This window comes from Prionailurus viverrinus, chromosome A2, assembly GCF_022837055.1.
Source record: "Prionailurus viverrinus isolate Anna chromosome A2, UM_Priviv_1.0, whole genome shotgun sequence".
NCBI lineage: Eukaryota > Metazoa > Chordata > Mammalia > Carnivora > Felidae > Prionailurus > Prionailurus viverrinus.
Window position 1 is genome coordinate 136,990,834 of NC_062562.1, and position 144,179 is coordinate 137,135,012.

The 144,179-nt window shown below is 35.9% G+C and overlaps 2 pseudogenes; both read left to right on the forward strand.

Annotated features, from left to right (window-relative positions):
* The first annotated feature begins 23,824 nt into the window (after window positions 1-23,824).
* LOC125153917 (golgin-45-like) lies at window positions 23,825-80,035 on the forward strand (annotated as a pseudogene).
* A 762-nt stretch (window positions 80,036-80,797) lies between these two features.
* On the forward strand, window positions 80,798-81,515 carry LOC125153922 (ferritin light chain-like; annotated as a pseudogene).
* Window positions 81,516-144,179: the final 62,664 nt, after the last annotated feature.

Below are 144,179 nucleotides of genomic sequence, written 5' to 3' on the forward strand. Positions count from 1 at the left end.
CTTAACAAGGAGAGAAAGGATAAGTAGGGCAGGGATGGGTAAGCTCTTAAATCCTATAGTACCATCCTCTATAGAATGATCAGAAAATCATTGTATCCCAGCATGAGATGCAATTTGTTTACAGGCTTGGGTAATGTCAGTGTCACAGTGGAGCTGGTCCAAGGCTATAGGGTGGTAAGAGGAATATTAGGAAAAAGTAGTGGCTATAGTTAGCTATATGATGATGATTTGAACTTGGAAGATATCTGAGTTAATAGCATTCCAGCTTGCAGAGATTGGGACGTAAGCCTGTGGAGCTGATAGGAGTGAGATAAGACACCAGTGTCCCAGACAAATGGACTGGGGTTTATATAGGCCTCTGGGCTTTTGTTTGTTTGTTTTGCTTTGATTTTCAGGGGAAACTGGAGGGCAACAAAATTTGTGAAGGCAAATCTGTCATAAGGAAGGAGGAAATAAAATCTCTGGGTGTTAAAGAGGATGCTAGGATACTTACCATATGTTGGGTGATTTACATATAGTAGCTCATTTTAACCTTTTGATAAAGTTGTTCAGAGGCTTTCTCTAGGTATACCAGGCTTGGGACAGGAAAATAAAATTTAAACCTAACCAAGGAAATAATGCTGGACTATTCAGGCAGGATCACTCTAGGCCTTGGATAGACCTGAACCTACAGATTGTTGGCCTTAAATGCACACAGCTGGATGGAACCAGGATGGCGGGTTGGACATTTTCTAAATGCAGTGTCTCTCAAGTGTGACACAGGTTCACTGTGGGTGCAACAGCTATCTAGGCCTGCCTCTTCATCACCCTGTTGACTTTATAGGGGTGAAGGGAACCAATGCAACATGAAGCTCATGCTGTCTGCTGTGTCATAGGCAATAAACTATTTAAATCCATTTGGACGAGTAATTCCTTTGCCAGCCAAATCTATGGATGTGTTCTAGGCCAGCCTAGCAGCATCCCCTTTTCTGCTGCTCAGGGACTGCTTGCCTGCTTACCAGGCCAGAGGAAAAAGTGAAAATGTCACTAATTGTGCCCTTTTCTTCCTCCCTCAAGCCTATTAGTAGAATAAGACTTCTTCTCCAGATCTTGGGAAATTTGAAAGTATAGGGGCGCCTGGGTGGCGCAGTCGGTTAAGCGTCCGACTTCAGCCAGGTCACGATCTCGCGGTTTGGGAGTTCGAGCCCCGCGTCAGGCTCTGGGCTGATGGCTCAGAGCCTGGAGCCTGTTTCTGATTCTGTGTCTCCCTCTCTCTCTGCCCCTCCCCCATTCATGCTCTGTCTCTCTCTGTCCCAAAAATAAATAAAAAAAAAAAAAAAAAAAAAAAAAAACAAAAAAAAAAAAACGTTGAAAGTATAAATGTTCCAGGAAATGCTCCTTAGGCAAATATAGAGGAAATATTAATTGCCTTCAGTTATCTATATTTGGACAACTTGGCTAATCCATTTATACATATATGAGTGTTTTCCTGTTCTTGGTTGTCCCTCCTCTCCTCCTAGCACATTACCAAACAAAATTGGTTTCTGTTATTTAAAAAAATATATATATCCTTAAAGAAGATGTAGATTTTCTAGAGCTGAGCTATACACATTTATAAAAGAAAATATTTTGTCTTACATTTGACAAATTTTCTAATTGCTTATGCTTATGATTTGCTATGTTAGGCTAATTTTGTTAGGTGATATAACATGGGGACTGAGACTGCCATACACACGACACATCTCTGAAGATTACCTGGGAAATTGAAAAAAAATTCTAGCATCTTCAAAAATCATTCTACCTATGGTAGAAATAACTCATTTTATGCTGAGGGATTTCAAATGCATTGGATTCATCTTTGAAGCATTAGAAAAGATATGGAGCACTACTTATGAACTTTTAAAACAAAGCTCTAATAGGGACAGAAAATAGTTTGAAACTGATGCCCTTGACAAATAGTTTAATAGGGACAAAATATAATGTAAAGTTTACTGTGTGGACAGAAATAATACAGTTAGTATTCAAACTCAAATAAAGTTTCACTGAAATCATAGTATTTCAGTTCTCTCGAATACAAGATAACTATGGTTGCCTGCTTCCTTGGGAATATTTTGCCAGTTTTCAATAGAAAAATATGTACTAATATTTAAAAGCAAGGCATAGCACATGAGGTGAGAAAACTAATAACTGAATATAATTTACATGCACATTGGGTGAGAAGTAGACTATTTGGAGATTCATTATAAAATAACATATGCTAAGAGAAATAAGGAAAATCATTTTTCATGATAAATAGCTGCTAAAATAATGTGAATATACATTGAGAGTAACTGTCAAAGTCAAGTAGTGGCTTGCAGAGCCCTCTCTAAGCTATTTGATAAGTAAGTGATATAATTCTACCCATAGCAATAAACAAAAGTAGTTCCAAATTTCTTTGGGGAGGAAATCAAACAATCATTTTCAAATTTGAAGGAAAATTTCAGTTCAGATGAGTTAATGGCAGTCATGCTTGATTCTCTGTTTAATATACTGGGGGCTTCAAGGAATAGCCTGGTGGCTGGAAAGACCAGGATAATGACGCAAGAAGTCTGTGTTGGAATCACATCTCATAAGGATCGTTATTGCACATTACCTTAGGATGTCAAGGCTCTTGGTCCCTTTTGCCAACATCAAAAAGTGTTTACATTTGGCAACTGGATTGTCTCTTTTTAATTTAAACTCCAGTAAGCATCCAGCTTGCTGTGTGCCTTTTTAAAGACCTGGAAATATTCAGTACCTTTATTATTCATTCCTCAGGAGAAAAACAGTTTAGATTAATAAGAGAAAATGTCCCCTTATATTGCCAGTATATTCATTTCATAAACACATGAGTGCCCTAAAAAATTTTCAAGTACGTCTTCTATTATTTAAATTTTATACATAAAGGTCTTTAGTGCACTTTTTAGCTCCATTAAACATTAAGAGCCATGACTTCGCTGAGGATTGATAGACGTGGACTCAGAATTGCCCTGTCTATTTTTCCATGGAAAAAACCCTTTTTTCCCCTTTATGAGGTTATGGAAAAAAAGAATAAATATCTATATATTTAATAATAACAACCTTGCAGCTACCTTCCTCCTAAGTATCAAGCATCTTGTTGCAACAGGAGATTTGCTAATGTAGAGCAAATAAATTAGTCACCCAGCTATTTTTCTACCAGTGTTCCTTAGTGGAATAATTGCAGGAAACCTTATCTCTTTTAAGAAAGATTAGGCAGACATCTCTTGATATCAAGGACATTCTATACTTAAAATATATAGCCAATTAATCATTGAAAATTACACCTGATTTGTGCCATCATATAGCTAACAAGACCTAATTTGGTAAGGGTTATTAGTAAGAAAATGATGGAACATAGGGGAGGGAGCAGGAGCTAAGAAAGTTTTTTTATAATCAAATTTCAGTTCCCTGTGACCTAAAGATGTAATTCTGCACTTAAGTCTTAGATTACTGTAGGTTTTGAACTTTTATTTCTGACTGATGGAACATAAAATACGGACTTTTGAAAATAAATCTTCCTGCCTTCTTTAAAAAAATGTCTGGGAGGTAATAATACTCCTGTGATTTTTTTTTTCTAATAATGTTTTCAGTATGTAAAGTGCAGTCAGTAGCATACATTCAATTTGCTCAATAGAGATTTTACCACTTTCTGTTACCATATTGGTTTTTACCTACCCGGATAATAATTTTTGTTTGATGAACATTTACAATGTAGTTAGAGTTCTGAGTACTTAAACACTCAATAGCCTTAGTTGGAAAAATTATATCTCTAGCTAGAAAATTTGCACATTTTGGATACTTACTTATTTTTTATATTATTTGTCGAATTTTTTTTAACACAATAGCTCAGAAGCAGGTATTATTTTCATACCTAACAGTGGACAAAACCCAGATTCAAAGAGATGAAGTAACTTTATCAAGCTAAGTAACAGAGACTGGCTTCATGGTCACATATTCTGATTTTAGGTTCAGTGCTCTTTCCATGATTTTATAATATACCACAGTACATTGAAGTTTTGTGGTTGTCACAAGCTAGGTATCTGGGTTGTGGAATGTGTATCAAGGTCAAACAAGGACAAAGGAATTTCCCGAGAGCAAGAGGTAAAAGAATGTGGTAAAATATGACAAGGTAAAATGCCAGACTTTTAGATTGACCATGGAGAGTATCACGGTCTGGGAAGGTGGGAGCTATCATTGTAGCTGAATGCTTTAGTTACAAAGAAGCATCTTCTGCTAAGCCATGATGGTCACCCTGACACAACTGATTAGGGTGCCCCTGATCTTGAGAGGTATTTAGTAGGGGGAAATAGCAGATTTTCATCTAATTTTCCCCAAAGCTGCCCCAGAACTTGGAACAGAAATCTCAGTGAATTCAGGGAGATCGTAGTTCTCTGTCAAATGGACTTCATGACATCATCCCAGAATATACCACAGCAATTAAAAAAAAATCCTTGTAGATGCACCTCCATGTCTCTGAGTTTATGAAAAATAGATTTTCTAAGACCATAGGGTGGTGTGTAAATTACACATACCACATTACTCTGGTTTTCTAGTTCAGGGAGCTTCCTCTTGCTTCCCAGGCATCAGCTACAGTTTGTTAGGTAGGATCCTACCTGAATCCCCTCTGCAGACATAAGTTTATGGCTCTAATGGAATTGTCAATTCCCTACTGAAAAGGAACTGAAAAGCTAGTGGAAACTGCATCATTTTCAATCTTTTAAACAGCTTTTAGGTCTGTGCTAATAAATTTTGAATCTATGGTTCATAATTTTTGCTTCAAACACATAATTCTTCTTATTTTGTTTAGAGTCTCAAGAGCCTTAGCATAAAATGCTACTTACATAATTCTAGACCCTTAAGAAAAATTACCTGCCAGTTTAAATTAAAGGTAGCCTCTTTTTAAAAGTATTGTAAGAAAACTTTGCTCTTTGGAAGTGCAAGCCGATACTCTTGGTTCAGACACTTAAAAAATGTACACAGGAAGATAAAGAACAAACAGCAGAGTTGTATGTTTAACTACTTTGTTCTCAAATTCTATATTAATATAAGAATGATTTTGTTACAAACTATTCTATAGATGGAGATTATAGAAAATATTCATGAAGGTAACATGGTATAGTGAAAAGTGCAGTGTACTAGATTCAGAGAATTTTTTTTTTTTGACAGAGAGGGCATGTGAACAAGGGGCAGAGAGAGAGAGAGAGAGAGAGAGAGAGAGAGAGGTGGGGCTCGCCCAGGTTCATGTTTTTACCTGAAGAAAGGCTCAAGCTCACCTGGTGTGGGACTAGAACTCATGCGCTGTGAGATCATGACCTGAACTGAAGTCAGATGCTTAACCAACGGAGCCACCCAGGTGCCCTAGATTCAGAGAATTTTTTGACTCATTTCTGAGCCATTTCTTCTTGTCTGTGTGACCTTGGCTGAATCATTCAGTCTCTGGGTTTCACGTTTAATATCTGTGAATGGGGATAATATTTACCTTCTATCCATGATTGACTGATTGGGCTGTACCCCACATGTTCCTGAAAATAATATGTAGAAATCTCATGGCACTATTTACACAACTCCTTGTCTCAATCAATACCACTGCTAGATAAGGTAGTGATTCATATTGGGTAGTGAAAGTATTTGAGTTATAGTTGATAATAATAGGAGTTGAATATCCATGATGAAGGCAGTGATACAGCTTCTCAACTCCATGCTGGGTGGACATCACCAGAGCACTGTGTTCTGTGCTCACTGCCTAACCATATGAACTCCTCAGTTTGACTTAAGGCACTCCTTTCATCAAATTGAGTAGTGTACATGGTAGGCAGCAAGCAAGGTTTGGGGTCACTCTCGGGACAAACATGAAAGAACTGAAGATATTTTGCTTGGAGAATGAAATAATTAGGGACCTGATTAGGGACCAAGACCTGTTGTCTTATATTATTCGCAGGATGGTTATGTGTAGAGAGGTTTGAACTAATTTTATGAAGTTCTGGAGGACAGGAGCAGGATGATTAGGTAAAAATATGAGAAGTGAACATATGACTTTACATAAAATATTTTCTTTTTAATTTTTTTAACGTTTATCCATTTTTGAGAGACAGAGAGAGCATGAGCGGGGAATGGGCAGAGAGAAGAGGGAGACACAGAATCGGAAACAGGCTCCAGGGTCTGAGCCATCAGCGCAGAGCCCGACGTGGGGCTCGAACTCACGGACCGTGAGATCATGACCTTAGCTGAAGTCGGGCACTCAACCGACTGAGCCACCCAGGCACCCTTACATAAAATAATTTCTATTAGGCCAGACCTCAAAATGGATTGAGGTAATGAATTTCTCCACACTGTCAGTGTTTAAACAGAGTTTAGACAGATGGTTTGGGGAACTTTTATAAAGAATTGGCTTAGATTATATCTTAACTGCTAAGGCCCCTTCTCTCATTAATGTTTCATAATTTTGTCATTTTTCTTACCATTTACATTTATTATAGGTTAACTGTTAAAGCGTTAGAATAAAATGATTTTATTCTTATGTACTTATTTATAACTATATAACTTTGTTTCTAGAAAACAACAGCTAAAAATCAAATATATTTACATCACTATATTCTAGCTCATCAAATTTCCTCAGATAAAAACATCAGGCTTATTTTTTTGAAATATATATGACTTACGGATAACTGAGTTTGTCGTATTTTCTGTTTTATCTTTTCATGGTTCTTGTGAGCTGCAAGAACATTTTTTTCACCTCTGATATACTCTTCTTTAGAAATCATTAAAAGAGTAAGCACTAGTGGTCCTTAAAGATTTTAAGGCCAGTAATTTGTGCTGTTCTTAATCCTCACTCTAATATTTTGATTACTGGCTGTCCATCTTATTCTTGCATACGTCAAAATGTAGGAACTTCTCACTTCTTTTTTTTTTTTTTGTTTTTGTTTTTTTAATCCAAGGCCTTTAATTCATTTTTCAGTAATGGTCATAAATGCCCTCATAAAACCTCTTTTTCACTGAAAGCAGAAGGCACTAGCCATTACATAACACCCTCAAAGCAGCCGTTCCTTCTGATGCTGGTGGAGACAAACATTAAACGGCAGGTTTTAGATCTTAACAATGTCTCCTCAAAAAAATAAAATAAAAAGACAACGCTGAAAATCACACCAAAAAATTGTTACTAGTCAGTCTTTCTCAGGTTCCCCATGCAATTTTAAGTTATTTTTACAAATACATAATTTTAAATTAATAGATAAACCAGGTAAGCATGATATGGTTTTCAACATGTGTTAGGTTTTAGTTAAATATGAAGATACTGTTATTGTGCTACTTGGCATCCTTTGTTACTCATTAGCTGTGCAAAATAAACTTGAAATGATACATGCTGTAGTGGTATAATTTAAAAGATCCTTGATATGACACTAAAGACTTTCAAATTCTGGTCACAAACTGTATATAAATTATAAGATTATTAAAATACCCTTTTTTGAAAAATGATACGATGACCATTTATACCTAAATAAGGTTTCCCAGAAAGATATGAAATACTTCAGCATATAAAAGTAGTGGCCCCTTTTGCACAAAGACAATGTTGTTTCACAAAATAACTCATATGGATCCAAGGCAAATGATTTCTTTCAAATGCCATATTATCTCTATGACTTTGAGGTATGCTTCAAGAGACTGTATCCATGAGAAAAGGGCACATTTGGGTATAAGACTACTGTTACAAACACAAGGAGGCTTTCTGGGTCAGAAGTGCCCTTAAGAGTTGCATTAACAGAAAACAAGATATAGCTTCTGAAGTCACTTCTATTACAAACACATAACAATTAAATTTGGTTACTTAGAGGGTAATTCAAGACACAGCTATTTACATATGTGCTATGTCATGTGCAGCTATTTTAAATACTGGCTTCTGGAAGACACTCCTATTCAAAGGAACTTCTCACTTAAGGCATCTTTGGCATGTTTGGATAGGTCTTCCGTCTAGAAGATCCTTCCTTCATATTAAGCTGAACTCTTTCTTCTTGTCGCTTATTTTAGTCTTCCACATTGACACCATCCAGAATGGATTTAACCCCTCTTCTATATAAACAGCTTTTTGTACATTTAAAGACAGTGACCCTGATGATTCACCTCTTATTTCTGTAATTCCTGCTGGGTTTTGAGTATCATCATTATTCTGGCAACTTCCTTCTGAATAATCTGGCTTTACACATCCAATTTTAAAGTATGTTGTTCAGAAATGGACATGATCTTACTACAGTTATGGTCTGGCTATGGAGCCCAAACAAGACTGTTCTCTCTTGTTCTATGGTCTGTCCATTTCTATTAAAGCAACCTAAGGCTTTAATGGCTTTTTGTGGTTGTTAGAATTTGCATGTGACTCATTCATTCAAATGGTATTTACTGAATGCCTACTATATACTGGAGTCTCTTCTAGGCAAATAAAACAGTGAACTGACAAAGAAAAATACACATTAGGGAAGTGTATTTAATGAAAACCCTCACTCTTTTCCATAAGGTTTGTCACTAAACCATAATCTCCGTCTTGAAGTATTGTAATTGTTATTTATGTAAGTGTAGGAATGCATTTTTAAATTAAGTTCCATCTTGAAATATATATTATTTTAACATTCTAAGGTCTTTGTGAAATTTTGATGCCATAATCCAATGCATTCACAATGACTTGGCTATGTCAGAAAAAGTGATAAAATTTGTATCTTTATTCATATCAGGGATTAAAATGTTGAATGGGAAAAGGCTGAAGAAGGAGCCTTGTGGCACTGACTAAAAAAACTTTAGATTGACACATAGCATATTATTCAGTACCCTTTGGGTATGAACAATTATCTCTGTATTTGTCCATTTTTTCTTTTTTCTTTTCTTTTCTTTTTTTCTTTTTTTTTTTTTTGCTTGTGTGTGAATACATCATCAGCATGTCATGCTGAAGACAGACCTCTGCTCTGTTTAAATGCCCAGTTTCTTTAAGAGGCAGTTTTACACACTGGCTTCACGTATTACCCACCTCACTTTACTTTTCTTTTAGTGCCGATCAACTAGAACAGCACTCCATTAAGTAAAACTGCTCCTATGAACAAATATTTAGTACATTCTTTTTTTTTTTTATTTTATTTTTATTTTTTTAAAATTTTTTTTTCAATGTTTATTTATTTTGGGACAGAGAGAGACAGAGCATGAACGGGGGAGGGGCAGAGAGAGAGGGAGACACAGAATTGGAAACAGGCTCCAGGCTCTGAGCCATCAGCCCAGAGCCCGACGCGGGGCTCGAACTCACGGACCGCGAGATCATGACCTGGCTGAAGTCGGACGCTTAACCGACTGCGCCACCCAGGCGCCCCGTATTTAGTACATTCTTAAAGAATATTTGGAGGGTAGCCTGTTCTGAATCTGAAAGAACTGTCTTCAGTAAACACCTCTCAAATCATGATCTTGTCATTGTTTCTTTCCTTCTGTTTCTGTGGTCAGGGAAATGTCACCCTCCCACATCCACAAGTCCAATATTTCTAGGGCATAAATGAAAAAAGGTGATTCAGTTATAGTTCCACAGGTGAAAACAAGTCTTTCTACCCCAAACTGAGGAAGAGGTCAATACAGAGATATTTAAATGAACCAGGTCTTATACTTGCCTCCCTGTTTTCAATTCTGGTATTATTCTAGTTGTATATATATTCTAAAGTAAGCTGGCAGAAAATAAGATCAAGGGAAGGGAATGGGAGTTGAGTATTAACAAGAAATCCAATGTCTCTTTTATATATGAGGGAGATAAATATGCATAAGAACATTGTATTATTTTATTTGAACCTTAAATTTTAAAAAAATTATATTAAATTTTAAAAGACTGGCACTTCTGTCTATTAAAAATGAAGTACAGGCGGCCGGGTTCTTGTGCCGCAAGAAAAAAAAAATGAAGTACATAGATACTAGTCCAGTTTAAAAAAATTCTGAGAAACAGGTTCTGAACAAAAGGATCTGGGGTTGCTTTTTAACAAACAGCGGCTGACTATTCTGATTAGATAAAGAAGCTCTTTGTTCTGCCCGGGTGATATTTCAGATTTTGCAAGCCTTTTGCAATAAAAACCCTGCAAGCAGCTCACAGTGCTAATGTTAGAACTGCAGTACCTCAACCTGGACTTTGAAATTTTATGAACTGGAATATTAGAAATACTTAAAGACAAGTTACATATTTAATTTACATATTCTCCTGATGTCATTTATTTATGTTAGGTGCAAATATAGAATTCATTTTCAAAGTAGAGAGAGGTTGTTACCTTTTTTCCCGACACTGTGAAAATTATATTTCATAATGTTATCACCTTGATTTGAAAGTGAGATGTGGGGCGCCTGGGTGGCTCAGGTGGTTGAATGACCAACTCCTGATTTCAGCTCAGGTCATGATCTCATGGTAGTGAGACGGAGCCCCGCATCAGGCTCTGCGCTGAGCCTGCAGCTTGCTTAAGATTCTCTCTCTCTCCCTAAGGTCCTCTTCCCTGTTCACATGTTCTCTCTCTCTAAAATAAAAAGTAAAAATAACAAAAAGAAAAAAAAGAGAGTTTAAAATTTATTTTAAAAAACAGAGATGTGACATAAAAATTGTGATACTTTTAAAAAAATGTTTATTTTTGAGAGAGCACAAATGGGGGAGGGGCAGAGAGAGGGGGCCAGAGGATCTGAAGCTGGCTCCTCGCTGACAGCAGTGAGCCCAACGTGGGTCTCAAACTCACCAAATGGTAGATCATGACCTATGCTGAAGTAGGATACTCACCGACTGAGCCACCCAGGTGCCCCAATATTGTGAAACTTTAAAAATACATATAACAGCTATTGTAATTTTGAAATTTGCTTTTGAAATGTGACTCCTGGAAACTTAGAGAAAAACAGCTGATTATTATAAAATCAGTTGGAGAACGTCCAAAACAAGTTACCATTGTGGCAATGTACTTAAGCTTATAAGGATCTGCTTTGAGGGAGGTTCCCCACAAGGATTCCTATTAGGGCTCTTATATCTGTCAGAATGGCAGAGGTAAAGGAATGAGGATGGATATATCTAAAGGTTCAAATAACTATAATGGAAGCTGTGTGCAATGACAAATCAGCAGATTTTCTGCTGAACAACCAACTGGGATTTTTAAAAGCAAAATTTCAGCAAAGTTAGAAAATGATTATGAGGAACTTCCAAATACCAAAACCAAATTTTAATTCTATAAATAAATATCTATATGGCTGATGGGTGGGGCCAGTTCCTTTCAAAGGAAACAGAATGAGTGTAAGATACTTTTCCTGGGGATCTGGAGATATCAGGCTGTTTGAATAGAGGGTGATTCATTATGATACTCCCCTTAAGTCTCTCTACCTTCAGTGAGCAGAGAAAATCTGGATGATAAGATAAAAGTGGGCAAAAAGAGAAAGATGAAGAAAATAAACTGATCCCCAATGAGGATTATATCAAAACACAGTGTAATGGGGAGAAGAGAGGATTGTTATCTATGTAAATGAAGCATAACCTGGTTCCAGCCAGCTTCTATTAAAATTGTGGCTAATATCACTTTTGAAGAGTCAGGCTTAGGTAGAAATGGGCTGTAGGTCAATTAGCCAAAAACAATTTCACTAAAATGACCTGTCTCTTTTAACTATGTAGTTTCAGTCAAATAGTTTTGATTTTGTCTTTGTAACAGCTTTTTAAGTAATGATCAATTCATTTCTCCTCTAGTTTGCTACATAATGTTCCTTTTGTTTCTACTGGAGCTGCAGACCAAAGGCCAGAGAGAGGAAAAGACTAGTAGGCATAGGGCGTGTATTTTGTTGACTAGGATGTGGATTATATCTAGCTGAAAATGTGGGCTATGGTGAGTTCTGGGTCCTCCTACTCAACCATCTTCCCAAGCTCCTTTAAGGACATGTTTTTTATTATAAAGAATTCTTATAAACATATTCTTTTTTCTTTATGATATATTCTTCATGTATACAGTTATTTGAATTTTTATGTTCAAGTAGAATTTATCTTTAGAAGTAGATTGTTATGAATATATTTTTCTTAGGAATATATATAACTGGTTTTGAATATTTTAGAATATCAGGAATCTCATACTTAATTTTTTTTTTTTTTTTGAGAGAGAGTGAGCACAAGTGGGGTAGAGGCAGAGGGAGAGGGAGAGAGAGAACCTTAAGCAAGTTCCATGCCCAGCATGGAGCCCAATTTGGGGGTGATCTCACAACTGTGAGATCACGACCTGAGCTGAAATCAAGAGTGGGATGCTTAACGAACTGAGCCACCCAGGCACCCCAAATTTTATTATTTTAAAAAATTTTTTAAATATTTATTTATTTTTGAGAGAAAGAGACAAAGAGACAAAGAGAGAAAGAGAGAGGGGCAGAGAGTGGGAAACACAGAATCAAAAGCAGGCTCCAGTCTCTGAGCTGTCAACACAAAGTCTGATGCAGGGCTTGAACTCACAAATCGCAAGATCATGACCTGAGCTAAAGTTGGCCGCTTAACCACCTGAGCCACCCAGGCGCCCCATTTTATTCTTAAGTTCACTCTCTCCCATTCCTCAGTTACTCCTCTCACTCCTCTCAGTTATTCCCCTCAATTGGCAACTCCTTAAAATAGTACCATGAAGACAAAATAAGAACCAGTGAATATAGTTAGAAGAAATACACGAATTATGTGAATTAGTAAATTGGTTGACTTCTGTGGGATGAAAACTTGTTGAGGGAAGGTTAATTTCTACCATTTCCTATGGGAAATATAAAGATGATAAGAAATTTGGTTATAATAAGAGCAGAATAAATTAAATCACCTAGATTTTAGTGCAGATGCTGGGAATGAGCATTTCATAACAGTGTTGGGTCACTTCTATGGTGACTACATTGTTGTCAAGATTTATTATTTTTATGCAAGATTGATTTTAGAGTCTATGTTACTATTATGCAAGATTTGTAATCCTGAAATGGATTTGTCACTTCACACTGCATCAAATGTAGAGAAAATAAAAAAGATCTTACGCATTATGATCTTTGAGAATACGTGTGTGCATTTTCTTCCCCAAGTGTGATGGTACGCAGTAAGTAAAAGAGAAGAAAGGGGTAAAAATTATATCAAGATATTCATATGTGATATATGTCATTAATAGATATTCAGATGATGCTATTAAATAAGCAATTGATGAATTTAAGGAAGGAGACAATTTTCTTTTAGTTATTTTCTTCAAGAGATTTTAAACAAGCCTACAGTAAATGTACATGCACAAAAAATAATGTGCTCCTTCAGTAGTTTTAATAGAATGGCCCGACCAGAGACTCCTACCCATCAGCGCGCACTACCATGCTGTGAACGGAATAGTTGGGGCCTTCTCTGGTTACCCCAGTGTGCTGTACAAATATGATTATTTCCTGTTATATGTAGACAGTACTGGCTAGATAACACTAGTAACATTATTATTATTATTTTTTCAGGCTTCAGGAATTGTGTGATTGCCCCTTTTATACTGATGGCCCTAGGAGAAACATAAAAGGACCAAAAGTCAATGAACCATCATTTTCTTTTGTTTTCTTAAAGAGTTAACTGAAAAAGCACTGAGCAATACTTTTTAAATTCGGTCAATTTTACAAGGAAAGCAAGTGACTGGACACCGTTAGGAAACAAATCTGTCTACTTCCTTGCCATCTAGTTAGATGTGATGGGTGGGCAGCCCGAACACCAGGTATAAACACTATTATTCCGAGAGATTCGTTTGGTTACTGAAGAAGGGAGCTCAAGGGTAACTTTCATGATGACTAAACAAGAAATGAATAGTCTTAGAAAGATAAGTAGGTAATAGTTTCTTGCTTTCTAGATCACTGAACTTAAGAGTTCACCTGAAAGTCAGGAGGCAAGAGTTGAAATGATAGATTATTTCACCAGGAAAAAAAAAGTTTCAAAACTGAAAATATTAATAGAACCTTACTAAGTAATTTATAGAATACAGGCCTGAATGACTGGAAAAACTGAGTCTCAAAATTGATTTAAATAAAGGAAGGTTAGTTCATTTCAGGTTCACAGTTACTTAAATAAACTTAAAATATGTCCTTATTCAATGTCCTTAGTCATCCTCAGATGGAGATGATTTGTGATCAGTGTATTAGTTTTCTAGGTCCTGGTAACAAAGTACCACAAACTAGGTGTCTTAAAACAACAGAAGTATGTTCTCTCACAGTTCTGGAGGCTGGAAGTCTGAAATCAAAGTGTTGGCAGAGATGGTTCCTTCTGGAGGCTCTGTTCTGGAGGAGAATCTGTTCCTTACTTCCTTCTTAGCTTCTGGTTGCTGCTGGCAATCCTTGTTCCTTGTATTGTCAATGTATCTCCTTAATCTCTGCTTCCATCTTCATATGGCATTTTCTGTGGGTCTCCCTGTGTCTACACATCTCTCTTCCTTCACCTTATATGGACACTGGTCATTGGATTGGGGCCAACCTTGTTCCAATGTGATCTCATCTTACCTAATTACATGTGCAAAGTCCTATTTTTAAGTAAGGTCACTTTCTGAGGACCCCAGTGGATAATTCTGGAAGGACACTATCGGCCCAGCAAAATCAGTATATTAAATCATCAGCTTCAATTCCACCTGCAAGTGAGCTGTTTGCATTTGCAAAGACAGATATTATATATAAAATTGTTTAAGAAATAAAAATTGCTTTATCTACATATTTTATTACTAATTTCTCAGTGACTCTTTGACATTGGTATGCAAATATAAACTTTACTTCATTCTATCTTTTAATTATCACACATTCCATATTTATTAAATGAAACAAATTTTTTTATGCCTGCAATTATACTTAGGATTCACTAGTATAGCCATCATTTACATAATGATTTGAAATTTTTTTGGAGATAATAATCTAGTAAAAAAGGAAATGTAGTAAAAATATATCAATATCTGAAGTGATTTTCTTCCATTAAACAGCTCATGGACATGATTTGTTCATATCAAACTGTTTTCTTAATTCCATGCAGATATTTGCAATAGTCACGACTGACAGAGAAATGAACCATAAGCCATGGCTGAAAGGTATCACAGTGGCTCTCCTGATATCTCCCTGTCCTCTACTGTCTTCAGACCACCTTATTTTAAAATCCCAAAAGAATATATTGACATCCATAGTGCTTACCTGGGGAAGTCCACTGGTGCTCTTATCATCATATCTTTAATGTTCCTGATTAATGGGGAGTAGAGGCTACCTTTCATCTTTGTCCATCAGTGACTTAGCTGTCACCCTGAGCACCTGTCACTGCAATCCTTTTTCCTGTCTGGCTTCATCTCATGCTGGATGCCATCCCTCTTCCTTCACTTTTCCACAGAATCATCCCATGACTCTCACATCTGGCAGTTTTTTACTGACATTGTGGTGATTGCAGAGAGCCTAGACAAAAAACTTAACAATCAATCACTTATCACTGTTCCTAGAAACTTCCTGCTATTGTTAATTCGTGGTCTTTCTCACTTGCCATGTCTCTGTGAATACTCCTCTCCTCCTACCATATCGCTGGACCTAGTTTGGTTTTCCCACTATCTTCTTTCTCTTGGGCTATTCCCCCAAACTTCTCATTTTTCTCCCTCAGTTATACAGAACATTTTTGTTTTTCTTTGTTCTATACTCTCTTTCCAAATCATACCCTGGACAGTGGTAGAGGCATGAATACAGCAGTTATCTTTCATGCTCAAAGATGTCCATTAAAGTATTTTCCCAGACAAAGACCAGAAAAAGGACCATCTCAGATTAGTATTGACATTTCCTTTAAAACCGAAGTCAATCCAGCCAGTGAACCTTGAACTTATCCTCAGACTCTACTCAGACAATGCCTATTTGGCAACCTAAGAAAGGATAAGGGCTCTCCCAAGCATTAATGCTTAAGGGAATGCTCTGAGATGTTTGTCTAAACTTAATGATCTGTGTGACTGATGGCAGGAAATTTAGGAAATTTACATTATAGACAACAGGAATAAAATGGATGTCTGATATTAATACAAGAAACTTGGGATGTAGGGATGAGTGATTTCTGGGACCACATGAGACATATAAAGAGATGCTTTTGAATGTTATGAGGTCCATTGTTTGGGAGCATCTCCCTTTAATTACAAAGCTGCCATACTATTTTCTTGCCCCCTTATTTGAGGAACAATTTATGCAGAATCTGCAGTAAAATATCAACATTTGGTAAAAATATAATAATTTTTCTTCCATCATAACTGTGGGGTATCATTGCTCATATTTTACAATTAAACAAACAAGAATGCAGAGTAATGAAATTACTCTCAACTCAGTATCATAGGATTGGTATAGTTGAAAAATTAGGTCAATGAACCCTGGTTTCAAGTTCACTTTTTTCGTCTCTAGCTAAAGTTCATTTTCTTGAGTAAGGAGAGAGTAAGGAGCTATTTTTATGACAGCAAAGAAATTTATGTAGTAAGGGGAGACTGTTTGTAGTCGACTTACTAAACTTAAGTAGCTAAGGACAAGGGTCTTCTAACTTCACAGACAGAATGTGTGATCTGGGTCACATAACTGGTAGGTGAAATTTCCTGTGTTTATATATCCTCTGTGGTATGAAACCTTGCAAACTGTACAGTGTTAAGTAGCTCCCTACTCTTGTTTTCAAAGTATTTAGGCTATCATTTCTTATCAGCTAAATGTAAAGTAGTCAGGCATATGTATATAATAAATTAGTTTAGGTTAGAGTAACTGGTCATGGATTGAGATGAATGATGTTACTTAGTCTTGCATCATCTTGCCAAAGCCATGGGGAGTATTATAGTTAAACACAGCAAGAGAATAAGCTGTGACTGAAACTGATAATAAGTATGAGTTGTCTATCACCAAATAAAAGTGTCTATCATAATTATGACCTCGAGTCTTCTTGCACCATAAACTGCACCAAAATATCCTTTCCCAGCTTCAGTGGAGTGAGAGATATAGTCTCCTCATAGTTCTAATGTAAGAGCTCTTAAATGGGATAACAAATGTAAAGCACCTTAAACAGTTTCTGGCATTTAGTAGGGGCAAAATAAACTTGCATTTTCCTTTACCATTGCTGACAAAGTTTTCAAACAGGTAATAACAACAACAAAAAATCTTTCATGATGGCTGCAGAAAAAATAATAATGCCTATGCAAACTTTGAATAAATTTTTAGGATATTTTTAGCCTTTTTGGTAAGCATGTTTTGCTAAATTGGTTGGTTTTACTGTGCTTTTTATATTACTCAGCTGAGATAACACTAAATAAGTTATCCTTTGAGTTAGTATTTTCCACCTTTTAGACAACAATGTGGGTAAAATTTAAATTTGGTAAGCGCTTAAAAAAACTCTCCACAAGAACTTTCTGGAAGGGCTAGGGCAAGAAATCAAGAGCCTGAGTCCTCAGAATGTTTTGCCGTAGGTGCTGCCAGCCGGATTTAGTACTTGTCTCTATGTAGGCATTGCCCTTGTTAGCGTGTCTGACATTTTTTCACTTTCCTATCTGCCTGACATTTTCAGTTACTCTGTGTACCCTTGTTCCTAGGGAATTTTTCCAGTTATTTGATCGCTTTCCATGACTTCCTTCCTGCTCTTCTTCCTGGTCAATAACCCAGTTCCTTCTCCTGAATTTGAGTTGCTGTGTTTGCTGGGGATTTTGCTTGCTTTGTTTCTGATTCAGGTTGACTCTGAAGTGATATTTAGTGGTTTTTCAATTCTGAAATCTGGTCTTCCCTCATCCCAAATTCCCATGTACATTGTGGTCTTATCAGGGTGCTGCACATGGTGGGTGTTTGATAAACAGTTGTAGATTTGATTTCCTGACACTTCAGGTCTTTGATTCTTACTGTTTTCCTACTGCTGCTTCCAGGGTTTGACAGGTCGTACTTACGTAATTAGTAATAAACACACAGAAAGAAGACAGAAAGATTTTATCTGGTGCTTCACTGGTACCAGCCTATTTATTGATAATTACTCACTGGGACCACCCCTGGCCCTGGTTTGGAGCTTGTGGGTATGTTATACACACAGCGTAGAGTAACATTTTAACCAGAAAGTGAAAAACTCGGTCCATCAATTGATTGTTACATCTCAGAAGCAAAATATCTAGGCAGTTTCCAATATGGAGATGCTTTGATGTTGAGTTTTAGACATAATCTATATTGTTAACCATGTGGAAACATTAAGCTAGTAGATATTTACCTAGCATGGTTAATATCCAGTGACATAAAATATTAAAGAACCTTAGTAGAGGGAGTTACATATAGGAAGTAGGAGTAAATATTTCAGATAAACAATAAAGATATACATTAAAATATCTACTTATCTAAAATGAAATAATTGTGGTAATTACCTTTTCTATTACCAATATTTTTAAAGTTATGAAAAACCCATCTACAGTTAGGGAAAATTATATTTATAATTATAGCTTCAAATAATTTTTATTCATCATATAAACAAATGAAAAAATTATACTTAGTTACTCTAGGCAAAGCTGATTTTTTTTAAAGCAAAACTATTTAGAAAGAATTCACTCTTGAGTATGCATTCTTATATTGCTAATGGGAACGTGGTTGTCATAAATGAAAGGAAACAAATACATGTATAAACGATAGCTTTTCTTTGCAAGTTTTATTTTAACTTTAATAGAGTCTTGAGATGCTATTAACGTCTAAGCAGGTTTGGAATTTCAACAATAAAGGGATCCTCTCTTGTCACAGCACTTCCGTGTTTTTAATTCCAAGACCTCTGTTAGGGCTTCACACTAAAGACATTAGTGTTTTCATTTTTCTGCTAATCTTTTAAGCCACAGCACAAACGATCAAATAGAGATGGTAAATATAAATATTTAATATGCAGAATTTTATGTACTCATTTGTATTCATCCAGCACCTTACGTTTCCAACTCACTTTCATGTGGTTAGCCATCCATCCAGCATCCCTGGATGCTTATGAGCTTTGTTTCTGTAGAGGAGGCAGGAACTAGCATTGAGATAGTGGATTGGGCACATGGGTTTTCTTCTTTTCTCCCTCATCTAGAAATATAGTGGAAGACAAATCTAATGTATTTTATTTATATAGAAGAAGAAGAATCTCCTAATCTCTGGATTTAGGTTATGTCGGCTGATGGCAGAGGGAAGAAATACATGAGTAGTGGGTAATTTATTAAGGGCTGAGTTACTTGGGAGAAAAGTGTAATAGCGTCCTCCACACTCATTATGTGTTAGGCTGCAGATGTGAGTTAACAACACTGTCCTCTGTTGCTGTTCACTGGACTCTCACTCACCCTCACCCCCAGCCCTGGTTTTGCCCCCTTCAAAACCTTCCCCAGGCTCTAATACATAGCTCCTGAGCAGATCTCTCTTATTGCAAACCTGATATTTACTTCCCTGTTAGAAATCTTTTAAAGGCTCTTGGTAACCCACAAGAAGGAGGTCAAGCATTCAAACAATCCCCTTTCCTTGACTCACCAGGGCCTCCAGTCTCTCTCAGTTCATGCTGTAGTCATGAGATACCTCTGGGACTATTTCATGCCTCCACTCTTGCTGTCTGTTCCTATTTCTTGTAGCATCTTCCCAGGAAATCTTTCCTAGACCCTAGTGAGGCTATCCGCTTCTGCTCCAGGCTTCTGAGCAGGACTCTGAACTTCCCTCTGGTTGGCATGACGACAGTATGATTGATAGTCCTGGCTCAGGATGGGTTTGATCTTGCAATCTGCCCTTTAATGTCTGGGTAACCTGAACCTCCCAGAGTCTCTCATCTCTAATCAGTAAGATGGGATATTCATAATAGTAGTTCTTATCTTGTGTGGGATTCAGTGAAGTAACATTTGTAAATCACTTTAGCATAGTGCTCTGCACATTATAAGTATGTAATAAATGTTACAGGTACAATGATATCTTAATAGTATTTACCATTATCAGTAATTAATACTGTTATAGCATCTTCTGCATTATTTTAACTTTATTTCTCCCCTGTGTCTGTCTCCCTACTGGATTATTTGCTCCTATAAGACAGCCACCATCCATAGTCATCTCTGACTGCTCAGGGCTGTGCATGGATCTTAGTTCGTCATAGGAAGTCAATAAATGTTAGACACTTACCAGATTCCCAGCTTAATGTCTAAATTAACATTAAAGTGCCACACTTTGGATTTTGTAGAATGGCTAAGGAAGGTTTTTCGTCATAGACGGGAGGGCAAGAGGATATGTTCATGTCCCTTTCTTGTTCCTTCAGTGCAGCCTCTACTGAGCATTCCTGAGTCTCCTGCCCCTTTCTCTGTGCTTTCTGAAGGGACAGAGTGAGACTCAGGTTCTTTACATTCTTCAGGATTTAGAGGGTACTGAAATGCTTACCTCCTGTTTTTAGGTTTAGAATTAAATAATACAAATTATTCTATTGTGTGCAGAGTTGATGATGTTATTTATTTTATGTTTTTGCTTACATTCTGAAAGCAGAATGGCCGGTGGTAGCTTTAATGAATCAATTCTTCTGTGATGACTTCTGAATTTCTAATGTCAATAGAAGTGATTTCTTTCTTGAATTTTCATTCTTGAGGATTTCAAAGTTTGTGTGTTTTCCACTTACTCAAGGGCAATATTGTTAGAGTAAATAGATTTCTTTAAACATAACTTTTAGTAGCTTGTCTATAATATTACCATGTTTGTGTAGCCAAGTTAAAAGTGGTCTTGAGGGACAATTAATTTCTCCTTTTAATCTTGGCAGGACTTGTCAGTTCTGTTGGCACAAACATGGGGTTTTAAATTTAAAACCAAGATTGTTTACTAGATATGGATGGAGATTTACCATAAAACTCTAGTATGTATGACTTCTAAGAGATGGATATATTTTTGGTTATCACTAATACACCCATGTCTCATTCTAGTTTTCTTTTTTCATTGCTTTAACGCTCTATTCCTTTTCTTTTCCTTTGGACAGCATTCAGAATACAATATTAGAATGCACAACCTTTGATGCATATTTACAGAATCTAATTTTTCATATGGTGATGCATGATTAGTTATAAAAGGTTTACCCTACTCATCTTATGCAACATCTGAAGTATCTGTATGCTTTGAAGTTATTTAAAGAGGATATCTATTTGAAAACAGAAATGTTTATTATCTTAATAACCTTATTCTAGCTTTTTCTCTAGCTCAGCTCATGTATAGGAACCCTCCTCTCCTCTGTGCAAGACTCACAGGGACTTCAGAAGGAAGAGTGGAATATGGATAGTTGCTATTCTGGAGAATTTATTCATACTGAATAGTCTCAATTATTGGCCCATAGTTGGAATGTATATATACATAATACGAGCACGGATGCTCGTGTGTGTGTGTGTGTGTGTGTGTGTGTAAAACGTAGTGAGGCATCCAGACCAAGCCCAATACTTTAAAGTCAAGAAGAGCATCCTACAAAGAACTCAGTGGGATTGCAGGAGAGGTAGACATTTGTTCCCTCTCTATGTAGTCTCACCATATTCACAGCTGACTGTGGTGCTGAAGCTCAGGAGAGGGTTAGAGCATGAACTTTGGCATTAGGTTTCAAGGGCACCAGAGACTCTTTCTTGCCATTTACTAAGAGTGTCCTGCTGGGCAGGTTATTTCAGTCTTTTCATCATTGGACCTACCACACTGGACGGTTGTGAGTAATATTTCAGAAGTCGTTGTCCTATGCAGTTCCTGAAATTTGGTTCAAGATTTAAGAGTTTTAGGAAAGATCTTATTTTAATCAACCCCATCTCATTTACATGGATTGATTTTAAAAGGTGGGAGAGGGATTTATTGGATGCTATGGAGAGAGAAGGGCTTGCACTAATCCTTTTCTCCAACACAGCTTCTTGCCATAATTAAAAGCAGGATAGCCTCAGAGTCTGCTGTCCTCAGGACAGGAGTGGCTGGTATATTATTGACCCTTCTTGGGATCATGACTTTGCTGGGCTTGCTACCTTTCCAGAGCTGAACATTAGAACACTGAATGGTTTAGCTTGTACGATCTCAGAATTTCACACAAATGGGAAGGGTGTGCCAACAGTTGTGGTCTCAGTTCCTGACGAGTCTCCTACATTACCCCTTTCCCCTTGGTTTTGTGTATGTGAAAAAAGGTCCATCTACCCCAAAGTTATGTTAGAAATAGAACTATTTATTTATTTAATTTTATTTATGTTTTATTTCATATTAGAGAGAGAGAGAGAGAGAGAGAGAGAACGAGCAGGGGAAGGGCAGAGAAAGAGAGGGAGACACAGAATCTGAAGCAGGCTCCAGGCTGTAAGCCATCAGCACAGAGCCAGACGAGGGGCTCAAACTCACCAACCAAAAGATTATGACCTGAGCCAAAGTCTGATGCTTAGCTGACTGAGCCACCCAGGTGCCCCACAGAGCCTTTTATTGAGACATTTTTCCTTAAAGAAGAAGGAATCTGCTATTGGCTAAACTTTTTAATCTTATTTATGCTGACTAAACTTCAAAATATTCTGAACTGACACTTTTTTGTGTGTGGTTAGGTCTTGTGGACAGCATAGATTTATCTCTAATTTACTAACCTCAAGTGGCACCAAAATATAACATCTAAACTTACATATATTAAGTATGACTCTCAATTTCTTTTTTTTGAAGGAACAAGGTCACAATATTAATTTTGAAATTACCCATACAGGTTGTGAAAAAGCCTATCAAATGTGTGCCATGTAACAGTTCAATCAATGTCATTTCCACTTTTCTCTTGGGGGAGTGTCTTCATTCATAGTGAATTGCTCTCAATTTCAAGGTCTAAGGAAAAGGCCATTTTCTTAGAGAGTAAATCATGTTACAGTCAAACTATCACTATCAAAATAAATTTTTGGGACAGCTGACAATTTATATTAATTTAACTTTATAAATATATATTAAAACACTGCATTTTTATCCTCTTAATAATAGTGGAAGCAAAGATGGTTTATATAGTACATGACCTTATTAAAGAGACAGATGGGATCTATTTATTAGCGGATTGTAAAAAAAAAATCTTCACTCATCTCTTTGGAAACTAAAATTCAGTCCTGAATTCTAAATGAAACTACTAGCAAAATGTGATATCCATTAGGAGTTTTTAAACGTTGGCACTATGTAAGTCTATGTAGCATATATGGAATCTGAAATCTTATTACTACATGGAAAATTGAGAAAAGAAGCAAAACTTATGACTACATTAATGAGCTTTCACCTGTGATTAATAATAAAGCTGTTGTAAAATATTCATATATTAAAGTAAGGTAGACTTGGATATATAGATAATCCTTCACTGGGACTAGTAATATGTTTTGAAGTAATATTAAAGATAAAACTTTTATGTTTAAGCCAAACATCATAAAATGTCATATAAGTTATTTTTATTATAAACATTTTAACATCACAAGATTATACTAGAAGTTCCTTTTTTATTTCGCATTTCCATTCCTTTCCTAGTCTGAAGATCTCCTTTCCTATTTTTCACTACTTCTGTGTAAGACACTTTCAGACTATTCATTCTTAGGAGATATAACCTAACAAGAAAAATGTTATGAATCAAATGCATAATGACCTCAGGCTGAAACCTGTCTTACATTACTGTCCTCTGAGGGAGGACAAATCCAAGCATCTTAACTAGATTTATAGATTTCTGTTGATTCACCGTAGGAATGTTTTAGAATGTCTCCGAGTATGGTGGTTTTGTGATAACCAGTACAAGTTATGGCCTGTCACATTTTGTACTTTAAGTCAACTCCAATTACTCTTGTAGTGTGTGTATCAAGAGTAAATGTTTTGATACTTGATAGTAGCATCAAAGATTGCAGGTATGTGCACGGCTTCTCTACTGCCTGGACTGGAGTATCGAATTTCTTCCAGTTTCTGGAACCCTCAAAAGACCATGTCAGGAAGCCCTGATGTTTATACTGCACATGATGTGGTGGGTACAAAGCACACTGTCAGATACTTGAGGGGCCTATGATCTACTTGCAAAAATGCACTAGGTTATTTTGGTGGCTACAAACAGAGATTCACTCAGGTTACATTTAATGGTAAGATTATGGTTATATTGCACATGAGAATGAGGACAGAGTAATCTAAAGAGAATCCAGAAATAGACCAGAGATCATAGAGACAGGAATGTAGTTTAGAATCTAGGCAAATCCAATTAAGCTTTAGCCCTTATCAGTAGGAGATCCTCCTTCCCCTGCTGTGGAAATATACACTCTTCCTTGTTTCTACTTCTACTCTAATCATTTGCTTCACTTTTTTTTATTCACTTATTCACTTTTTTATTCACTTTTAATTTTTTTATTTTGAGAGAGAGATAGAGAAAGAGAGAGAGAGAGAGCCAAGGCAGGGTACATGAGCTGGGGGAGGGGAAGAGAGAATCCTAGGCAGGCTCCACACCATGGAGCCCAACGGTGGGGTGGGGGGGGGGTCTCCATCTCCCAAACACTGAGATCATGACCTGAGCTGAAATCAAGAGTCAGATGCTTAACTGACTGAGCCACCCAGACACCCTGTGATTATTTACTTCACTTTCTATTATGAACATCTTTTATCTATCTCAGTTTCAACATACTTTTAACATAAATATAACCATATTCTTATCTATAGTCCACTCTGACCCCTGATGCTTCATGACCTCTGCTCATGTGCATATTTTCAGCTCCTGCTCTTGCTACCAACTCATTAACTCTTTCCATAGTGCATGTTTAGATTCCTAAAGGAGGAATTTGATAACTTATCTAAATACTGTCATGCATTTTTGGTTAGTGCTTTAGTGCTAGCCAACCTATAGGTTTGTTTTATTTGGTTAGTTGCTATTTCCTGGTCTATTTCCCAAGTGGCAGGATGCTGTAGTACAGAATGGGGCCTCTTAGAGGTAATGAACTACTTAAAGTTGCTCCCTCATCCTCCATTAAATTGTTACACACAGGGAAAAATGTCTTAGAAAAGGACTATAGAAGCGAGAGGCATTATGGTGCTACTGTCCAGTATAGGAGGGCATGTACAATGCTCAGATAGTTAAAATTGTGTTTGCTATGTAAGTTAGGTGACAAAAAAAAAATTGACAAATGAGGCTGAATTAATAGCTTCAAGGATCCAGAACCTCACTGAAGACAACAAAATAAGGAGATCAAAAGATTAGAACAATAAATTTTGGAACTGAAAAGGACCTCAGTAATTATCCTAGCAAACTACTCAATGTGGGAAGACTGATACACAAACTGAGGTCAACATTAGAATGTAGGTCTACTGACTCCAAGACCATTGCTCTTTTCACTCTATCCCACTGCCTACTTATACAAACTTATGACAAGAAAAAAAAAAGTATTTGCAACGTAACAATTTCCAAAGGAAGCTTTATGCCTTGCTTCATATTTTAAAGTCCTTTGTATTATATATCTGTTTCTGGATGATTCCATTTACAGTAAGAACAAAAGAAAAAAATGGTTAAGAACTTGTGAAATCTATTTTTTGATGAGGAAAAATCACATATTACTATATATATGATTAAAATTCATCTTTGAAAATATGTTTTTTATTAAATCAGAAATTAAACTTTTAGCCTTGATTCAAGATGCCTGATTGATTGTTAATATTTAACACTTTCTTTTCCTAATAAATCATAAGTGATAAAAGATATTTTAGAAGACATACAAACCTCCAAAAATGTACATGTGTGGAACCAACAGATAACATATTTAAATACATTTCTGAAATAAAAAAGGGATTGAAGAGTGCAGACAACTGAAATAATACAAGAAAGCCACAGCATATAATATGTTTAGGGATATGTTAAATAGGGGCCTGATCTTACCTGGTAGAGTCCGAGGCCTCTGAATTTGGGAGAGGTGATAACGTGGAGGTGGAAAACAGAGAGATTGAAGTCTATATGAAGAACATCCATCTTCCCAACCCTCCCTCTAGCAAATGGGGGCAAAAGCCTTTTGATTTTCTCCACATAGGATTGCATCAGCATAGAGTATGTATGGCCTGGTGCCCCACACACTCATGCTGAAGTAGAGCCTGCCATATACAAGTCCTTTCTCCATAGACAGAGCTTGCAATAGACATTTGTTTCTTTAGTCTTAAATGTGCACAACCATACATTTAAATACAGTATGAATATGAATGAGCCCAAAAATAATGAGAAGAAATATTAGAACTAGAGAACAAATTGCAGGAGAAATGTAATCTGCATCCTGTTGCATTTTTTTTCCTTCATGAACCCTCCAAGGCTCTTATAGCAAAGATTTAAGCCTGAGAAGTCTTTCTCATGGGGGAAAAACTGGCTGGGGAAGAGTGCTACTGTGGAAGGGGCACTGAACTCCATCAGGACCCTTTTCTTCTGTCTCCTATTTGGACAGGAGTCTTAATCTGTGGAAAGAAGGGGAATAAACACCTTTGCTTTTATAACACTAGTGAAAACAGATTGCAGTTGGAGAACAGAGCCAGATAAATCTATCCCTCATTGAAAAGCAGGGAAGTACTTGACTTACCAAGAGAGCCAACATATTGAGTTGAACGATATGGTTTCTAGATAAATTCTTTAAAAATTAGTTGGGCAAAAATTTAAAGAGAAATGAGATGTTTGCATAGTCTCAGGGTATTTCTACTAAATATTATTTATCAAGAGGTACAAAAGTAACTTTATAATTAAAAAAACAGGGCAGACATTACCTTAACCGAATGATCAAGTTTAACATCACCAGTAGTAATACATATTTACATCACATACTCCCTGAAATTGTGCACTGAGCAAGGCAAGTCACCTCTATGATATTCATCTCAAAATTATGTAACCTTATTTTAATTAAAAAGATAAATCACATAAATTAAAAAATGAGGAGCTTTCTACAAAATATTTGCAATTACTTTTAAAATGAGCCACAGTCATGAAAGACTAGGAAAGTCTCAGGCAATACTACAGATTGGAGGATTGTGACGATTAAAGCCTATGTAGGATCCTGGATTGGCTCCTGAAACAGAAAAAGGACACTTTGGAGAAAACTGGTGAAACCCAAATACAATCCCCAGTTTAGTAAATGGTATTATAACAATGTTAATTTCTTAACTTTGATCACTATATAAAGAAAGTATTAGGAGACTCTACATGAAGGGTAGGGGAACACTGTTCTATTTTTAGATCTCTTCTCTATATTTAAAATATTGAAATCTAAAATATTTCAAAATCAGAAGCTAATTGTATGTCAATTATACCTCAAAAGAGGTGTCAAAAATGTTAGAATTTGAAGAGGACTCTAAGGTACCTAGGAAATAATGAGATGAATTAATATTAAGTACCAAGAAAACCAGCAGAAGACCAGATTTTTGGAGAGAGTGGTCCAGTTATATAAAAGGAGATTCGATAGAATATATAATGATCGAGAGCTTAGAAAAGTATTTTGGATATGGTGAAGCCATTAAAAATGGATAATCCATTTAAATTTCATGATAAAAACTTCCCCTCTGTGGGGCACAGGAGTCATAGCATTGTACCTATAGAGTAGTAAATGTAATTCTAGGACTCTTGGAAAGGCAAAGAACTTAAATACATCTACATCTACCTGACCCTTGCAGGTGTCCTCACCTTACCAAATATGAAGTCAAGAGATATTGGCTATAGTCTGTGGGATAAGAAATGTACATTTGGGGCGCCTGGGTGGCGCAGTCGGTTAAACGTCAGACCTCAGCCAGGTCACGATCTCGCGGTCCGTGAGTTCGAGCCCCGCGTCAGGCTCTGGGCTGATGGCTCAGAGCCTGGAGCCTGTTTCCGATTCTGTGTCTCCCTCTCTCTCTGCCCCTCCCCCGTTCATGCTCTGTCTCTCTCTGTCCCAAAAGTAAAAAAAAAAAAAAAAAAAAAAAAAAAAAGAAATGTACATTTAAGTATCTTATTTGAATTTGCATAGCTGACCAATCAGAGTAGTGATTAAACAATATTAGTAGAAGGAGTAGATGAGGACGTGGAAGGGAGATCATCCTTATTTATCATATTAGGAAGTCAATAGCTAATATATAAAGTTGATTGCACAGTAAAATTTAGATACAGCAACATTATTTGGAGAAGAGAAGTTAGCCACCCAGAGAACTAATAAAGGAAAAGTGTGAAAAAAGTTGATGGAGGTTGTGAATTGGATTATGAAGGAAAAGGGAAGTTTTACTTCAGACAGAGACTTATTATTAATTCATTATAAACCTTTCTATGACCTTTACCCACATATTTGTATATATTACGTGTTTTTGACTGAACTCTCAATATAGCTAATAATCTATTACAGCCATAAAAGTATGACCAAAACAAATATGTATATATATATTTCTTTTTTTATGTTTATGTATATATGTATATATACATATTTACATGTGTTTATTATGTTTATTTACATATATATACATATTTATATAAAATAGAATCTCATACATTCCATAAGTTATCAAATGTAAATGTATATCACCAAGAATGATTTCTAGCAATGCATTCAGAGATTCAAGGGGCAGCAGTCAAGTTATTTAAGCAATGACATTTTTTTTTCTAAAATGAAGGCAAGAAATGGCAGCACTTTTTTTAATAGTATTCTTAAAAAATTTTCTTTTTCATTTATTTATTTGAGATAGAGTGTGTGAGCAGAGGGAGGTGCAGAGAGAGAGGAGAGAGAGAATCCCAAACAGGCTCTGTGTTGTCAGCATGCAGCCTGGCACAGGGCTCAATCCGGTGACCACTGTGAGATCATGACCTTAGCCAAAATCAAGAGTTAGATGTTTAACTGACTGGGCCCCCAGGCACCCTCATAGCACATTTTCTTAAATTGAAAATCACCCAGCTACCATGTCTAGAGCTTATTTGAACACAACTAACAAGTTCATTTATTTAAAAGGCACTTGAAAATCACTTGTTTCAGTGAAATTCTTCAAGTTTATAATTGAAAAATAATCCAGATGAGTGATTCTTTTAGGAGTAGATGCCTAGTGAGTAAATGTTTGGGATAATTTGACTTGCAAGCTGACAAAATGATTCTTTAGGTATACTATAAGCTTATATCAACCATCTTAACAAAATTGAATGGGTTGAATGTTTTGAAGAAGTTAATTTACATCCTAGTGTTGAATAAGGGAATAAAAACAAAGTTTACATAACTGTTGTCCTAAGTAGGTTCAGGTCAAATGCTTGTTCACATGTTCCTTGGTGGCTTAGCAAATGACATTCTTTGCAAGAAGTCATTGATGTTCAGAATTTAACCTGGATGGCACTTGACAGGATTGCATTGTGGACAGAAAGTCCTGACAAATATTTTAGCTAACAGTAAGAAAAGAAGAATTTGGTACTAAAACCACATCTCATGTAAGTCCTTAGAGTAATATGACTAGCCATAATTGAGCATTAAATAGATCTGCATAATTTACTGACTGATCCAACCTGTGAGGCCCAGCTGCTGCTGTCTCTGATATTTATTTAGAGGGACTCCTGTCCAGCTGTCCACATTTTCTTGGCTATTGGACCATTCACTAAGCTTCTGGTAGGAACCCTGTACTCCCTTGCTCTAATGGTCTTTTTTGGATAAACTTCTCAGGTGATGATCCTCAGCAGTCTCTTTCAGAAATGGTCTGGTAAATGCCACTCTGTCTTCACCCAGCATTGCTGTGGGTCAGAGACCTTTCCCTTCCACCAGCCTCCCACTGGAAAGGGAAATGGAAATATTGCCCATGGGCTGGAAGCACCTATGGATGTGCTCAACTACTCCCAACCATACATGTGCTTCTGGCCTCACTTTTTCCCTCACTTTTTTTTCCAAAGAGGAATGATAGCAGGGACACTGAAGCCAGCATTTTTAAAATCCCAACTCCACTATTCACTAGCCACGTGTCTTTAGAAGCACATGTGCCTTTAGAAGTGTCTCCTTTCCAGGGCTCTGTTCCCTCATCTATAGCTTGTGGATAATTGCACTTCCCTATGAGATTCTTGTTATGAATAAATGAGATTTTGCACGCAATGCACTTGGTTAGAACATAGCTGGCCTTCCATGAATGCTAGTTATTATAATTTTGTCTTTTCTTTTTCTTTAGCTACAAAAAATACTTAGCAGCATGTGGTGTGTAGGCAATTGATAAATAAGTCTAAGAGAGAATACTGACAATTTAAGCCTGAAAAACTTGTTCAAAATGAATTACTGGGATCAAACAGGTTGCTGGCCTACTCTACAACAAAAACTCTAAAACAAACAGGTTGCTGGCCTACTCTAAAACAAAATGACTTTACCTTTGAGGTAGTCTATGCTGTTTATACTAAAATGCACACTTCTAAGTGCACACTTAAAGAATACCTATTATAATATAGATTATCATTTTTAGTACAATTATCTGGAAAAACCTATGAAGAGGGGGGTAATAATATTGCCTTTTACTTGAAGATAAAAGCAGGAGGTTCTGGATTCCGTCCTGGCTTCCTGAGACAGAAGAATTTCTTTTTCTATATTTTTTGAGGAAGTCCTTCCCACTTAGGTTCACTTCCTCATCTGCCATTGATGCACAATCAACTGCTAATTAGCATACAATAGTTAAATTGTTTTGTGTGTGTGTGTGTGCGCGCGCGCGCGCGCGCGCGTGTGTACTGCAATGGGTATGTTGAAGTCAAATCAGTAGTGTTTTTTTTCTCTTCCAAGTGAATATTATTAAAAATTCACTTTGATGGCAACTAAAATGCTATCACAATGCTCTGAAGATGCTGTCAATGCAATTTTATAGTAAATAACATTAAAATGTCAATGTGTGACCAAGAAGGTGAGATGATGTCAAGGATATGCTCTGAGTGGCTATATCATAAATTCAATGGAAAATGCATATTTATGCAGACCTTCTTAAGATGTCGAAATTGAGTCATGCAAATGTTATATTACTGAGAGAAAAGAAATCATTCAGAAAACTTTGTTAAAGATTATGTAAATTTTACTGAATAAAGGTAATTTAAAGTTATGCCAGTCAAGGAGATGCCTTCAGATTCTAAGGTGCAATCAAATCTCCTGTGAACTCTGGGGGATTTCCCCCACTGACGTCTGATGTCTTTGGACTTGAGGGAGTTTTATGGAAGTAATTTTTCCACCATGATTTGCTGATAGTGCTAGGGAACTTCTAATTTCATGAAGGGGATGAGGTAGTTAAATGCTCTAATTCCAAGGCCTGCCCCTGTAACGACTTCCTTCCTTCCAGCCTGCTGTCATGTTTTATTAATGGAAGAATGGAATTGAGATTTTGGAACTACCAAGGGTTTCTCTGGTGGCAAAGAGCAGAATCTACACTCATCTAATTTCTGGATTCCTTCTATTATAAACTTACTCCTTTGGGTTAAGATTTTAAAATGTCATTGCTATGACGAAAGACTAACACATTAGACCTAGCCCACATTTATTAAAATGTTTTTTAAAGTATGGTCCATGGATGGCATGCATCTGAATTTCCTGAGGTGTTTGTGCAAAAAATGAATTCCTTCCTGGACTCTCAGCCATCCTGAGTCAGGATATCTAGGGATTAATATTTTTTTTCCCTCCCCTTCAGTGTGTCCTGAAAAAGCCTAGCCATCAAAAGGCATACCTTTCTTCTGGGCTAAGAAAAACCTACCATTAATCATCCTGATTCCAGGTCTGGCACTTATTTATTTCTATGCCTGGTTTTCAGAATGCTGTCTCTCGGTCTTAGGCAGTGTCTACTACTCAGTATTTTTCAAAGATCCTTTAGAAAGGGCATTAAATAGATAAAGATCTTTGTTTCTCCTTTTTTACCAGCTCATTCATTCTCTTGCCCAGATGGACTAAGAAGCAGCATCCCTCACAGCTTGTACACATTTAGTATTTCATTCTTATAAGTAAGCAAGGTGACCATATAATTTATTGTCCCAATTGGGGCACTCCTGAGAGAGAAAGGAAGTGCTATTAATTATTATGCTGAGCTATAGGAGAAAATCAAGACTCTCCCAGACACACCTAGACATATGGTCATCTTAAGTCTACTTGCTTAAAACAGTAATACCAATTAAACTTTACCAATCAATTCTAAGATACCAATTACAGCCTCTTAATCAGTTTTTCTGACAGAGAATTATACCTTGATGCCTCTTAATCTATGAAGCCAATTATAATTCTCCTCATGTCCTCTATCCTTTCCTCGATCTTTCCCCCACCTCCTATTCTCTTAATTAAGCCTGTGGTTTTCTACATAAGGAAGCATGAGCAGTATCTGGGAACATACTGGAAATGAACATTCTTGGCTTCACCTCTGATCTACTGATTCAGAAACTTGGGGATATGGCCCAGTAACTACTATTTTATTTTTTTTATTAAAAAATTTTTTTTAATGTTTATTTATTTTTGAGACAGAGAAAGAGACAAAGCATGAACAGGGGAGGGTCAGAGAGAGAGGGAGACACAGAATCTGAAGCAGGCTCCAGGCTCTGAGCTGTCAGCACGGAGCCCGACGCGGGGCTCGAACTCACGGACCATGAGATCATGAGTCGGACGCTTAACCGACTGAGCCACCCAGGAGCCCCCAGTAACTAGTATTTTAAAAGCCCTGTTAAAATTCTTTTCCTTCTGTTCAGTTCTCCCCCCAACTCCCAATTGCCTCTCTTTTTCCCTTCGGCATGACTAACTTCTGATGTAATTAATTCTGTTCTGCTCTGATTGGTGAAGTTGAAATGGTAGAAGGAGTTGGGGTCTTATTTTTAAATGAGATCTGTTTTTATTAATTTATTATATAATTGTAGAGCATTTAATATGTGTTAGGCATTGAGAATGTTAATGGAAATCAGATTCAGATTCTGCCCTCCTAGAACCAAAAGTGTCTGCTCGAGAGACAGAAACTAACAGTCACAAGGAGGTTAAGTACTATGGAACTGGGTATTGTAGGACCAAGGTTTCTTTACAGGGAAATCTGGTTGAATATTCATGGGAGAAGTTCACCTGGAATAGATTACTGGAGAGCCTTCAGACCTCTAGGCTCCCATCCACCTTCCACCATGAGGTTGTCTGGTCTTTCTTCTGTTTATCTCTGTGAGTCTGTTCCCTCCTCTTCTCTCACTACCTTATTCTGATTCCTTCCCTCACATAAGATCCTTCCTTATCACCTCTCAGCCCTGGGGCCTACAAATCTCTTTATGATCCTCAACTGATTTTTGATGAACAGAAAGAGAGAGAGACACACACACAGACAGAGAGACAGAGAGAGACAGAGAATGGATTTGATCTACCCCAGTTTTTTCTTTTTGAAAAATAACCCTCAACTCACCAGTCACTGGCCAACCTATGGTTTTTAACCTAAATGGGAAGTTGGATTTGGCAAAGAACTTACTCTGTGTTGCTCAAATTGTTAAAATCTCTCTTCAGTTAAAGCATAGACCTTGATACATAATACCAGAAATATATTCTTCATAAAAATTAGTTTCAAGATAAGTTGTAAGTATTTTCTTTCATGGCTATGCAAACTATTTTTATTTTATTGTTCTAATATATCCTGATAATATTGTTCTTATACTTAAGTAGCTATCACTTTTGTATATTTCATACAAAGTTTCTTTTGATTTTTAAAAAACACTTTCTTTAAATGAAAATAATTTTTTTAAAAGAGAAATTGCCAAATTTAGCCTGTTTGGATTTTTAAAATAGATTTTGCTTGTATTATCAATAGTGTACAGTTCATATCAAATAGCTCTGGATATTGTAAATTCAAAATTAATTTTGTTTTATGTGAAAGACCATAATTTGTTCCTTGAAGATCTTCCATTATTTCACTTAATTCTTACAGGTCATCTTGTTCTGTGTCTAAATTTACTCTAATTCCTTTACCAGAATTTAGTCGACACTCCTATCATACGTCCACAAGTTGTTGTAAGGTCAAATTTGATTTATGTTTACTCATGATTTTTCACCTTTGAGCAGATTCATAAAATATTATGTGTTATCTTTGAACTGCTCTGAGGATTGCGAGAACTGTAGTTACCATTACAAACATTTGATGTAGTAACAAATTCACACTATATGTTGCCACATATGGCACAAAGTGCATCTGGATTTAAGGGAAAATTCTTGCTTTCAAACCTTTCCCTTCACCATTGAAACTAAGGCATTACCAAAATGGCTAAAATTAAACACACTCACAATAATAACTGTTGACAACAATGTGGAGCAATGGGAAGGCTCATCACTGGGAGGTATTCATTATCCATCTAGTCTGAAAAATAAAGAGTCAGTATTACATTCGTGCCTTTTCCTGTAGACTTCCATTTATACAACTTGAATAGTAATATGAATTGTTTAATATTGCAAAGTTTCTCCAGCTGCCTTGTGCAAGTGTTTCATACATTACCCTAATGTTTGAATGTCTCTGCAAACTCCATTTGGAACAAAATGAGAAGTGATAAAATGGGCACTTGGCACTACTTGGAAATATTAGTTACTCGTGGAAGAATCCACTTCATTCATGCTTTATGTGATGAAAGAGTTGACAAGTTAACTGGTTTCTCTTTCCTCTTTCCTAAGTGTTTCTACCACTCAAATGCTCCCCAATATTCAAATTTGTTTCTGACACCTATATCAGCGATAGCACAATCCTTAAATCTTTATGGTGCTTGGACTCAGTTGCCTTTGTTTTGAAGATACAGGTCAAGTGACATGGAGAATTTTCTGGGATTTAAACAAAGTTTGTCATATCAGAGCAGAGTAACTGGTTCCTCTAAATCAGTGAATCCTGGAGCGTGAGTGACTAAGAATTATAGATAATCATTGTCCAGTGTTCATTGTAGTACAAGAATCATTTGTGCTAAATATTTTAAATAGCAGCTAAAATCCCATTATGAAAAAATCTATGTCAATATCCAGAAACTTTATTTTTTAATTAAAAAAATTTTTTTAAACATTTATTTATTTCCAAGAGACAGAGAGACACAGTGTGAGGGGGGTGGTGCAGAGAGAGAGGGAGACAGATTCTGAAGCAGGCTCCAGGTTCTGAGCTGTCAGCACAGAGCCCGAAGCGGGGCTCGAAGTCACAAACCGTGAGATCATGACCTGAGCCAAAGTCGGTTGCTCAACCGACTGAGCCACCCAGGTGTCCCACAGAGACTTTATTTATATGTAAGTTTTATTGTAACTTTAGATTGCACTGAGTGTTGCTCTACAGAAATGGCCTGTCACTTGGGGCTTTGAGTAGTTAGAAAACAAAAACAAAGACCTAGATAGAGTATTGAAAAGCACAGAGAACTGATCTTGCCACACAGGGGTTGCTCAATATCTTTTAAGTTAGTCCAAATCTGAAACAGCAGTTTGTGTATAGTAACACTTCTAATTGGGGCCATTGTTGAATCAGCTCATTGTTCTGCAATGTTGAGGCAAACAGATGATGCTCAAGGAGCATAAACACATAACAAAAACAAGTAAATATCTATAGCATTCACAAATGTAGCATTCTCAGCCATTTTAAAATTATAACCCATGGGATAATTTTCCAAATAGATTAGAACTTTCAACAGGGAAAAATTACTACACTGTTTGCAAAATTCATTTTCTCGATGGTATGCTGCTATTTATTAATGAGGAAATGTGTCAAAGGTTAGACAGAGCCCAGGCTGCCGTTGGTAAAAATGTTTTTCATCAAAATTATTAAAAACTTGTTTGGCATAAATTTAGTCTGATTTTCTTTCTGTTGGGGCAGAGGTCAGACAAAACCTGTGAAAAACAGTCCTTTCTGAGTATATGAGAGCAGTTAGAATTTGCCAGAACTGCTTTACTTTGTTGGAAAAGTCCGCCTGGAGAGGGATGGCAGGTCAAGTGTACTGCAGGCTTCCTCAGGGTAAAAGCAGCCTGGGGTTAATTTTCAGAAAGCAGATAGAACGTACCATGGTGAGGCCTCCACTTTTAAATTTGATTAGCTGTGGGATAACTACTATCTAATCTTCTTACAGCATTAACAGTTATCAATTTCTAGTCTGAGAGGATTTTTCTGTCAAAATAAATACTTCAAATACTTAAAAATCAAAATGCAATGAATAGATCTACTTGGCTTTTGAAATGACCTTACAAAAATGACCTTAGTCAAAGGTCATTTAGAGTTTCCTCCTCTCACTCTCCTCATTTGCAAAGTGTGCATTAAAATAACAGTGCCTTCTTTTCAGATTGATATGACAATCCAACAAGTTAGACATGTGCCAGGCACCTAGCAGTGAATAAGTAGTATTTTTATTAATAAATTATTTAACTTAAAATAATTCTGTACTTTTAAAGCAAGACCATGCATTTTGCTTTCTTTGTTTCTTTGCAATGTTCTTTCAAATTTCAGAGGTGTGTTGGATGGGGAACTTATAATGTATATAGTTTTTATTATAAATGCTGATTCACAGACAATGGTAAGAGGCTGGCTCAGACACACAGCAAGGCAGGTTGATTAGACTAAATGGGGTGAGATGAGATGAGAAAGTAACTATCTTGATTAGGAGGAAATCAAGAAAATGGTTACTTCTGCTTCAGAATCCATCAGTCTGGATGATTGACATGCAGACATAAAAAATGGTCAGGATATGACTTGTTCACTTTTCAACTAATTTAAGAATTATAAAAACTTAATGACCACATGCTGTTAAAACTCCATTTAGAAATTAGCAGTTGATTATGTGGCACTTTGCAATTCTTATAGTCTCTTCATTAGTACAGAGTATAATCTAATTACATCTGTAGAGCTTGAAGTATGCCTTTGGATGATGGGATAGTCTAGAGCCAGAACTGCTCCTCCCTTATTGTCAGAGTTAAATACTGAGCTCTATCCAGACTCTCTGGAGGGTCCTTCTCCAGCGATCTCAGTATTTTATCCAAGCCAAGGTGTTAATGGTTTAATAGTTCTTCCCAGGAGTCTTTTTGTTTGAAGTAGAAACCTATAAACATAATAGTGGCATGAATAGGAATTCAGGGAGAATTTCAACCAATATACAGGAGACTATTTTTTTGGAGATTGGATTATCAAGTAGGTAACTGATTTCTCTCTCTCCTCTCTCTCTCAATACCTATCTCTATCTCTATATCTAGATCTGTCTATAGATAGATATAGATCTACAATAGTTAGATATAGATATGGGTACAGATACAGATATAGATATATATCTATGTATAGGCATATACATATATAATATATATACACACGTATATCTGTATATATATGCATACATATATACAGAGTATATCATCATATATATAATGCATATATATAATATGTAATATAATGCGTATCTCGCTATATATGAATATACATACATACATGTGTATGTATATATGTTACATAAATAATATATCTGTTCTTGGTCCTTCTGGGGATTCTGATGCCTGAATGTCCTGGAGAACTAACTAACTGAGGACTCTCCATTCTGGGTGGCCAGAGACAGAATATCTGGGAATTGTTCAGTTTACAGCTCCTTTGACTTTTTTGCCCAGCTCTTGGAGTTTCTCTGCATGTTTGCCCTGTCCTAATACTTAGGGGCAGCCCTATGTAATGCTTGAGACTTTCTGCATAGCTCTCCTCTCTCTGGAACTTTGCCTTGTATCTTCCAGCCTCACTAAACCCTATGGGATCTGATATTTATTATCATTTTGCTGGGTTGTGTAGCCTCTAGCATTGCTTCCTGCTGCCTAAGTGATTTTTTTCTGAAAATTAGACTCTGCAAGAGAAACAAATACAGTTATTTTCCTCAAAGAAGTACTTTGTAACCTATACAGTTTAGTGCAATCTCAGGATTTATAACATCTTTGTTGAAAAGAAACTCAATAACTTTTATTTGATTCGAATAATAGTTTGTTTTGATAAATAATAATAAAAAGGTTGATTTATTGTATGTTCCAACAGAACCACATTACACATACTTTTTGCTCCAGGTTATATATAGGAGTCATTCTAAGCATTAAAGTCAGAAAAAAAAATGGATTCTGGAAGTTAGCCCAAGCACTATCTAAAAACTATTAGACAGATTATTTGTGTTTATTTTTATAGTTTAGTTCAGCTGAATTTTTAAAAAATACAAAAAAAACACCCCACCCTGATTAATGTTCAACTCTATTTTTTTATCTCATGGGCCTTTATTTATTTATTTTTTAAGTTTATTAATTTTGAGAGAGAGAGAAGTCGAGAGAGAGAAAGAAAGAGAGAGAGAGAGAGAGAGAGAGAACACTAAGCAGGCACCATGCTGTCAACAGGACTAAGCATGGGCTTGATCTCAAGACCCTGGGATCATGACCTGAGCCAAAATCAAACCCTGGATGCTTAACAGACTGAGCCACCGAAGCACCCCTCCTGGGTTTTAGATTAGAATGCTTTTACCCTTGGTACCTGAGCCCTTTCTCCTCTTTGTGTCTATGTGAGGGCAGGGAGTCTTTCCCTCATTCCCCCCCACCCTGCACCCCCACATGTCACTCCCTTCCCACCCCTGCCCCCTAGGCAGATCATCTCTATTCCAGGAGCAGGGCCTAGTCTGAGCCTAAGCCTTTGACATATCTCAGTTTGTAAGTCTTCTTAGACCTCCAGCAAGGTCAACTCTATAAGGGACTGAAGACCACTAAAGGCTATAGTTAGTAACCTAACTCACTGTATATATCAGGCCTTCCTTGGCCCTCAGCTTTTTATGTACTAGAAAATTTCTCTTTAATATTATAATCTTATATATTTTAAATGGCAAACAGCATTATAATGATAAAGGCTGCTTCTGTGTCCAATAGCCTGTACCCAACACCAAAGCAACAGGTCCTGATGGACCTTCTGACACCATTCATTATAACATTTCTGAAAAGGTCCCCCAGGCCCAGGTGACTACCTGACTTAAGGATGGATCCTTGGGGAAGAATTATAGTTTCATACATAAAAACAGAGCACCTGGGAATTCTCTGGTGTTTAAGGTAATATTATTTCCTGAAAGAAAAATAAGGGCAGTCCCAAAAGTGATTCTCTGAGGAATTAAGAGATATTAAGGTTATGAAAATTTTGAAAAAGGTGTGTAGAAATAAATGAAAAAAACCCAAATGAGAACACAGGCTATTTGTTTGAAGCTTGCTATACAAAGGGAGGCAGTCACAGTTTGTATCTGTATTGCAGAGACTCAAAGGCAAGCAGGAAGTGGGAATACTGTAGAGTGAAAAAAGGGAAGGCTTCAGGTAGCTCCGACTGGAGGAGTTGGCCTGGAGAAGTGAAGGCAGGCTACCTAGAAGAGGACATCTTAGGTGATTGGCTTAGGAAGCATATTTATTAGACTTTCTCTGGTAAGTTCTGAGTTGGAAGTGGGGGCAGAATAGGGAAGCCACAGTCATTGACCAAGTCCTTCCTATCGATTGCTGCAGGGGTTGTGGGTTGACTTCCCAGGCTGGTTGCTGCAGAAGGCATTATTAGAGTTTTCTTGCCATATATGGTCTGACCATTGTCCATTTGTATATTCAATCTTTAAGATGTAATGATAGGGAATTTTCTAAAACATAGATTAAAAGACAAAATTATGAAAGCTGTTGAAATGGTATAAGGATAGTCAAAACAATAGAACAAAACATAATCCAGCAACTGACTTTGAATTATATAGGAAATTAATATTGAGTGGACAAAGCCTCATAATTAAATAAGAAAGGAAGGTTTTTTTTTAAATTATTAACCAAATGACATTAGAAAAATTAGCAAATTATTTGGAACCCTACTTGTATACTCACAGAAAGTCCAGGTGAACTAAAGCATAAATGTAAATAATTTAACAAATCTATGTAGATGAATATTTGTTTAGTCTCCAGATAAGTATTATCTAAACATGTAATCATTAATATATAGCTCACAGAGAAAAGTATAGATCTGAACACATAAAATTACAAAATCTGTGTGTCAAAAAGGTAATACTTTTTTTTAAGTTTATTTTGAGAGAGAGAAAGGGAGCAGGCACATGAGCAAAGGAGGGGCAGAGAGAGAGGGAGAGAGCAAGAATCCCAAGCAGACTCTGTACTGCCAGCACGGAGCCCGACATGGGTCTCGAACTCATGAACCATGAGATCATGACCTGAGCTGAAATCAAGAATTGGACGCCTACCTGACTGAGCGACCCAGGTGCCCCAAATAAGTAATATTTTTGATATATAAAGTTCACACAAATTAATGAGAGGCACCCCTAAGGATGAACACAAAGATGAATAAAGACAAAGAAAAGACAAATTATAAAATTGAAATAAATACTACCAATAAATATAAAAAGTTTAACTCCAAAGGTAATCAAAGAAGAAGAAACATAGCAGTAATAGTAAGTCATTTTTCATGTGAGAGAAAAAAAAAAGATTTAAAAACTTCGATACTCACTACCAAGGAGGTCATGGAGAGATGGATTCACATGTACAGCTGGTTGGAGTTTAAATTGGAACACTCAAAGGTACTTAGAAAACAATTTGGAAATGTGCTAAATATTCTTACTCTTTATTCTACAGGACCTTTTTTAAAGAATTATGCAGAAAAAGATATTCATTGCAGCATTTTATGTTGATGAAATGTGGAAATAACTTGAATATTTAGTATTAGAGTGATAGTAAAAATTATAGTATGTCAATATAATGGGACATTATATATATAGGATACAATAAATATGAAAATATATTTATAAAGGATTTTTATAGGAATGGGAAATGTTCGTGCTGCAATGTTAAGAAAAAAAGAAAATACAGAATGTTCTGCTAAATATTCATGAACATACACTTTTTTACACATTTGTGATTTTATTAACCACTATTATTTAGAAGAGAAAATACTTGATATCAAGTTTCCCCACATGCTGTATGAGTCAAGGTGTGGTGGCGAACCTTGAGTTTTTCCTCATTGATTCAACATGTATTTATGAAATTACTACTATATAAGTCATGCTTCAAGATTCTGTTAGGACTAAAGAAATTGAATATAATATAGTTCTTAAGAAAGTTACAAGTAAAGTGGGGAGGTTAATGTGTGCATAATGTGCCAAGGCTATCCTGAGTCATGGTGTTTAATTCTGAAATTGAGAATGAGGAACCATCTTTTAAAAGCTTTATCTTTAAACTGTCTTGAAGGACAGGCTGGGTTTGTGGTTAGTTGGACAAAGGCCACTACAGACTGAAGGGAACACACCACAAGACCATAGGAAGAACACCTGTGTAGAGGCCGAGCGTGTGTTGTCTGGAGAAGCCTGGCTCCTCAGCCCTTCAATCCATGTAGTTGTGTTCACCTTGTGAAGTCTTCACGGATCAGACACAAATTCTCAGGTACTGAGGGGCAGAAGCCCTATCTCGTAAGTGTTCTGAGAATGAAGTGTATTAAGGAAGCTGACATATTATTAAATCTCAGAAGAACCTAATGTAGAAAATCAAGATTTCAGTTTAGTTACAGTAAAAATGTGGAAGTGGATTGGATATTTGTGTTAACCATACCAGGACATTCATCCCCAGTGAGCATGAAAAGCCAGGTCAGATATTCTGATATACATCCTCCTTTGCCATGTTCGGGCACATAAATAAGACCATGTAGAACATGTAGGCCTGAAGGGTTTTGGAGAAAAGCAAAGCCATTTTGGGGCAAATATCTCTCTTATCTGGGCTCTGATAAATATTTAACACCATACAATATATACCAAGATAAATTTTAGGAAGAATAAAGACCTGTAGTTTACTTATAAACTATTAGAGAACAATATAGCAGAATATTGTTTATACATTTAAAGTAAGTTAAGGATATTTTAAAGAAGACACAAATAGCTCATATCTTCAAGACTGATTTAGCAATATTACAATTAAAAACTGTTACATTAAAAAATCTATTAAAAAGTGAAAAGGGAAGGTTGAATGTGTGTTTTTGAAAATAATATAACCAATTAGGATTAATATGTAGAACATATTTAATCATAGAAGTCAATAACTCAATCACAAAATAGTAAGACTTGATTTATAACAGAGGACAAATGCCCCACCCACAAATATGAAATGATACTTCACCTCATTAGCAATCTGGAAACTGTGAATTAAAAATTAAGATTATAATTTATAACCTTTTATTGTCATCAATTAAGAAGTATGACAATATGATTATTAGTGAGAACATGAAGCATTCAGCGCTTTTATAAACTACTAGTGGAGCTCCATATTACTGTAAACATTTAGAAGAGCAACTTGTAAATACTGGTAAAGTTAAAGACATGCATATTCATTGACCAGGCATTTTGTTTCTGTAGAGGGAATGTTGTGATTATAAATAAGGCTTTAGGTTCAAAATTGATCAATGCAACATTTTGTAGTAGTTGAAAACTGAGAAGCACCTCAATGTTCACTAACTAGAGAACTATTAATGTAAATTGAGGTATGTCCATGCAATATATATTTATCCACAAATACTATGGTTTCTATGAACAAAACAAATACTTATAAAATTAATAGATAGAAAAAGGAGCTTTGCAGAAGGATGCCTTAAATATAAAGTCATTTATATAAAGTTTAAAAACAAATGAAACATATTTGCATTTACATATAGGTCATTAGTCAAGTATGGAAGCATGCATTGGAATAATAAATAAAATATTTATGCTATTTTTTATTTGGGAGGAGGAGTGATTAGAACAGGACCACAGAGTGTTACCCAAGGATAATTTTAAAATGACTTGAAGCAAATATGGAAAAATATTAGGGTACGATAAGGAAGTGAGATACATCAACAAATGTTTTATATTATTCTACATTTCTGTATGCTTGAAATATACCACAAATATCTGAACATATGTTCTTTTTATCTTAAAAGAGCCATAAATTAATATTTCTTATATGTGTAACATTTACTATCATTCTTCTTTTATTTCTCATAATTAAAATTAGCTAAAGATGTATTTTGTCTAAAGCTTTTGAATTTAGCTCACTCCAACATGAAGTAATCAGCAAAAGATGAGATGCTTTTTATTTTTAATTTGAACACAGGTCCTGATTGTGTTTACTATGATGTTGGTGTTTCTGATGGGGAAGGACCACTAGCATTAGGAAATTTGAAGGGTGCCAATTTAACTTTACAATTTTGTTTAGGGCAAAGCTTGGTAAACCCCACACATGCAAACATCAGTTGTTTTGCCTCTAACAACTAGCTGAAGTTTGACCTGGAAAAGTAAGTTTTGATAGAACAGAAGAAAATATGAAGGATGGATTTTGGTTAAATTATTTAGCATTAAGGAGTAAATGATTAATAGTGCCATTGAGGTACTGCCAAATAAATTTGTTTTTGAAATTACTGACCTTAATAATGCAAATAAATGCACATTTTTTGATGATACCTTGTCGGAGTGCATCTTTAATAAATTTTATTTACCCATTTCCCTTCTGAATTCAATACACCCATTGATGAAAACTCTAAATGGTGTTAAACTGTTCAACTTTCCAGTAATGAAAACATAAAACAAAAGCTGCTGTAAACAGTAGAAATATATCCACATTAGGAATTATCATTATTAATATCTTTGTAAGCAATGATTGAGCTACTACTATGTGTCAATCATAGTGAAGCTAGTTTGGGTCATTGCCCTCAAGAGAGCTTTAAAACTCTTGGAAACTAAGAATTTCTTTCTATTGACAAATGTTGAATATGTTCTCAGAGAGCTTGAAAATTCTTATTCATTATGCCTAACAGTGAAAAAAAAGTTGCTGGTACACTGGGTGTATCATTTGACTTGTCTAATGTAAAGATTATGTCTATAAATATTGTTGAGCTATCTGACTTATTCATGTCCAAAAGCACTTTTAATTATTGCATTCATTTTTGAAAAAGTGTTTTACATTCATGAAATCACATCCCCTGCTCATTCAAGATGGATATGTTCTTGTTCTTTTTCCTGTGACTTGATCATCAGCATTCAAAGCAGGCAGAAAGGACATCCAATGATATCATTGATAATTTCTTTCAAGCAAAAATCTTACTTTTAATTTCATCTCTATTTCAGAAAAAAATTAGCTATAAACCAATCATTTGCAGATAGAGGTTTAAAATTTCTCTAAGTAAAATATGTATTTATATTAATACCTATGGCTTTGTTGGATTTTAATACTCCATTGATCCAGTAATATATTATGATCTCATTTTTTCTCATTGAGTGAATGAATTTTCATATGTCTACTGAAATGGGATTTTAAACCATATAAAGATTGTGATAATCATGGAAGGTATAGTTGTAAGCAGTCTATGTCATTTAGTAGGGGTGGGACTGAACTACAAAATTAAGGTCTTTATATTATTCACTTAGAACATATTTATTAATCACTTTCACAGAGTATAAGATATACCATGATTTATAGGACAGTTTATGTAGAAGAAATAAAGCATATATGTATATAACTATTAAACACAATTGGTTTTCCAAAAACAGGTTCTGAGAGAAAACTATGGGGATCAGAGCCATGAGAGTTTATGTCTTGCTTTGTGGTGAAGGTGGAATTTGATCCTGATTTTAAAAAGTAAACAGGATTTGGATGTAGTAAAATGATAGGAAGTGGAGAGAGCATTTTCAGGAAAGGAGAGAGGACAGCAAAGATAAAGAGACTGCAAACTATGAGATATTTATGGGGACCTGTGAGATGGAGTAGAAGCCAGTGTGCATATAAAGAAATAACTGAAATAAAGGCTAAAAGGCAAGTGGAGACAGACCACAAAATAGATTAAGAAGATTGGTTTTTAATAATCCTAGTGGATAATATTACTTAGCTTTTGCTAAGTTATTACTATGTGCCAGTTCCTGTTCTGAGCACTTGCCATGGATTACCTCATTTAATTCTCATAACAACTCTGCGACTTGATTCTATCTTTTCCTCTGTATGTAGGTGAGAAAATTGAAATCCTGAGTAGTTTAGTAACTTGTTCCTGGTTAAACAGCTGCTTAACGATTGAGCCCAGTTAGCCTTACTCTGGAGCAACACTATCCAATATGGTAGCCACTAGTCCCAGGTGGCTGCTAAGCCCTTGTAATGTGGCTAGTGTGACTGAGATTTTAAATTTTATTTAATGCTGATTAATTTAAATTTAAATAGTCACACTTGGCTAGTGGCCTAGTGACTGAACAGCCAGGCTCTGGAGTGTGCTCTCTTTATCATTTCATTTTTGAGCACAGGAGAGAAGTTATCATGATGATGCTCTACAGCAGTACTTTCCAAAGCATATGTTATAGAACGATGGTTGAAGACGTGGTTTCACATAAACAAATTAAAATTCCAAGTAACAGAGGGGAAACCTGCACAGTATTTTCCTGTTGGAAACTCACATTCTCATTAGTATATTTCAGGCTGTAAAGTAAATATATCAATTTTACTTCTTAAAAAAATCTAGTTTTTCCCCAACTTATTTGGTCAGAGACTTTTATTCTCTTAACATATTGAGTCAGTGTTTTGCCTGAGATGCTTTGAGGTAATGCTGCTCTAGGATGATTGAAATGACAGCAAGAATTAGGAAGCTATGCAGTGAAGGGAGACTAGAAGCTTCTAAGCCATGAGGCTGATTACTGACTGTGGCGAGGTAAGAATTAATCAGGGTTTCAACTGTGCATATGACACTAAATGTGGAAAGGGGTGTGTGAGTGTGTGTGTGCACAAGTGTGTGCATATCTGATGTGGGAGACACATAGGAGGTTTACTAGGAATGACTAGGTTTACCTGAATTGCTGGGAGGATGGTCTGATATTAACAGAAATATGGAATAGACAACAAATATATTTATGGGGTCTTTGTTCAGGTTTGAATATTATTATTAGATTGAAGTGTTTACAGAACAGGTTTATGTAGCAGCTATACTAGGTATGTGTACAGGTATATTTAGCAGAAAGTTCAATGCTCTCATTGAGCATAGAGGGGAGGATATGACTATGTAAATATTTTAGAGTCATCCACATAGAGGAGCTAATTGAAACGTTGAGAATAAATAAAATTGCTAAACAGAAGTGGGCAGACAGAGAAGAGGGCCAAACAGACTTTATATTAAGAGTTTATGTAATTAGTGTAGTTTATGTACTGTGTGTTAGTATGTATTTGTGTGTGTGTACATTCAAGTTGAGAACTCTGAGACATAAGAAATAACAAGAGGTTCAAATAAAACCTCCAGATTTAGTTTTATGCTAATTTTTATTTTATATTAATGAATTCTTATACCCCATTAACTCTTTCATTAATAAAATCAATAAATATACACCCAATACCTACTATATATTGTTTTAGGTCCTGAGAATACATCCTTGAACCAAATAGAAAAAAACATTTTGCCTTCATGGACCTTATATTCACTGAAGATTTTTAGTCCTTGACTTAAATTTCAGCGATCTCTAATTACTTAGGCAGCAATATTTTAATGAGTATCCAGTTTGGCATTATTTCTTGAGAAAGGATATAAAATATTAGTAATTTCATGGCAGAGCAGTAAAAACCACCCACAACTTAAAATGGATAAAAGGATACAATGCATTTCTATACAATATTTCCATTGAATTACAAATGTGAAGAAATGAGTTAAATTTGGGCATAAGGGATGGCAGAACTCATAATAATGAACTTTCTAATAGAAAGTGTACACACAAAACTAAGCTTCTGAAGCTTTTGTCATTGGAGAACACTTTTGAAAATAAGTACAGAAAACTTACATATGGGAAAATGAGACCCTCAGTACAGGATTCTAATACCTTTCCCTCCAATCTTAAATCTTTTTACAAATTACATTGGTTAAGAGATTACATTGGCTTTCATGAGGCATGTATCCTATTGGCTTCAGCCTGGAAGTTAGCATCATAATATGAGACAACTCACACATATCCCTGTAAGTTTAGCACACATTTTTAAAATTAAAGCAACGTCATTCATTATGTAAATTGAGGGAAGGTACTAAAAAGTAAGAAAAATAATAGCTTTATATAGGTGAAAAATCTAATCCTCCCATACTGTAGCTAAGAAATAATTATTTCCACTGGAGGGGAAGTCTATCGGCTTCTCCTCTCCTCTCCACTTACTATTTTAGTAAACACAGACTACGTATTAAGTATGGGGCTTTCTTGAAAGTTAAGCCTCCTCTTCAGGATCATTATACTTACCAGGAGGTGGCACTAATGCACTTTGTTCTGTAGTCCAGAAAGCAAATCTACAAGCCAAAGGTTACCTCAGCAATGCATTATGTAATATTGCGTGAAGGAAACATTTTGTTTCATTCCACTCAATACCCTTCAATTATTCTGTTGCATGCTAAGACTATTAGTTATCTCACCATGTCTGTACGAAAAGCCTGATTTGTTTTACCTCAGAAATAGAACATATGCTTTAAATAAATGACCTGTTTCATTTTGTGGCTTTTTTTTTTTTAAACAAAATGCTCTAGTCTTAAAAAGAAAAAATAAAAATATTTATGTATTAGAAGTACAGAGGTCACTAGGTTTATAAATAACGATAAACTGCAAGGGTGCTAATGGAGTTCAAACTCGACATAATTTGGGTAGTAATAATGTGAGAGCTGCTGTAGTATTAATTTCCTCCATCATTTGTATTCTTGCAGTGTTAGCGGATACATTATTTTCTCTTATGAAGATATCTGACTTCATATCCAATAGGTTATGAGATGATCTCATTCAAGGATTCACTATTTAACACATTTTTAACATTAATATTTTAGAAAATTTTATTCTCATGTGTTATGGGAATTCATATACATGTTTGCCTGCTAAATCAAAATGAAAAACTGGATTCTTATTTAGGAATATAACCCACAGATCTATTAGTGCATTATATGCTTTGTACTTGGCATTGGGCCAAATTGCTGGATTTAAGAAAAGAGTTTAATATCCCTGCCCTCAAGTAGCTCATAGTCTTATGTGTTATGCAGTTATCTGTACACTTTAAATTATTTTGATATTTTGATGTTCTAATACTGCCAGATTTAACTGATGCAGGGCTTGTGTTGCTATCAGGAATTAATTAATTAAAATTAGGAATTTGGGAGATACCTACATTTTGTGAATGTTAAATCCCCCTTTACCTCGTTTTAATATCGTGCCTTCATTCTGTATCCACATTTGATACAGAAAATTCTTTGTTCAATAAAAGACAAAAGTAAAGTGCTTTGTGATAGGAAAGTTCCAGTTTCAATTTTGGAAAGAAGCTTTGGTAATACAGGTAGGAATAACTTTTTAAATTATTTTCAGGGGCTATCAAATCAGAGTGCTGTACCTAATCCTCAGAGAAATGTTGTTATAATCCAGAAAGAATATACTATATAGTGTTTAGAATCTTTATCCCATTAAGTAAACACTTAACAAATAAGTGAGAACAAAATGACAACAAGACAGAAAGAAGCTTGCAAAGTATGTGTTTGACAGTTCAAGTTCTAAAAGTGTAGTCCACAAAATAAGCAGAACTTATATGCATAAAATTTTGAGATTTTATACCCCTGGAAAGACAGAATAATATGGAAGAAAGCATGAAGTTTTGTCTGTGTTCAAGCTTTTGGAAAAATGCCCAATAAGTATATTTAGTTAAATCACCATGTTTTAGTTATATATAGATATCCTGTTAAATTAAACAGTATTTAATAGTGACAATGATTTCAAGTGAGGCAAAATAAGGGAAACTATAATTGTCATCGTTTCCAGATAGATGTACCTATTTGCAAACGAGTAGTTTTCCAGCATTATCAGTAACACAGGAAGAGGTGTGTGTGTGTGTGTGTGTGTGTGTGTGTGTGTGTGAGCATACATGCATGCACACATCTACACACAATCTAGACAACAAGCAGAAAAATTTTGGTTTCAAATTTATTGATAATTTGCATTGTTATGATCAAATAAAGAAGTGATTTCCAATACTTTTTTAATAGCAGAAACTTTTCATTAAATGGAATCTTAAATAAATGGCTAATGTGTAAAATATATAAGTTTCTCCTTCCGGTTGGAGAGATGTTGAGAGTCTTGGAGATCCACCTTGATTGTTTCTTTTAGACACTGAATCATAGTAACTTAACCTCATAGTGTCTTAACCCCAAGTCTACAAATGCCATAATGAAAGATTTTTCCTTCAGAGCTCTTAAAAGTAACCTTTAATAAGGCCTTTATTTCCATCTCTTCCAGTAAGAAAAAAAGTAAACATAAAGTTCCTATCCTTTCCCTACTTGCATCTGTGTGTGCGCGCGCGTGTGTGTGTGTGTGTGTGTGTGTGTGTGTGTGTGTATGTATGTATCTGTTAAGAATTTAACACGAAGTCTATATTTTTTCATGGGTAACCAACTGTTCCTGCATTATTTGTTGGAAAGACTATCCTTTCTTCATTGAGTTGCCTTTGCATATTTGACAAAAATCAACTGTCTATATATGTGTGGGATGGTGCTTGAAATTTATTCTATTCTGTTGATCTATTTGTCTGTGTCTATGTCAATATGACATTGTGGATTACGGTAACTTTATAAGTCTTGAAATCACATAGTATATAGTCTTCCAACTTTGTTATTGTTCAAATTTGTTTTGGGTATTCCAAGTCTTTTACATTTCTATATCAATTTTAGATTCAGCTTCTCAATTTCTTTAAAAAAAAAAACCCAAAAACAAAAGCAAACAAAGAAACAAGCAAATCCTACTGGGATTCTGATTGTGATTGCATTGATCAATGCAATTATAGATCAATGTGTTATGTTTTCCTTTTCAGTTTCATTAAGATCAAAATTTATAATTTCTCATTAGATTTCTTCTTTGGCCCAAGTGTTATTTAGAAGTGTGTTATTTGGTTTCCAAATGTTTGGGGATTTTCCTGATATATTTCTATTACTGAATTCTTTTTTTTTTTTTTTCTAGTTTGTATGTGAGCAGGGTAGGGGCAGATAGATAGAGGGAAAGAAAGAATCCTAGGCAGGCTACACACTGAGTGTGGAGCCCTATGATAAGGTTCAATCTTATGAACTGGGAGATCACAACCTGAGCTGAATCAAGAGACGGAAGCATAACTTTCTGAAACACCCAGGAGCCCCTCTATTACTGAATTCTAATTTAATTCCATTGCATTCAGATAATATACATTATAGGACTCGAATCATTTTTAATTTGTGTGGCTTGTGTATGGACAGAATATATTTCTGTGTATATTTGCAAAGAATGTGCATTCTGCTGCTGCGGGTGGAGTTTTCTAGAAATTAGGTGAACTTGATTGGTAATATTGTTCAAGTCTTTTGTATTCTTACTAATTCTGTACTTGTGCTATCAATTATTGAGATAGGCTATTTTTTATTAAAATTTTTTTAACATTTAAAGTTTATTTATTTTGAGACAGAAAGAGATGGTGGGTGGGCAAGAAGGAGCAGAAAGAGAGGAAGAGAGAGAGAATCTTAAGCAGGCTCCACACTGCCAGCACAAAGCCTGATGGGACTCAAACTCACAGACTGCAAGACCATGACCTGAGCCGAAATTAAGAGTTGGTTGCATAACCTGGGGAGCCTGGGTGGCTCTGTCGGTTAAGCGTCTGACTTCAGCTCAGGTCATGATCTCAAGGTTCATGAGTTTGAGGCCCGCATTGGGCTCTGTGCTGAAAGCTGGGACCCTGAAGCCTGCTTCAGATTCTGTGACTCCCTCTCTCTGCCCCTCCCCCACTCGCACTCTGTCTCTGTTTCTCTCAAAAATAAATAAAATGTTAAAAAAAAAAAGAGTTGGTCACATAACTGACTTGAGCCACCCAGGTGCCCTGAGGTAGGTTATTAAAATATATGACTTATTGGTGGATTTGTCTATTTCTTATTGTTCTATCATGTTTTTCTTTCATGTATTTTGAAGCTCTGTTATTAGGTACACAAATTTTTAGGAGTAAGCCATTTGAATAACTTGCCTATCATAATGAAATGAACTTCCTATATTTTTGTTATAAAATAAAATTTGTCTAATATAGATGCAGTCAATCCTAATTATACAAACTAGTGTTAGCATCATATGTCATTTTCTATCATTTTACTTTTTGCCTCTTTTATGGTTATATTTGAACTAAGTTCCTTATAAGCAACATAAAGTGGGTCTTTTGTTTGTTTAATATGAAAATCTGTCTTTAATGGGGGGGCCCAGATCTTTTGGTTTCCTTCCTTTTATCTTTTTTTTTTTTAGGTTGGATGTGGTTGTCTTGTCACCTAGTTTTATAATTTGGAAGTAACAGGTGGGCTATTAGTCATATTTCTTGGAATAATTGGTATAACCTGGGAAAATCCTGACAAACACAGGTGATGCATTCACCCTATTTATAATTTTTTTTTATATATTTCTTTGTGTACCTATTTAAGCAGACCATTTGAGTGAACTTGAGATCTGAGGAGGCAGGCCTGGTCACCATATACTCAGCACCTTATGCCTCCTGTGTCAATAATAGATCAAATGGAAAAAACTAGAGAGCAAGATTACCGCACACCTGCAGCTTTAGCACTACATGCATATTAAGAGTCACTAAATAGAGAACTAAGTGATGCAATCAAACAGAACAATATCCATATCATGGGAATTCCAGAAGAAGAAGAGAGAGAGAGAAAGGGGCTGAAGGTGTACTTGAACAAATCAACTTCTCTGATCTGGGGAAGGAAAAAGGCATTGAAATGCAAGAGGCACAGAGAACTCCCTTCAGACGTAACTTGAATCAATCTTCTGCATGACACATCATAGTGAAAATGGCAAAATACAAGGATAAAGAGAAAATTCTGAAAGAAGCAAGGGATAAACAGGCTCTAACTTACAAAGGTAGATATATAAGAGTAGTGGCAGACCTATCTACTGAAACTTGGCAGGCCAGAAAGGAATGGCAGGAAATCTTCAATGTGATGAACAGAAAAAATATGCAGCCGAGAATCCTTTATCTAGCAAATCTGTCATTCAGAATAGAAGGAGAGATAAAGGTCTTCCCAAACAAACAAAAACTGAAGGAATTCATCACCACTAAACCAGCTCTACAAGAGACTCTAAGGGGGATTCTGTGACCTTACTTTGCAAGGACCACAAAGTACCAGAGACATCACTACAAGCATGAAACCTACAGACATCACAATGACTCTAAACCCATATCTTTCAATAATAACACTGAATGTAAATGCACTAAATGCTCCAACCAAAAGACATACGGTATAAGAATGGATAAAAAAAAACAAGACCCATCTATTTGCTGTCTACAAGAGACTCATTTTAGACCTGAGGACACATTCAGATGGAAAGTGATGGGATGGAGAACTATCTATCTTGCTACTGGAAGTCAAAAGAAAGCTAGAGTAGCCATACTTATGTCAGACAAACTAGACTTTATGTTAAAGGCTGTAACAAGAGATGAAGAAGGGCATTATATAACAATTATAAGGTCTATCCATGAGGAAGAGCTAACAATTATAAATGTCTATGCGCCAAATACGGGAGCCCCCAAATATATAAAACAATTAATCACAAACATAAACAACCTTATTGATAAGAATGTGGTAATTGCAGGGAACTTTAATTCCCCACTTAGAACAATGGATAGATCATCTAGACACAGGATCAATAAAGAAACAAGGGCCCTGAATGATACATTGGGTCAGATGGACTTGACAGATATGTTTAGAACTCTGCATCCCAAAGCAACAGAATAAACTTTCTCTTTGAGTGCACATGGAACATTCTCCAAGATAGATCACATACTGGGTCACAAAACAGCCCTTCATAAGTATACAAGAATTGAAATCATACCATGCATACTTTCAGACCACAATGCTATGAAGCTTGAAATCAACCACAGGAAAAAGTCTGGAAAACCTCCAAAAGCATGGAGGTTAAAGAACACCCTACTAAAGAATGAATGTGTCAACCAGGTAATTAGAGAAGAAATTAAAAATATATGGAAAAAATGAAAATGAAAATACAACAATCCAAACACTTTGGGATGCAGCGAAGGCAGTCCTGAGAGGAAAATACATTGCAATCCAGGCCTAGCTCAAGAAACAAAAAAATCCCAAATACAAAATCTAACAGCACACCTAAAAGAACTAGAAGCAGAACAGCAAAGATACCCCAAACCCAGCAGAAGAAGAGAAATAATAAAGATCAGAGCAGAAATAACCCATATAGAATCTAAAAAAACTGTAGAGCAGATCAATGAAACCAAGAGTTGGTTTTTGGAAAACATAAACAAAATTGATAACCTCTGCCAGGCTTCTCAAAAAGAAAAGGGAGAGGACCCAAATAGATAACATCATGAATGAAAATGGATTGATTACAACCAGCCCCTCAGAAAGACAAGCAATTATCAGCAAATACTATGAAAAATTACATGCCAACAAACTGGACAACCTGGAAGAAATGGACAAATTCCTAAGCACCCACACACTTCCAAAACTCAAACAGGAAGAAATAGAAAACTTGAACAGACCCATAACTAGTGAAGAAATTGAATCAGTTATCAAAAATCTCCCAACAAATGAGAGTCCAGGACCAGATGGCTTCCCTGGGGAATTCTACCAGACATTTAAAGCAGAGATAATACCTATCCTTCTCAAGCTGTTCCAAAAAATAGAAAGGGAAGGATAACTTCTAGACTCATTCTATGAAGCCAGCATTACTTTGATTCCTAAACCAGACAGAGACCCAGCAAAAAAAAAAACCAAACAAACAAACAAAAACAAAAACAACAACAAAAAAAACAAAAACAAAACTGTAGGCCAATATCCCTGATGAATATGGATATAAAAATTCTCAATAAGATACCAGCAAATCGAATTCAACAGCATGTAAAAAGAATTATTCACCATAATCAAGTGGGATTCATTCCTTGGCTACTGGGCTGGTTCAATATTCGCAAGTCAATCAATGTGATACATCACATTAATAAAAGAAAAGAAAAGAACCATATGATCCTGTCAATTGATGCAGAAAAGGCATTGGACAAAATTCAGCATCCTTTCTTAATAAAACCCTCAAGAGAGTTGGGATAGAAGGAACATACTTAAACATCATAAAAGCCATTAATGAAAAACCCACAGCTAATATCATCCTCAATGGGGAAGAACTGAGAGCTTCCCCCTGAGATCAGAAACATGACAGGGATGTCCACTCTCACCACTGTTGTTTAACATAGTGTTGGAAGTTCTAGCATCAGCAATCAGACAACAAAAGGAAATCAAAGGCATCAAAATTGGCAAAGATGAAGTCAAGCTTTCACTTTTTTTTAATGTTTATTTATTTTTGACAGAGATGGAGACAGAATGCAAGTGGGTTAGGGGTAAAGAGAGAGGGAGAAACTGAATCCAAAGCAGGCTCCAGGCTCTGAGCTGTCAGCACAGAGCCTGACACGGGTCTTGAACTCCCAACCTGTGTGATCATGACCTGAGCTGAAGTTGGACCCTTAACTGATGAGTCACCCAGGCACCCCACAAGCTTTCACTTTTTGCAGATGACATATTATACTTGGAAAACCCGACAGACTCCACCAAAAGTCTGCTAGAACTGATACATGAATTCAGCAAAGTTGCAGGATACAAAATCAATGTACAGAAATCAGTTGCATTCTTATATACTAATAATGAAGCAACAGAAAGACAAAGAAACTGATCCCATTCACAATTGCACCAAGAAGCATAAAATACCTAGGAAGAAACCTAACCAAAGATGTAAAAGATCTGTATGCTGAAAACTATAGAAAGCTGATGAAGGAAATCAAAGAAGATATAAAGAAATGGAAAACCATTCAGTGCTCATAGACTGGAAGAATAAATATTGATAAAATGTCAATACTACCCAAAGCTATCTACACATTCAATGCAATCCCAATCAAAATTGTGCCAGCATTCTTCTCGAAGCTAGAACAAGCAATCCTAAAATTTGTATGGAACCACAAAAGACCCTGAATAGCCAAAGTAATATTGAAGAAGACCAAAGCGGGAGGCATCACAATCCCAGACTTTAGCTTCTACTATAATGCTGTAAGCATCAAGACAGCATGGTATTGGCACAAAAACAGACACATAGACCAATGGAATAGAATAGAGACTCCAGAATTGGATCCACAGAAGTATGGCCAACTCATCTTTGACAAAGCAGGAAAGAATATCCGATGGAAAAAAGACAGTCTCTTTAACAAATGCCGCTGGGAGAACTGGACAGCAACATGCAGAAGGATGAAACTAGACCACTTTCTTACACCATTCACAAAAACAAACTCAAAATGGATAAAGGACCTGAATGTGAGACAGGAAACCATCAAAACCCTAGAGGAGAAAGCAGGAAAAAACCTCTCTGACCTCAGGGGCAGCAATTTCTTACTTGACACATCCCCAAAGGCAAGGGAAGGAAAAGCAAAAATGAACTATTGGGACCTTATGAAGATAACAAGCTTCTGCACTGCAAAGGAAACAATCAACAAAACTAAAAGGCAACCAACAGAATGGGAAAAGATATTTGCAAATGACATATCTGACAAAGGGCTAGTAGCCAAAATCTATAAAGAGCTCACCAAACTCCACACCCAAAAAACAAATAATCCAGTGAAGAAATGGGCAGAAAATATGAAGAGTCACTTCTCTAAAGAAGACATCCAGATGGCCAACAGGCACATGAAAAGATGCTCAACGTCGCTCCTCATCAGGGAAATACAAATCAAAACGACACTCAGATATCACCTCACGCCAGTCAGAGTGGCTAAAATGAACAAATCAGGAGACTATAGATGCTGGAGAGGATGTGGAGAAACGGGAACCCTCTTGCACTGTTGGTGGGAATGCAAACTGGTGCAGCTGCTGTGGAAAACAGTGTGGAGGTTCCTCAAAAAATTAAAAATAGATCTACCCTAGGACCCAGCAATAGCACTGCTAGGAATTTCCCCAAGGGATACAGGAGTGCTGATGCATAGGGGCACTTGTACCCCAATGTTTATAGCAGCACTGTCAACAATAGCCAAATCATGGAAAGAGCCTAAATGTCTATCAACTGATGAATGGATAAAGAAATTGTGGTTTATGTACACAATGGAATACTACATGGCAATGACAAGGAATGAAATATGGCCTTTTGTAGCAACGTGGATGGAACTGGAGAGTGTTATGCTAAGTGAAATAAATAAATCCACAGAGAAAGACAGACACCATATGTTTTCACTCTTACGTGGATCCTGAGAAACTTAACAGAAACCCATAGAGGAGGGGAAGGAAAAATAAAAGTTAGAGAGGGAGAGAGCCAAACCATAAGCGACTCTTAAAAACTGAGAATAAACTGAGGGTTGATGGGGAGTGGGAGGGAGGGGAAGGTGGATGATGGGCACTGAGGAGGACACCTGTTGGGAGGAGCACTGGGTGTTGTATGGAAACCAATTTGACAATAAATTTCATAATAAAAAAAAAGAGTCACTAAATAATATATATTAAGACATATATTTTGTTTATCCCACATTAATCAGTGAGGTTATTGAATTTTGAAACTCTTAAAGATATATATCAATTTAAAAAACAAGTCAAACCAGTTTTTTTGTGTTATATAAATAAAATACCTGATTCATTGAAGCTCAATCCTTATAAAAAATTAGTTTAACAATGTATAGATATTTTAAAAGTAATTTTGTATATGAGTATAATAAGTAATGATATAGATGTATATGAAAGAAGAATAGATAAATTAAATATCTTGAAACTTGTGATATTGTCAATCATATTTCTGTGATACATAGCTATCTGGAGAAAACAGATTGTAAATAAGTTTGGTTTTTGTTTGTTCACTTCAGGTTTATCTTGCTCTCATAAAATTGATACACCATGTAAATGAATTTCAGAACATTTTATAAAGAATAATTGTTACATCTGAAAATTTCTCAGTATTTAAAATCTTTTTACTAAAACATTTTTTAATTCTGTTTTCAAAATCCTATGTGTTAGAAATTCCCTAAAAGCCCCCTTTCCATCGGTATTAAACAGGCCTCAAAGAAGATTATATTTTCACAATTGTAATAATTGGGTTATTCTTACATTCATTTTAAAAAGTTTCTTTTCAAACCTTAAAGGGTGAAAATAATGATTGCTGATTATTCTTATTCTTCCTGTATACATCATTTTCATTGGAGATTAAGTGAACAATGACAAATTACTATAAAAAAAAGACTTCATTGAAATTGCAGTTGTGGAAGTTGTATGTGAATAACAGCTGCCAGATAGAGTGCAAGGCTTAATTATATACAGTTTACAAAGACAGATTAATAGTCATAGATGCATTAGCATTAATGACAAGCAAAAAGAACTTTTGAGAAGCAATTGTTTCATTGTAAAAACAAAATTTTATCTTATTCCAGTTCTTTCAGGCACAACTTTGATAGATCTAATGTACAATATAATTGTACATTCTCTTACATGGTTTTGAAATGGCTCTTCGGTCCTGGGATTGATAATGTAGGACTATTGTATCACACGGTGTCTCAGTTTCCACTTGGAATGCTCCCTGTACAGCCTTCTTCCATCCCCACCCTCTGCCATGCCAACTTCTCATCCATCAGACATCAATAGCAGTTAATTAGTTCCAGGAATGCCCAAAGATCACCTTCCATGATTACTCAAATAGACAAAGTGCCTTGTTATCCACTCTTATGGCAACATTAGTCTTTTATAGTAGTAATAATCACTATGACTACAACAACTAATATTTAATTATTTTCTGCTTTGGGGGCTATGATGCAAATGACAAGATGGTAGGAATTATGACTTGTCACTGAGTTCCTAGTAGCTAATAGAGCCAGGTAAAGAGTAGGTCCTCAGTGACTACAAATTGATTTTATTCTTTTATGATTGGAGAGAGGAAGGTACGTGTCTTTTTGTGCTCTCAAAACCTCTGAGTATATGAAAGAAGAGATATGAAAGCACTTAAGTTGGGAGTATTATGTAAATACTTACGGTAATTATCTTCTTACAGCAGTTTGTTAATAATTGATTTAGGAGTTTTAGGAGGTTAATCTGGTTTACTGGTCAGGATTTAGGGCACATGAACTTGAACATTCTTCCAGTTAATTAGATATTTTTCTAGTTAATTTCAATTAAGGTTGGGGGACTGTTTCTATGGATGCACTATATAAAACCCAACTGGTATAATACATGGTCGTGATTTTCATCAGTGGTATCAGCCAAAAGAGTGAGGGTGTCTGGCAGACAACTACATGTGGTGTGTAACTTCACTGAAAATTCAAGGTAACCAATATTTATGGAGCACCTGAGATTACTGAGAGAGTAACTGGAACAGTATCCAGCAGAAAATCAGTATGGAGTTCATCTTCTATAGAGTTATTGTCATTTTGTATGTGAAAGTTTACTAGTAGGAGATCTACTTTCCCTCTTTTACTTGAATTAAATAATGCCTAGCAATTCTGCCATGCCAAAAAAATACTAATTTATGTCAATACATATAACTTATGGTAATATTCTCAGTCATGCATATTTCAGCTGCAGATTTTTGATTTACTCAATTAGTCTCTCCAAGTTTACAATCATTTGAGGATAACTTTTTTCAAATGGAGCTGAATTTATATCATGACTGACAACTTGTTTGGAAAAGTTTCTTCACAAACCACACAGTAATAAAGCAGGCATTGTGGAACAAACCCCAATAAGTAATTTTTTATTGACTTTCACAGGAATGTTTGAAATTTAGGCAATTGCTTCAACTATATATTTCCTAAATTAGTCATATATGCAAATTGTTAGCAAGCCTAGAATTTTTAGCAATCTAGCTGCTCATTACCTGTTGCAGGCTAGTAATACTTCATATGCTCTATTCCAGTTTCCCATTGCCACTGGTTTTATACCACCACTGAGTACTGTTTTATAGACACTATATAATAAAGCAAATAATTTATCAGATAGTTTAAATGCAAATCAGTAGATATTAAATTATACAGACAAATTACTATACCATTTACTGTACTAGTAACTTGATGAAATCTTTTCCACACTGAAACTTGAAGGGAAAAAGAAGACATTTTATTAAGACAAGTTCACAAAAGGAAAACTATGTGCATTGACTTAGAAATCTGAATGTCATGTAATCAACAAATGGAAGGGGGAAAGGAAGAAAAAAACCCAAATCAATTGGACTCTCACTCTTTTTAAAGGAAGTATTTGGATCCTTTTAATGACCAAAAAGTCCTTACTGAGTTAAAATGTTTTTACTAATGTACTTTTATCTGACTGTTTGTGCAAACAGTCCCAATCTTTCTGTCATAAGATTGATCAGATCAGGGAAAAAAAGTAGATTACTAGGATAAATAAGATAGTCAAGCAATTTATTTAATTCAATGAACTATTATTGAATTCCATAATAAAAAGTCTGTATAAAATTCACCTGAGTTATTGCAAGAATATTCTAGCTATTTTCCACTTCTCCATTTGATCCTTGTCTCTAGAATTGTATTTCTGAAAATTATATCTGATCCTATAAACATTTAGTGCTCTTAATTACCAGGGAAGAAGTGCTCAAGCTTTAAAAGATGTAATTAATAATTACTTAATATTATTGCAATATTGCAATTGTATCTTTTAGGGATTTATAAAGATTTTATCAATTATTTCATATAGTCACGGGTAAATTACTTAGCATGTAAGGTCTTTTTTTTGTATATAGAAATACTGAGAAAATTTATTACAAGATTAGATGGAAATAGAAGTATTTTGTTTTCTTCTTCTTAGCAATATCCTTCAATTTGGGATTGTATAGAGTCTTAGAATTACATGACAAAAATCGTATGGTAATCTACTACCAAATATTATTTTTAATGATCTATCATGTGACAACACAGTTAGGTTACCTTTTAATATTTTGAAAGCAAAGAAATGAAAAGCATATGATTTTCTACCAGTTTTATTATGCAATATTAGAGGTACTTTCTCAACAAAGAATTATATCAACTGTCACCTCTGTTTGATTCAGGGAAAGCTTTACTCCTTAGGGCAATGAACTCCATTAAGATCTAGGTGGATACCTTTCTTTTAGAATAGGGGGAAAAGAGTAGAAAAACTATCACGAACTTTATTTAGTCTCTTTCTCAGATCACTTTTAGGAAAGAGTATATATGGCTTTGATTATTTTGTTTGTGTGCCCTTGGAAAGTCTTTGTGTAATCCAGGAGGTACACTGCCTAGTGTGAAGACTAATGGTCCAGACTAGAGCGTGGATTCTCAGCTCCCTGACCTGGCGGAGATCTCTAATTTTGGTATAATCCACCTTTCTTGCCTTCTCCTTCAGCATAGCCTGCCTCACGTGCCCAGGGATGGTATCTCACTGACTTGTTTGCTCATACTTAAAAGCTCTTTCCAGTCTCTGTGCCTTTGCAAATATGGTTTCCATATTTGCATATGGTTTCCTTCAATTAAGGAAACTGCTTGTTTTTCAAGATCCTGCTTATGTTCTATCTGCACAATGAAAACTCCCCTGACTTTAGGAAGCAGAACTATTCCCACCTGTATTGCTCATACTGATCTAATCTCTCATGTTGCATTGATACTATGTGTTAAGCTTTTTATTAAACTGTCTTATTCTAGAGATTCTGGGCTATGCCTTCTTATTTATATCCCTTTGTCTAGGTTGGAGGTATTCAATAAATATTTGATGAATGAATATATTTGACTAAGGTAAACACATTAAGAATATGCATTAGAAACACGATATATATTCTATTGCTATATAAATTGTATTTGATAAACTGTCAGTATTTCACTTTATAACTTTGTTATTTTCCATAATTTCTCTATATTATACAAATAAATTATGTTTCATACAGTTCAAGGCTATATTTTTAAATAGTTACCATATATCGTAGCATTTTACCTGGACCATTGTGATATTTTCTTGATGCATGTGGATTTTTATTGTTTGAATTTATAAAATACAGTGGACTCCAAATTTATAAATGGGCATTGCTCTAAAAGTTCATTATTAAGTCAGCTTTTTTGATTTTAGAATTTATATTCCCAAAGAAGGCTTTAAATGGTGCTTAAATTGCAAGACAGTCAAGAAAAACCTGTTTAACTGATAATAACTTGAAATATGGTATAATGGTTTGATTCCAGGTTTATTTAAAGTAAAACTGTAACACTGGATGGAAGACAGCTGTTTATTTTCTCTAATGCATTCTGATTCCTAACTAAATAATGTCAGAAATACATTTCTAGGGCTATTGAAACTCACATGCGTTGGGAAAGGGCTAAAGAAAAAAAGAAGAAAACTGGTTTACTTCTTGCTCCTCAGTGTGGCCTATGGAGTAGTGGAATCACCATGATTAGAAAGGCAGAATCTCAGGGTCATGCCAGGCCTACTGAGTCATAATCTGCATTTTAACAAGATTTCCAGATGATTCATATGCACACTAAAGTTTGGGATGCCCTGGAGATCACAGTGGCTTTTCCCCCCACTTTTATACCTGCATTAGAAAAGAATATCTCTACTGTCAAATATCTACAGAAGAGGAAGAACTACTTGATATCACTAATTTCTGGGAATTATTAATTCAGGGCAAAATAATATTTTTCCTGTAGGGTCAATGAAAGGACCTAGTCCAGCTTTCTATTGGATTATATGGCTCTTTGGTAAGAAGGAAGAATAAATGTTCGGGATAATTCAAAACCTGTTGGATTAAACATGTTTCCAAATTAGTGAGATTCTTTGTGTATATGTATGCATATATACACTACTATGATTAATCCAGAATAGAATATTAATAAAATTATAAAAATAAATAAAGCATAGCAAAATAAACATCCTCAAATAACTAAATAAAATGAATTGAATATATATCAAAATCCTTAAAATTATGAATAAGTAATAGAATCCTGAAATTCAACAATTATATTAGGTGGTTTTTGAAAATAAATTAAACTGTATTAGAGGCATAGAAATGAGGTATATTTGTTGTACACCAAACTAGAAGAATACATTTGTGAAAAAAAGACTCCTTTACATCTCTTTCACTGTTTTCTGGATGATCATTTTAAAATTACTTTCAGGGGCGCCTGGGTGGCTCAGTCGGTTAAGCAGCCGACTTTGGCTCAGGTGTGGTCCGTGAGTTCAAGCCCCGCATCGGGCTCTGTGCTGACAGCTCAGAGCCTGGAGCCTGCTTCAGATTCTATGTCTCCCTCTCTCTCTGACCCTCCCCCGTTCATGCTCTGTCTCTCTCTGTCTCAAAAATAAATAAACGTTAAAAAAATTTAAATTATTTTCACATATTCTACTCAAACCAAATTTGGTTGGCAGATGGCATCTGTAATTTAGGTTTTTAATCTAGCCTTCTTCCCTGTGCCTAATTATTATTAGCATTAGCTGACATGATAGATAATGCAGTATTGGAGAATATCCTCTCTGAATTTTATGAATGTTGACTATATATAGTAACTATTGGTAAACATAGTCAATGTTTACAGTAGTGTTTATCCTTAGTTTCCACTGAATAAGTTTCCATATGCTTTATTATTATTTTTTAAGTTTATTTATTTATTTCGAGAGAGAGAAAAAGAGAAAAAGAGCGAACAGGGGAGGGGCAGAGAGAGAGAGAGAATCCCAAGCAGGCTCTGTCAGCGCGGAGCAGGATAGAGGGCTCAAACCCATGAACTGTGAGGTCATGACCTGAGCCAAAATCAAGAGTCAGACATTTAATCAACTGAGCTACCCGGATACCCCCAATGTGTTATCTTTAAATATATATACATATATTTAAATACATATAATATGTACATATTATATACATATAATGTATCATCACATGTGTCTTTTTACATTTAAAATTGCTTAAAACACTGCTTTTTAATTTTTTTAGACAAGAGATGTATTTTTATAACATAAGAAATTACAGGAGTAATAAGTAGTAATAAGGTATTAACGTTATCATTTCCTTCTAGATAATTTTTTAAATATCTAGCTTAACAATGAAAAATGTTTGGTTAATGAAAGAAACTAAAATTAAGTTCCTTCGTAATTCTGGGAGATATGATGATGTTGTGGAAATAATACTGTACTAGGAATAAAGAAACAATCTTGATTCTTCTTGTGCACTTCCTAACTTTGTGGCTCTGAAACAGTCATTTACTATCTCCTGGCTTGAAAGCAGATTTCGAACTAAAATCCTGTCTTAAAAACACTTCTAGTTTTAGATCCATAATTAAGGAGCAGTGTTTTAAAGTTTCCATAGTCTTATATATATAATTTTCTGTTTATTTGTTTGTGCTAGTATAGAAAGTATTAGGTATGGAATGTTAATCAGAATGATGTTTCAAATAGTAAATTCAACTGTCAATATTAATTAATTTTTTTAAACTAACCTAGATAACATAACAGTATTTTTACTGTTTAATATATGGGTTCAGAAACACAAAGAGAGATTCAAGAACTGGTTAGCTCTTTATGGTATAGTTTATCTACAAAATGTTGGTATTAAACTTTTATAATATAAGCACTTCAATTTTATGATGTTGTATGTAGTAGGTATCTCAACATTCAGTTATTCCAGCAATAGTAATTTAACTTTATAAACTTGTTTTGGTATCAACTAAAATATTAGCAATAAGTCTATCAGCAAATTCTGCTTTTTAAAAAGTCTATCTGTGACAGGGAAAAGCAAATTAGTCCACCTTTTTAAACATTATTAGCCTGCCAATAAATTAAAACACCTCCTCTAAAACATATTTCCTAAGATTGCAATTTCAATTATAGATATGCTCATAGGGATCCTACAAATAGGATACTGTAAATCTTGAATAAATTCAAAATTCCATCTGTTGTATTCTAAAGAAAAATAGTATTCTAAAAGAAAAAAATCATTTTTTCTTCACCAATTTATATTGAGAACTAGACTTAAAATCACTTGTAAATAAGTTCCCCCCCCACACACACACACAATAAACTAGCAATGTAACTAGCAATAAAGTTGAGTTATGTACTAATTTTAGTTCTAAGCTATAAGTAACTGATTTTTTTAATAGCATATGAAAATTATTCATTTAAAGTTGCTTAAAATGTTTTTTGATATTTTGTAGATCAGAGACCATTTGAGTAGAGTCCAATGAGGTTGACCTATTCAATTATATTTTCACAGATACTTTTTTGTGCTTTCACTAGGCAGTGTGTTCTTTGAAGGTGAAGATCATATTTAATTTACTTTTATGTTCCCATCATTTTTTAAAGAAGAAGAATGTCTAAATAACATTAGTAGGTCTTAAGTTGCAGGGTTTTCTAAAAAAAAATTCCTTAAAATTGTAATTTTATATTCATTTTATATTCATTTCTTTTTTACATCATTTTCCCTTCTGTATTTCTTATACATGTGTTTGTGCTGTGATCTGTGGTGTCAGGAAGTCATTATGCTTCATATCATGTAGTCTTGTGAGAAAGGAATGCCCTTCCATGATAATATAAGAGTGGTATAGATTATAATTTACTGAAATATGGTTAGATGGATGGGGCTGGGTAGATAACTTCCTGAGGTGTAGGCGTAAGGGTTAAACATGACCTCCTTCATGGTTCAAAGTATTATTTTCCTTTGCTTGAGCAACTAAAATTATTTTTACTGCTTTAAGAATGCAAGCAATAATGTGTTTACTGTCTTTGCACATAACTTATTTTCTGAATTTCTATCTCATTAGGATAGAGTCATTGAAGGGGAAATTACGAGGACAAGGATTTAAACAATTTAAGCCTCATGGTATGTAGTGCCTAAAGGCATCTTTAACCATTTTAGATCTTGCCATTCTTTGACATTTGATAATTTTAAAAGTGAAAGTGGAATTTATTGTTTTAATTTATTTCTGAAATTGAGCATTTTTCAAATTTGTTAGGCATTTATATTTTCTTTTCTAAAAATTCACCTCCACTTTCTGTAATGAAGAATTTTTAGAGATGAGTTTCCACTCTTACTCTTCCTTTGAATCTCCTTTCTGGGCTGATGTTGTTTCTTCCACTTCAGAATTTTATTTATCTTTTAAAAGCATCATGTTATGGGGGCACCTGGGTGGCTCAGTCAGTTGAGCTTGGAACTCTTGATTTCAGCTCAGGTCATGATCTCACAGTTCATGGGATCAAGTCCCATGTTGGGCTCTGCACTGACAGTGTGGAGACTGCTTGGGATTCGTTCTTTCCCTCTCTCCTCCACACTCCCCCCGCCACCCCCCCCTTTCTCTCAAAATAAATAAAACGTTTTAGAAAGCAGCATATTATTAAAAATATTCTGTAAAACATTTTTGCTTTGTTCTAATTTTTCTGTTTTCTGATTATCTCTTCTATATCCTTTTAATGCCCCATTTCCCTAATTCACTATTTTATGTACATCATTGTATATTATTTATTTTGCTGACAGTTATTCTTAAGTTCAAAACCTTTCAGAAGCACCTTATTGTCATCAGGCAGAAACTTCTCTGCTTGTCAACAAAGGCCTTCAACAAAGAGGATCCAGCTCCCAGTTTTTCAGTTTACTCTCATGCATGTACACATGCATGGCTCACCCTAGCCAATCTGAATTTATTAAATATGTGCTCAATTTTTCATTTGTGTCTTTGCTGATTTTGATCCCACTCTCTCAACAGCCTTGTCCTATTATTTCCAGTGGAAACTCTGTAAGTCATATTCCAAATTTTACATTTCTTCATGAGAGCTCATTGGATCCTTGGTGAGAGTTTACTGGGACCACCACTAATGGCATTTCCTGTGTTGATTTGTATAGAAGTTTACCTAAAGAATATGTCCCTATGGTAATCATGTCAGCACTTACAGGACTGGCTCTGTCCACTCCTCCTCATGGTACTTTGGGACTTTGCACAAAATGATCCTCAATATACACTTGTTTAATTGAATTAAACCTAAGTGCTAGTTGGTTAAATCCAGCTTTATTGAAAAGCTTGAATTAAGGCCCACAGCAAAAGGTCTCAAAAGTTCTTATGGATTTTCATATTTGATTTACACACTGAGCCAGAAGCTTTGGAATTATTACTGCCCTGGCTTAGAGAACATATTTATAAATATTCCTTGGGGAAATGCCTTTCCTCTCTTTTGAATAAAGTAGACCTACTAAAAATAATTCTATAAGTAACCCTTCCTAAGGTAGCATGTGCTGTGGGCAGTAAAATATAAAAATATATTTAATATTTAAAGAGGACAGCTTGAATATAAGGGGTAGTGAAAATATCTCTTGATGTGTACCTAGAGAGATTTAATGTTTTCACTTTTCATCTTAAAGTAAAAGGCAGAACAGCTGATGATATTATCAGGAAGTGATCTTTAGAGAGTTACTCTAACAAACGGATAACAGAACATCTTTAAGACTACCAATTTAATTGGTAATTCATACTTACAGAGTATTTAAATGTGAGAAGACATCTGCTTCTGACCAAGATGGACTGGGTTTCTACTACTCCCTGAAATAACAAACAAACAAAGGAAATATAAAATGGGAGTGATAAATGTAAACATGTATGTATGTATACATACACAGTAGTTTCCAATAAAGGACAATAATCCTTGAAAAACAAGCAACAGATAAGTCATATAATTATCTCAGCATACTGCCTTGAGTTTTCAAGCTGGAGAACCCAGGCAAAAGCTGGCTGACTCCACTTAAGAAGATGGAGCAGACAGTGTGGGGAGGCCAGAGTGGCTATAGTTTGCAGGACAGAATATGAGAGAGGAGAAAGCTGAGCAGAGAATTCCAGAGATCTTCAAAAAGCCCCTCAAGAATGTTCAGTTGAGTACAGATCAGCACCAGTGTATGAAGGAACTTCCCAGGGCCAGGGAAAGAACAATACTGAAAGAATAGAGGTAACTCTGCTTGGTGCTCAGATGGGGCTGGGAAGAGCGCCTGTTCTCAAAGGCCACATACAAAACGTCACGATTCATAGGGCATTGCGAATAGTATGCAGAAGAGTCTTGCCTCAGAACAGTCAGCCTATACTGACCACAGCTCAGTTCTACCTAACAAATATTAAAAGCAAGACCTTAAAGGATCACACCTGTCCTCATCCTGGTTAGATGCCCATCTTGGGTGGGATCAGGCATTCAGTAAACTCCAGAGTAGTGGTTTTGATTGATTCCCTGCAGGCAGAAAAGCCAAACCTATCACCAGAATAGTTATCTATGCCTGTGTTAACAAACTATTGCCCTTTCTAGAACAGAAAGGACCCAATGTAGCCATCTTTCTGCCAAGCGGTTATTGATCCCTCAAGGACTAGTGCCATACTGAGAGCTGAGCACTGGTTCTTGGGGAGGCCATGTTCTATTAACCATCTCTATAACTCTTTACTGGTTAGTACTCCTGGATGCCACTCTGATATTATTGTGTATTACAATAGTTGTAATCCTTTGCCTTCTGGCAGTTAAGTCACACACTCGACTTTTACTGCATCAGGGTCCTACTGCTATCAGCAAGCTTATTTCTAGGACAGCCTCTATCATCAGCCCTGGCCTACAAAGAATTACCACTGAACATTTTATGATGCTAATGACGCTCATACCAGCACGTTCCTTATGGTCTTGGTAAATAGTGTGTTCTCTAGGCCTTCTCAAAGAACACCGTTTTCTCTTCGGTCTTATGGTCTCATTAACGTAACTGTTCCAGCAGACCTAAATCACTGAGTTTTTAATCTCCTACTCTATTGTCTGCCACAGCAATTCAAACATTTCAACCTCACTCACCCTGGGTGACTGCTTTCTGGTTTCTGCTAGAAATCCTAACAGCAAATTCATACCATCCCCTGGCTTTTCACTGGAATATTAAGTCCCATCTCCAAGTCAATGAACTCTTCCTGATCCAGACTTATGGTCCAGCCCTTTGATGGAGCACCTGCTTTGTTCAGTGCCACAAGTTCTTCCCTGGCCCCTGGGTACACACCTGATACCTATCATAGCTCCTTTGGGATACAGTCTGTTTCCTCCCTCATTGGTGCCAACACTTCCTCAGTTGCAACATTGTGTCTTAACACTTACTATAAGTCTGTTGGTCAGGAGTAGAGGTCAGGAAAACTGAGAGGGAAACTGTTGCCTTGTATGGAAGAAACCTCTGTATTATCTTTCCATGTGGGGGGAGAGCTAGTTCTTACTATGGAAGGGTGGGGACCATTCTGTATACTCAGAATGGTGGGGACTCAAAATCTTCAGGGGTACCTACTTAGATGTTCCTATACCATGTGACAGAATCCTAAGATCTGACATAAGTATGAGAACTCGTGCTATATAGAACATTCAACCATCTTTGAAGCTCAGTAACTCTGACTGTTGAAGACTGACCTTGATTTTCATCTTTTTCTGTTTGCCAGCTGCATGAGTGGAAGGATGCTTTTTAGCTACCAGATAGACTCTCCTGCTCTTACACTCAGCTTTCAGTTATTTGTTAATTTCTCTGAGCTCTTCATCACCCACTTTTAGGGCAGTGATGAACTTAGTAAAAATTATTTAATTCCATTATCTTTACATTTATTAACTCCCCGTATAGTTCAAATGCCTAAATCCTCAACACTAAGGTATAGCCCTCCCTGGACACATTGCCAGGTGGCAACAGGTAAAGGTTTTAACAACTGGAATACTCCCTTGTGCCAAAGTCTGTCCATGCTCCACTCGCCACTCAGGGTGGAATCTACACTGCCGGCTTAGGAATGAGTGACAGTCTCAGACCCCATTTTATTGCCTGCCTTCTCACACCATTCCTGGTACCAGCTGTGACCACTGGGTGATCTGGACATCAGATGCTGGGACAAAAATTTTATTGGAGGGTAATACCATGAAGAACTAGGAATGTCTCTGCCAGCCTGGTAGGGCACTCAGGAGTAAAGATATGTCAGAGGAAAGCTGATTGGGTGCAGTCCTGTCCTTTACCTAGATTTAATCAGTCTTTGGCTGACAGCCAGTGTAAAAATATTACATCAGAAGCTAAGGCAGACATTGAAGACGTTAAGAGCTGAAGGTCCACAGCTAACCACATGCCTCACAGCTGGGCAGTGGGTCTTTTAAGGGGGATCTGCAGGCCACATCATGGTGTTTGCCAGAGCTCTCATACAATATCTGCTTCTGTACTCTGATTTCTGAATCTGTTTCTAATTGTAACAATAAATCCAAGAATTGGAAGCTTCAAATGTTGCCCTTGCTGGAGAAGCTCTTCACTTCTCCAAGGGAAAGGAAAGGTGGACACAGATGGCAGATACCTGGGGGTGTTAAACTGAAGAGAAAGGGCCTCAAGGGGAAATGCACTCATTTGTGCTGATTAGGTCACTACCTTGATTTCAAGTGTGTGCCCTAGTCTCTGTTTACCTCTCTTCATGTATTTAATTCTTAATTTCAGTGAGACTGCAGAGTTTGAAATGAAAGGATTGAGTACTGCTAACACATCTTACATAGGAGATATTAATTAACTAACAATTTGGGTATTTAAACAAATACAACAGAGATTTTGGAGATGTTCAAATTAGAAATATATTACTTATTTGAGGAAGTCCAATGGAGAAATACTAACAGACATCTAGAATATGTGTTTCCTATCTAGACTACTAACAGCTCAGGGAATGTGGTAGTTTGAGTTTGGATTGTTTCGACTTTACTTTTTTATTCTCCATGAAAAATAGACTTACCCACAAAAGGAGTACTTAGTGAATAATATTGCAGAAAATCTAACTCTTTTAAAGCCATCTAGAAGCACACAATTTAATTATGTCACTTCTATCTACTTCAACATTTATTATACTTGTTAATTAAAGCGTGTCTCTAAAGAGCTCCGCTTGCCTACATGTATAACCCTGGCTGGAAGTGCCCTATATATCTGAAGGTAAAGATATTTAATAAAATTATTGTGTAAGACAGTCCACATTGCCCTTCCTCTTCAGGGGAACAATGCATACATGAAAGTAAAAAGCTTTGCTGAAATATTGTATAAATAAGATATTTTACTAATCCACATTGGTTGTTGCCAGTACATTATGCATTGATTTGCGAGTTTCAGACTCTTAAGTTTGACTTAGCACAAACAAAAAGACAAATTTATTATAGGAGTGATAGGGAAATTGCTAACTAAACTGCTGTGTAAGCAGGGTGGGCATTGTGAAGTTAATTTCTTTTCTATTGAATCCTTGGAAGGACTTGAATATGCAAATCTGGGCTTTGAGTTGAATTTCAAAGCCATACTCTGACAATAATTTGTAGTGCTCCTGAAGATGTTGAGAAGAGGAAGATAGGATAGAGGAAGAAAGGAATCCATATGATAATGAAAAGCTGGAATTCCAAATGGGGAAAAAGGGCTACTGGGGAAAATCCTGGAATGGGGTGTTCAAAAATGTAATACTAAAAGTTCATTGTTTCCACCTTTTATTGTAAATCCTATTCTGGCTTCTTCAAATCTTCAGTAGAATCTGTCATGCCTACAAATGCTGTGTTTGAGAGGCAGAAAACTCGGTGGTTGTGTTGTTGTTTTGAAGTTTACTTGTTTTACAGAATTACAGAACGAGACTGAGGCTAAATTCCATGACAGGACTCATACAAATCAGAGAAGATCATCATCAATCAGAAAAAAATTAATAGAATTAATTCAGCAAAAGCCAAAAATGACCATGAAAATGTAAGCCACTTCCACATTCCATCCCCCACCTCCCAATACCTAGGGATTAACAGAAATCTGGGTAAGTTTTCTGAATTATCCACAAATCGTGGATTGGGGTTCAAGTCCATTAGCTAGCTCTTAAGGGGCAGGTGATCCAGTTAAAATCTGAGTTGCACAGGGATACTGGAATCCAAGAACAAGGATACACGTAGGCCTCAGTAATAATGGAACAAAGAACTCAAAGTTTCCTTAAACGCTCAGCCCAGTTTCTTTAGGTATATTAGCTTTTCAAAATTTTAATTTAACTATGGGAAGAACACTTAACATGAGATTACTCTCTCAACAGATTTTTAAATGTATAACACAAATTGTTAACTATTTGCAAAAGTCAGAACTATTTTCACAGGTGAACATCTAATCTGTTTTTTAAAAGCCTTCATAGGAAACCACATTTTCAATATCCAATAGGCACAATATTGTACAGGGGATCTCTAGAATGTACTTATCTTGTACAACTAAAACTTTATTTCTATTGCATTTGTTTGTCTTTATCTTACTGAAGACGTTTTTTTTTTTTTCTCTACATAGTAGAAAACTTGCCTTTAAGAGCTACCAAATCACCAAAGTCTAGGGAGAGTTATGATTATGTTTGACTCAGATAATTTCAGATGATATCTTCTGTACTAGACAACTGTGGTACTGTATAGTTTGCACTGTATACTAGAACAAGGATTTTGTTTTCAGAGTACCAGCATTTTTAGATCTATTATTCTTATGTTCCTATAGTCATCCATTTATTCTTCTGATGTATGCAATTAGGAGTTTTGCATCACCCAAAATGTAACAGGTGTTTTAATCCACTAGTTACAGAATATTATAAACTGCCTTTTGCAATCATAAATCATATCAACATTGAAGAAATAACATCTACTAAGAGAATTTAGGGACATGGCAGCAAATTATTAATAGAACAATTGAGATAAGGGAAAGGATGCACTTATTAGTCAGGAATAGATGATTGATGTTAGAGCAAATTTTTTTCATGAAGAATTTATGTTACACTCCCCAAAGACCATCTGGAAAGCCTTCTCTGGATGTTTACCTGTATATTTTGAGTTTAATAACAGTTCTAGACATCTCTTAATTAATCACATCTGTCAAATGATGTTGGAGATAGACACCTAAACATAATGTCTTCAAGGACAGTTACACATTAGTGGATAAGACCTTCATTCACTCAGAAAAAGAGACTTGAAAATGTGATATATTCTGGTTTCAACTGCTCTATGTTAAATAACATACTTAGGGTATTTTCAAAAAACGTTTATATGTGTAGATGTGAAAATGTATACATATGTAAATGTCTTTGGTGATATTTCTGACCTTCATCACCAACATTTTGCTCATATGTCATGCAAACCTAATGACGTCAGACTGGCTCTTCTTTCTAAACTGTGTTCCTATAGGGGAGGGGCAGGTAGGAAAAACAACTCCCTTTTATTTGCAGTTCTTTCATTATTCTTGAAGTTTTGTTGTAATATACAGAAGTAATGAATTAACCCAAAAATCTCAGTGGCTTAACCTGACAATATTTTCCTCTTGTTCACAAAACAGATCCAGTGCAAAGCTGAGATTGGGCAGTGCCTTGGATTCACAGTCACTCAGGGATTTTGGCTGACAGAGGCCCCTACTACCTTACACATGAACCATCTAGAACACATGGTTTTCCTCATCCAGGTGAAAGGCAAAGAAGGCTCCATAAAATCTTTCACTGGCAATTAAGCATTTTGCTCTGAAAAAGACATACATGTGTAATTCCACTGGCTGGAACTAGTCACATCCCACCCCCCCCCACCCCCCCGCCCCCAATTGCAAAAGGGCTGGGAAGCATAAGAGAGTACATGAAATAATCAGCAAGTTGTTTTTGCCACACTATATTCCAGACCTATATTTTGTTGGGCAAGAGACATTTTAAAGAACCGAGTGAAAATTTTAGATACCAAACTCTGTTCCTTTCTCTTATTCCAATGACACAACACATATAAAACATGATGGCATATTCAGAGTCCTAACACTTTCCTTATGATTTTCATTTTTTTTAAGTTTATGTATTTATTTTGAAAGAGAGAGACAGAGAGAGAGAGAGAGAGAGAGAGAGAGAGAGAGAGAGAGAGAAAGCAGGGTAGGAGCAGAGAGAGAGGTGAGAGAGAATCCTAAGCAGACTCCATACTGTCATTACAGAGCTCAATGCGGGGCATGAACTCATGAACCACAAGATCATGACCTGGGCCGAAATCAAGAGTTGGATGCTTAGTCAACTGAGCCACCCAGGTTCCCCTGTTTCCTCCTGATTTTCATGCTGAGGACACTGTTCTTTCAACAGTCAGCTAGTTCTTGAGTTAGATGTGGATCACTCCATGTGACAGAGAAGTGCTGAGAGCTTTAAGGTGACTCTGCTTAGAGAAAATAAACATACAACCTGCCCCCCTGCCCCCAAACCAAATGGTTTATGTGAGGTAAATTTAATTTCCAGTTGAGAACTTATTTTTAGGGTCAAAAAATTAACCTTTGTTTTTCACCTCTTTGACACATTCTTCACTTTCTCTTTGGTTCTCTATCCCTAATCTCCTTCTAATGAGTAACAGGTTGAGCGAACAGAACCAATTCCTATTTCCAGCTATTTACTGTAAACCACTGCCTCTTTATTCAACTTTTCCCCATAAGACCCTTTTTAGAATTGGAGTTGATGAAAACCAAATGAGATGCTGGTGAGCTACAATGCTTGCTAATCAGCGATAACCAGCAATATTCACATTGTAGAAAACATTAAGCGTTCTTTTTAAAAAGGATTAACATAACACCTTAAAGACTATTCTTTTCATTTAATAACAACTTAAAGAGTAATCCAAAAGGAATATGCTGATTTTTAATAGCCACAAAACGTCTAGCTACTTAATAAAATATCACGAACCAGTCTTGAATTACATTCAGGAGCAATTTAAATTATATGCAGAGAGAGACATAATCTCTGGCGGAGAAACCTGTAGTGAGTCTTATTTATAAGATCAAAGTCATTTTTGCTTCATTCAAATACGAATATGTACTTATACATCAATTTAGAAGAAGATTGTGGAATATAGGTCTGGATGAATTTCTTGTGGTACCGATTTTTGCAAGTTTTTTTTAAAACATTGAAATCACTGTTATGGGTTCTTAGAGATGAACCATCTGTCACAAATCAGAATCAACATTTATTTTAGCTTATTAAGAGGAAAAGTTGCTAGCAAAAACCATTTGAAGTGTAAAATTGGATACTGAAAACCTTTTTTTTCCCCATAGAGGTTTTTAAAAAACAGATTAGATGTTCATCTGTGAAAATAGTTCTGACTTTTGTAAATAGATAATTATCTCATATGGTAAGATCACTAAAAAGGTGAGAAATGCACAGGGACAGAAGGAAGGCAGAGAAGCATGAGCACGTGTATGCAGCATGAGAGAGAGAGAGACAGAGAGAGGAGGCAGCTGCATTTCTCAGGAGAATCACATTTGTTTGTAGGTATCCTAACTGAAAATATGAAATTGCTTTCGAAGATAGCTCACAAACTAGAATGTACATTATGAAGTGGAGTGCTATTAAATAAGTTGTAACTTAATGTGGGTATTCCAATTTAAGATGTTATCACAGCTCAAATTTTGTTAATAAAAATGTCATCATAGAAGTGAGATCATCAAGATGTTGACATGTCATTCTCAACTTTGGTCTCCCTCACAAGAAGACCAACTGGTAATTATCCATAGATAAGACACCATTGTGAAAATCCTAGAACCTGGGGGTGAGGCTGAATCACCCTCTTGGACCACAAAGACCAAAAAGGACCACAAGAGTAAGAATAGTGGCTACCCTCTTAATACATTCCATCCCCCCCAAGAACAGCACAGCATTGCGCTGAGATTGACCCCCTGAACCTAGGTTTCTCCAGTGGAAAAAAGAGCCCAAGATGAACATCCAGCTCCTTCAGCATTTTGAGGCACTTCCCAGGAGGTCTACTGAAGTGTCACCTCATAGGAATCACTAAGGGAATCTGTAAGGCTTGACCACTGGAGATCAGATAGAAACAGAGGAGTGGGGCTTATACACCTGGCACTCAGATCTTCGCTGACTACAATCCTCCTCTGAAAGGAGGTGGAGCAGAGGCCCTAGCCAGTTGCTCTGTGCAACTACAGGGCCAAGCTGGTGGCCCTGTCTGGCCTAGAAATAAGCCCATACATATGTGCCCAACTAATATTTGACAAGGGAGCCAAAAATACTCAATAGATAAAAAAGATTCTCTTCAGTAAATGCTGCTGGGAAAACTGGATATTCACATGTAAAAAAATGAAAGTGGACTTTTATCAAACACCAATCACAAGAAGTAACTCAAATGGGTTAAAGATTAAATGTAAAATCTCAAACCATAAAGCTCCTAGAAGAAAACACAAGGAAAAACTCCTTGACATTGGTCTTGGCAATGATTTTATGGATAGGACAGTCAAAGCTTAAGAAACAAGAGCAAAAACAAACAAGTGGAACTAATTATATCGAACTTAAGTGCTCCTGCGTAGTAAAAGAAATGACAAATGAAATGAAAAACCAAAGTATTATCCAAATAATGAAATTAAGTATTCATTCCCACTTGAGATTGTAAACTATCTGCAGGAGTTTACTTGTTACACTTTCGAATTTTCCATGATATCTGTTAAGACATATGTAAGTATATGATAAATATTTCTTATTTAATTCAGTCAACATTAAATATGATTTCTACATAAGGACACTATTCTACCTACCAATGCTTTGGAGGTTTGTTTCCAGAGCAGAGAAAAAGTAAAAGCTTCTTTATACAATGAAGGACCTAATGACCTACTTTTCTGTAAACACATTTCACAGATAGAAGAGTATTCTTTTGTACTTTGAAAAGCATGATTTATTTAATTTCAAAATAAATGCTTTGCTTGAATAATAGCTATAATAAAGTATTAGTAATAAAATAATTAAAATATCTTTCTTAGAAGGAAAAGAAAAGGAAAACCAACATACAGAATGGGGGAAATATTTACAAGACATATATCTGATAAGGGGTTAATATATAAGAAATATAAGGAACTAATACAACTCAATATAAAAAACACAAGTAGTCCAATTAAAAAAATGGGCAAAGAACCTAAATGGACATTTTTCCAAAGAAGACATACAAATGGCTAGCAGGTGCATGCTCAACATCACTAATCATCAGGGAAATTCAAATCCAAACTACAGTAAGTGAGTGAGTGAGTGAGTGAGAAGCTGAATATCAGGCAGGCCTGGGCAGGTCAGCTACAGAATGGAAAAGGACTATGTAGAGCAGTTAACCCTGTGACGCAGAGTCCAACAATCTGTAAAGTGAAACCCCCTGAAATCAGAAGAGTAAGAACCTTGGCAGTTTTTCAGAAGTCTTGAGGAACATTTTCATTGGTTAAAAAATAGCTACTCTCGGGGCGCCTAGGTGGCGCAGACGGTTAAGTGTCCGACTTCAGCCAGGTCATGATCTCGCGGTCCGGGAGTTCGAGCCCCGCGTCAGGCTCTGGGCTGATGGCTCAGAGCCTGGAGCCTGTTTCCGATTCTGTGTCTCCCTCTCTCTCTGCCCCTCCCCCGTTCATGCTCTGTCTCTCTCTGTCCCAAAAATAAATAAACGTTGAAAAAAAAAATTAAAAAAAAATAGCTACTCTCAAAAGTTTAGAAACCAAAGTCACCCTTACTTCAACCTCAGTCTGAGGAGCAGGAGATAGAACAGAAACTGAGGAGCCATCTAAATCTGTTGGACTTACCTCTGGAGTCCAACCCATGAAACATCACATCCTTCAGAATCCATGAAAGAAAGCTGTTCCATCAGAGAGTCCAGGACTTCTTCAGGTAAGGAAAATTCTCACTGAAAAAGCAGTGGAAGTCGATGCTGTAAGAATATTAGTTCCCAAAGCTGCTATAACCCATGATATCCCCAACAAAAAATGCAAAGGCTAAGTCTCTAGGTCATTGTAAAGGAGAATTACTTGGTCAGTCAGAGGGAGTTGCAGAATCCAAAAAAGAACTATCAGAGGTAAAGAATATATTGGAAAAGCTCAAGAACTCTTAAAGTAGGTTACTACAGGACAAAGAAGGTCTTTAAAACCAGTTCAGGGTATAGACAGAGGTCAGTTGTGAGTTTAAAAAGTTGCTAGTGGCTTCTGTTGGGGATGATCTTCAGTATTACTTTGAATGTCTAGCCAGAGGAAAATCAGCTTATTTTAGAAAATAAAGCCATAGGTCAAAAGACAGGTCAACTTTCTGAACAGTTAGAACGTATGTCAATATAGTGTGATATATGACGAAGTAAATTCCTCACAAGCAGGATTATGGCAGATGAGTTAACCAACTCCTAACCACATTTACAGCGTCAAAACCACAACACGCAGAGTGCTATTCAAGATATCCTGACTGAACGGGAACAGTTTTGTCAGGAAATGACACTTACCCATAAATTATTGGAGGAGCTCTTAGTCTCCATGCAGTGGGGAAGAGAGCAAACCTACTACCCTAGTACACAACCTCACATCACAGCAGGACTGGCATCTACAAATCACAAGTTGGCAAAAGCAGTAAATGCTCATCTTCTGGGAAATGTCAGCACTAATAGTCAAAAGAAGATTCCATGAACAGTTGAGTTCTGCAGCACCCCAGCAGAAAAAAAAAATGGCTGAAGTGGTTCTATGCATTCTATCCAGTTGCCTGTACAGAAAGCTCACCTGATAATCCATTTTTTGAGTCTTCACCAACCATCTTACTTGGTACAAAGAAAAATACTGGATGATTTATTTCATCCCTATGCTAGATATGAAAATACAACTTTCAGTTGCTGCCATCACTTCCAGGGAGAACTTCTTGTCCTTTCACATTTGGTATGTTGGAGGTATGCTACAGGTGCTTGCTTATTACCCAAGAGTCATTATTATTTGGAAGCGGGAGTTCTTATAATCGTAGACATAGTATCACTTTCTATTTAAGTAATATATACCCCCCCCAAAGATGTTTTTCATGTACTGGACCACAGATAACCTTTTCTTAATAAATGTTTCAGGGTAAGGAAAGAATGAAAGGCATATTTAAAGTAGATGATATTCGGGGCGCCTGGGTGGCTCAGTTGGTTAAGCGGCCGACTTTGGCTTAGGTCATGATCTCGCGGTCCGTGAGTTCCAGCCCTGCGTCGGGCTCTGTGCTGACAGCCTGGAGCCTGTTTCAGATTCTGTGTCTCCCTCTCTCTCCGACCCTCCCCTGTTCATGCTCTGTCTCTCTCTGTCTCAAAAATAAATAAAAACGTTAAAAAAATTAAAAAAAATAAAGTAGATGATATTTTCCAGGCATTACATGATGCTTTTCCAAAGAAGGAATTATATGATGCTTTTCCTTTTTCTGAAAGAAAAAGATTTTACCTTCATTTTAGGCCCTAAGTTATATCTTGCTATGGATTTAATAGGAGCAGATTCAATTCTGATCTAATGCAAGGTGGGTCATATGCAGCCACATTCATTCACTTACTCTGGTCTATGATTGTTTTCGTTTGTTTTTTGCACTACAACAGTAGACTTGAATAGATGCAACAGGGCTTGTATTGCCTGCAAAGGAGAAAATATGTCCTATCTAGCTAGCCCTTTACAGAAAGAGTTTTCTGGCCCCTACTTTAAAGGAATAGTAGCTGGTAGAGGATGGGTGGAGGAAGTGTCCATTTCCTTTTTGATGATTTTTTGGGTTACAAAAGGAGGCTTATGGAAATACTATGGGTAAAGGGACTAATATTTTAAAACTAAATGCTATACTTTAGGAAAATTAAAAATATTTTACAGCCACATTAGCAAGTGTATCAGCCTAACATATTCTCATGTTGGTTTTGTTTTAGGGAAAATCATAGCTTGAATGGATGCAACTTGACATATATAAAAGAAACAGATTCTACTGAGCTCATTTTGACAAATGCAACACAATAGGAATATCAAGTTTGATATAAAATGTGCTGGAGAAAGTAGGATCTTCCTAGAACATTGTACAAACTCAAAAATGCAATCCATCAATTAATTTATATTAATATATATTATTTATTTATGATGGGTCATCATAAATATCCTTTTATAGGTCTTTAAAAATATCCACCATATGTTTATACCAAATTACACTGCATTAGGTGCAGAATTGCCTATCAGAAGAGAAATCTTCTAAAGACACATCTGGTCAAGTAACACATTTTAATGTCAACTTGATGATAGTTTGGTCTGATTCATCGGAGTTATATTTTGAAATGATTCATCTGAGTTACATCCTTAAAAAAAAACCCTACAATGTGATATCATCCAACCATTATTAGGATGTCTATTATCAAAAAGAGGAGCGATAAGGGTGTGGAGAAAAGGGAACCCTGTGCACTATCGGTGGCAACGTAAATTGGTGCAGTCATTTGTAAGAAACAGTATGGAGGCTCCTCAAGAAGCTAAACTAGAATTATCATATGACCCAGCCCATTTCACTTGTGGGTGAAGGAAATGAAGAGAAATCTGCACCCCTTTGTTCACTGCAGCATTATTTACAATGTATTCATCAAACATACAGTATTCCTCTTCCTGTATCAGGCTTATCTCACTTAGCATAGCGTCCTCCTCCAGGTTCATCCATGTTGCCACAAATCGGAGGATTTCCTTCTTTTTTTTTCTTATGGCTGAATAATATTGTATTATATATACAAAATATCTATCTGTATCTATCTATATCTAATCTCTATAGATTTTTCTTTGTTCAGTTGTTGCTAGACACTTAGGTAGTTTCCGTATCTTGGCTATTGTGAATAATAGGTTCTATAGGCTGCCTTATTTTTTATTCATCTGTGGGTAAAAATTATTTAATTTGCTTTTTTGGGGATTTTATAATATTATGCTACTATAATTCATAAATTTGATTTTAAATACTCTTAATGAATAATTGAATATAGCTTCTACCCAGAAACTTCTACCCAGAAACAGCCTATAATGAAAAGTTTGTTGCCAAGTGCCTGTGGTTCCCAGTATTCGTATTCATAATAGACACAGAGGCTTTTATTTTATCCTAAGCCAAGCACCATAAGGGATCCTGATGAGTGGTATGCTGGGTTGCTTATTATTTGTAAACAAATAAAGAATATGCCATAAGGCTATCTTTTACTGTTTGTGCTTCACCCTAGATAAAAAGATTTGAGGCCCTTGTGAAACTATAATGCAGGATCAGCCATTATTCAGAATTTTAAATTTCAGGTCAATTATAAAACAGTAGGATTTAATTTAACCCTGCAATTTTGCTCATTTCTTAAATGACAGTTTCCTGGATTGCTTTTTTAGGGAATTTGTACAATGAAGACTAAAAAAGTACATCTTGAATATGGCGATTCTGATGTTTATACCGGTCCAATAAAAGCCCTGATTTGGTGAGACTGCATCACAACATGTCTTAGAGATTAAAGGAGCAACTTCTATTGTAAGTGCTGTCCATAAAACATTCAAACATTGGGCTTTTTCCAAAAGGTCAGTAGATTGCAGTGAGTGATCTTCTAAAGCATTTTCATGTGTTCAGACCTTACCAACTGCTGCAGAGGTGTTATCTGCTGCTCTACTTAAATATTCAATGTTGTGGTGTGAGGAGTCTATAAAAGGAGTCAGCACACTGAAGACCATGCCTTTTCAAAGAGCTTTACTATTAAGAGATCATAGTGTACACCTGCTATAAAAATAAGCTGCATGTTAAATGTTTCAGAAAGTCTACCTACCTGCTTCCTATTTTTTACTGCTTCTTCTATAAATTTTATTTCAGAAATGCTTTTTATAAAAGCAAAATTAGTAAATTCTACTTTGCATATTGGTGAGATTTGTACATTTAGCATTGCACTTGGCACTGAAACAATGTGGGGGTTAAGGGTCCCAATTCCTGAGCAATTGGAAATCTCCCCACAGCTTTTGGCTCCCCCCAAAACTTTACTAACAACCTACTGTTGACTGGAAGCCTTACCAATGATACAGTTGATTAACATATATTTTATATGTTATACATATTATATGGCCTATTCTTACAGTAAAGTAAGCTAATGTTATTAGATGTTATTAAGAAAATGTTATTAAGAAAATCATAAGGAAGAGAATACATCTATAGTACTGTACTATTAAAACATCCATATATAGGCAGTGCACCACAGAGTCATGCGGATCTCTCTGTTGCTTCAACAGTGTTTGGACAGCACCGACCCAGGTACGTCCCTTCTTTCAGCCTCTAACCCTCTCCAACCTCTTTTCCAGTGGTAACCTTCAGAACCATCCTCTCAGGCATCCTCTACCTCCGGTCTAAGCCAACACCATTTTTTTTGAGCTTAGCTCCTTATTGCCCATCAAATACCAGCTCCCAGATTCCTCAGAATTGTTCCACTGAGGTGGAGGCTGATGACAACCACCTGAGCAACATGCATCTGCGGGTCTCCTACACTTACCCCTATCTGGGCTTCTATTTTGACCAGGATGTTGTGACTCTGGAGGGCATGGGCCACTTCCTCAAGTCGGCCAAGGAGGATTGAGACGGCACCCAGCGTCTTGAATACACAAAATCAGTGTGGTGGCCGTGCCCTCTTCCAGGACCTGCAGAAGCCATCCCAAAATGAATAGGATAAAACCCTGGATTCTTACAGACTGCTATAGTCCTGGGGAAGAACCTGAACCAAAAGAAGCCTTTTGGATCTGCATGCCCTAGGTCCTGCCTGTGCAGACTCCCATCTCTGTGACTTCCTGGAAAGCTACTTCCTAGATGAGGAGGTGGAATTCATCAAGAAGATGATGACCACCAGACTAACCTCCGCAGGCCGGTGGCTGGCTTCTAAGTGGAGTTGGTAAGTATCTCTTTAAAAGGCTCACCCTCAAGTATGACTAGGAGTTTCTGGAGCCCCACAGCCCTTGAGGGGTTCCTCTGGCATCCCTCTAGTGTCAAGGCTCCTGCCTGAACCTCTCTCTGCAGCTACTAAACAGCTTTTCAGCCACCTTGGAGACCTCCTCCTTTGGTCTATTAGACCAAATAGAAATAACAAAGCTCTTGGCAGTCCCCACCCAAAATCTGCGTATAAGTGGACCCACACAGTTCAGCCCTGTGTTGTTCAAGGGTCAACTGTATAGGTATAAAAATTTTTTCTTTTCTAAAAACTAACACCCGAAATCAACAAAATACCTATTTTTAGTAAAACAGTATATATTGAAATACTTAAAGATTATTTTTAAAGAGCAATTTTCCAGCAAACTCCAAATAAAATACATTGGCTAAATATTAAGAATTTAATGTGAGGATGCTCTGCTCCTACAAAGGTGTATCAGAGGTAACAATATGATTTTTTAAATATTTTACAGTTTAAAATTATTCTAATTAAAATACTTTTAAAAGTTATTTTAATCACAAGTGCTGGGGGTTTTTATAGCCTGGAAACATACTGTCTGATGGTTGAAACATAAGTATTTGTTTGTATTATAATTTCTGAGACTTGAATTTACTAGTAATTACCCAGAATAACATTGTTACTACTCTCAGCTCCAAATCCACTCCTCTTTACTCTGATTTGTGATATTGGAGATGGACCCTGTAGCCAACTCTATTCTTCCAGCTTGGATAATATTAGTTTATGGCAACAATAGTGGAGGGACTCTACCAATCTAGATCAGGAAGAAGGGACACACTTCTTCATTCTTTCAATGTGCTCTTTTCTGGGAGGTAGGCTGTGCTGTAGAGTGATATGTGTATGTGTGGGGTGGGAGTGAGTTTGTGCATGGCCAATAATAGCAACTCAGTGGCTCTCACAATTAAACTTCATCTGTGTCCTTGGCAAATTTATTCTCTCTTAAAGACCTGCATGTTTCCATGAAAGCCATGGCCTCTACTCGTATTTCTGAATCCTGGGCTTGGATATCCTCCCTGCCCTAAATTATTTCCTTATTATTTTCCTACAAACAAAGCAGCTGTGTTCTGCACCTCATAGAGTCCTTGTTTGCTCCTTTTAGTAATCACTTTTTATTAGTTAACAATTCCTTATATTAATCCTTGCTGTTCAAATTACAGGTGTGGTTTTTGCTTCCTGAATGAACTCTGACATGTTAAGTAATATGTACATTGTAAAAGCCTACAGCTGGAATGCTATAAAGTTACACTGTGAAATTCGTTATAGTTTAAGGGACTTGTAAGAGATAATTTGAAAAGGGAATAATCGACACTTTTTAAAGTCAGGGAAATAAGGAAGACAATGTAAGTCAGAGACTGTTGGTTACAGATATTGGAATGATCAGAGAAAGAAGTTAAAATAACTATGATTAATATTTTAAATGTTCCAATGGCAAATGTAGACAATATGCAACATAGCATGGCTAATGTAAACAGGGAAATGGAAACTAAAATCATCAAAGAGAAATGATAGATGCAACATAGCTAAGGACAGATCAGTGATGTTGAAGACAGGTGAATAGAAACTTCTCAAATGTAGTAAATATAATAATAATAGTAAAAGAATGAAAGGAACAGAGCATCCAAGAACTTTAGGACAATATCCAAATATGTAACATATATATAATTGGAAGACAAGAATGAGAAGAAAGAGAATGGACAGAAGAAATATTTGAACTCATAATGGCCAATAACCTTCAAAAATTAATAACAGAGACCAAATCACAGATACAAGTAGCTCAGAAAACATAAAACAGGATTTTAAAAAAGCTATAGGCACATAACCTTCAAATTGCAGAAAAATAAAGACAAAGAGAAAATCTTGAGGAAAGCTAGTCATGGAGTGGGACAAGTGTAATAATTCATTATCAGACTCTTTCATCATACTCTATGCAAGCAAGGAGTACAGTGAAATCTTTAAAATGTTGAAAGAAAAAGCTATTAAATTAGAATTGTATATCTGGAAAAATTTGTAAGTGAAGAACAATGACTTTTGGGGAAAAAAACCCTAAGGAATTTGTTGTCAGTAGATCTGCTTTATAAAAAATATTAGAAGCTGATAATATCAATGGCTGGTGAGCATACAGAACAATGGGAACTTTCATTCATTGCTGGTGGAAATGCAAAACGGTACATCCATTTTGGAAGACAGTTTGGCAGTTTCTTACAAAGCTAAATGTATTTTTTTACCAAACTATCTAGCAAAAGCACTTCTAGATTTGAAAACTTGTGTTTCACAAAATTCTGCATGTGTGGTTTTATTCATGATTGCCAAAAGTTGGATACAATCAAGATGTCTTTCAACAGGTAGAGAAACTGTGGTACAACTATAAAAGGGAATACTCTCCAGAGATAGCATGGAATGAACTGTCAAGTCACCCTAAAACATGGATGAATCCTGAATGCAAATTGCCAAGTGAAAGAAGCCTGTAGAAAAAGACTCTGTACTTTATTTTTCTACTAAATGACATCCTAGAAAAGTAAAACTATAGAGTAGGTAGCAGAGTGTTTTCAGGGAGTTAGGAAAAGGGGAATGGGTTGAACAGATAAGCTCAGGGTATTTATTAGGCGACACAACTCTGTATGATACTGGAGACACGGTACTATACAGTTGTAAAAATCCATAGAATCTTTGACCACAAAAAATGAACCTTAATTATAGGCAAATAATGAAAAAGTCAATTAGGAGACTGGAAGAATCCCAGGAGGAATGCAGACTGTGATAAAATAATCCATATTACAATGTGTGACATAACCTCTTTGAAGGGAATGGAAAAAGAAAGGTGCCGATGATATACGTACCTCTGGAAATGAGTGGGAACTCCAACTTTAGGAACTATACATAATCACTGTGCTGTATCTGGTAAAATTTTTTGTTACAAGGGTATGCATTAACCACTCTGAAATCACTATCTATGTATAAGGATTGAAAAAATAAGTAAGTGGATGGCAGATGAGGAGAGGGAGGTTTCTCACTGTTGTAAGGAGAAGTTACAGATAAACAAGGGATGAGAAAGAGTCTAGATTCAACTATGTGGTACTTAGTGAAAATCATAGATTTTAGTGTGAATTCATATTTACCTTAATATAGATATAGATGGATGTAGAACACATATGTGTATATACACAGGTTAGTATACACACATATGTGTCCTAGCTCTGCCTATTGAGGGACTAAAGGCAATGACACCCTTATAGCAACAAGTACACCTAGCACCTAGATCTCAATTGCTACTATTGTACACTAATAAAAGGAACCAAGGCACTTTGGAGAAATGGCTGATTTTGAGGTTTAAGGCAGAGGACATACAAGATGAGCCTGGAGTATCTTGTAGTGTCTGAAAGTGAGTGCTAAAATCAATTCAAAACACAATGATGGGATGCATCACGGGGATATATGAGCCAACTGAAAGAGTTCCAGTGGCAAATGTGGAACAATTTGATCCTGGGGCTTCTTGTGTCAGAAAGTAAGGAGGTACTTAAAAAAGCAAAATGATATGGGTATATCAAAGGGACACAAGAGTCAATTGAAAAGCTCCCAATGCCAAAGCTAGAAAAATGAGCCACAAAAGTAATAACATACTATTGGATTATAACCCAAAGTATAAAATATTCATGAATCCATACAGATATAAACAAATTATTGAATACATGAAGAAGGAATGAATGGGGAGAACAGATAAATCTCGCAGAAGAATTCCAATTTATGTAGATATCACTCCTTGTCTTAGTCCATTTGGGATACTATAACAAAATGTCACAGGCTGGGTGGCTTTTAAATAACAGAAATTTATTTCTCATAGTTCTGGAGGCTTGAAGTCTAAGATCAGGGTGCCAGCATGGTCAGGTGAGGGCCCTCTTCTGGGTTATAGACTTTTTTTATCCTCACATGGTGGAGGGTGCTAGGAAGCCCTGTGTGGTCTCAAGAGTGTTAATCCCATTCATGAAGGCTTCTCCCTAATGACCTAAGAGAAGCACTTTCCAAAGGCACCACCTACTGACGTCAACCCCCTTGAGGGTTAAGATTTCAACATATGAAGTTTTGGGGGATACAAACGTTTAGACTATAGCACCCCTCAACTCACTTCTTTTTTTTAATGTTTTTATTTATTTATTTATTTTTTTATTTTATTTTATTTTTTTAAAAATTTTTTTTCAACGTTTATTTATTTTTGGGACAGAGAGAGACAGAGCATGAAGGGGGGAGGGGCAGAGAGAGAGGGAGACACAGAATCGGAAACAGGCCCCAGCCTCCGAGCCATCAGCCCAGAGCCTGACGCGGGGCTCGAACTCACGGACCGCGAGATCGTGACCTGGCTGAAGTCGGACGCTTAACCGACTGCGCCACCCAGGCGCCCCTTTATTTATTTTTGAGACACAGAGAGACAGAGCGTGAGTAGGGGAAGGGCAGAGAGAGAGAGAGGGAGACACAGAATCGGAAGCAGGCTCCAGGCTCTGAGCTGTCAGCACAGAGCCCGATGTGGGCCTCGAACTCACGGACTGTGAGATCGTGACCTGAGCTGAAGTCAGACACCTTACCGACTGAGCCACCCAGGCGCCCCTCAACTCACTTCTTAAATGTGGAATACACATGGTGACTTTTTAAAAGTAAATACAGTATGGAAATGGAAAAAAAGTAACACTACAGTAGAGAAACCTGATAAACATTATGACAAGGTTAACATAATGAATAATAAATAATGTTAGTAGCACGTGCCTTTGATATAATGTGATGAGAATAGCACGTTACCTCTGTAGTCTTTTTCCCAAACGTTCATAACCACTATGTAACCATGAGAAAAACATTAGGCAAATCCAAACTGAAGACTACTCTACACATTGGCTGACCTGTACTTCAAATGCTTAAGGTCATCAAAAACAAGGACGTCTGAAAAAGTGTCACAGTGAAGACGCAGCTTCAGCTAAGGAGATATGACACTGAATATGTTATCCTGGTTGGAATCCTGGGATAGAAAAAGAACATTGGGTATACAATAAGGAAGTCTGAATAAAGTATTGACTTCAGGTGTAATAACGTATTAACATTACACTATTAGTTGTGAAGACATATCATAGTAATGTTGACAATAGGGGAAAACTGGGTGTGGGGTATTGCAGAACTCTGTAACACTCTTTCAACACTTCTTCCAAAACTATTCTGAAATTAAGTTTGTTTAAAAATTCTATTTTCAGTCTAATAGCCTCAGGTTTTCATTAAATAGAAAAATTCTAGATTGACCCTCTATTATAAATCTTACATTACCAATTATTTCAATTATTGATAATGTTTTTGGGTCAGATTTTGACTAAAGGACATTAATTCCGCTTTGTAACATTCAGCAGGGCAAAAGATTTTACTGGCATTCAGAAGACAGGTGTGCCTATCCACTGCCAATTTGAAAAATAAATTGGAATATAACTGGTAGGATTGCTGTTTAGGTGAGAATGTTACATGTAAAAATATCAGTAAAACAGGATGTCAAAAATGACTTTACTTTTAATTTGAAAGTTGTCATTTAACAATTAAAATACAGGAGGCACACTTAAATTTGAATTTCAGATAAACAATGACTACATTTTTAGAATACACATATCCCAAATATCAAATGAGATACATGTACTCATAGTGAATTTTTTTTCATTTTTCTTAAATTCAGATATGATTGGGTCAGCTATGTTTTTTTAAATGTTTATTTATTATTTGAGAGAGAGAGAAAGAGAGAGAGAGAGAGCACAAGCAGGGGGAGGGGCAGAGAAAGGGAACACAGAATCTGAAGCAAGCTCCAGGCTCCAAGTTGTCAGCACAGAGCCCGACGCAGGGCTCGAACTCACTAGCTGTGAGATCATGACCTGAGCCGAAGTTGGTTGCTTAACTGACTCACCCAGTCGCCCCTCTCAGAAACTTTAGAAGATCATTATATTTGAAATCTCCCCTCATTATTCTGCATTTAGATATTAAGTATACATTTTCTGATGAAAACTATTTCCAGGAAAAAAAAAGACACATTCTTTATGGGGACTCATAGACAATGGCTTATTTTTGCTTTGAACCACATGATACTGTCATTTTTGTAGGTAATATATGGCAATTTCACATGGTTACCACTCATGTCATTAAGTACATCTATATCTTCTATTTTTGTGGTATATCATAATTATTTGTCATATCATAACTACATTAGACTGCTGAAGAAGAATGTTATTTTTATTGGTTGTCATATGTTTATATTATTTGAAAATAATTTAATATAATTTTGTAGCTAAATAGGCTTCCAGGGAGTCCTGCTATTTAATTTTTTGTCATGATGTTATTATTATTATTGTTATTATTATTATCATTTTTGTCATACTCAATTTTTTTCTTTGGGTTTAATTTATTAAGAATTTATTAATCTTTTTGGAAATCAGAGTTGACAAAAGCAGAAAATTAAGGCAAAAATGGTAACGTGTAATCAAGATGTGAACCCTAGCTGGATTGTAATAATTAATACCAATAACTTTTCATTTTACATAGCAATGCACGTATTGACTGTACTGAACCCATCAACCCACAGGGTACCTAGTGAGGCAGATAATAGAATTTGTGTTCCATAGCTATGGCGCAGAGATAAAACAACTTATCATAGGATGCCTTTACTTAGGGCAGAGATGGAATCTGAATTAAGTAGTTTGGTCAACTTGAACTTAAATTTATTTCAAATACATCAATAATGCACTGTAATTTAAGATAGCCTTCAAAAAGAAACTGACAGCGGTGTGGTCAATAGATTTTTGCAGTTAAAAGATCCACATCCACTTGGATGTGGAGTGTATAATTTGCATATGAAATATTCACTCTCCAGGTCTAGTTATATCTGTATGCAAATTTTATCAAAATGTACTGCTTAATAAGAAACGGACAAGAAAAAATTTAACAAATGCAAGGATAAGTCCAGAACTCATCTGGCATCCATTCTATGCTCAAATAATAAGGTCTGGAAACATGCTTCCTGAAGTTTCCTGTACCAATCATGCTTTTGGAAGCCTTTTTTTTTTTCTCATATTGAGCTGAAATCTGTGTCTTCATACTTTTAGGATTGCTAGATAAAATACAAGGTGTTCTTGCATTATTTGGTTCTTGCATAATTATTATCTATAAAAATGATTTAATGTTTATCTGACGTTCAGATTTAACAGGGCTTTTTAAATTTTTATTTGCTAAATCTGGTCACAGTATCTTTCTACTCACTGGTTGAAGAACAGGAGAGCAACAGAGAACAAGTCTACTTTTCCTTCCTTATGCTATTCATTCATCATTTATTCATCTATTCATTCATCTACCACATATCTAGTGACCACAGTCTGACTCAGGTCCTAAATGCAGAAATAGATATTAAAAATCTCTACCCTATAGTTATCAGGTTAAGTAGTCATTAGCCAGAATTACCAGTGCTCTGATAAAAGTACATCCAGAATTCTTAAATGAGTTCCATGAAGAGCCACTTGACTCTCATGGGTGAGATTAGATGTCAAGAGGATGTCAAAGAGGCAAAAAAGGTCTCTGACTAGGACAGCTGTTGCCAATGTAGACTGGCGTGTGAAGGCTTAAGACGAAAGGCGAGCTTGAACATCAAAGGGAGTAATTAAAAATAGAGCCACGCTATGACCCAGCAACTACACTCCTAGGTATTTATCCAAAGGACAAAAAAGTGCTGATTCAAAGGGCCACATGCACCCCAATGTTTATAGCAGGATTATCAACAATAGCCAAATTATGGAAAGATCCAAATGTCCATTGATTGATGAATGGATAAAGAAGCTGTGGTATATACTACTACCCAGCGATGAAAATGAATGAGATCTTGCTATTTGCAACAACGTGGATAAAGCTAGAATGTATTATGCTACGCAAAATAAGTCAGTCAGAGAAAGATAAATATTATATGTTTCCCCTCATATGTGGAATTTAAGAAGCACAAAAGATGAACCTAGAGGAAGGGAAGGAAAGTAAGATAAAAATAGAATGGGAGAAAAGCAATAAGAGACTCTTAAATACAGAGAACAAATGAGGGTTGCTGGAGGGGTGTTGGGTCGGGGGATGGGCTAAATGGGTGATGGGCATTAAGGACGGCACTTTCTGGGATGAGCACTGGGTGTTATGTGTTATGTGTAAGCACTGGGTGTTATGTGTAAGTGAAGAATCGCTAAATTCTACTCCTGAGACCATTATTACACCATATGTTAACTAATTGGGGTTTAAGTAAAAATTTTAAAAAATATTAGTTGCAATGTGGAAACTAAAACCCTATCAACAAACATTTCATATTTTGTTATATTAAAATCCATTCATCTTCACACAAAAATACATTGTGTAAAGGTGTTTAGTTTCAACAGCAATGAACTTACTTTCTGGTTACCTTGTGTAAGGAGCAAAATATAGATCCAGCGTCTGTCTTGTTTGAAAACTGGTCCTACCAATTGGACAACTTACATGCTACTGATGTATCTCAATTTATTCATCTTTAAAATGGTAATAAGTATAAAACTTACTTTAAAAAAAAAAGAGAGGGGGCACCTGGGTGGCTCAGTCTGTTAAGCATCCCACTTCGGCTCAGGTCACGATCTCACGGTCCGTGAGTTCAAGCCCCGCGTCGGGCTCTGGGCTGATGGCTCAGAGCCTGGAGCCTACTTCCGATTCTGTGTCTCCCTCTCTCTCTGCCCCTCCCCCGTTCATGCTCTGTCTCTCTCTGTCTCAAAAATAAATAAAATAAACGTTGGAAAAAAAATTAAAAATAAAAAAGAGAGTAGTTTGCATGGGGATTGAAGTGAATGAAAGTGATATGCGAATGTTTAAAGAAAGCTTCTCCCACCCATATTTTTTCTTTTCCAGACTAATCAGTATTTAATTTCTTTTATAATTTATTATATAATCCCAGAACCTTTCCTTTTCTTCTAAAAGTACCCTCATTTGTCAAAAGTGCAGTTTTTAACTGGATGAAGGATTTCACAAATCTGAAGTGCCTTTAAATACATCTTTGAAATAGTATTATTAAAGACAGTTTCTTAACCACCCTCCCTCTTCCCCTGCCCCCGGATAATGCTATTGAGCTAAAGCACTAAGACCAACACTATGTAGGACACAGACATCCCACTTTGTATTCTAGACACGCTGCTGCTCTCATAATTTAGTTTTGTTTATTATTGGGTTTCAAAAGCATAAACTGTAATTGGTGGGATTAAAACTTCTTCCTCTTTAATTTAATACAATGTAAATTATGACCAGTTTTGAGATGGAACTCTCAAGGTCATTCTGTGGGGCAAGATTAAGCAGATATCTAGCAGCATGCATCCATTGATTTACTGGATTTCTCAAACCTGGCACACATCAACCATCTGGAGTGCAGAGGCGAACTTCATGAATTTGTTCGCGTTTGCTGTGTTTCTCTCATGGTGGAGCACAAAGCTATAAAGAAATAGTTGGTGGTGTATTATAAGAAAGGGAGTGGGGTGAGTAAACCCAGTATATAGTGACAAGCAGCTTGCAAATAGCTCAGTAGTGGCTGCAAATTTATGATATCATTAGTTATACACCATTAACTTTATCCTTGCTCACACTGGGAAGTAAAAGAAGGTAAAGTCATTGAATGCAGGGGTTCACAGTAGACCCAACATTGACCACCAGCTTCAGGCTGTTCAATACATCATCTGTGCTGGCAATATGTGTTCCAGAAAAAGCAAAGTCAGAAAAGACCAGTGAAGATCCTCTAGCATATGTGTCAGGGTTATTTCTTTTCTTATTTAACACATCATTTTCACATTCTTTAATAACTCCCTTCCCCCCACACACCACACAGAAGCTCTCACACACCACAATCCCTTGATCTCTTACTTTCTATGTAACTTGGTGTCTATGAGCAAGGGCATAGCCTGCTTCTTAGACTCACATACCAGGTTTGCCAATTAGTGCCTGTATGGATATGGAAGGTTGCATAATTCTCTTGGCTCAGTTTACTTATAATATAAGCATAACAACACAAATCTCATTGAACTGAGTTGCTGTGTGTTTGAACATGTTGTAAGCAGCTAACACTCCTCCTAGCACATGGTAGATGCTTGATGAATTCTATTAACATATAGTTAGATGCTTGTTGTTTCACTTTATTTGTCTGTCTTTTCTTCCTTATCAGATTTAAGGCTTCAAGAGAGGAGATGGGACCATAGCAGTACTATCTCACAGATGTTCAATGAACTCTCATAATCCATTGACTGGTTTGAACTTCGCATTGCAATTGACATATATAAAGTATTTATTTGCTCCCCACGTGAGAAGTGGGACTTGTAATACAATTTCATGGACAGTATCACATGACAGCTTCTCCATGCGCCTCTATGGAGCCCAACCTGCTGGCTTCTAGCATCTCGTAGGTTCCAGAAAATCTTCCATCCTTCACCTTGTCTGCACTGCCATCAACAGATGGCACGGCAACAGCCTGTGTTCTACCTCCTATTCCTTTCTTACCAATCTTGTTTTGTAAGAGATTTCTTCCCAGATGGAAGGGCACAGGACTTCCTGTGGACATATTGTCCTTGACTTATGACCCTTGGCTACCTCCCTTGCTTCACTTCTTTACCTGAAGTGTTTCACATTTTGACTACTTATGCAAACTGTCCACTTCCTACCCCCACATTGGTTTGGTTCAGTCTTCCTTCCCTTTCTGCCTTCTTTGCCTTCCAGCATTCAGAGGATTCATCTCAGTATCTCCAAAATGGATATATAATTGGAGGTAAAAGAATATATCAGAGCTTGGATATATATTTATTTTTATTTTATTTTATATTTTATTTTTTAATGCTTGTTTATTTTTGAGAGAGAGGAGAGAGAGAGAGAGAGAGAGAGAGAGAGAGAGAGAGAGAGAGAGGTGGGGAGGAGCAGAGAGAGAGGGAGACAGAATCAGAAGCAGGCTCCAGGCTCTGAGCAGTCAGCACAGAGCCCAACATGGAGCTTTTACCCACGAAGTGTGAGATCATGAACCAAAGTCGGATGCTCAACTGACTGAGCCACCCAAGCGCCCTAATACTTGGGTACCCTGATAAAATGAAAATTCAGTGGGTTTGGATGGAGCCTGGGATTCTGCACTTATAATAAGATATCAGTTGATGCTAATACTGAAGGTCCCCAGGGCACACTTTATGCGGCAGGACTGTAGAGGCCATGGAGGTAACCTCTAGTGAATATTCCCCGCTTTGCCATTTCATTGACTCAGACAGTCTATGGCAGCAATGATTCCAGGATTTGCTAATAAATACCCTTTAGTTCAGGGAATATGTTTCTTCATTGGATCTGACTGTGAGAAAGACAAATTCACATATTAACAAACTGCTTCCTCTAGTTAGTGGGTTTTTATTTAGTAACATTGGGATAGCCTCAGCTTAAGGATTTAGGATCCTACACAGGAGGAGGAGAAAAGAGTTATAAAAGCACAGTACCAGAGCCAAGTTGCTAGGGTTTTCAGGTTGTTATTTGAAAAGACTGCTGTGGTGGGACAGTACACAGCAATGTGATTAAGGATATTTTAGCAATGGAAAGAAGATTCCTTTTTTTAAAGGACCACAATAGCTGTGTATTTGATATATTTAAAATATACTGGGATGCACTGACTCTCAGGCAGTCTGGCAAGGTAGTTTGTCACTTGATGCCTGAATGCTATATGGCAAGTTACTTAAAAGTCTCAGTTTTCCCATCTGCAATAATAGTAGTATCTACCTCACAGGATAGTTTTGAGGATTAATTGGGGAAATACACATGAAGCATGTAGAAAAGAGTCTGGCATATAATCAGTACTCAATAAATGTCAGCATTATTCTGTGTATATTAGGAAATTTTATCCATGAAGCTAGCTGGTTATTATTTTTCAAAGAAGGTATGAAAGTAACATAGTCTCAGATGACAAAAAAGTTTGGAAGTGTTGAAAGAAAAAAACTACTATTCTAGAATTCTGGTAGAATTGTCCCTAAAAAGTGAAGGAGAAATAAAAACTTTTCAGAAAAACAAAAATATGAGGGAGCTGTAGTCAATAAACCTGCCTTGTAAGAAATGTTAAAGAAGTTGCTCAGAGAGAAGGAAAATTATATAGATCAGAAACAGATTTACATAAATGGTGTCAAAAAAGTAATAAGTGAAGGTAAAATATAGCCTTTTGTGTTTCTTATGTTCCATCTAGCAGAAACAATTTGTCCAAAATAATAATAATAGCAACAATGATTATTGCAGTGATTATTACTTATGGATAGATGAAATAAATGACACCAATGTCATATCATACAGGAGAATGGAACTGGCAATGATCTGTTATAAAGCACCTGAACTACCTATGAAGTGGTATAGTGTTATTTGAAAATTGGGGCACCTGGGTGGCTCAGTCTGAATTTGGCTCAAGTTATGATCTCACAGTTTGTGAGCTGGAGCCCTGTGTTGGGTTTTGTGTTGACAGTTCGGAGTCTGGAGCCTGCTTCAGATTCTGTCTCCATCTTTCTGCCCCTCCCTGGATCACTTTCTCTCTCTCAAATATAAAATAAAACTTGAAAATAGACTTAGATTGGTTATAAATGTATATTGGAAACTCTAGGACAACCACAAACATTTATTTTTAAAGAAGGATAATTGATAGACTAAGAAAGGAGGAGAAAATGGAATCATATAAAATTCTCAATTAAAACCATAAAGGTAGAAACAGTAGAAGACACAAAAAGAAAGAGGGCAAGGGTAACAAACAGAAAATAGTTACAAATATGGTTGCTGTTAAACCATGTATGTAAATAATCACTTTAAATGTGAATGATCTAAACATACTAATTAAAAGTCAGAGACTGTCAGAGTGAATTTAAAAAATGAGACCTAACTTGTTTGTATGTAAGAGATCTATTTTAAATATAGAATCACAGTTAGGTTAGAAATACAGGGTTTGACAAAGATATATCTGCAAGCACTAATTTATACTGCAGATAGGTATGTGTAAGTATTTTGGAAAAAAAGTTTGATAGTATCTATTAAATTTGAATATATACAGAAACCTATGATGCAATAATTTCTCTCTTAGGAATAGTTCCAACAGACTATTTTCCACATATTTTCATTTCAAACTGGAAAAAACTTAAATGTCTATCAATGATAGAATGGATAAATATGATTACTATATTCATACAATGGAATACTATACCACAATGCAAATGAGTGAATTATTATACAGCATTATGAACAAATCTTACAAACAGGCTGAGCAAAAGAAGCCAGACACAAAAGAGAACATAGTATATAATCTACTTATGTAAGGCACAAAACACAGAAAATTAATCTAAGGTATTAGAAGTCAGGATAGTGGTTACTTTACTTGGGAAGAAGGATAGGTAGTAACTGAATAAAGGCATTTTGGGTCTTGTTAATGTTCTACTTCCTAAACTGGGAGTTGGTGATGTGGATATATTCACTTTGTGAGAATTCACTGAGTCACACATTTATGATTTGTGCACTTCTGTATCTAGTTATATTTCAATAAACAATTAAAAATTCCTAAATATTTATGTAAAATGATATGATTTGCTATTCTAGAAGGAAATGGAGCTGAAAAATAAGGAGAGTTGTTAACATACAACACAAATTTTGCAGTTATAAAAAATTTTAGGGATAGAAAGAAAGTCATCTAACAATAATGTGTTAGAGATCATTTTGTTAAGTTCAAATTGTGAAAGAAAATGTCCAAATTTTGCAAAGGGAGCACATGTACATGTAGATAAATACTTTATATTTTTGTGATCTCTATGAATAGCCTCAGGAAGTTTGAAGAAAAAATTAGGGATTTTGAAAAATGCTAAAGCAACAGGCTTGTGTTTGCAGGCTGAGGCGTAATAATATGAAAAAAGGAAGGGCAGGGCACATGATTGGGGAACATAAACTGATATTAGAAAAAAAGCAGGCAGAACTGTACTATTACTTTTATTTTGTTCCTTTCTTTTAAATAGATCACTCCTCAAACTTGATGGGCTAGATTGTATATGAAAGACAGGAATGAAAATATGAAGGCTATTCACTATTGTAAAGTAGATTCAGAGTCCCAGATAAAGACAAAATATTTTTGTGGTGCTGAAAACCTTGTTCAAATTTTATGTACGTTTGTAATTTTTCGGGAATCAAAGAAGGTGGGAGAAGAATCAGGAGTCTGGAGGGGGTGATGTTTTTTAATTTTTAAAATAGGTGTTTCTAGAAATTACAGGATGATAATTTTAACATTGATATTTTTTAAATTTCCAGGGCAAATTTTTAAAGTCAAGTATTTTGTTAATACTGATTTTGGGCAGGGAGGTGATGGAGGTAGTGGAAGCTATCAACATTTTATTTAATTCCTATAATAATCTACAAAAATATTTTGGTAATTTTTTCCTTATAGATTAAGAAATCATAATAACTATTCCAAGATTATGTAGCTAGTAAAAGTATAACTGGGCCTGAAATTTGTGTTCTTTTTACTATGTCCCTTATCATAGATTCATGTGTTTTCAAGCAGTACTACTAAAAAAAATATGGCAGATATAGTACACTGTAATTTTATGATGACTTTTGGCAAAGTGTGTTATGAAATCCATCTAGAGAAAGTAGAACAAATAAGATTCACAGCATAATTATAATATTATCTAAAAATGTTAATTAATGAAATGCTCTAGAACACCCTTGCTCTTTCCTGTTTGAAACTTTATTACCTTAATGGTTATTAAAAAGGTGGATGAATGATAGTAGATAGAGATTGCTGACACACTACGTAGTTAAAAAAAATTCACACTGACTCTTATTCAGTAATTACTTACTGACAGCCTACTAATTGTCATCTCTTCTGCTGACTGCCTGGACTGCAACCGGGGAGAAGACAAACACTGCGCTCATATTCACAGAGTTCTAGGCTTAGTGGGGGACACAGATGTTAAGACTGAGTGTTACAATTGAGTGCTTCAGTGTATGAGAGCATATAACCATTCTGAGTGTTGGCTGGGGTATACTCCCCCTGGAGTATCTTTAATGTCAGAGCTGAAGAGTAAGTAGAAGTTAAAAAGCTAGTTGAAGGGAGTGTGGCAAATGTCTGGGGTGGGGTGATGGGGTGGTGTTGGAAAGGGTCTTTCAGGCAGAGGGAGCAGTAAACTCGACAGCCTTGGGGTAGAGGAGACCATTGTGTGTTTCCTATGTGAAGACGTCCAGTATGCTGGGAGTGTGGAGGTCAGGACAGCTGTCCTGACCAGCTGAAACCAAGGGACTGCAGTGCAGGATGACTGTACCTGACATCATGTATTAGTATATTCAAAATATATATAATTTCAGAATGATGTGAGATTGGGATTGGTAGAAGGAGGATTTACTTGGCTACTATTTCTGATGAAAGTGAGAAAGTAAACATATATGTTGCTCAAAACAAAAAAAATAAGATTCAATTGCATTTGCATTTGTAGTGATTTAGTGTCCAGATCTAGGAAACTTACTCTTCTACTGTGACTTTGTGTTTATCATTCTGGAGATGGTACATTAAATGTGGTTGTAGGTGCTCCTTTGGAAGAGATGATTGAAAACCATTATTCACCCAGGAGATTTGGAGGATCCATGTGGGGAACAAGTTAAAGAAGCTGTGAAGGTTCAGCTTGCAGAAGAAGAGTCAAACAGAGACATCACTACATCTTTAAATATCTGAAGAATTGTCAAGTAGAAGCAGCAACTGAAGTATTTTATGTTTTTTGACAATAATAGCTTTCCAAGTAAAGGAATTCTCTTTACAACACACTCCCTGATGTAGACACATTTAAGGGGAGACTGATGATCTTTTAAGAAGGCTACCGTTCCTTCACTGAGGTAGAAATTGGACTACATGACTTTTCTGTTGCTAAGGGGCTGGGATTATGTGTTTCCTGTACTATCTTTTATTTTTACTGTTATGAGATTAAAAATTTACTGTGTTATGAGAGGCTCCCAATTAACTTGCAAAATGGCTAATTTCTAATATTAATATTTTGCTAGAACACTGGCTGCTGTCTTGTGGATGATAACTTTGTTATTTGTTCCAATAGAAGTCTTGAATTAGTCCTGTTGAAGACCCCTAAATATGAGGCAAACACAAAGATGTTAAGTGGTGTTTTGTGAGGCAAAGTGCCAGGGAAATCACCATTTAAAAAGCTATTTCAAGCAATATGTCCCATACAATTCATTATCCCTGGTTTATGTCTCCTTTCCAAATGACTAGGGGAAACGTTTTGTTTAATCTTGTTGAACTATCTGATGTTGCCACAAGAAGAGTTGTCTTACCTGATAACTGTCTTTTTATTTAAAAATATTTTTCTTTCTTTCCCTCTTTATTCATGTCATGTGGAATTCACTGTTTACAACATGATCTGAGTCATAGACTTGTGAATTCTATTTATCCTCACTTGTTTTCACATTAATCTTTTCAAATGTCTTAACATGTAGTCTACCTAATGATTCTACATACTCTATTGTATCCGGGATCGAACTATGAAATACAATTCCCCACTTTGCAATACAATTTTTAAAAATGTTTACTTATTTTTTAGAGAGAGTAACCGGGAGGGGCAGAGAGGGAGGCAGAGAGAACCCTAAGCAGGGTCCATGCTGTCAGTCCAGAGCCTGACATGGGGCTTGAACCCACAGACAATGAGATCATGACTTGAGCAGAAATCAAGAATCTGACACTAAATTTATTGGAGTTATTACTGAGGATGACGAGATTATACACAATGCTTGGCCAGCTAAAATGTGACATGGAGATTTCTAGTGGTTGCAGTTAAGCTTGGGAGGGGAGTGCTTCTCTTGGAATGCCTGAAGTCTGTCTAACTGCCCTGACTGCGGAGTGCCTGTGGGGTGGGGGTGGGGGGGGCGGGGCGGGGCTGGCCTGGCCCTCCCAGGTGTTTCTTCAGTCCTTGGGGAACTCCTATACAAAGTTTAGCAAAACAATAGGACACATAGGCTCTTGATGTATGTCTCTGATTTGATTAGTCTCTTGTGATTGTTCATTTTTAAGTCATGCACCCTTTGTTTCTGCATGCCAGAAATGTTATTTGCCCTCTGTACACAAGCCAACTGAGATTTGTGATTGGACTACCACTGCGATAAATGAGAATAGGAGTGAGGGGAATGGGCGGTCTTCTTCTGCTAATGTTGACCCCCATGCCCTCTCCTCTCTTTCTTAGCAGGGTTCGCTGGCCATTCCTGGCAAAACTGACTGGGCCTCCCAGGCACCCCTGAAATACAATTTTTATTAAGTAGAATCCAATAAGGTTTCTCACATTTCTACTATTTTGCAATAGTATTCTTAGAATCATGAGTTAAAAAAAATTTTTTTTAATGTTTTTATTTATTTTTGAGACAGAGAGAGACAGTGCATGAACGGGGGAGGGTCAGAGAGAGGGAGACACAGACTCGAAGCAGGCTCCAGGCTCCAAGCTGTCAGCACAGAGCCCAGCACAGAGCCCGACATGGGGCTCGGACTCACGGACCGTGAGATCATGACCTGAGCCGAAGTCGGACGCTCAACCAAATGAGCCACCCAGGCGCCCCAAGAATCATGAGTTTTTAAGAAAAATTAAGTATTCTACTACCCTCTAAATAGGAATATAAATTTTAAAATTAGTCTTCATATTAATCAAGACATTAAGACATTATCTTAAACATCACTGTTACTGGCCATCTTTGGCAATAATGAACATGGAAATCCTGCACACAGGATGAGTGTGGGTAGGAACCTATTTGAGACCTGGAGTTGTTGATACATTCTGCCTGAAAGCAACTGCAAATCTTGGATGGCCATTGATGGCTACTGGTTATTGCTGCAAGTGATTATCTTATTTTCTCTATTGGAAGGAACTGATATCTACGAAAAATAACCTTATACTTGAGAAGGACCAAATTGACTTAGGTCAATTTATAGTATCCATTAACATCACAAGAGGGTATTTCCAATCTAAAATTGGTGGTGAGCTTTTAATAAGATAATAAAATAATATAGTACATCTGAGATACTTCATTGTCAGCAACCATCCTCAAATCATTAAAAGGTAGTTAAGAAAACGTAACACTCATAATTATTTTGGGAGTGTCATTTAAATAGTTTGATGTAAAATTTCATAGTTTGGGAATGCAATTATGTTCATCTTGACTTGGCATATTAAGAAAAGGAGTTTGTATTAGGGAGAAAAACAAAATAAAACCAAACACATCCCTCTCCAGGACAACACAGAAAACAAAACCAACAACAATCTAGATCCTTAAATTATTATAACCTACATCTATTAACAACAAAAAAATTGAGAACTATTATTTATTTATACAAGTAAATATATCTCATTGGTATGTATACCCAGTTTCATAAATGGTGTCTTTTTTGAGACTTCTTTTTCTGACTATGAAACTTCATCTCAGAGTCTGCCTCCTGGAAAATCCCTTGTGACACTGTTTTTTTTTGTTGTTGTTGTTTTGTTGTTTTACTTCTAATATTTGTTTTAAAAAGAGCAAGTATAGTACCCCTCAGAACTCAGAGATAGAGATGAGTCTCAGTTTCTTGATATTAATGGATTTTTTGTGCACTATAACTTTATTAGGACATTTATAAAACTATTTGGCTTTAAGTGACAAATGTTAAGATACAATATATGGAATATTTTATTTTTAAAACTACCAAAGAAATAAACATATTTTTTTTTACAGAAAGGGCATGGAAATCTTACAGCCTACTTTCTAAACAGAAAGACATTGTTTTTTAGAATTTTTAATGGTCTAGTAGGCAAAGAAAAAAAAATCCTTGAAATTTAATCATTGAAATGTGTATGGGTGTTGAACCAGTTCTCGACCTTCAATTATTTAAATTGTTTACATCTGTCATATAAGTATCAAGAGTATTTTATGACTTTTCCTTATTATTAAATTTTCACTCACAGATATTATAGTATAATTATATATTATGTGGTATATATTTCTCCCCATGGTATTGATTATTATGACTTTTTGCCACTATAATTGTCATTCCGTTTCTTCCTTTTCTTTTCCTATCAATTGCTATTTCTTGTGTCATACCAAATACCAGAGATTTGGGCAACTTCTCAGATAACTGACTAAGGAAGGAATTATTTTTGCCTTATTAAATTTCTCAATTTATCTGCTTCTTTATTATTCATTACTTTTTTAAAATGTTTATTTATTAGAGAGAGAGAAAGAGAGACAGAGCTGGGGAATGGCAGGGAGAGGGAGACACACAATACGAAGCAGGCTCCAGGCTGGCTCAGAGCTGTCAGCACAGAGCCAGTTGTGGGCCCGAACTCACGAACTGTGAGATCATGACCTGAGCTGAAGTCAGATGCTTAACTGACTAAGCCACCCAGGTTTATTCCATAAAAGAATATGGAATAGTATGGTATAAAAAACCCCACAAATTGAAAGGAAGACATTAGACCTGGGTTTGTATCTTTGAGAAAGTCAATCATTGGGGCTCCTGGGTGGCTCAGTCAGTTAAGTGTCCAACTCTTGATTTTGGCTCAGGTCATGATCTCACAGTTCACTCAGGATCATGAGATCCAGCTCAGCATTGGGCTCTGTACTCGGCCTGGAGCCTGCTTGAGATTCTCTCTCTCCTCTCTCTCTTTCTCTCTCTCTCTCTGCCCCTTCCCTGCTCCTGCATGCATGTGCACATTTTCTCTCGCATGTGCTCTCTCTCTCAAAAAAAGGAAAAGTAAATCATTTATTCCCAAAAGGCATATGACTCTTGGTACACATATAAGATAATGGGACATAGTTTTTGAATTACTGAGTCAAAATGAAAATGAAATAGAATAATTTTCCCTGTAAGAATCTACTAAGAAAAACAGAAGAGAAATTATGGAATAAGGGCAGAAAAAGGAAATTAAAAGGCATGGAGACATGGATTTGAAATTAAATTTTGCCACTATGTTGGGTGAATGATATGCAGAAAGCCAACTAGCTTTCCAAAGCTCTTTGTGTGTGTATTTGTGTGTGTGTGTGTGTGTGTGTGTGTGTGTGTGTGTGTGTGCATTTAAATCTATGTAAGTTGTGGAGGAAGGGAGAGGTCAACGTGAAATCAAATGCACCATGAAGTAGTAATATTGTAGGAGTTTAAGTTGCTCTAATGATCTTTATTTTTTTTTTTTTTTTTTTTTTTTTTTTTTTTTATGAGTCTCACTCTTTTATTTTTTTTTATTTTTTTTTTTTTGATATTATCTTTTTTTTTTTTTTTTTTATGAAATTTATTGACAACTTGGTTTCCATACAACACCCAGTGCTCATCCCAAAAGGTGCCCTCCTCAGTACCCATCACCCACCCTCCCCTCCCTCCCACCCTCCCCTCCCTCCCACCCTCCATCAACCCTCAGTTCTCGGTTTTTAACAGTCTCTTATGCTTTGGCTCTCTCCCACTCTAACCTCTTTTTTTTTTTTTTCCTTCCCCTCCCCCATGGGTTCCTGGTAAGTTTCTCAGGATCCACATAAGAGTGAAACCATATGGTATCTGTCTTTCTCTGTCTGGCTTATTTCACTTAGCATCACACTCTCCAGTTCCATCCACGTTGCTACAAAAGGCCATATTTCATTTTTTCTCATTGCCACGTAATGATCTTTAAAAACATTAAAAAAGAACCAATTACCTTTCTTGTGCAATTCTTTATAATAAAGATGAATACAATAAATCAATGACAATGTGAATCATTGCTTGTATAGCATCCTCTAGTCAGGCATTTATTCCAAACTTGGATTTTTTTAGGTCAAAATTAATTGCTGAAACTTCTCTGTCGGGAATTGTTTTCTTTTATCCATTTAAGTTCTTCATAATAACATACACTTCTTGCCTTTGGAGAATTGCACAGGAGACAGTTACATCAACAGAATTTGTACCATTCTTGAAGATTTTGAATTTGCCTCAAGGCAAAGCCTAATTATTTTGCAAATGTGAAGACAAAATGAAAAGTTAGCGTCTTTAATGAAGATATAAATTTGATGACAGAGGAATCCTTTTCAATATTTTTGCAGCATTTAGATGGTAATTACGTAGTTTTGCTTTTAACAAAAATCGGCCTTTTTATGACTTTAAGAGGTTTCGCCTATTAACTACCTGGTTTTAATGTACAACAACAAAAAAATGAAATCCATAGAACAACTGCTATCTTCATGTAAAATTAATTAGCTGTTTAACCACTTTAGAACTTTAGAAGCTAAGTTTTTAAAACCCTTGGATTAATTTCTGTGAGAAAACAATATGAACAGATGTGTGATTAAAAATGATTTTAGGGGCGCCTGGGTGGCGCAGTCGGTTAAGCGTCCGACTTCAGCCAGGTCACGATCTTGCGGTCCGTGAGTTCGAGCCCCGCGTCAGGCTCTGGGCTGATGGCTCAGAGCCTGGAGCCTGTTTCCGATTCTGTGTCTCCCTCTCTCTCTGCCCCTCCCCCGTTCATGCTCTGTCTCTGTCTGTCCCAAAAATGAATAAACTTTGAAAAAAAAAATTTAAAAAAAAAAAAAAATAAATAAAAATGATTTTAAAAATAATAATGGCCAAAATAATTGTGCTTAATGTAGAGAATCAGAAGGAATGTTACTGTAAAAAACAACTCCATCTGGGACATGAAAGGGCAAATTCTAATTTTTCCCCCTCTTTCTTGGGTAGTCAATAGATGTAATTTGTTTTGCTTTGCTGTATGGGCAAAGTCTCTATTTAAAATTTTTTTTAATGTTTATTTATTTTTGAGACAGAAAGAGACAAAGCATGAACGAGGGAGGGTCAGAGAGAGAGGGAGACACAGAATCTGAAGCAGGCTCCAGGCTCTGAGCTGTCAGCACAGAGCCTGATGCGGGGCTCGAACTCACAGACTGTGAGATCATGACCTGAGCTGAAGTCGGCCGCTTAACCGACTGAGCCACCCAGGTGCCCCGGGCAAAGTCTCTATTAAAAAATTCAAGGAACAATGTGTTGATTCTCAAAATTAGCTTAGGCCTGGACCTGGGGATTTGACAGACATAAATATTTAATCTAAGTATCACAATTAACATCACATTTAGAAGTATTCCCATTATGTAGGCCACCATAATTTCTTTCCTTCCTTTCTTCCTTCTTCCTTCCTTCTCTGCTTCCTTATATCCTTTATTTGAATGATCAGAAAGATACTAAGGATTGTATACTTTATAATAACTTATTGTCATGGTGATATGTGTGTTGGTTTGTTACATATGCACTAATATTAATTTTAAAACTAAAACTTTGTTTATAGTTGGGTTCTTGAAATACTTTTGCTATATATTGGAATATGGATAAATTAAAAGATATCCTTATGGAAGTTTACCAGTAACCATAAATAACATTTCACTGGCATTTTTCTTTGACTTTATTAAATGGAAATATTAATCACAAATGTCTTAGGATAGGACAGTCAAGAGGACAGAAGAACTGCCTAAGAGTACTCAAGCTCAGAGAAGTATTTCAGTGGGTTACTTGCATACCTAATCAGATATATACCTCAGCAAGAATACTGAAAAAAAATGCAACAACCTGAATCAATTAAATGCACTTTTGGACTTAGAAATTTTCTTTAACAGAGAGACAGCCCCCAGTCATTCACCTTTTTCATGTAAATTTTCAGCCAAACCAAATATTCTAACCAAAAAATCAAGAGTATCTGTCTTTCCAGTGTAAAACTCTTCCATTTCTGATTATCTATCTATCTATCTATCTATCTATCTATCTATCTATTTATATTTTAGAGAAAGGGAAAACGAGTGTGCGAGTGGGAGACAGAGAGAGAGAGAGTCTTAGGCTCCATGCTCAGCATGTGGAGGCAGATGCGGGGCTTGATCCCTTGACTCTGGGATCATTATCTGGTTAGTATTGAATTGATATCTGAATTAGTATTGAATTTGATAGAGAAAAGGGAAGAATGAATGTATTAAGAATTAGGTGATCAGGATTTTGGGCCCAATTATATCACTAAGTCTTTGACATTGATTAAATGAAAAGACTTGTATTAACTCTTTCCTCACAGAGCCACTGTGATGAATACATAATATAAAACATTTGAAGAATTTATAAAATCTGTAAAGTACTATAATAACACCAGAAATTATTATAAAAATATAGTAAAATATAATGTTTTATGTACTTTTTAAAAATCAGAAATTAATATTATCTATCTCTATTAAATTGAAAAGTAAGTGAATAACATTTTAATGCCTTTAAATAACAACAACAAAAGTGCATTATGCCTTTTCAAACCCAAACTAATACTCTGCATTGTGGTAATGTTAACTATATTTAACTTTATTCTGATCTATAAACATTGATACTAATTGTGTCATGAAAACATTCATTTCATTCATTTATTCTACAGATATTACGGGTGAAGTATTGGTAAAGCAATATGTAAGAAGACAAAAAACTTGCAAAAACATTGTCGTATAATCAAGAAAGAACACATACATACATGCATGTATAATACACATACATGTAAGTATATATTAAGGAAAGAGAATTATCAATGAAAACATTATAAAAATATGGTAGGAGATCAAGCTTTGGAGTTTAAAAGGAAAAGATAGTTCTTGTGGTTGTCAATATTATGGGACGTTCATGGTTGAGATTTATAAATTAAACAAAATTTTGAAAAATTACATATACATGAGCCATGTCAGTACTAGGCTAGATGAGAGAGTCTGCAGTTTGATTTTCTAAATGGAATATTTAGTGAATTTAAAGTAATTATGAAAGTACTAAGATTTATACCTACCATGTTGCAATTTATTTTGGCTTTTATCAAGTTTCCTGTTCTCTGCATCTCTAATTTCTTAACTTTTTAAAAGATTAAACACTTTTAAAATTACCTAATTCTTTATCTTTTAGTAGCTTGTTATTGATTCTTTTACTATTCTTTTGTGGTTATCCTAAAGAGCAAAATTTGCAACTTTGATTTTTTTTTTTTTTACACAACTTAGTATGAATTAGTACTTTATCCCTTTCTGGGCAATGCAGATATCTTTAGAACTTCAATACAGTCACCATTAGACACATGTGGCCATTTAAATGTGAACTGAACTTAATTAAGTAAAATTAAAAATTCAGTTTCTCAGTTGCATTAGCCATATTTCTTCTTAGTGCTCAGTGGGCACAAGGGACTAGAGTTTACCCCACTGGACAGCTTCCAATTGAAGATTTACATAATGTTGGCAATTCTATGAGAGAGCAGTGCTTTGGAACACTTCTTTTCCCTACTTTCCTATATTATGTACTGTTTATTTCCTTGCATATTAGTTTTACATATATTTAACCTCTACTAGATTTACTATTGTTGTTATTTATTTATTTATTTATTTATTTATTTATTTATTTAATATTTTGAGAGGGTAGGGGCAGAAAGAGAGGGGAGAGAGAGAACCCAAGCAGGCTCCACGCTGTCTCTGCAGAGCGTGATATAGGGCTCAAACTCAGGAACCATGAGATCATGACCTGAGCCCAAAAGGAAGAGTCAGACGCTTAACTGACTGAGCCACCCAGGTGCCCTGCTATTATTGCTTTTGTATAGTCAATATTTATATTTATCTACATTTATAACATTTCTATTGTCCTTTATTCCTTACCCCCTACATTTCATGTTTTATCCAAAATAATTTTATTTTAACCTGAAGAACTCTATTGGTATTTAGTTCAGGGGGAAAAAAATGATAAATTCTCTGATTTTGATAGTCTGAAAATTTATTTATTTCATCTTTAATTTCTTTTGGAAGAAATAGAAATGTATGTTGACAGTTGTTTTAAAGAAGTTATTAAACATTTTAAAGAAGTTACTCCATTTTTTTCCAAGGCTTCTGTATCTTCTTTATAAAGTCAGCTCTAGCCTTACTGCTATTCCTTTCAGGATAATACCTTTTTTTTCCTCTGGCTGTTTAAATATTTTCTCTTTATCTTTGATATTCATTAGTTTTACTATGATGTACAAAGGAACAGAATACATTTATTCTACTTGAATTTCAAGAAGGAAATATTATATATATGTATTGTTCATATCTTATTTGTTTGAAAACTCTAGCCCTAATTATCCCATTCTGTTACTCTAATTTTCCCATTCTGTCTCTAACCCTTGACAGATAGAGATATGTACTATTTACACTCAGGTTTTTGTTTTTATTTTTGTTTTTTTTGCTGCTCATTTCAGAGCTATTGTGTAAAAGAATGCTCTAGCTGTCCATTTGCACACAGGACATTAGTAGGAGAAATGGGCTCATCTGTCTGGAAAAGTGATCAGGGATTTCGTGATATAAAACTGACTACTTGGATTGGATTCCTATCAGGCACATTTGCCAGTGAAATGATCCATTCAGCTGTAATGAGGTGGAGTTTTGCCTGTAGCCAGATTGTTGGGAGATATCCCTGGAGTAGCTTAGGGACCTGCAGGAGGGGTGTGGGTGGGACTAGTTACTGACGGGTACAACTCCTGGGTTAGACTAGGGCTTTTTTTATTTTTTATTAAGTTTTTTTTTTAATTTAGTTTTAGTTTTTTATCTATTTTTAAGTTTTTATGTAAATTCCAGTTAATTACTATACAGTGTTATATTAGATTCAGGTGTACAATATAGTGGTTCAACAATTCTAAACATCATTATTGAGTGCAGATCATAAGTGTACTCTTAATCTCCTTCACTATTTCACCCATCCCCTCCCACTACCTTTCCTCTGGCTTTATTTTAAAGGAGTACCTTCCCTTAAATTTCTTTGGTTTTCCTCTGGAAGGTTGGCTCAAGCCTTCAGAAACTTGCTTGTAACTGGGAATTTACTATCATATATATCAAATCTACCTTACAGTCTTCTCTGAATTTTTTCAGAATCTCCATGATTCTGTCTGGATTTTTTCTATTGATCTGTCTTTTAATTCTTTATTATCTCTAACTTTCTATTCTGCTGTTAACCAATCTATTGATATCTTAATTTCAATAGTTGCAATTTTAAAATCTGAAATATCTTTCTGATTCTTTTTAAAGAGATTTTAGTTCTGTAGTAAAATTCCTTTCTTGCCATCTATTTATTTGAACATAGAAATCATAGGTATTCTTTTTTTTACTGTTTATTTATTTATTTCAAGAGGTGGGGGGAGAGAGAGAGAGAGAGAGAGAGAGAGAGAGAGAGAGAGAGAGAGAGAGAAGAGAGGGAGAGACGAAAGGGAGAAGGGCAGAGAGAGAGGGCGACAGAATCTGAAGTGGGCTCTGTGCTGACAGCAGAGAGAGCCTGATGACGGGCTTGAACCCATGAACTGTGAGATCATGACCTGAGCTGTAGATGGATGCTTAACTGACTGAACCATCCAGGTGTCCCCATTGGTATAGTTCACATTCAATTTTAAAGAATACATTACAATTTTACATATTTTCTTCTTACCAACTTTCATGACTCTCACCACTGCTTGTGCTCTGCCACAGGTGAAATGGTTCATCTGTTTCCTCATTCCTTGGAGAGGTTTATTGAACTTTGGAATTCAGTTCACCAGGTTGACTTGTGATCTCGTATCTCTGATGGGCTCAAGAAAAGTTACGCTTTTGAAGACTGTCTTGATGTTAGCATGTGAGTGATGTTCTCTTGTAGCTTTCTAAATCCTAAGTGAAAGCAGAGCTCTTTCCTGTGTATTTTAATGTAAAAGAAAACAATAGCATATTAATTTATTTTCTGAATTTAATTTTATACCAAATTATATTATCTAGTGTAAATATTTATTGAAATAAAATCTACCAAATAGTAGTAGGCTTATTAATGATTAGCAAAAACACAACAAATCAGTGCCCATTATTAAAACTTTAAATTTACATGAAGGAAAATGGAAAAATAAATTAATTAGCAGACAGGATTTCTAATACCAGCTCTCTCAATGACTTTGCATGAATCACATATATTATCTCTTAGTCTCAGTCTTTCAAACGTCAACATAAAAAGTGTTAAATCCAGAACCTAAGTTTCTCATATTTCTACTTATTCAGCCACCTCCTCTATCCCCGTGAAAACACACATATCCTGAACTCTGGTCTTATCAAATGACTACTTCCAGTTTCTATTTGTAAAAAAAAAACCAAACAAAAAACCTCTGATATATAAATATGATATGCATTTTTTGACATTATTAAATTGGACAGATTTTTTTTTGTTTTCTTCTGACCATACACTGAATTACGTTGCCTGAACATCTTTTTTCCTTCTTTGGATCTTTGTATTTTCAATGAGGTAAAGCAAAGTTTGTCTGCAAACAAAGTCAACCTCTGGACCTGCTAACAGATGATTAAATGACATTTCTAATAAATTATGCAGGATATTAGAAATGTATCATTTTAAAACCTGTGGATTTCCATGTTTCATATTTGATAAGGTATTTATTAAACTGTTCTATACTTACAATTGTGGACACATGTATCCTAATACATGTCTCTACATAGGTAATATTTCATCTTTTCCATTTTATAAATCTCACTCCAGAATTCAAATATTTCCAGCTGTTCCTTCTTTAGGCTTTCTAGTATAGTTGGGATAGTAAAATAAATTAGGAGACCAAAAGTTAAGTGCCTTTAACAACCAGAGAGGCCCAGTGACCATCTTCAAATATTTCCCCTGAAGGGAACTAAGATTGTTATAAAATTGCATTGTTACATGAAAGAAAAAAAACAACAAGGAAACAGTATGAATTGTACTTTCTTGGCAGGTTTGGTAATAGATTTGACAATTCTGTCATCCAGTCATAAACCTCCAATTATGTCCAAGGCACTAGAGCCATTTCAAATAACAAATAAAGGCTTCATTCACTCAGTGTCAAATCACTCAATGTCCTCCTCTTCTGTCAATAGCTAGTTTAAAAGTGAAGATGGCAAGTGGAGGCAATCTATATAACTTGACATTACGTAGACATCCAGAACAGGATTTTAAGTGTAGCAATATCGCTTCATGATAGAATATACCAATGAAGTGCTCTTGTCATTAATTATGTTTATGGAATTATAATAAAAGCAAAATGAGTCAGTGAACTCTGTAGGCTTGCAGACTGCCAAATGTTATAGCAATATTAGGTAGATTAATTTGATTTGGTTCTGAATAACAACAATAGAAACATTCATATTAATTTACCATGTGAATTAAAATGACCTAAGTATTGTTAATTCACTTTCTAGCTAAATTCACTGGTAAAGTTGGAATAATAACTGTGTAAAAATGAATTTAATCATATTTAACATGTAAGTTTACTGACTATTTAGAACATTCTCACATATTATAACATCATTTCCTATATATTTATAAAACCTGGGACACTGTATATTTAACAATTGCCTAAACATATATATATCTATCTGAGTTAGAGCCAAGTATGAAATATTTCAGTATATGATTACAATATGAGGTTGTTGTTTTCTTCTGGTTTCCATGAGCTTTATTACTGAAGTCCTAAAACAAAACTTAAAAATTTTCTGAGATAAATTCTTTGCAACTAAATAATCATCATCTCTGACCTTATCTAATAATGTGGTTGCATTTGATATAAAGACATTCTGAATAGATTTGAGGGCTTTTATACTTCATAAAAGAAAAGGGTAATATTGAGGAAGGAGCATTAGATTACCTAGGGTGGTAGGATCTCTGTGGGGGGAAAAAAAAAAACTTTGGTACTGTCTGCAGACTTAGTTGTATGTAATATATGTATATATACACACATATATATTTAATACACATATTCTTAAGCTTTATTGAGGTATAACTAATATAAAAAACACTGTGAATGTTTAATGTACATAATCTGATGAGTATGGACATATGCAAACACTCATGAAACCATCACCACAATCAAACTCCTTCAAAAGTTTCCTTATGTTCTTTTGTAATTTTTCATTTGTTTTCATTTTTTGTTTTTTTGTGAGATGAATACTGATTGAGTTCACTTATATAATGAATCTAAAATAGTTAAATTCATAGCAGCAGAGAATAGAATGGTGCTTGCCAATGGCAAGAGAAGGGGGAAATAGGATTTAGCTGTGTATTGAATTTTACATGAAAGTAGTCGAGGAAGCATTCAACAAACCATTTCATTCACAGAATAAAATCTACACACACACACACACACACACACACACACACACACACACACCTTATCTTTTTCAGTCATTATCACTTAATGGTTCACTGTGTACTCTACTCAGGAACTCCAAACTCCATAGGAGCCTTCAACCTCTTTAATCTTTATTGTAGCAATACAGTTATAACAGTGTTTCTTTTTTTTTCTTTTTTTAAGATTTTAAGTAATCTCTAGACCCAAAGTGGGATTTGAGATTACAATCCTGAGATCAATAGTCATTTGCTCTACCGACAGAGCCAGCTAGGATCCCTGAATAGTATTTCCTGAATCTGTTGGGGATAATAGTCAAAGTATAACATTCATAATAGTCAAGTACACTGGCCAAATTTTAATCATGACTCTGTTCTTAAGTGTATTAGTTCAGGCTTTAACAAAGCTGTCAGCACATAAAAATATCTGCTAAACTATGTGGGTTGAAATCTTTAGTTCAATTAAAAAATTATAATAAAAACTGATCTGACTTCTACTAACAGAAGGCCTTTCAAATATTTATCATTCTAAATATTTTTTAACCAGGGTTTTGTCATAAAGTGAGAACCAAAGTCAAACAATCAAAAGATACATATAAATTATGAATTTTTCTTAGCTTCATGACTACTAAAAAATTAGAAAAAATCATAGAATAATTCCTATAGAGAAAAATGTGCATATTAACAGAAATATGGGCCACGCTATCATAGATATGTCTCAGTGCATCCCCATTAGTATAAATTAATAGGCCATTCCATAGCTAGAGATCATCCACAGGAAGAAGAATATTGGAAGAACAAATATTGTGTTTTATTTACAATGCAGATCACTGTAGGAAAAGAACTTCTTTGATTTGGATCATTTATTCATCTTTCTGGGATGTGGTAGAAAATGCTGAAATCATCTAAACGGATCACGTAAAACATGTCAAATATTTTTTAGTAAGAGTGTGAGGTTAGAAGGAAAGCAGAGCAGTGAAACAATTAATATTCAGTCTAGTGTGTTTGCATTGTATTTACAATCCCTGCTCTGGGTGTTCAATGAATATACTTTAGAGATAATCTGAACACGTACTCCTCGGCTGTTACTTCATTTGGAGTCTCTCACAGTCTAAGAAGCTTGACTTTTTTTTTTAATGACACTTTACACCTCTTCCTACTATGAAAACCTAGTTTGGGAGAATATAGTATAAGATTATAAGTAACTACTTAAGAAGTTACATATAGTTTCCTACTTGTAGCCCCAATCTCACATTGAATGTGATAATAGGTTTAACTTGGAAAGGTAAACCGTTGCAAACTGGCCACATTTATTGGGAACAATGATATAAGGGAGTAGTTTCCAACCTATGTGAGTATGAGTGAACATACTGGGAAAAATATAACAGTTTCATTTTTAGCATTTGTACACTAAGAATATCCATTATGAAAAGACCAAATAGTAGCATAGCAATATTTTATTTATTATTTTTTTTGAAGTGGTTATTTGCACGCTTTATTTTTTTTTTATATGAAATTTATTGACAAATTGGGGTCCATACAACACCCAGTGCTCATCCCAAAAGGTGCCCTCCTCAATACCCATCACCCACCCTCTCCTCCCTCCCACCCCCCATCAACCCTCAGTTTGTTCTCAGTTTTTAACAGTCTCTTATGCTTTGGCTCTCTCCCACTCTAACCTCTTTTTTTTTTTTTTTCCTTCCCATCCCCCATGGGTTCCTGTTAAGTTTCTCAGGATCCACATAAGAGTGAAACCATATGGTATCTGTCTTTCTCTGTATGGCTTATTTCACTTAGCATCACACTCTCCAGTTCCATCCACGTTGCTACAAAAGGCCATATTTCATTTTTTCTCATTGCCACATAGAATTCCATTGTGTATATAAACCACAATTTGTGTATCCATTGATCAGTTGATGGACATTTAGGCTCTTTCCATAATTTGGCTATTGTTGAGAGTGCTGCTATAAACATTGGGGTACAAGTGCCCCTATGCATCAGCACTCCTATATCCTTTGGATAAATTCCTAGTAGTGCTATTGCTGGGTCATAGGGTAGGTCTATTTTTAATTTTCTGAGGAACCTCCACACTGCTTTCCAGAGCGGCTGCACCAATTTGCATTCCCACCAACAGTGCAAGAGGGTTCCCGTTTCTCCACATCCTCGCCAGCATCTATAGTCTCCTGATTTGTTCATTTTGGCCACTCTGACTGGCGTGAGGTGATACCTGAGTGTGGTTTTGATTTGTATTTCCCTGATAAGGAGCGACGCTGAACATCTTTTCATGTGCCTGTTTGCCATCCGGATGTCTTCTTTAGAGAAGTGTCTATTCATGTTTTCTGCCCATTTCTTCACTGGGTTATTTGTTTTTCGGGTGTGGAGTTAGGTGAGCTCTTTATAGATTTTGGACACTAGCCCTTTGTCCGATATGTCATTTGTGAATATCTTTTCCCATTCCGTTGGTTGCCTTTTAGTTTTGTTGGTTGTTTCCTTTGCTGTGCAGAAGCTTTTTATCTTCATAAGGTCCCAGTAATTCACTTTTGCTTTTAATTCCCTTGCCTTTGGGGATGTGTCGAGTAAGAGATTGCTACGGCTGAGGTCAGAGAGGTCTTTTCCTGCTTTCTCCTCTAAGGTTTTGATGGTTTCCTGTCTCACATTTAGGTCCTTTATCCATTTTGAGTTTATTTTTGTGAATGGTGTGAGAAAGTGGTCTACTTTCAACCTTCTGCATGTTGCTGTCCAGTTCTCCCAGCACCATTTGTTAAAGAGGCTGTCTTTTTTCCATTGGATGTTCTTTCCTGCTTTGTCAAAGATGAGTTGGCCATACGTCTGTGGGTCTAGTTCTGGGGTTTCTATTCTATTCCATTGGTCTATGTGTCTGTTTTGGTGCCAATACCATGCTGTCTTGATGATGACAGCTTTGTAGTAGAGGCTAAAGTCTGGGATTGTGATGCCTCCTGCTTTGGTCTTCTTCTTCAAAATTCCTTTGGCTATTCGGGGCCTTTTGTGGTTCCATATGAATTTTAGGATTGCTTGTTCTAGTTTCGAGAAGAATGCTGGTGCAATTTTGATTGCGATTGCATTGAATGTGTAGATAGCTTTGGGTAGTATTGACATTTTGACAATATTTATCTTTCCAATCCATGAGCAGGGAATGTCTTTCCATTTCTTTAAATCTTCTTCAATTTCCTTCATAAGCTTTCTATAGTTTTCAGCATACAGATCCTTTACATCTTTGGTTAGGTTTCTTCCTAGGTATTTTATGCTTCTTGGTGCAATTGTGAATGGGATCAGTTTCTTTATTTGTCTTTCTGTTGCTTCATTGTTAGTGTATAAGAATGCAACTGATTTCTGTACATTGATTTTGTATCCTGCAACTTTGCTGAATTCCTGTATCAGTTCTAGCAGACTTTTGGTGGAGTCTATCGGATTTTCCATGTATAATATCATGTCATCTGCAAAAAGGGAAAGCTTGACTTCATCTTTGCCAATTTTGATGCCTTTGATTTCCTTTTGTTGTCTGATTGCTGATGCTAGAACTTCCAGCACTATGTTAAACAGCAGCGGTGAGAGTGGGCATCCCTGTCGTGTTCCTGATCTCAGGGAAAAATCTCTCAGTTTTTCCCCATTGAGGATGATGTTAGCTGTGGGCTTTTCATAAATGGCTTTTATGATCTTTAGGTATGTTCCTTCTATCCCGACTTTCTCAAGGGTTTTTATTAAGAAAGGTTGCTGGATTTTATCAAAGGCCTTTTCTGCATCGATTGACAGGATCATATGGTTCTTATCTTTTTTTTTGTTAATGTGATGTATCACGTTGATTGATTTGCGAATGTTGAACCAGGCCTGCAACCCAGGAATGAATCCCACTTGATCATGTGAATAATTCTTTTTATATGCCGTTGAATTCGATTTGCTAGTATCTTATTGAGAATTTTTGCATCCATATTCATCAGGGATATTGGCCTGTAGTTCTCTTTTTTTACTGGGTCTCTGTCTGGTTTAGGAATCAAAGTAATACTGGCTTCATAGAATGAGTCTGGAAGTTTTCCTTCCCTTTCTATTTCTTGGAATAGCTTGAGAAGGATAGGTATTATCTCTGCTTTAAACGTCTGGTAGAACTCCCCTGGGAAGCCATCTGGTCCTGGACTCTTATTTGTTGGGAGATTTTTGATAACCGATTCAATTTCTTCGCTGGTTATGGGTCTGTTCAAGCTTTCTATTTCCTCCTGATTGAGTTGTGGAAGTGTGTGGGTGTTCAGGAATTTGTCCATTTCTTCCAGGTTGTCCAATTTGTTGGCATATAATTTTTCATAGTATTCCCTGATAATTGTTTGTATCTCTGAGGGATTGGTTGTAATCATTCCATTTTCATTCATGATGTTATCTATTTGGGTCATCTCCCTTTTCTTTTTGAGAAGCCTGGCTAGAGGTTTGTCAATTTTGTTTATTTTTTCAAAAAACCAACTCTTGGTTTCGTTGATCTGCTCTACAGTTTTTTTTAGATTCTATATTGTTTATTTCTGCTCTGATCTTTATTATTTCTCTTCTTCTGCTGGGTTTAGGCTGCCTTTGCTGTTCTGCTTCTAGTTCCTTTAGGTGTGCTGTTAGATTTTTGTATTTGGGATTTTTCTTGTTTCTTGAGATAGGCCTGGATTGCAATGTATTTTCCTCTCAGGACTGCCTTCGCTGCATCCCAAAGCGTTTGCATTGTTGTATTTTCATTTTCGTTTGTTTCCATATATTTTTAAATTTCTTCTCTAATTGTCTGGTTGACCCACTCATTCGTTAGTAGGGTGTTCTTTAACCTCCATGCTTTTGGAGGTTTTCCAGACTTTTTCCTGTGGTTGATTTCAAGCTTCATAGCATTGTGGTCTGAAAGTATGCATGGTAAAATTTCAATTCTTGTAAACTTATGAAGGGGTGTTTTGTGGCCCAGTATATGATCTATCTTGGAGAATGTTCCATGTGCACTCGAGAAGAATGTATATTCTGTTGCTTTGGGATGCAGAGTTCTAAATAGATCTGTCAAGTCCATCTGATCCAATGTCTCATTCAGGGCCCTTGTTTCTTTATTGACCGTGTGTCTAGATGATCTATCCATTTCTGTAAGTGGGGTGTTAAAGTCCCCTGCAATTACCACATTCTTATCAATAAGGTTGCTTATGTTTATGAGTAATTGTTTTATATATTTGGGGGCTCCGGTATTCAGCGCATAGACATTTATAATTGATAGCTCTTCCTGATGGATAGACCCTGTAACTATTATATAATGTCCTTCTTCATCTCTTGTTACAGCCTTTAATTTAAAGTCTAGTTTGTCTGATATAAGTATGGCTACTCCAGCTTTCTTTTGGCTTCCAGTCGCATGATAAATAGTTCTCCATCCCCTCACTCTCAATCTAAAGGTGTCCTCAGGTCTAAAATGAGTCTCTTGTAGACAGCAAATAGATGGGTCTTGTTTTTTTATCCATTCTGATACCCTATGTCTTTTGGTTGGCGCATTTAATCCATTTACATTCAGTGTTATTATAGAAAGATACGGGTTTAGAGTCATTGTGATGTCTGTATGTTTTCTGCTTGTAGTGATGCCTCTGGAACTTTGTCTCACAGGGTCCCCCTTAGGATCTCTTGTAGGGCTGGTTTAGTGGTGACAAATTCCTTCAGTTTTTGTTTGTTTGGGAAGACCTTTATCTCTCCTTCTATTCTAAATGACAGACTTGCTGGATAAAGGATTCTCGGCTGCATATTTTTTCTGTCTAGCACCCTGAAAATCTCGTGCCAATTCTTTCTGGCCTGCCAAGTTTCAAAAGAGAGATCAGTCACGAGTCTTATAGGTCTCCCTTTATATGTGAGGGCACGTTTACCCCTTGCTGCTTTCAGAATAATCTCTTTATCCTTGAATTTTGCCAGTTTCACTATGATATGTCGTGCAGAAGATCGATTCAAGTTACATCTGAAGGGAGTTCTCTGTGCCTCTTGGATTTCAATGCCTTTTTCCTTCCCCAGTTCAGGGAAGTTCTCAGCTATGATTTCTTCAAGTACCCCTTCAGCACCTTTCCCTCTCTCTTCCTCCTCTGGGATACCAATTATGCGTATATTATTTCTTCTTAGTGTATCACTTAGTTCTCTAATTTTCCCCTCATACTCCTGGATTTTTTTATCTCTCTTTTTCTCAGCTTCCTCTTTTTCCATAACTTTATCTTCTAGTTCACCTATTCTCTCCTCTGCCTCTTCAATACGAGCCGTGGTGGTTTCCATTTTGTTTTGCATTTCATTTAAAGCGTTTTTCAGCTCCTGGTGACTGTTCCTTAGTCCCTTGATCTCTGTAGCAAGAGATTCTCTGCTGTCCTCTATACTATTTTCAAGCCCAGCGATTAATTTTATGACTATTATTCTAAATCAACTTTCTGTTATATTATTTAAATCCTTTTTGATCAGCTCATTAGCTGTTGTTATTTCCTGGAGATTCTTCTGAGGGGAATTCTTCCGCTTGGTCATTTTGGATAGTCCCTGGCGTGGTGAGGACCTGCAGGGCACTTCCCCTGTGCTGTGGTGTATAACTGGAGTTGGTGGGCGGGGCTGCAGTCAAACCTGATGTCTGCCCCCAGCCCACCGCTGGGGCCACAGTCAGACTGGTGTGTGCCTTCTCTTCCCCTCTCCTAGGGGCGGGATTCACTGCGGGGTGGCGTGGCCCATCTAGGCTACTTGCACACTGCCAGGCTTGTGATGCTGGGGATCTGGCATATTAGCTGGGGTGGGTAGGCAAGGTGCACGGGGGCAGGAGGGGCAGGCTTAGCTCGCTTCTCCTTAGGTGATCCACTTCAGGAGGGGCCCTGTGTACAGCGGGAGGGAGTCAGATCTGCTGCCGGAGGTTTGGCTCCGCAGAAGCACAGAGTTGGGTGTTTGTGTGGAGCGAGCAAGTTCCCTGGCAGGAACCGGTTCCCTTTGGGATTTTGGCTGGGGGATGGGCGGGGGAGATGGCGCTGGCGAGCGCCTTTGTTCCCCACCAAACTGAGCTCTGTCGTCCGGGGGCTCAGCAGCTCTCCCTCCCTTTGTCCTCCAGCCTTCCTGCTTTCCAAGCAGAGCTGGTAACTTATGTCCTCCCAGACGCTAAGTCGAGCTTGCTTTCGGAACACAGTCCGCCCGGCCCCTCCACTTTTGCAAGCCAGATTTGGGGGCTCTGCTTGGCCGGCGAGCTGCCCCTCCGCCCCGGCTCCCTCCCGCCAGTCCTTGGAGCGCGCACCGCCTCTCTGCCCTTCCTACCCTCTTCCGTGGGCCTCTCGTCTGCACTTGGCTCCGGCGACTCCGTTCTGCTAATCCTCTGGTGTTTTTCTGGGTTATTCAGGCAGGTGTAGGTGGAATCTAGTGATCAGCAGGACGCGCGGTGAGCCCAGCATCCTCCTACGCCGCCATCTTGACTAGAATCTGATAGCAATATTTTAAAATTAATTTGCATACTATTAACAAAGCATTCATATACTTCAAAAGATTATTTATGCAAGTGAAATGTTATAACAGTACATAGACAATGCTTGGTAATTATCTGTGTAAGAGACCAACTGAAATAACCTCATGACTCCCCAGGCATGTGAAACCCACAAACTGGGAACCAAAAATATAAGGGATGTCTTTCTCTTTGGCTTTCTTTCTCCCTCCTGTTACTCTCCTTTTATTATGTTTTCATTAATTATCAATAATTCTTCTTTTTGACATCAATTAGAATACCTAAAATAAGGGGTACAATTTTTGTCAGATGATCTAGTAAACAGTAATGGAGTTACTGAGCTAAAACACAAATTATGAGTTGTCCACATACAATATTCACATCTGCTGAAGTAGTTATCTAAGGTCATTTGACACCTATCTTTTATTAAAGGTGGGGTACAAATTAAAGTATAAGTTTATACTAGGAATATGTGGGAAGAATCATCTATGAGAAAACTTTTCTAATAAGACAAATAAGTGCTAGCTACAAATGTACTATATCTGACAGCTAAATAATTTCACACCCTGTGTAACTGATACTTTAGTGTAAACAAAACAAAACATTTTTAAAAGTTGTAATCAGCCACAGGTTTACTGTGATTGTAATCTTCTTATGAGAGCTAATTTTCTAGAGTTAATGTGTTAATTGAACTAAGCCATATAAGACATAAATGTAATCATACAAGGTGTTCATTTTCCCCCATTGCACAAGAGTATTTGATTATATATGTCATATGCTTCATTCAAAAGCTAATGATCTATTAGAGAAGATCAGTCACATATAGGAACAACGACAACAAAGGGTATAAAATGAGGAATTTAAAAATGCTTGCACAGATACACTATCACATTAAAGAAAAAGAAGCAATTACCATCAACTTCAGCCATTATGGACCACTTTCAATACTGGAAAACTGTATTAAAATAGCTATCTCAATAGATAAAATTAAAGGTATGCTAAATCTGAGTAAATTATTGAGAGAATGCTATGTACCAAATACTGTGCTAAATACTAGTGAAAGCACCATAACTAAGAAATAAACTTTGTGTTCAGAGATGGTGGTTGTATGAAGAGGCATATATGAAATAAAATCTTTGTGTCTTTTTGTTAAAAGGTATAAGAAAGACAAAGGATAACATACACTTATACAGTGGATACAATTTTTAAATACAAATATAAATGGATTTTAGAAAGTGGAGTGAATAATGCTGTCAATGGCAGGGATTGGAATGTTCCATGGAATGTACATATGTGTCTTGAAGAGGACTGGAGTGCACCAGTCAGATAGGAGTAGGAAGAGTGTTACAGGCAGAAGAAAAACCATAGACAGGGCCAAAGATGCTTTAAAGGAAGTAATTGTAGGTAGAAAATAATTTTTGAGGTTGGTGGGAACAAGATTATAGAGTGATTAAAATCTATCTGAATAAGTTAAGGTTCAAATAGGGGAACTGAACCATTGAGAATAGTAATGTGTGCTAAAGGATTTCTTTTAGGGATAGGTTGTGCATGGTTATAGGAGAGTCTTGGGAGTATGGATGCAGAAACAGGAACTGGGACTTTAGAGGAGAGTCACTAATTAACCATTTGGAAGCTGTGGTGTGGATGGACAAATCAGAACTTACAAGGGAATCTGGGAAGCCAGGCAGTCCAACTCACAGAGCAGCACCATGAAAGGAGCTGGGAGAAAAGACTCGGAAAAACTGTCCCTCTGCAGAGCTACCAGTTCTCTCAGTTCCTTGTTGCTGTTGGAAGCCAGGGAAAAGAGCAAACATTATTGGGTAAGCAAGGACAAACTGGAAACTATTGCTGTTTCTGCACATCATTATATCCAATCATAGTGTCCTTCAGAAAGCAAGGACAGGTACTTCATTCCTTACTGCTACTTCACTCTTTCCTTCCAAATTTTGTACAAGTTCAGCTTTAAAGCAACCAGAAAGCTATTTCTGGGACTATAGTTTCAGCTTTATCAAACTGGCAGAGTAAAATCACTACAACATCCTCACAACTCTTGACTTTTTGCAACATACACTGGAGATTTGTTAGGTATATTGAACCTGGGTGGGACAACAGCATTATATATTTTGATTTAGTAAAGCAACTTTGATCATAGTGTGGAGAATGTATTGCTAGAGAGATCAATGGGAGACATTTTTAAAAAACTGAGAATATTTGTTCTATCTTTCAGACAATTAATTATGTAATGGTTCCTATGAACTAAGGAAAGGATACTGAGGAAGGAGAGGTAAGGAAGGAAAGGAAAGATTTAAGAAATGTCAGAGCTTAAAATGATGCGACACATTGTCTTTGAACTCATAACTGGTCTCCACATATATTAGATCAGAGTTCATATGCTCTATAGGGAAATATGAGGTACCAGATTAAAATATAGAGATATCTGAATACTTCAATAGCCTCAAAATAAAAACTATAATTTGTGCCATATATCTATATCTATCTATATCTATATCTATATCTATATCTACCTCCTATGGAAAACGGAAGTACTAAAACAGATACACTAAGCATTTAAAAGATAAAAAATAAATAAGGTAAAATAAAAGCAATATGAAATAAGAATAAAATATGAAAAAAGAATAATTGCTAGAGGAAAAATTACATGTAAGCAATAAAATTGAGCAAACATACATGGGGTAGAAGGGATATATGTGGGAGGAAATCAGTAACTTGGAAGTTTATCATGAGGAACTCTCTCTTTGACCCTTTTATTATTTAAATTTGATTTTTAACTGATTTCTAATTTATATTTTCAAGTGTTTTTATTGAAACAATAATGGTTTTTGCTCTCCCTCTGTCTTTTGGTTTCTGAAGTTGTTTTTATCACCTACTTTCTTTCTTGGATTCTACCAGTTTTTGTTGCAACTCCTCCTACTCTTTGGCAATCATTTACTGCTTGCTATCCATCTATCTCTTCCTTGAGGTCCCCCACCCTTTGATTGTTATTTTTATTGTGTGGTCCTCCTGTATAGCTGCAGTTGCTTTAACAAATTTAGGATGGTGTTCTAATCATCTTGTGATCGCTTTCTTCCTACTTCAAACATTATGCATTCATAATGAATAAGTTCTTCTGCTTCATGATACCATCTTTTTTTCTGTTGAAAAAAATTTGTTTTTATTAGGACAGTCATGCAACCATTTTGCACCCTTAATATTAAAGTAGGATTGAATGAATGCTGATTTCCTTTTTTATCAATTCACAGTTGGTCATGTCAGACTTCCCTGGATCATCCATAAACAGAAGCGTCCAGTAGAAGGAGGAAAGGGCCAGGGAAGATATAAGATTCTATGTTCAGGGTCTCCCTCTTCTGTTGCTACTGTGATCATTTGTCTCTTTCTGTAACCAACATTTTGCAATTAAGTACATAAAGTACTTCCACTGACAGTTAAATAAGGAGTTTGAACCTATGATGTTTATATAATGGTGTTTTTATTTTATTTTATTTTATTTTATTTTATGAGAAAGAGAGAGAGAAACAGAGAGAGTGAGATTGGGGGAAAGGCAGAGAGAGGGAGAGCCTGGAGCCTGATGTAGACTCTATCTCACTACAGTGAGATCATGGTGAGATCATGACCTGAGCCAAAATCAAGAGTCAGTCACTTAACTGAATGAGCCACCCAGGAGCCCCAATATCATGGTGTTTTTAGAATTAATGTTGCTAGAGGAAAAGTGGTTCATTGTTAGTGTGATATTTAGACTAACTGGATCATTAAGATTGGCATTCTAGATCCCCAGATTCTTTTACTGTACTCTTGACAGTTATTAAAAGGAGAAAAATCAATACTTGCCAATTATCTTCAGACAGTTAGAATTTGATGTACTCAAATGTATTTAACTTGGTTAAAGTAAAAGAGAGCTGGAAAAAGCAAATATACATCTGAAAAAAAATGAGTAATGAAATCATATAACAGGAAAATGATTTCTAAATGGGTGTACCTTGGTTACGATTCTTTAGAATATTTAAGAACATAGAATAAGACACATTAAATAGCTCAAGTATATTGTATTTTTTAAACTCAGTGCTTAAGCGTATATATAAAATGCATGTGCATTAGTTATATATTACATATTTTAAATGCTACTAGTGTAGGGGTAGTAGACTATGCCCCATACATATTATAAACATATAAATATATAATTTATATTCCTGGGGTAGAGTACTAGATTGTGAGACTAGGAATTTTTTTGTATTAACCTGTAAGAGTCTGAATTTTTACCTAAACTTTAACAATAATGTAAAGGAAAAAGAGATTAAAATTACTAATAATTATATTAAAGCTTCATGGTCATTTGTCATTTCTATCCTTAAATTCCTTTTCCCTCTGTTTTTATGTACAGAAACACACAAACCATTCATTAAAACATCACTAAACAAAGTAAAATGTCATTCTTCACAATTTGAGTGAAGTATATAAAGAACCAATCTGAGATTAAGATAAATCAGATTTTAGGGTGAAAATCTTAAACAATGAGCTGAAAGACAGGATTTGGCTTTTACATCTCTTGATTGTCCAATACTCTTTTTTTGCATTCTGTATTATCCATTTCTGAAATATTCAATTAAAAAAAAAATCTCCAGGGCTACCAAAGGATAGTCTTTGCTTACCTGTTTTTTTGTTTTTTTGTTTGTTTGTTTGTTTGTTTGTTTAACTCATCTACCACAGAAAAATTGAGGGCAGGCAGGGAAACTCCAATTATAGTTGCCTATCACCTCTTTCAAGTTTCCAATGAAGTAAGAAATGGTGCTTACGTTATAAGGTAATTATGAAGATTAAATCCATTATTATGTAGTAAGCAAAAGCTAAAGATTAACTGGTATTTTTACATTTACCTTTAGTGGAAGGAAAGGAGTGTAGATGCCCAGAGAGCATAGCTTCACCGTTGTCTCTTCCTGGGCATCCCATCACATCAATTAAAGGAAAACTGTTCACCAAATACAGCAATCTAATAACATGTCATGAAGCAAACATTTCACTTCATAATTATTTTATAGGTAGAAATGTAGTAATGAAAATGAACGACATGTGGAAAATGAGGGAAACATTTAGAATAAAAAATAATAAAAACAAACAAACAAAAAACCTCAAAATAATCTGGAGAAAGGGTACCTACTATAATCTAGTTTGTAAGAAGCATTTACTATGGGGCAGTATACATCAAGTGCAGAGGAACTGGATGAAAGACTAGAGTCACTGAAAAAACCAAGTTTATTTTGAGAATTTGACTTGAGTTTCATTAAGAAAAGTGAGCAATTTCATGTGTATAAAACCATCAAAAGAAACACTCCTCTTAACTTGAAATATATTCTTTCAAAAACAATTCTTAGCTATGCTGATACTCAAAAGCAGTACTGAGTTAATGATGGAAATAATGGAATAATGTATGTAGACCATTGTCTACACTTTAGGCATAGCTGAAGCATTAGATATAGAAATATGAAAAAGACAAGGTGCTTGCCCACAAGGCACCAATAATTATGTATGAAATGCAATTTAAGTAACAACGTAGTCATTGTTTAGTGGAATAACTTACTTAAAATACTGTACAACATGTTGTATGTTCCTACAAGAGAAAGCAACTATTTTGATGAAACTATCTGAAACGTTTCAATGAGGGGAGACTGAAATATAATCTTATTGTGAAGCAAATATTTCTTCCCCAAACAAACAGATCAGATTATTTCAAGTAGTATACATTATTTGGATTAAAACATTAAGATTGGTTCATCAATTTAACTCATTCAGAATTTTGAAATACTAGCACTAAAAATCTCTAGGCTCATTCTAATGAGCCTTTTGATTTGTTTGTTAAAGAATAAAATCATCTAATGAGTTCCTAAATTAAGCACATAAACTGATTAAGACTTAAATTACTGTTTTCAACAAATATTTCTTCTGTAATAACGATAAAGTATGATTCTTAATCATATTTCCAGAAGTTAGTCATAGTTTATATTGAAAACAAAGAACACGAAACAAATAAAGATGTCTTAACATAATGTGTTGCTAAATTGCAAGCTAGAGTTGACAACTGCATTTTTTAGATTAATTTATTAGTTTATTCTATAGCAATTCTGTTACTTTGGACTGAAGTTATTTACTACATAATATTAAGCATTTGAATGAGTTGAAGAAAAATAGACTAACCAGAGGAGGAATCCTTATTCTGGGAAACATTATTTCAAAAGATGAATTTATACTTAGCTCAAATCGCAGTGAGTTGCTAGTTACTTTTGTGTTTTCATATTAGATGCATAGAAAACAAAAGAATTGCAAATTTGTTTATATTTATAGTACCTAAGCCTTCCTCATGTGTTGAACTTCAAGTGCTCAAATGTTTCAAATATGCTATTTTAAACTTCTTGATTCTTGATAAAGCTATTTTTTATAGACACTATGCTTATTCTACACTATTTTTGTGGTTCTCTTCTTACTTCTCTTCTACTTCATCTCTTTTTTCCTGTTCTGCTACCTTGCCTTTTCTTCCTCCTTTTTTTCTTGTTTAAAGCAGAAAATGAGTTCAGTTAGGGGTGTCTGGGTGACTCAGTCGGTTAAGTGTCTGACTTCTGCTTTCCGCTCAGGGCATGATCTCTCCAGTTTGTGAGATCCAGCCCTGTGTCCAGCTCTGCAGAACCTGCTTGGGACTCTCTCTCCCTTGCTTTCTGCCCCTCTCCCTCCCCCTCCACACACTCTCTCCCTAAAAATAAACAAACAAACAAACAAAAAAGAAAATGAGTTCAGTTAAAAAGAAACCTAATACAACATTGTACACATCACCATTTCCCCCACTGTTTCCATCTTACCTGAGATTGTAGTGCAACATCAAAACCAGGACTCAACATTGGTACAATATAGGTGTATAGTTCAAAGTCATTTTATCACGTGTAGTTTTGTGTGATCACCATCAAGATACAGAAATATCCTGTCACCACAAAGAATTCCTTTATATTTCCCCTTTATATTTACACTTTCCTCCTTCCACCATCTGGAATCTCTATTACTGACTAATCTGAATTCCATCTCTATTTTTTGGTTACTTTAAGAATTGTATATAAATGGAGTAAAAATGTGATCTTTCGATACTGACTCTTTTCACTTAGCATGAAACTGGTGATGACTGTCTCAACTGTTGTGTATATCAACGTTTATGCCCTCTTTATTGCCAAATAGTACGCTATGGTATACACAACTTAGCCATTTGCCTGTTTGTGGACATCTGGGTTGTTTCTAGGTTGGGGCTGTTACAAATAAAGCTGCTGTACATTTAAAATATAATTTTATTGGTCAATTATACCTGAAAAAGCCTGAAAAAAATAAAGCTACTATGAACAATCATGTACAGGTTTTCTTGGACAGAATTTTTCATTTCTCTGGGATAAATACCCAGGAGCACATTTGCTAAGTCAGGTGGTTAGTGTATATTTAGATAGACACTGCAAACTATTTTCCAGAGTGGATATATTCATTTACATTCTCATTAGCAAATAAGAGAGATCAAGTCTCCTCATATCCTCACCAGCATTTGGTATTGCCACTGTTTTTTCTTCAAATTCTTATCTTTAAAGTTTATTTATTTATTTATTTATTTATTTAGAGACAAAGAACAGGGGAAGGGCAGAGAGAGAGGGAGAGAATCCCAAGCAGGCTCCACCCTGTCAGTGCTAAACCCGATGCAGGGCTTGAACTCACGAATTGTGAGATCATTACCTGAACTGAAATCAAGAGTCAGATGCTTGAAGCAACTGAGCCACCCAGGCGCCCCTTGTTACTAATTTTTCATGTTAGCTATCCTAACATGTGTGTAATGATATTGCATCATGGACTTAATTTGCATTTCCCTAATGGCTAGTGATGTTTAACATCTTTTCTATTTACTTGTCATACTTACATAATCTTTGGTGAAATGTCTCTTCATATCTTTTGCCCATTTTATTTTTTTAAAAAATTTTTAATGTTTATTTATTTTTGAGACAGAGACAGAGCATGAATGGCGGGGGGCCAGAGAAAGAGGGAGACACAGAATCCGAAGCAGGCTCCAGGCTCTGAGCTATCAGCATAGAACCTGATGTGGGGCTGGAACTTACGGACCATGAGATCATGACCTGAGCTTCATGAAGTTGGACACTTAGCCAACTGAGCCACCCAGGCACCCCTCTTTTGCCCATTTTGTAAATGGAATAGTTCCTTCTTTTAACGGTGAGTTTTTAGTGTTTGTAAGTTCTACATATGAATCCTTTGTCAGGTATCTGGTGTGAAAATATTTTCTCTCAGTCTGTAGCTAATCTTTTCATTCACTTAACAGAGTTTTCACAGAACATAAGTTTTTGATTTTTATGAAGTTATGTTAATCAATTTTTTCTTTACAGATTTTTTTTTCTGTCATGTTTAAGAACTCTCCAACAAGCCCTAGTTTCCAAAGATTTTCTCCTATGTTATCTTCTAAAAGTTTTATAGTTTTACACTTTAAATACATGATCCTTTTTGAGTTAAATTCTGTGAAAGTTGTAAGGTTTAAATCAGAGCTGTATCTATCTATAGATCAATCTATTGATCTATTACTTACCTAATCTATTCTGTGCCTATGGATATCCAATTGCTCTAGCATCGTTTGTTGAAAAGGCTGTCTTTCCTTGACTGAATTACTTTCGCATCTTTGTCCAAAGTCAGTTGGGCATATTTGTATATGTCCATTTTGTGACTCTCTTATTTGTTTCTTTGGTCTCTGTGTCCATGCTCCCAGCGCTACCACATAGTCTTACATTACTGATAATGCTTTCAAATCTGTAATCTGATTCCTTCCACTTTATTCTTCTTTTTCAACATTGCTTTAGCTATTTAAGTTCCTTTGCTTTTCCATATAAATTTTCAAATAATCTAGTTTATATCCACAAGAAATCTTGCTGGGATACTGATAAGACTTTGAGAATTGTCACCTTTACTATGTTGAATCTTCCAATCTACAAACAAGATGAAGCATGTATTCTGTTAGTGCTTGAAAAGATGTGTATTCTTCCGCAGTTGTGTGGAATGCTTTAAAAGTGTCAACTGAATCCATTTGGGTGCTGATGTTTTTGGGTCCTTTTAAATGTTTCAGTTTTTTTTTTTTATTCATCACCAAAGTCAACTATCACTTCACTTTGATCTCTGCTTCTCTCATCATATTTCCTTATTTGACTGATGCTTCTGCCTCCCTTTTCCATTTATAAAGACATTTGTGACTACATTGGGCTCACCTGGATATTTCACACTGATCTCTTCAATTCAAAATCCTTAACTTAATTACATCTGCAAAGTCGTTTCTCCTATGCAAGGTAATATCTTCACAAGTTGTAGGGATTAGGGTGTGGATGTCTTAGTAAGAAGGCATTATTCTGCCTACTGTATACCTGATAATAAGTAGTAATCTTGCATTTAGAATTGGAATTCAAGTGTATTAACATAACAATTCTTTGCAAATTTTTTTAATTGTAAAAATTAGACTTAAGTCATTGAATTATTAGAATTTTAATAAGTACACATAATAGAATAAAGCACAGACCCATTTCTTAAAAGGGACAGAAATACTGAAGGGTAAGTTCATCTAAGGCAACAGGAAAGATTCCCAAATTCTCTCTGTAACTCAAATTGTAGGAGAAACAGTGTTTAATAAATTGTATTCTGCCTGTATTTTTTAATACTTTGAGTATGACACATAGTGAAGAAGAAATGCATGGAGATTATAATACAACAATTTCTATGCTTGTAAAACATGGGCTATTTCTTGGCGATAAATTTTTATTCATTTTTTTGCACACACCATTTCTTTTATTGATGAATATGGATTGGCATAGTCATTTAAGAATATATTGAAGTAGTATTACATACAATAGATTTTTTTCTCCTCATCTGCTTTAATTTATTCCAGTTGTAAATGCCATTGCCTTCCATAACCACAGGATAAATCTTACTCTAGGATCAATTGCTACAGTTTAGATTAGATGTGAGTTGTTTTATAATTTTATGAAATTCAGGGTACATTCAATTAAAATAATTTTTATAAAAACACTTGAACTTAGAAAATGATATACATTTGAAACCTCTGTATGAAATTATTAAAATTATATATTACCTATTCTTCATATTTCATTGATTTCATAATAATCAACAATAAACACCTAAACAGAAACTTACTGTATTTAAAATATAATCCATTTCCTAATATTAAACAATTTGCTACCTCCAATAAAACCTACATTTAACAATTTTAGAATTTCCAAAATGATTTTCTTTTTGCTTTGCATAACAGTAAGAATGTTTTCAAAACTTTTGGTCATCATTGATTATCACTGAAATAGTTTTACTCTTAAAGAAATCCATAAAAGTGAAGTCTTGTTAAAAGCAATGCAATTATCATGAAAGGATGTTGTATTTTGTCAAATGTTTTTCCTGCATCTATTGAGAGGATCATGTAGTTCCTATTCTTTTCTTTTATTAATGTGGTATATCATGTTGATTGATTTGCAAATATTGAACCAGCCATGCAGCCCAGGAAGAAATCCCACTTGATCATGGTGAATAATTATTCTTTTAATATACTGTTGAATTAGATTTACTAGTATCTTGTTGACAATTTCTGCATCCAGTTTCATCAGGTATATTGGCCTGTAATTCTCCTTTTTAGTGGGGTCTTTGTCCGGTTTTGGAATCAAGGTAATGCTGGCTTCATAGAATAAGTTTGGAAGCTTTCCTTCAATTTTTATTTCTTATTTTACTTATTTTATTATTTATTTTATTTATTTTATTCTTTAAATGTCTACTGGAATTCCCCTGGGAAGCCATCTGGCCCAGGATTCTTTATTTGTTGGGAGATTTTTGATAGTCTATTCAACTTCTTCGCTGGTGATGGTCCTATTAAAATTTTCTTTTTCTTCCTGTCCCAGTTTTGATAGTGTGTATTTCTAAGAATTTGTCCATTTCTTCTAGATTGCCCAGTTTGTTGGCATATAATTGTTCATAGTATTCTCTTATAATTGTTTGTATTTCTGTCATGTTGGTTATTCTCTCCTCTTTCATTCATGATTTTATCTATTTGGGTCCTCTCTCTTTTCTTTTTGAGAAGTCTGGCTAGGGGTTTACCAATTTTGTTTATTCTTTCAAAAACCAGCTTTTAGTTTCACTGATATGTTCTACTGTTTGTTTGTTTGTTTGTTTGTTTTGTTTTTTGGTCATTGTTTATTTGTTTCTATATTATTTATTTCTGCTCTAATATTTATTATTTCCCTTCCTCTGCTTTATTTGCTGCTCTTTTTCTAGCTCCTTTAGGCATAAAGTTAGGTTGTGTATTTGGGACTTTCTTGCTTCTTGAAATTGGCCTGAATTTCTTTTTATTTTATTTTATTTTATTTTATTTTATTTTATTTTATTTTATTTATTATTATTATTTTTTATTATATGAAATTTATTGTCAAATTAGTTCCATACAACACCCTGAATTTCAATGCACTTTCTTCTAAGGACTGCCTTTGCTGCATCCCAAAGGATTTGGATTGTCGTGTTTTCATTTTCATTTGCTTCCATGTATTTTTTAATTTCTTCTTTAATTTTCTGGTTAACCCATTCATTCTTTAGTGAGATGTTCTCTAACCACCATGCATTTGAGGGATTTCCAAATTTTTTCTTGTGATTGATTTCAAGTTTCATAGAATTGTGAGCTAAGAATATGCATGGTATGATCTTCATCTTTTTGTATCTGTTGAGAGCTTATTTGTGACCCAGCATGTGATCTATTTTTGAGAATGTTTCCTGTGCATTTGAGAAGAATATGTAGTATTCTGCTTCTTTAAGATGAAATATTCTTAATATATCTGTTAAGTCCATATGGTCCAGTGTGTCATTCAAAGCCATTGTTTCCTTGTTGATTTTCTGCTTGGATGATCTGTCCATTGTTGTAACCATCCTTTCTTGATAAAAGCCATCAAGAAAGTAGGGATAGAAGGAACATTCCTTAACATCATAAAGGCCATATATGAAAGACCCACAGGTAATATCATCCTCAATAGGGAAAAACTGAGAGCTTTCCTCCTAACGTCAGAAACATGATAAAGATGTCCCCTCTCACTGCTGTTGTTCAATATAGTATTGGAAGTCCTAGCTTCAGCAATCAGACAACAAAAAGAAATTAAAGACCTATAAATTGGCAAAGAAGAAGTCAAACGTTCACTTTTCGCAGATGACGTGATACTTTGCATAGAAAATCTGAAAGACTCCACCAAAAAATGCTAGAACTGATATGTGAATTCAGCAAAGCTGCAGGATATAAAATCAATGTATAAAAATAAGTTGTATTTCTATATACCAATAATGAAGTAGCAGAAAGAGAAATCAAGATCAATCCCATTTACAATTGCACCAAAACCCATACAAAACCTAGGAATAAACCTAACCAAAGAGGTAAAAGAACTGTATGCTGAGAACTACAGAGCACTTATGAAAGAAATTGAAGAAGACACAAAGAAATGGAAAAGCATCCCATGCTCATTGATTGGAAGAACAAATACTGTTACAATGCTGATATTACCCAAAGCAATCTATACATTCAATGCAATCCCTATCAAAATAATACCAACATTATTCATAGAGCTAGAATAAACAATCCTAAACTTTGTTGGGAACCAGAAAAGACTCAGAATAGCCAAAGCAATGTTGAAAATGAAAGCAAAGTTGGAGGCATCACAATTCCGTAATTTAGCCTGTATTACAAAGCTATAATCATCAAGACAGTATGGTACTGGCACAAAAACAGACACATAGATCAATGGAACAGAATAGAGAAACCAGAAATGGACCCACAAATATATGGCCAACTAATCGTTGACAAAGCAGGAAAGAGTAATCAATGGAAAAAAGGCAGTTTCTTCAGCAAATAGTACTGGGAAAACTGGACAGCAACATGCAGAAGAATGAAACTGAACCACTTTCTTACACCACACACAAAAAATATGTGTGAAATTTTCCATTTCAAAATGGATGAAAGACCTAAATGTAAGACAGGAAACCATGAAAATCCTAAAGGAGAATACAGGCAGCAACCTCTTTGACCTCAGCCACAGCAACTTCTCACTAGACATGTCTCCAGAGGCAAGGGGAATAAAAGCAAAAATGAACTATTGGGACTTCATCAAGGTAAAAAGCTTCTGCAAAGGAAACAATTAACAAAACTAAAAGGCAACTGACAGAATGGGAGAAGATATTTGCAAATGACATATTTGATAGAAGATTAGCATCTGATGTCTATAAGGAAGTTACCAAACTCAACACCCAAACAAATGATCCAGTTAGAAAATGGGCAGAAGACATGAGCACACAATTTTCCAAAGAAGACAATCCAGATGGTTAACAGACACATGAAAAGATGCTCAACATCACTCGTCACCAGGGAAATACAAACCAAAATCACAATGAGATACCACTTCACACCAGTCAGAATGGCTAAAATTAACCACTCAGGAAACAACAGACTGTTGGCAAGGATGCAGAGAAAGGAGGACCTTTTGCACTGCTGGTAGAAATGCAAACTGTGCAGTCACTCTGGCAAACAGTATGGAGGTTCCTCAAAAAATTAAAAATAGAGCTACCCTACAATCCAGCAATTGCACTACTAGGTATTTATCCAAAGCATACAAAAATACTGATTCAAAGAGGCACATGCACCCCAACCTTTATAACAGTGCTATCAACAATAGCCAAATTATGGAAAGAGCCCAAATGTCCATTGGCTGATGAATGGATAAAGAAGATGTGGTATACATATATAATGGGATATTACTCAGCGATAAAAAAGAATGAAATCTTGCCATTTGCAACAATGTAGATGGGACTAGACTGTCTTATGCTAAGTGAAATAAGTCAGTCAGAGAAAGACAAATATCATGATTTCACTCATATGTGGAATTTGAGAAACTTAACAGATGACCATGGTGGAGGGGAAGGAAAAATAAGATAAAAACAGAGAGGGAGGGAAAACATAAGAGACTCTCAAAGACAGAGAACAAACTGAGTGTTTCTGGAGGGGAGGTGGGTGGGGAATGGGCTAAATGGATGATAAGCATTAAGGAGAGTACTTGTTGGGATAAGCATTGAGTGTTACATGTGAGTGATGAATCACTGGGATCTGCTCCTGAAACCAGTACTACCCCGTATGTTAACTAACTTTAATTTAAATAAATATTTTTTTTTTAAAAGCAATGTAGTTATAAAGAAGCTTGTATGTGTTTTTTCACTTAACATTAATATAAATTTAGAAGTAATTACTATTTAATACTACGATAATAAGCACAACCATCATTGGATCTTATAACTATTACTGGTTGAATTGTATCCCCCAAACTCATTTTGGAATCCTCATCTCCAGTGTATCAAAATGTGACTTTGTTTAGAGATGGAGTCTTTATACAGGTAGACAAGTTAAAGTGAGGTTATTAGGTTGGTGTCCTTAAAAGGGCAAATTTGGACACAAACATGCACACAGGGAGAACAATGAAGATGGAGAAAGTTATTGGGGTGATGCTCTATAATCCAAAGATGCCAGCAATCCACCAGAAACTATGGGGGTAGGCATGGAATACACTCTTCCTCAGACTCGTCAGAAGAAACCAATCTTGATAACACCTTGATTTTAGACTTCTAGCCTCTAGGACTATGAGACAAGGCATTTCTGTTGTTTAAACCACTCAGCTTGAAATAATTTGTTATGGTAGCCCTAAAGAATTTAGCATAATAACTCAGACTTTGAATATCATGTTTCTACTGGTATACTGAATTGTAATATAGAGAGTTAAGCAGCATTTCTCTTTCATAAACTGTGTTAAGTGCATACCACATTGCTTTTGAATAATTTACTTTTTTGTTCTTGTTGCAGAAAAGGTAAGTGGAAAAGAGTTTAATAAAGAATTGATGGGCTGGGTAGGGTTAGCTTGACTAAAGAGCAAAATTTTATCCTTGGTAGAATTTTCACATAACTCCCAAAGCTAAATGGGCTTTTCAAATGCTATCATGATCATACCACTTCTCTGAGATAGATGCAAAACCAAGATAACATATTAACAATCTCTATCATCTCTATACTTGTTTCTTCTTATGAAACAACAACAACAAAATTGCACCTAAAAATGAGATGTGGAATATTGGTAATCTCATATCTTGCTATAAGGAATGTAAAATTTTAGAATCACTCTGGAAAACTATTTGTAGGTTCTTATAAAGTTACACATATTCTTACCGTATGACCCAGCCATTCCACTCTGAGGTATTGTTTAAGATATAATGAAAACATATATTAACACAATTATTTGTTCATAAATATTTAAAGAAACTTTATTCACAACTGCTGAAACCTTGAAAAACCCATATGTCTAGCAACAGATGAACGAATAAACTAAATGTGGTATATTTATATGAATGAAATACTCTTCAACAATAAAAATAATAAACAATATGCAATCTGGATGAATCTCAAAAACTGTGAAAGAAGCTAAACACAAAAGATCATATAATGTGTGAATACATTCATATGACATTCTAGGAAATACAAACCTCTAGTGACAGAAAACAGATCAATGTTAGTCAGGTCCAAGTATGGGTAGAGGAGATTGACTGCAAAGGGGCACCAGGGAAACTTTTGGGTTTTGAAAATGTTTTACATCTTGATTCTAATGGTTGCTACATGACAATACATTTGCAAAATATGTCTACTGTAGACATTAAATTGGTGAAATTTATTATATGTGTAATAAACCTCGGTAAATCTGTCCCCCCCCCAAAAAAAAGCCAATTATAAATCTACCAGATGATTTAATTATATAGCTTTCAAAGAGTAGGTACGTTTTCCAAAACATAATGTGTCATGTTATTCACTGTCTGTTTCTAAAATATCAAAAGCATAGGCTTTGAATTCAGTCATGACTGGCTTTGAAATCTGACTTCTTGTTTACCAGGAATGTGACCATGAGAATTATATTTAAAGTCTCTAAACCTCAGTTTCCTCATTTGTGTGATGAAGTTCAGAAAGACATCATAAGATCATTTTTATGTTCAATTAATGCTTGTAAACTCTTTCTTTGTGTTTCTCTGCCAAGAACCAGGAAAAGAGAGGTCACAAAGAAAGCTTGGTTCCTGCCTTTGTGGAGCTTATAGTCTATAAGAGAAGGTAGGCATTAAAGACTATACCTACAAAAGAAAACTATGAGAGGGAAATAAAAAACTTATTAGAGCAATTAAAGGGGGACCTAATGAATTACTCTGGGCATGAGGCTGTAGTGTCAAAGAAAACCTCCTTCAGGAAGGAATATTTCAAATGCAATCTGAGAAATTAGTAAGAGTTGGCTGGTGAACAGGAGGCAAAGGGTTTCTGGCATAGTAAAAATCTCATGCCATAACCTCAGGGTATTATTCATAAAGTCAGAGGAAGTGCTGAATAGTTTGAGTGAGTTGAATTTAGAGAGGGTAGCATGAGACTGGAGAAGGAAGCAGAGGAAAATCCCAAAGGGTCTTAATGGTTAGTTTTTAGAGTCAAGTGAGTAATACTAATATTTTAAGTCAGGGAAAAAAAATGAGCAAACCAGGATTGTCTTGGGCAAACCTAAGGTAACTAATGTTAACTAATGTTATTGGTCATTGCAATAATTATTTTATGTACATATAAACCTGATTCAACTGAAACTTATGTCTTTCTCCATGATAATTTTGTTACTTCTTCTTTCATTCCTCTTAGGATATTGAATATTTTTTTAGGAAATTAGGAAAATAGGTTCCATTCTGTAGAATGTTAACTCAGAGAGGGTTGTTAGCAGTCTCATCATTTTGTTGTTTTTCCAGGCATGTGGCATTCTGGTTTTAATACTGTAGTAACTAATCTAGTTTTTAGTTTACAAAATGCCAAAATACCATATTTAATCACAGTTGCTCTGGAATTTTCCCTCATCTGACATAAAAATACTCCCACACTTTTTGGTTGCTATGGGATATTTCTTATTTTCCACGCTGTCTTTTAGTTAAGAGAGAAATAGAATAAACTGAATGGATTACATACACTTTTGTTGCTATTTGGTACATGTCAAATCTGTATACCTCTCAACTAACACCAGGATCTATGCCTCTATGACCGTAAACATCAGTCAGCTGACTTGGTAAGTTTTTCCTACAGCTCAGATTCTATGACTTATTTTTTATTTATTTATTTATTTTTGGGACAGAGAGAGACAGAGCATGAACGGGGGAGGGGCAGAGAGAGAGAGGGAGACACAGAATCGGAAACAGGCTCCAGGCTCTGAGCCATCAGCCCAGAGCCCGACTTGGGGCTCGAACTCACGGACCGCGAGATCGTGACCTGGCTGAAGTCGGACGCTTAACCGACTGCGCCACCCAGGCGCCCCTATGACTTATTGTTTCTAGTTTATATTTATTACCTTTGAAGGTAGAAGTAATTTATTAATCTTGTGTTTTGGCACGAGAAAACTTTTAACACTTGTTTTTCTTCCATTAAGATTTATAGGAAGGTCAATCTCATAAATAAAAGGTAATAAATGAAGCAATGGTGTATATAATCCTAACACTCTTATCTTACCTGAAATAGAATGTATATTCAATCCAAAATATTTTGAGAGTCTAAGGTACCTGGGAAATTCTATTTTTGCCTTTCAATTACTACTGTAAAACTATTCCTTAATATATGTTCTTGATTCATGTGTTTGGATTTATCTACGTAGAGAAAAATAAGATCTAACTAAAAGCAGTAGTAGCAATGTATAAATATTTTTGTGTTGACATCTGGACTTATATTGGCCTTAAATTTGTTTATCTGGCTAGGAGTTGTGCTGTGTCTAATGTTTGCTGTATCTGTGTCGTCATAAGTCTTCAAATTCTTCCAATATCCTTGCCTTTCAAAACTTTCCCTGTTGGTGTAGGGTTTCCCCGAGTATTTCTCCTCAGAGAGATTCTGGGTACTATAGATCTTTCAGCTATAAGCTCTGTTGGCATGTGGTAAAGTTCGAGGAAGTGCAAGCTTTCTATAATCTCGTATTAAATCTCAGTCTTTTAGTGGGCCTCTGTCCCTGGGCTGTGAAGTTTATAAGTGTTTCTTAGCTTTTTTTTCCCCACTTAGGTGGGGCAAGAAGCCTCAGGTGGCAGGAAAGTGATATGACTGTTGGGATAGAGCTTTATAAGTCTTTTCCTCTTAAAAGTAAACTTTTGTTCTGGAGGATGTTCCTGTATTAGTATTTTAAACTTCGCCTCCCCCTAACAGTGTCATGGGTGGATCTTTCCTGGCTCTTCACCATGAGAAACTGGTGTAGTTCTTGGATGTAAAGCCCACCACAAAATGCCCTCCCCTCTGCCAGACTGAAGCCCCCAAGAGCTTTCCATTTTCCCCTTAGTCCGTACTCAGCCTCCAGCAAGTAATTAAAGTTACCTTGTAACTGTTCCCACCAGTTCATGTGTGCAGCGGCTTCTGTTTCAGGTAAGGAGATCTAGACTGTGATTCTGGATTTACTTGTCTGCCCAGATTTTGGAGTGGTAGTTTGCCCTGGGACTTCAGTCCTCTGTTGGGTCCAAAAAAGTCACTGGATTTCTGTTTCTTCAGCTTTATTTGTTGTGAGGATGGGAGGGAGAACTTTCAAGGTCTTCACTTGCTGGCACTAAACCAGGAGCTCCAAAAAATGTTTTTAAAACACACTTAAAATAGTGGGTTTTAAAAATTCTTTTTTGTTAATGTTTGTTTATTTATTTGAGAGAGAAGAGAGACAGAGCATGAGCGGGCAAGGGGCAGAGAGAGAGGGAGACACAGAATCTGAAACAGGCTCCAGGTTCTGAGCTGTCACCACAGAGCAGGATATGGGGCTCAAACTCACGGACCATGAGATCCCATGACCTGAGCTGAAGTTGGCTGCTTAACTGATTGAGCCACCCAGGCACCCTGAAAATACTGTTTTAAGCCTCTATGAGTAATATTTTGGTATTGTAACAATCAGCCAACAGAGGAGCAGTGAGATGCTCAACATACTGCCTTACAATGAATTCTTCTGATGTCTGCTTCTATCTGCATTTTTATAAATGCTGCCTTCAGATAAGCAAGGAAGGAATTATAACCGTGGTTCTAAAGCAGATTAATACACCACAGTTTTTGCCATGCTTTTCAAACACTTTGAAACCCATTTTAGTCTGTTACTTAATTTGCATATGAAGCTAACAAAAGGCTACAATAACAGTAACGGGAACGATGACGTTGCTCATCTTTAATATAGTGTTTTCTTTCCAGCGTATACTTAAAGATTTGAAGAGCATTTTAATGTATGCTTTGTATTCCTATGTAGGTTTTTTATTTCTATGGCCCTTGCTTTGGGAGGTAATTTGTGTACAGAATTCTCAATGTTTCCTATTCAAAATGAATCAGAAGTGAACACTGTAATCTGGAGATGTTGAAATCAAAGGGAATATTTACCATGGTCCATGAAGACATACTATTTCTCCTATAACCCAGAGGTTCAATATAAGACAGTGGACATTCTCACCTATGAAACATAAATAGAATAGAGCCAAGAACAGACTAATAGACAATATAGAAATAGGGGATTGGAAGAAGAGACTCCCACTTGCACTAGGAGATGTTTCCTTTGGACAAACTCAGTGAAAGATGTTTATCTCCACCTCCCTAGTTAGAAAAATGGATTATAAGTGATAAGAAATGTACATTACATACTGTTTGTGGTATGTATATATTTACGTATATATACATACATATATAACTAATTTGTATTTGTACATATATGTAATATTTTTTAGCTGATGTTACCTTACCTCTATCACAGACTGAGTCAATCATTAGCAATTCAATCATTTATCAATTCTGGAATGAGAAAAAATATGAAGTGTAGCAACTAAGGACAGTAGAAATCAAGATAATACTGCACCAAGTAATTAGATTAGAAAAACAATATGCTTTACAAAAATATCCTCAAAATTGAATATGCATAAAAATAAAATGAAAAAATTGCTAAAAACACAGTCTGAAGACTAACTTGCATATGCTCTATTTCAGAACAGTTAAGTTAAAGCTCCAGAATCAGAATTTTTAACAAGCACTTCATAGGCGTGTCATGCTATGCATTCTACCTTGTGTGCACAATCAGATTTATTCCTATTTTGGGTAAACACATGTGTCATTAACAATTCTTACCGTAATTTATATGATGATAATAAAATGTTTATAACATTATTAGTGCCTGTTGTGTTCTCAGCACAGCATCCTTGAAGAGCTCTGTGATAACTCTTCTCTGTAGGTCAGAAATCACAGTGGGAACTGCTGTCACTGGATCTGGAAACCTAAATGCCATGGGGATAATTGGCTCCCAGGGTGCCACAGGCCAAGGGGTTGCACTCAGTTGACAAAAGCAAGGTGGGCATGGCTATTATAATGAACAGCAGAGTCAACGCAGCAATCAGAACATTCTGACTCTCAGAGACCTGTGGTGTTGGTTAGTTAATTATAGTCTCTAGAAATGAAATAGATGCAAAGTTCACTAAATTTTTACTTGATTCGTGTAAGTGGAAGAATTCTAGATCAAGTGAACAAAAGTCTAACTTGAATCATAAAAGAGTTACAATTCTCAGTCAATTCCCAGAGTTAGCTGGTTTACAGGCCTAAATCTCAAAGGTATGTAATATGCACTATTTAATTTAATATTCTTATATCCCTATGTGGTGAATGTTATTGTTATTTAATTTACATTTAAGGAATGATTGCTCATATTAATTCAGGGATTTTTTTCTATAGGCAAATAGTCATAACACAGCTGCATAAGGATTTAAACTCAGGTCTCTAGGATTTTAAAATCTCATTTGTCTACTGTTCCAAATTACGATATGCTGCTCCTAGCCATTGAAACTAAATGTTTCTTCCAAAAATAAGAGAACATATTAATGTAATCCATTCAATCAATAAAAAATTGCACTGAATAGTCTTATCTTACTATGAATCACTGTGCAGGATAGATTATAGGACCCCCAAACCTAGTATTTTCTCTTTACCCCTTCCTGATTACTCTATAACAAAAATAAGACTGGCTCCAAGGAAAATTTAGGAAAAATATTTTAAAAATCAATTGAAATAAATATCAATCCAGTTTTTTAATGAAATAAATTTGATATAAAATATAATCACTGCATATTGTCCAATCTCTTGGCTATAAAATAGGAATTCATTTAATCTCACTAATTCAAAGAAATTCTTTAATTCATTTCTGAGCTCCTATGTCAGAAGAAAATAAAAAGCATGCTGAGTCAATCTCACCAAATGATTCACTGAAAGAAGGTACAAAAGGAATCCATAATAAGTTACTGCCTTCCCTTTTTATACCCCTGCTTTAAACTGAGGCATGTTCTTTCAAGGAGAGACTTAAGGCTTCTCTTTGTAGTTCTCTTCCTGTGTCTTCCTGGATTATAATTGCTAATATTAGGGCTGCCGAAGGTGGCACTAACAAGTGTTTGAGGAGAAGTAAGCTGTTATTGTTCTCAGTCATCTCTAGATAATAATGGGATCATATGTCCTCATTAACCAAGGTTAGAATTATACTGGAAAATCTCCAAGAGTAAGGATTTATGACTTTCTTTACACGGTAAGATTAAGTAATTTACAAAGGAGTAATTTTAAAAGCTAATTGAGAAAATCATCCTGTAGTTTTAGGTTGTCCTTTTAAATTTGACATGAATAATTTGAGATTCTGGAAAGAAAAATCACCCAATTCTTGGACTCAAATAACAATTTAGTCACTTTAATATTCTCATTAATTCCATTCATCTAATCATAAGCATCTGGTTTATGATGGGATGCTCACATTTCCATCAAGTAAGAACTAAGTTCGTTCTCAATACTTCCTTTCTACTGAGGATTTATTTTCATCTCACTTAATCAACCCTCTATGTCTTGATGCATGGTAATTCTCTGATCCTACTTGTGTTTCGATAAAGTCCATCTCTTGGTCATTCCAAAAATAGCTATTTAAAATCTAGGCTGAGATACACTGGACTTTCCAAAATCAGTAATGCTCCTAAAATGTAATTAGGGAAACATATAACTCTAAGGCCTCAAAGATAAATAGTTATGGTTATATTTTGCCTTCTATACTGGGCTTTCTAGGGTGACTTTCCCAACAAATAACTTACTGGAGATGAGAGAGGAATTATAATTTTTAGATATCTTGCTTAAAGGCAGAGGAAAATTTTCTGGCATAATTTATATTTTCCAATTTAACTCATATCTGTGGCTAATGGATTATAGATTGCAATTTATGTTTTCTAGTAAATATGCAGATAACACATGAAATATCTTTTGATCTGAACCTCTCAGTTGATCTAAAAATATTGAGATAATAGAATGGTAAGCTTTGTAATGATGTAGCTAACATTTTTCCAGATGGAAGATGTGTACATTGGAATGGCAAATGTTTGGTGGGCAACCCCCCCATGGAGAAAAACACTTTGTCAAATGTATCAGTGAACTCTACTAAAAATTGCTAAATGACAGGTGAAAATGGACTTTTACCTACATTTTATTCTAGAGATAGGTAATCAAACATTGACTGGAATGAAGTAAGGTTTAGCCAAAATACACTTTGGGCAAACCACGTGAGACACTCAGGGAGTCCATGCACTGCTTGCTCAAGATTAAACCCAATCAAGGTGCCAAACATTATTTTAAATACTTAGGATTAATCAATAAACAAAACAAAGATCCACACTCTGCTCTTGTGGAGCTTATATTCTAGAGGCTAGAAACAGATAATAAGCACAAGAAATATGCAAATCATAGCATATCCTAAGAGATGACAAGAGCTACAGGAAAAAGAAGTAGTGTAGAGGGGAAATAGTGAGTGTAATCAAAAGTGTAAGGTGACTACAGTGTTAAGTTTGGTGATCTGGTGAGATTGGAACAAGACTTGAAGAAGGGAAGAGTGAGACAAGAGCTTTCTGGGTAAAGGCAACAGCAAAGTAAAGGCCCTGTGGCCAGATGGCACCTGGTATATCCCAGCAACATCAAGTAGCCAATGTGTCTGGAATGGAGTGATCTGGTTTTAGAGAGAAGAAACAGATGCAAGTCTGAGAGCTATAGGCAAGTTTTTTTTATGTTTATTTATTTTTGAGAAAGAGAGAGAGAGCGTGAACAAGTGGGGGAGGGACAGAGACAGAGGGAGACACAGAATCCAAAGCAGGCTCCAGGCTCTGAGCTGTCAGCACAAAGCCCCATGTGGGGCTTGAACTCACAAACTGCGAGATCATGACCTGAGCTGAAGTCTGATGCTTAATCGACTGAACCACTCAGGAACCCCAAATTTTTGTCTTTATCAACAAATCCTGTAAACATCTGTCCAGAACTTCTCTTTAGAATATAAGGTCACTAAGCATAATTGTCTTTGGTTAGCAGGCCTCAGCCAAATGTCTGAGATATAAAACTCCTCACTTAACAGTTAAAAAAATTTTTTTAAAGTTTATTTATTTTTAGAGAGAGATCTGGGGAGGGACAGAGACAGAGAACCCCAAATAGGTTCTACCCTGTCGGTGTAGAGCCTGATGCGGAGCCCCATCTCACCAACAGTGAGATCATGACCTGAGCCAAAATCAAGAGTAATGCTCAACTCACTGAGCACCCAAGCGCCCCCTCATTTAACAGCTTTATACGGGGACTTTACCTCCTCACCCTAACAACATATGTATTCCAAATTTATCTGAGAAAATATGTTTCATTTTTATTTTAAAAGAAACAATAGAGGCGCCTGGGTGGCTCAGTCAGTTAAGCAGCTGATTTCAGCTCAGATCACGATCTCATGGTTTGTGGATTTGAGCTCCATGTTGGGATCTGTGCTGACAGCTCAGAGCCTGGAGCCTGCTTCAGATCTTGTGTCTCCCTGTCTCTTGGCCCTTCCCCCGCTCTCTCTCTCGAAAATGAATAAACTGTTAAAAAAATTAAAGGAAACAATAATATTACCAATTTATATAAGTGGGTTTTTAGGAGAAAAAACATTTAGAAGATTATTTTCTATTTGTAATACTAAGAGTAAAAATCAGGAGACTACTCACTAAATATCAGTGACAGTTCTTGAGTTGGTATGCAGTTCATGTAAGTGCTCTTCAGGTAGAAAAAGTGATGTATAGAAAATCTCTAATGACAATATTACTAAGAATCTCAAAGAAGAATAATGTAAGAATTAGCACTCTTACAATAATATTTCTAATCTAAACACTCAAGCAAATCATGGTGATATTTTCACTCATATGTGGGAAAAGACTTGATAAATATTTATGTTATAATAACTAAATTGTAGAATGTAGCAATTAAAAAAAGAGTAATTTAACTCATAATAGCCAGATGCATGCAGTTCGAGGCATATTATTGCTTATAGGTGAAAATGATAACATGAAACATGAATATCAGTATATAACTATCAATATAACTGAATGAAAAGCTGATCTCAAAATGAAATTAGCAATAAGATGTAAGGTTCAAACCGTTATTAAAATAATCATGTATTTAAAACGAGGAAAGTCTTAAATATCAAACTTGAGCCTTTCTGTTCTCTTCTAATTTAATTATTTTGGGAATAATAATATTTATTGGAATTTTGAGGCCCCCATAATATAGTGTTTGGTATGATCACAACATTAAAAAATCAATGTGTAAGTGAAATTTTCCAGTAAATGATTATTAAGAAATAAATGTGTAAAAAGTACCTTATGCATACAAAAGAGGGGACTTGACTAAATCAGAACTCAAACTCTTTTTTTTTCCTAATGTTTATTTATTTTTGGGAGACAGAGCACAAGTGGGGGAGGGGCAGAGAGAGAGGGAGACACAGAATTGGAAGCAAGCTCCAGGCTCTGAGCTGTCAGCACAGAGCCCGACGCAGGGCTCAGACTCACAAACCATGACGTCATGACCTGAGCTGAGGTCGGATGCTTAACCAGCTCAGCCACCCAGGTGCCCCAGAACTCAAACTCTTAATACAGCCATTAATTTTGTGATTATAATTAACAAGTGAATAATTTAATTATTCACCTGACTTATGTTCCAAATAAAATACAGTGTATAATTCAATTTAAATGGAATATATATATATAGCTTTGGTTATGTTCAAAGATGTGTGAAAGGACAATCCATGGCTGCTTTTGTACTATAATGGCAGAGTTGAGTATTTCTACTTGTGATGGGAAAAAGCCAAAAATATTTACTATCTGGTCCTTATGATAAAAGATTACTGCCTCCTGTCTAGCCTATTTGAATGAAATTAAGTAGAGCTACAAGTACATTAGAACTTCTTCCAATTCAACTAAGTTACATTTACTGAACTATTCTAAACAAGCCCTGTTTCAATAACGAAAAAAATCAGAGAGAAAAAGTCTACTCTAGTCTTTCCTAAGTTATCTTCATCAGTCTTTCAAACTAGTTATATACTCTTTAATTCCAGACACTTAACACAGTGATTGTTTGCTTGGAAGGCTGTGGAAAAGCAGGGGATGTTGGTGTCAATTGCTTATAAACCTCCTTTAGTTAATCTCCCAGATCTGGACCCATTCCTTACGTGATGAGCAACAAAGCAAGATCTTAGTCGATTCAGGCGCCCAAACTGCAACCCAGGTTCTAACACAGTGCTGAAGAATAGAGAAAGACCAACAGCATTAAGCTACCCAGGCATCCCTTAGATACAGGATCTCTTTCATTCACTTATTAGTCTGAACATATTGCTAATGCTTTCTATTTTCCTGGTTGCAAGTATCTCTCCTACATATATCTTAATCCATTTGGGTCACACAGGGCATATTTTCATCCTCCCTGTTCCATGACAAATTTGAGAAATGACTGAGGTGTCTATCTTAGTTCCATGAGCCCAGATACTCCTACATAGCCTTCTCAGCTCTATTTCGTCCACACAATGTGAAACATAGGCTAATACTATAAGGCTC